Source organism: Microtus pennsylvanicus, chromosome 3 (genome assembly GCF_037038515.1).
Source record: "Microtus pennsylvanicus isolate mMicPen1 chromosome 3, mMicPen1.hap1, whole genome shotgun sequence".
Taxonomy (NCBI): domain Eukaryota; kingdom Metazoa; phylum Chordata; class Mammalia; order Rodentia; family Cricetidae; genus Microtus; species Microtus pennsylvanicus.
Window position 1 is genome coordinate 126,128,984 of NC_134581.1, and position 144,179 is coordinate 126,273,162.

The window sequence follows — 144,179 nt, forward strand, 5'->3', positions numbered from 1 at the left end:
TTCTCTCCCCAAGAGAAGGCAGGCACAGCTGGCTTTGCTCTGTTTCCCTAAGTGAAGGTCCTCGCAGAGTTATCCATTTCTTCTGCTCTGCTCAGCTCAGGCCCAAGATGTTACTACTTCTTCTTCACTATACTAAAGAGCAAAATGTACCCCTGAAGAAATGTAACAAACTCCTCTGGCTTCAGTGAAAAATTACCTTTTCTGCTCAAGTTCCAAGGGAATTTTCCAGCAGATGTAACTGTTTCTTCTGTGTTGTTTGTTTGTTTTGTTATTTCTCCATCCTATTAAGAAAACATCTCAGCAAAGGTTCTGCTCTCTACCAGTGAGAAAAGATGTTCACCCGAAACTCTTTTAAGTTTGGATGCTCACCTTACTAGACCTGGAAGGAGGTGGGAGGTCCTTGGACTTCCCACAGGGCAGAGAACCCTGACTGCTCTTTGGGCTGATGAGGAAGGGGGAGTTGATTGGGGGAGGGGAAGGGAAATGGGAGGCAGAAATCTTAAATAAATAAATAAATAAATAATAAAAAAGTGCCCATAAAAAAAAAAGAAAGAGATTTATTTGGGAATGAGGAGTCCAGGAGATTGGCTGCCTCTGCCAGGGCGGGATAAAACAGCCTACAGCTGAACAGGCAGAGGACTTTTATAGGACTTCTTAGGGGCAGAGTGTTCTCAGGGAGATTTTCTTCCAGGGGTTGATTAGTTTTTCTGCTCAGCGACTAGCTGGTTTAGTTGGTCAGGAGCAGAGTTGGCTCTGGTTTCAGGACCACGCTATGTTTTTTTATCACTGGCTATTTTTAGTCTTTTGGCTTTATTTTCAGGGATAGGGCATATTTCTCTCACTGTCTCTGGTTTCAGGGCCAAAATGTGTTTCTTTGGCTTTGGTTTCAGGGCCAGAGTGTGTTTCTTACATTGACCCTTTTATCCTACACTTACCAAGATTCACTTGAAAACATAAGCATATTACTAACTATTACTAACATGATTTCATGCTGATCTGAGGAAGACCTGATAGAAAAAGCTAATCAAAAAGGACTTGAACATAAAACTTTTATGGCATTATAAAATCACAGTTAATAAAAATTTATTCCTTCACGAAGTGGGCAAGATGACAGATTAGAATCTTCCCAAGCATGGTCTGTGAATTAGAACAGTTTGGGCAAAGAAAGGCAGCTATTTTCAAATAAACAAAAGTGGTGAAGCATAGGAAAACATTAAATAGCTGATACAAAGAAATAGAAAGTAAATGTAAACAAGTAGAAAATAGTTCCCAGGTCCAGCTTAAACTTCCCATGGGAGCTTAGGAGAATAGGCAAGCCAGCATCCCTAACATCAGCCTGGCACTACTAACAACAAGATAACCCCACAAGTAGCACACAACTATTACAACCACATCCAGTAGGAAAATTTGGTCTGACAGTTACTTTCCCCACACAGCAGGTCATGATTTTAAGTTGACTATGTCACTACTGATACACTAGAGTTCTATATCCAAGCTATTGCTTAAGATTGACTTACTTTGGAGACCTGTAATTTTGTCTTATGAATTAGTTTATACTTGATATTGACATTGGAATGGATACTAAGAATTGAGAACACAAGAAAAAGTTGGAAAGAAAGATGTTCAATATAGCCAAAAGAGATTCCTATTCTAACAGATGCACAGACTGCATGTTAAAATGATGAACAAGAGATATGAACAAGCAAGGCAACAGGACTCTGCAAAAATGCACAGCTCATCAGTAATCAAATCCAGTGACACTGAAGTGGCTGAAATGTCAGAGAATAAAACAAAATTTCTAGTGTGAAAATCATCCTTGACCTCAAAGAGAATTAAAACAAAAAGATAGTCTTGTCAATAAAAGGTGGTGAGTAAACTGATATCCACATTTAGAAGAATGAACTTATATAGCTTTCTCTCACTCTGTAAAAATCAGTTCAAAATGGATCTAAGTCATCAATGCAAGACTTAAAAGTTTAAAGCTACTAGATAGGGGACCCTTCAAGATATAGGCCTAAGAAAAGACTTTCTGAAAATCACGACTCCAAACCCTAGAAAATAATATCAAGAATTGACAAATGAGATTGCATACAATTAAAAAGCTTCTCTACAGCTAAGGAAGAATTAGCAACTTGAAATCATCCTAGTGTGAGAAAATCATTGTGGAACTCATGATGCAGGACATTAATGTCTAGAGTCTATATGGAACTTTAAAATCTAAGTGTTAAAAGAACACCTAGTTCCTTCAATAAGAAAGCAAATGAAATCAACAAAAGCTTTCAAATTATGGAGTACACATGACTAATCAGTAAGTGAGAAAGGGTCCAACATACTTGACAATAAAGTAAAGGCTAATGAGACTGTACCATCCTCCTGTTTCACTCCAATCAGAATGACTGTCCACCACAAAAACACAAAAACAACTTGGCATGAATGTGTGCAAAAGGAACCCTGCTTATTCGTAGTGTAAGTATGAATTAGCTAATTGCTTATAGAGAGTCCTCAAAAACTAAAAATAGAAGCAGCATAAAATTTTGCTCTGTTGCTCTGAAGTATGCCTCCAGATAAAACATTAGCACAAAGTTGAGATATTTCAATGTCCTCTTGCACTGTAGCACTACATGGTAGCAGAGTGATGAAATTCACCTAGGATAAAGAAAATGTATTTACACACAATGAGATTTTATTAAGCTGGAAGGAATAATGAAATAATGTAATCTACAGGAAAATGGATGGAATGAGAGGCCATCATATTAAGTAAAAGGGCCTGCTTCACAAAGACAAATTCTGCTCGTTTTCTCATATATAGAACCTACATTTTAAAAAAGAAAGAAGTGGGAATGGGGGGTTGACAAGAATATAGAAGAAGGTGATTTGGGGTAAGGTAAGCCAGAAGGAACTAGAGACAACAGAATATAAGGAATAAAAATAACCAAGAATGTCATGATGTAATCAATTGTTTTTATAAATAATACATGCTAATAGTATTTTAGATAGAAAAGAGAAAATATAAAAGGCCATTTGGAAGTGTTTGTTTCTCCTGGATAATGGTAGGAGGGACTGAAGTTGTACAGGTCAGCTTTATAAAATATATCAAATTTTATGGTTTTTTTCCTTGAACTCACTTAAAATATTTTAATCAATTGTTTAAACTTAATAGTAATATACTATAGAAATGTTCAAGGCAGGAACTATCAAGAGAATATGCTAGATGGTTAGAAGATAAAAAGTGTAACAACATTTACCAATTACTTCCCCTTGTATTTTAGTTGGATGATTTATTTGCATTGCTGCAAAGGTAAAAGTGAAATAAGTTAATATTAACTCTATTTTATTACATTATAAATGAGAGTAACAACAACAACAATAACAACAAAAGGAGTATGAGTTCAAACTCTTTAACAGGGATAGATCCTTTGGCTGATTCCTAACACTATATGGGGTGCATAAAACATCTCTAAGACACGCTTTCATGTATTTGTATTTCCTCAGCAAGAAATAGCTATCCATATAGTATTAGCAACGGGGACATTCTGGAATAATTGGGAGGTCATCTTCCATGATGTCCAGTTGTAACAAAAGCATCTTGATCTTCTTCTACTGCCAGTTGCCTTAATCCTCATCTTGACAATAAAGTTCAATTTCTGAATGCCTTAAGCCTTGGGACATAAAGGGAATCCATCTGAAGAAAACAAAAAAGGAAAACAGAAGAAGAAAAAATTAAATTTATTTCCTTGTTTTTTATAATGAGTAAGATTTGCTTCATTTCTGTTCATTCAAAGGTAACTATAAAAATTGATTTTTTTAAAAATTAGTCAATCCCAGTCCAACTTATTATATCCTCATTTTTAGGTCTCAAACCTAGGACAAATGGCTAAAAAGGGTGCCCACTATCAAAACAGTCTCTGGGCACCAGGTTCTTCCACCATCTCTAAGTTTCTATCTGTTACAGGCCCTCTTGGTTGGCAGACCCTGTCCCCTACCCTGAAATCTTCAGCCTAGGTATTGGCCTAGACTTCCCTACCTCACATCCTCTGATTGCTGATATGCCAGCCTCTTGGTCCAGGCCACCCATCTTAGTTGGTGGCACCTTTCCTTTTTTCCCTCTTTTCATATGACCCAGTTCAGGGTCATGCTCACCCTATACTCTCCCAGATGTATAAGCAGAGACTGTTCCTTTCCCAGACTTGAATAATCACACAGAAACTATATTAATTACAACACTGCTTGGCCTATTAGCTCAGGCTTCTTATTAATTAACACATACATCTTCAATTAATCCATTTCTATGAATCTGTGTATTACCACAAGGATGTGACATCCTGGTAAGTATCCTGCATCTGTCTCCTTTGTCAGCAACATGTTTTTCTGACTCTGCCTACTCTCTATCTATCTCTTCCAGACTGGCTATATTCTGCCCTGCTATAGTCCAAAGCATGTTATTTATTAACCAATGCTAATAAAACATATTCATAGCATACAGAGGGACTCCTACATCATCACCCATTTTCTGTCTAAATAAAAAGAAGGTTTTAAGTTTAACATAGTGAAATTACATACAACAAAATAGGTTCAAGCAATATAATAGTTACAGTATTTAGTCTATTTACCTTTGGCAAAATGAGAAAAGAACTCTATCATCTATCCTATCTTTGAAAGTCTAAAGTTTTATATCTAATTTTCCCTTTATCATAACTAAGGAAACTATAACTATCTGCCTTCAACTCCACCAAAGACCCTAGAAAAATATATTACCTAAGTAAAAAGGAAATTCATTGTAGGCAACTTCCAAAACTTTAGAATTGACAGAGACATTTTGCTGCCTGGACAGTCACCCAAATTTCTTCTGTAATGTTGCCACATTCATCTTTAGTCTACAAGTCTGTAGTATCTGGCAGACTTTTCTATGAAGCAGGAAATTTGAAATGCTGTTTCACCTATCTTGACAGATTGTCAGTCACTTTCTTCTGTATCCTGCAGAATGTCTGGCAGTTTCTTCCTTAAAGCAGGAACATTAAAGAACCATCATGTTTTTTGGCATGTTCACAGTCACTTTTGTGTGGATCCTGCATGTCCACTATACCATCAAGCAGTCCAGACAAAAGCAGTTTCTTGCCCAAAAGGCTAGCCTTGTTGCATTGAAGGCTAATTCCATAACAATTTTCTTCAATGCCCATCAGCCTCTTTGAAGTAACTGGTGCTGCCAGCAGCAAATATGTCTCATTGTTGGGAAACGTCTAAGTTCTTAAAACATTTTAAATGCCATATTCTGTAGGTCTTTAAAGGTTTGAAGATCATCCAACTGAAATATATCCCTATATGCCTAGAAAACCTAACTAATGTGACTACAAGATTGACTATTATAAATGACTATCTATTAATCTGTAATGTTTAATTATACATCACATTTTTAAGTGAGCTGTCTAAGCATAATACCTTAAACAAGAATAGAAATGCATATAACAAAATTGGCCTTAAGTTTGCATCAAAAGACCAAGATCCATACCAATGCAAAGTATTCGCCTCTATGCCATATCTCTCTATTTTCTGTATATGTGTTGCTTTATTGGGTAATAAATAAGATTATTTGGCCTGTGACTGGACAGAATAAAGCTATGCAGGAAAACTAAACCAAATACTGGGAGAAAGTAGGTGGAGTCAGTGAGGAGCTATGTAGCCCCACCACAGGGACAGAGACTGGATGAAACCTTACTAGTAAGCCACATCCATATAGCAATACACATATTAATAGAAATGGGCTAGTTTATTATATAAGAGTTAGCCAGAAATATGATTAAGCTATTGTCCCAACAGTAGTGCAATAAATACAAATTTCTGTGTGATTATTTCAGGAGTCTGGGTGGCCAGGAAACAAACAAGCAGCCTCCTCACAACAACTTAGGGTCTCCCTTTTCCTCTATTCAGCTTCCTCTCACCTCTCCTTAGGGACTGCTGCCATGTCTGCAGTCCCACTAAGCAGTCTCTTGGCTCTTGCCTGCAGCTGCCTCCTAAAATTTTCTCTTCCCTCTCAGGGCTACCTGCTCTACCTCTGCTTATGCCCTCCTGAGAATGTCCATTGCATGTTTTCTTACCTCCCCCTGCGAGCTGCCTGCTAAGTCCCTCTGTTTACTTGAGCCCTCTGGGACTCTAAGACCTTGCCACTCCTCTCCTTCAACTCCTCCCTGGAAATCTTACAGCTTCTCTATGTGCTCATGGCCTCTATGATATTGAAACCTTCCCTATGGTGGAGTTCATTTCACAAACCTTCCTCCTCTTCTTCTTGGACTTAATTCCTTTCTTAGATTCAGATTTAATAAAATCTTACTGCAAACAGCTTGGTTTCAGTACAAATCAATGGCCAAAGATGGCATACTTGAGTTCCAAATTCTTTCAGATTGTAAGAACTTCTGTCACTAAAAAATAATGATCCCAAAATCTCTTCTATCTAAAATTTCTCTGTTCTTCACTTCCTCTACTTCCTATTCTTAAAAATCTCTTTTCTCTATAATTTTTCTGCACACTGCTCTTAAAAAAAATTTTAAGACTATACTATAAAGTCTATCTTAGGATTTATAAGTTCATTTGGTATGGTTTTAAAAAGTTTATAAAATATGTAGCAAACTCAGGCTCTAAACTTCTAAATAAAGGCTTATAATTTATAAGTCTATACATAAGCAATCTTAATTTGTTACAATTTACTATATATTTAATTCAACTCATATTTATAGAATATACTGTAGTTTAAATAATAGCCACATGACTGGCTGTAGTAATAAGCTGCTTGTTAGTTCCTGGCTGCTTAGCTCCAAAATAATCACACAAAAACTATAATAATTAGATCACTGCTTGGCCCATTAGCTCTAGCTTCTTATTTACTAACTCTTATATCTTAATTTAACCCATCTCCATTAATCTGTGCATCACCATGAGGTCATGGCCTACCAGCAAAGTTTTAGCATGTCTGTCTCTGGTGGCAGCTCCATGTCTTCTCTCTCCTTCCACCTCCTTTCTCCCAGCATTCAGTTTAGTTTTACCTGTCTACCTCTATTCCCTGTGCAGGCCCAAGACAGTTTCTTTATTAACCAATGGTATTCACATCATACAAAGGGAAATCCCACATCGCCTCCCTTTTAATGCTTAAATAAAAAGGATACCATTAATAAATAGAAAACTGTCTTTGCCTGATAGGATAGAACAGATATTTTTAAATAAGGCACAAGATAGGTATGTTTAATAAATAGGATTTATAAATTCCTAAAGTATAATCAGTTTACCAATAACTGACTTAAAGATATTTATCTCTCTCTCTCTCTTTTTTGCTAACTTTATTAACCTTTAGCTATAAGATAAACTGAGTCATACATGAAACTATGATATTCTAGAACTACATTATAAAATGATCAGTAAAGTTCCCAGTCATTTCTATAAACTGTGCTAATGAATTCAGGATTTATTTTATTGCTAAATGATCTTGAATTAAATCTCAAACTCAAACATTGAAGGCTCAAACTTAACAAGGAAAAAGCTATAAAATCCTAATCGTATAAAAGCTACTAACTTGTAAAGTATTATATAATTTATTAAATAGTAAGCTTTATTTAGCCTACTATCTGTGTTTTCAAGGTTAAGCCAAAAGCAAGTAATTAGTGAAAATACACTTAATTGATGATTCTCAAACCCTTAGAAATATCCCCACCCCCAAGACAAATGTCAAAGGTCGAGGGCCAACTTCCTGTTCCTTACCCACCTTCCATTCATCTCCTTCCTCCCACCCCTCCCTGCCCTTCTGTGCTGCACCCCACCTCCTGGTCACCCCCTACGCTTGGCACTGCTACCCTCGGCTCCCTTCGTCTCTTACTGTTGGCCGTGTGTTGGCATCTCTGCCTTCCTGTCTCTCTCATTTCTGGAATGTGTTCTGGTCACACTGGGATTCTTCCTGCAATGGATCCGTTCCCCTGCTCTCCCACTCTGAGCTGCCTAGGTGTTCTTTCCGTGTGTTTCTGTTTTCCTTTACACATTTGCTGACTTGACCCTCAATTGGACACCTGTGCGCCCCCTGGCTCCTGCAGCCTTCCCCAGGATTTTTAAGTTGGTCAGCTGACATGGTTTCCTGGGAAGAGCTTTGCTCTTCTGTCTGTTAAATTATATGCGGGAATAATGTGGCCACAGTATCCTTGTTTATGCCTGGGTTTGTGGGTGTGCTTGTTTTAAAGTTAAACTTATAATTAAAACACTCTGAAAACCATCACGGAATCTGCAAATACCTTAGAACACATGTGAACAGGCACCATTTTGGCTAAGGTCAGAGAGAGAGGCAAAATAATTCCAGCCCTGTCCTAAAAACAAGGTTTATATAGGATAAGGTTTAAAACAATGCTAATTTACAGAGGTGCTACTGCTGTGCCTCTCCAGTCACCCACATTCATGTACAGAGACGAACTTTGCTGGATTTTGTAACCCAAGAGTAAACCCCTTACTATTATTGATGTAAAACTCTAAGTTGTTGACAGTGTTAAAACTTGGTTCTGCCTTCTACAGATTAGGATTCTACTCTAGGTCTCTGGACCACACCTAAAAATCAGAGACTACGATACTCCCTCTAATCTTCTTACCTTTACTAACATAGGTAAGCTGTAACTGATTGGGTGAACGCTAGTCCAAATTTAACATATCTGTCTAATTTAGATATGCCTGACAGGTAATGGTACCCTAATCCTCAAGCACCTTTACAGATCTGAGAGTTTGGCATGTAACAATAAAGCTGATGATAGAGAGACACAGCAGCTCCTGCGGTATCCTGTAGCTCCTCTAAGAAGATGGATTGGCTGCAGAAGGACTTCCACCTGGAGGCTTTCTTTAAAGTGACACTCAGCCACACAGCAAAAAAAGCTGCTTTTCACTTTATCAACTGCCTGGACCCTGCTTGGACTGGACGAAAGGACTCTGGGGGAATCGATTGTCCCATCATGCCAAGACAAATAGATCTCTCCCTCAGCAGGAAAATCTGCAAGGTCTCCTGGACTTAGCAGCTAAAGGCAAGTACTGCTTTTGAGTCTTGCGTTCGTCAAAGACTGTGGAGAAACTTGGGATTGCGTGAGTAGCTGGAAAAACTGTCTCACTTCTGGTCATTTATTTAGTACTGTTGCTCAGTAGTTTATTAGTTAAGCTTCCTGCTAAAAGTACAGGCAGGTGTGCCTCTTTCACAGGCTTCATAGTTTAGGATTAACAGGTTTCAGACATAACTTCAGAGGCTCAAAATTTTAAATTTTCCTATCATTGTCTTCTAAAATGTTCATGACTTTGAACCTAAAATCATAACCTTTTTCTATGATACCAAGATATAAATCTGTTCCAGTTCTTTTGCAGACACCTGAAGGTTCCTGTACAGGTTCACCCCTCCTGCCAGACTCATGCCAAGGCCAACCTGCAGTGGGTTCTCCAGATAACGCCAGCACCTACACTGGCTTCTGGGATTTCACCATTGATGCCACATCTTTATGCTCAAGCAGACACCTATTCAGTATACTTGATAGGTCCAGTAGCAAGGACCCTCCACCCTCTGTTTTTCCAAGATGTTGCCATGAAGGGCCTCTCTTCTCTTCTTCCTGGCACATTCATCTTTGTCACTACAACTAAGACAGGTGTTAAAATTCTATTTTTCTCCTAGCAACCTGCCTTCTCAGCTCTCTCAAGGACCAGATGCCTGAGTTCTCCAGGATGGCAGTTAACTGGATGCCTCTCCACCCACACTTCCCGCTGTGCACAAGCCAACCAACTCCCAACTCCCTCCTCCCCCATGTTGCCCCATAGCCACAGGAAGCAGTCAGAAATGAACCAACATCCATACACCCAAAGAATATGGAATGTTCTGCTGGAAACTTTACTCCAGCCCCTGGCATCCATCTACCCAAAGAGTCTGCAATGTTTGGGTCAAAGTTTCATCACAAGATCCCTCTCCCGTGTCTCTCCAAACCCTGCAGCATCTCAGAAAGCCTACCAAATAATGAACCCTACCCCAGAGATGTTAAGACCACTCCCACAGGGTATTTAAACTGCCTCCCTCCCCCAGAAAACAGACATGTGGGTCTTAATTTTCTGCCTCCTTTTTGGAGTACTGGAAAATCATCTGGGAGGATAGTATCCATTAAAATTTGGCGTTTTCTAATTCTTTTTGATTTGGTCTGATTTGGATTGTTGCATCGGCAGAGAGGTTTATTATGGTGCAGAAACATTTCATATACCTTAGATGAAAAATTTTCCCTAAACTCCTCAATTTTACCTTCTCTAATATATATCTGTTCCAGCAGATTTCCAATCAATTAAAGACTGAAAAGTGCTCTAAATTAGCCAGTCACAGGTGTTTCAAACAAGCCTGAGTAGAGACTCCATCCTAGATTACCCAGAGTTATTACCTCTGGTGGTCAAGTTTCACAAAATACTCCAAAGTGCCCTGCATTTCCTTAGCCCCAGATGGTCCCACAGAGCCCACAACTAGTGAAACACCCTGCTCTTCCTGGCATTGTTCAGAATTCCAACTTTTGTGTGTCTCCAATTACAAGGTCAACAGAAATTAGTCTTAGAAAAGACTACATCACCCTTCATTATTTATGTATTATCATAAAAAGGTGGGATGTTAGGTCTCAAACCCAGGATAAATGGCTAGCTGAGGCGCCCATTAACATATTGAAACAGAAAAAAAAACATATTGAAACAGTCTCTAGTCACCATGTTTTTCCACCATCCGTAAGTTTCTACCTGTTACAGGGCCCTCCTGGTGGGCATACTTTGTCATCTACCCTGAAGTCTCCAGCCTGGGTATTGGGCTGGACTTGGCTACCTCCAGCTTCTCTGGCCCTTATATAACTCAATCATTTTGGATATGCCAGTCTCTTGGCCCAGGCCATACCTCTTACTTGGCAGCTCCTCTTTCCTCTCTGCTACCCCGACACCTCACATGACCCAGCTCAGAGACATGTTCACCCTGGACCCTCCCAGATGTCTCTGCTTCTGGCTACGCTCTCCCTTTTATCTATAATAAACCTTCTCCTTCACCATACCTAGAAGCAATCATGTCCTTCCTTATTTCTCCTTTTTGCTCACTCATAGTTGGGGTTATATTGTAGCTATAGCTTGTAGAATAAAGTGTCCCTGAGCTGGGCTTATCAGACTCTATCACCATCTTCCAGTGGTAGACACAGGAGCTTCAGCAAGCTGCACCGAGCCAAACTGAAACCCTGAGAAATCTGACCCACTCACTGCCTGAGGGGAACTTTTCACAGAAAAATTAAACTTCACCATTTAAATCTCTGCTCTGTAGCAATCTGTCTTGCTATCACATGCTTTGATGTAAAATCTTTTCCTTGATGTCTGAATTATATTACCTTAAACACATTGAAGATATAACTACTTTGCAGAATAAGCCTTAGGTAATAGTGAACGCTAGCAGTTCCCCCAAATCAACCAAAGTTCTGTGTCACAAGCTCCCTGTGGGAAAAACACATCAAACCTGAACTGACCTGGAGAAGAAGGTCAATTTTCAGTGGCAGGATCCTAAGGGAAAGTATCATGTTATCAGAAATAAAGAAGAAAGAGAAGTTGGTCTCAGGAGGTTTTTCACAAGCTCTATCTTATGCCAAGCAAGCTTATTAAGAATCACAGCATCTTGTATAAAGTTTTCAGGGGAGAAATGGAACAAATTCAACAGAAAACTATCATACAATGAGAAAAAAATAAGCTTGAAGTCAATCAAACAATGTTTCACAAAGAGAACACAGGGTATTACATGTGTCACAGGCAGGGCACTGATCTTCTTAATCATATAGGGGGAAAGAATTGGTGTCTCAGGATCCAAAGCTGCAGCTCCCCCAAGACCCTAGCCACAGACCATTACTGGCTCAGGCAAACATACTCATGATTTTAGACAAGGAACTAAATTTTCCCAAAACCAGGGCCTCAGAAAAGTCTTAGATCAGCCTGTATCCCAACACTAGGCTCAGAAAATCGACTTTACTATTTGTGCCCTGTTGGAGCTTAGTTTTGCCCACTAAATTGTCTGCCCCACTCATAGAACTATTGTCAAGCTGAAATGAAGAAGCCATTAGAAAAACTTTATGTGCTACTGTGGTACAGAAATTTCATTATTCGGTTTAGGTACTGAGGAGTTCCATCTGGACAGGTGAGTGTGTGCTAACCAGGGGCGGATTGTCCCTGAAGAGAGCACAAACCCCCCTCCCCCAGCTCCTTCTGCAGGGCTATCTTTCTTACACATGACACCCTCCCAAGCCTGCGTTGTCTGCAAGGTCCTTTGCTCAGGAACAGTTTTCTGCTCCTACACTAAGGCTACCCACCCAGAGCGGTGAGTGCCTGCCTACCAGGTAAGCCTCAAGGACCCCCCTCCCTGAAAGGGAGCGTGTGCACCTCTGCTTGCACGGCAGGGTCTCCTGTGTTCTACACGTCCCCGCCCTGCCCCCCAAGTTCCCCCTTTTGTCCGCACGTCATTGGACTACCAGGCGTCCATGTTTCGGTGCTAAGGAGTTCCATCTGGACAGGACAATTCCTGCTTCTACACTGAAGAGATACACCCAGAGAGTCAGTCACAGCAAAGACTGGACCAAGACACCAGGCCTCTCCTGGCTCCATTTGAAGAAAGAGATGGGAAGGCGCCAATGCAAGAATTCCTCCAACAACCTGAAAGGCAACATGAAATCACCAGAATCCAGGGATCCCGAAATAAGAAAAATTGTACACCCTACTCCAGAAGAATTAGAAGAAATCGACTCAAAAGTGAATTATATGAAAATAATAGAGGACCTTAAACAGGAGGTAAAAAACTGCCATAAACAATTAGAGATTACAAACAAAAAGGTAAAGGAAATGAACAAATCGTTTAAAGATACCCAAGAAAACCAAGAGAAACAACAAAAAGCAATTAAACAGGTAAGGGAAGTGGTTCAAGACTTGAAGAATGAAATGTAAGTAATAAAGAAAACACAAACCGAGGGAAGGATGGAGATGGAAAATCTAGGTAAACAAAGAGGAACTACAGAGACAAGTACTACCAACAGATTACAAGAGATAGAAGAAAGAATGTCAGACACTGAAGATACCATAGAGAAAACAAACACACTGATCAAAGAAAACAGCAAAACCAACAAATTCTCATCACAAAACATTCAGGAAATCTGGGACAAAATAAAAGGATCAAACCTAAGAATAATTGGGATAGAAGAAGGAGAAGAAGTACAGCTCAACAGTCCAGAAAATATATTTAATAAAATTATAGAAGAAAACTTTCCCAACCTAAAGAAAGATATTCCTTTGAAGGTTCAAGAAGCATACAGAACACTGAATAGACTGGACCAAAAAAAAAATCTCCTCGCCATATAATAATCAAAACACAAAACGCACAGAATAAAGAAAGAATATTAAGAGTTGCAAAGGAAAAAGGTCAAGTTACTTATAAACATAACCTAGCAGACTTACATCTGACTTCTCTATGGAAACCATGAAAGCCAGAAGGTCCTGGATAGATGTACTGCAAAAACTAAGAGACCATGGATGCAAGCCCAGATTACTATACCGAGCCAAGCTTTCGTTCACTATAAATGGAGAAAAAAAATATTTTCCAGGATAAAAACAAATTTAAAAAATACGTAGCCACAAATCCAGCCTTACAGGAAGTAATAGAAGGAAAATAACAAACCAAGGAGTCCAACAATGACCACAATAACTCAGACATCTAGAAACCCTTCACCAGCACAACTCAAAGAAGGGAAACACACAAACTCTACTACTAAAAAAGTGACCAGAGTTAACAACCACTGGTCATTAATATCACTTAATGTCAATGGGCTCAACTCACCTATAAAAAGGCACAGGCTAAGAGATTGGATACAAAAACAGGATCCAACATTCTGCTGTTTACAAGAAACATACCTCAACCACAAAGACAGGCACCTACTCAGAGTAAAGGGCTGGGAAAAGGCTTATCAAGCAAATGGACCTAAGAAACAAGCAGGTGTGGCCATACTAATTTCTAAAAAAGTTGACTTCAAACTTAAATCAATCAGAAGAGATAGAGAGGGGCATTTTATACTCATAACGGGAACAATTCATCAGGATGAAGTCTCAATCCTGAATATCTATGCCCCTAATATAAAAGCACCCACGTACGTAAAAGAAACATTACTAAAACTCAAGGCAGCCATCAAACCGCACACACTAATAGTAGGAGACTTCAACACTCCTCTCTCACCAATGGACAGGTCAATCAGACAGAAACCTAACAGAGAAATAAGAGAACTAATGGAGGTAATTAATCAAATGGACTTAACAAACATCTATAGAGCATTCCACCCAAATAGGAAAGAATACACCTTCTTCTCTGAAGCTCATAGAAACTTCTCGAAAATTGACCACATACTTGGTAACAAAGCAAACTTACACAGTTACAAAAAAAATATTAGTAACCACCTGTGTCTTATCAGATCACCATGGATTAAAGTTAGAATTCAACAACAATGCTACCCCCAAAAAGCCTACAAACTCATGGAAACTGAACAGTCAACTACTGAACCACACCTGGATCAAGGAAGAAATAAAGAAAGAAATTAAAGTCTTCCTTGAATTCAATGAAAGTAAAGAAACAACATACTCAAATTTATGGGACACTATGAAAGCAGTCCTAAGAGGAAAGTTCATAGCACTAAGTGCCCACTTAAAGAAAACAGAGAAAGCACATATTGGAGACTTAACAGCCCACCTGAAAGCTCTAGAAAAAAAAAGAAGCAGACTCACTTAGGAGGAGTAGAAGACTGGAAATAATCAAGCTGAAATCAACAAAATAGAAACACAGAAAACAATCCAAAGAATCAATGAAACAAAAAGCTGGTTCCTGGAGAAAATCAACAAGATTGATAAACCCCTATCCAAACTAATCTAACGGCAGAGAGAGAATATGCAAATTAATAGGATCAGAAATGAAAAGGGGGACATAACCACAGACACAGAGGAAATTCAGAGAATCATTAGATCTTACTACAAAAGCCTGTATGCCACAAAACTGGAAAATGTAAAGGAAATGGACACATTTTTAGATAAATACCATATACCAAAGTTAAACCAGGACCAGGTGAACAATCTAAATAGACCTGTTAGTCGCGAAGAATTAGAAGCTGTTATCAAAAACCTCCCTACGAAAAAAAATCCCAGGACCAGATGATTTCAATGCGGAATTCTACCAGAACTTCCAAGAAGAACTAATACCTATACTCCTTAATGTATTTCACAATATAGAAACAGAAGAGTCATGTATTTCACAATATAGAAACAGAAGAGTCATTGCCAAATTCCTTTTATGAAGCTACAGTCACTCTGATACCAAAACCACACAAAGACTCAACCAAGAAAGAGAATTACAGTCCAATCTCACTCATGAATATCGACGCAAAAATCCTCAACAAAATACTGGCAAACCGTATCCAAGAACACATTAAAAAAATTATCCATTATGATCAAGTAGGCTTCATCCCAGAGATGCAGGGCTGGTTCAATATACGAAAATCTATCAATGTAATCCATCATATAAATAAACTGAAAGAAAAAGACCATATGATCATCTCATTAGATGCTGAAAAAGCTTTTGACAAAATTCAACATCACTTTATGATAAAAGTCTTGGAGAGATTAGGGATACAAAAGTCATACCTAAATATAATAAAAGCTATTTACAGCAAAATGACAGCTAACATCAAACTAAACGGAGAGAAACTCAAAGCCATCCCACTAAAATCAGGAACACAACAAGGCTGTCCACTCACTCCATACCTCTTCAATATAGTGCTGGAAGTTTTAGCAATAGCAATAAGACAACATAAGGGGGTCAAGGGAATTCAAATCGGAAAGGAAGAAGTTAAACTTTCGTTATTTGCGGATGATATGATAGTGTACATAAGTGACCCCAAAAACTCCACCAAAGAACTCCTACAGCTGATAAACACCTTTAGTAATGTGGATGGTTACAAGATCAACTCCAAAAAATCAGTTGCCCTCCTATACACAAAGGATATGGAAGCAGAGAAGGAAATCAGAGAAGCATCACCTTTCATGATAGCCACAAACAGCATAAAATATTTTGGGGTAACTCTAACCAAGGAAGTGAAAGATCTATTTGACAAGAACTTTAAGGCATTGAAGAAAGAAATTGAAGAGGATACCAGAAAATGGAAGGATCTCTCTTGCTCTTGGATTGGGAGGATCAACATAGTAAAAATGCCAATTCTACCAAAGGCAATTTATAGATTCAATGCAATCCCCATTAAGGTCCCATCAAAATTCTTCACAGATCTTGAGAGGACAATAATCAACTTTATATGGAAAAACAAAAGACCCAGGATAGCCAAAACAATCTTATACAATAAAGGAACTTCTGGAGGCATTACCATCCCTGACTTCAAACTCTATTACAGAGCTATAGTAATGAAAACAGTGTGGTATTGGTATAAAAACAGAGAAGTCGACCAATGGAATCGTATAGAATACCCGGATTCTAACCCACAAACCTATGAATACCTCATTTTTGATAAAGGAGCTAAAAGTATACAATGGAAGAAAGAAAGTATCTTCAACAAATGGTGCTGGCACAACTGGATGTCAACCTGTAGAAGAATGAAAATAGACCCATATCTATCACCATGCACAAAACTCAAGTCCAAATGGATCAAAGACCTCAATATCAATCTGAACACACTGAACCTAATAGAAGAGAAGGTGGGAAGTACCCTACAACATATGGGCACAGGTGATCGCTTCCTAGGTATAACCCCAGCAGCACAGACATTAAGGGCAACATTGAATAAATGGGACCTACTGAAACTGAGAAGCTTCTGTAAAGCAAAGGACACTGTCACTAAGACAAAAAGGCAACCTACTGACTGGGAGAAGATCTTCACCAACCCCGCAACAGACAAAGGTCTGATCTCCAAAATATATAAAGAACTCAAGAAACTAGACCTTAAAATGCTAATTAACCCAATTAAAAAATGGGGCACTGATCTGAACAGAGAATTCTCAACAGAAGAAGTTCAAATGGCCAAAAGACACTTAAGGTCATGCTCAACCTCCTTAGCGATCAGGGAAATGCAAATCAAAACAACTTTGAGATATCATCTTACACCAGTCAGAATGGCTAAAATCAAAAACACCAATGATATCCTTTGCTGGAGAGGTTGTGGAGGAAGGGGTACCCTCATCCATTGCTGGTGGGAATGCAAACTTGTGCAACCAATTTGGAAATCAGTGTGGCTGTTTCTCAGGAAATTCGGGATCAACCTACCCCTGGACCCAGCAATGCCACTCTTGGGAATATACCCAAGAGATGCCAGATCATATGACAAGGGCATTTGTTCAACTATGTTCATAGCAGCATTATTTGTAATAGCCAGAACCTGGAAACAACCTAGATGTCCTTCAATGGAAGAATGGATGAAGAAAGTGTAGAATATATACACATTAGAGTACTACTCAGTGGTAAAAAAATAATGACTTCTCGAATTTTGCATGCAAATGGATGGAAATAGAAAACACTATCCCGAGTGAGGTAACCCAGACCCAAAAAGATGAACATGGGATGTACTCACTCATAATTGGTTTCTAGCCATAAATAAAGGTCATTGAGTCTATAATTTGAGATCCTAAAGAAGCTAAATAAGAAGGTGAACCCAAAGAAAAACATATAGTTATCCTCCTGTCTATGGGAAGTAGACAAAATTGCCGGGGAAAAAATTGGAATCTTGGGGGTGGGGTGGGATGGAGGTAAGGGGAGATGGGGAGAGAAAGCTGAGAAGGTGAGGATGGGAGGCTTTGGAATTAGAAAGAATGGAGAAAAGAATAAATGAAAAAAGAAAATCTGTATGTATATCGCACATCTGGATTGCACATCCGGAACGAACATCCGGAATTAACATCTGGATTGCACATCTGGAAAAAACATCTGGGAAGCAAATATGGAAAGAACATCTGGAATAACACATCTGGAACAAAACAGCCGGAACACGTCTGGAACGAACATCTGGAACACATCAGGGGCGCACATCCGGAATGAAACATCTGGAACACATCTGGGGGCACATCTGGAATGAAACACCTGGGACACATCTGGGTTGAACATCTGGAATGCATCTGGGATGAACATCTGGATCGCACATCTGGAATGAACATCTGCGTCGCACATCTGTGTTGCTCATCTGAAAATTAAAGATCATTGTTAGAGTCAGAAGTTTGAGTATGAGAAAGCATAGCAGAGACTTCTCTAATGTCTGTTCAATCAAGGCCTAAAGAAGGTCTCATCTTCATGCCAGACAACTTGATAAATGCTGGGACCATAAGAGCAGCAAAAATCTAGTGAGTTCATGCCCACCCTCCACCCCACCCCCCCCCGCTGCTACATGAGATTGAATCACTCTGAAAGATCAAGCAGTAGTGGCTCACAACTTTAATCCCAGTAGTGGGGAGGTGGGGATGGGAAGGGATATGACTGGGTGGAGAGATGAATAAAAGACGGAAGGAGACAGGAGCTCAGGATTCAATCTGGGGATTGGTGGAGGCAGCACTGAGTCTGAGGACTTGTAGACACAGGATACCCCATTCGGTCTGAGGATTTCATAGAGGTAAGAACTAATGGCTGGCTGTTCTGCTTCTCTGATCTTTCAGTTTTCGCCCCTAATATCCAACTCTGGGTTTTTATTATTATAACCAAATAGAAATTGCAATACATCTGGTGTTCACCTTTAGGGCACAAATTAATGAAAAAGCCACTTGCCCGTGGTTTTGCAGTCTGGAACTACATATGGCCAGATGGCCAGAGTCTGGACCCCACCAGCTAGATTTTCCTTTCCTATTTTCTACAAGCCCTCTAAATTGATCTGAATTTTTCTGTTACGGTCTCTCTGCAGTAAGCTCCACAGGCATTTGGGCTCTTTAGGTGGGTTGTGGCTTTCCTTGGACCCCCTTCTCAGGCTGCTGCCAACTACTAGCTGCCTTGCAACCGTCTCAGCCTTCTACTGATCTATGCAATAGTAGTCAGCCTCACATCTTAATCACCATCATCAACAGATTTGGTGAGACAATTGGGAATTCTTAAAGGGAGGAGTTAGTTCAAAGAGAGTTTTTTCCCATGTTAAAAACTGGAAACACAATTCCTACGGAGAGAGTTAGGTCTCTGTATATTACGTGGTTAATGGTTTAAAATGGAGAAATTAAATGAAGGGATAATCAGTTTAGCCAGGATTGACATAATATTAAGTACCGTGTTGATAATCATTATTGTCGGTTTGATAATTCTTGGATTAGCTCTTAAAATGTTGTTTGATAAGAGTGCCAAGGCACAGACCTTAGAAAAACTCATTAAAACAGATATCCCAAAGACTGGTTAAGCAGTCACTGGAATCCTGTGAGAATATTAGATTTAAAGAGATTCAAGGAAGTGATAGTCTCATATGGCATGCATTCACCTATTGTGAAGCAGATGTTAAACTTGTGGTCAAGTTGTAATAGAATTATCCATCAAGACTGGAGAGATTTGGTTACAGCAGTGTTGGAGCCTGGTCCTCAATTACAATGAAGTACCTGGTGGAAAGAGGATACTAAGACATAGGGCTAGAGGTGGGGAAACCTCCTGAGACAAATTTCTGGTAGAGTAAGATTATGCTAATGTACAAAGGCAATATCTATATGATGACCACACCCTAGATTTATGTCATGCAGCAGCTTTGAATGCTTGGGACAGAACTGAAGAAATAAAAAAGAAAATTGAGTCATTTACTAAAGTCAAATAAGGTCTAAATTTAGGACCCATGGATTTCTTACAAAGATTGACTTCAGCAGTAAATAGAATGATGCAACATTCACAAGCTACACAAATAATAATTGAATTTCTGGCTTTTGAAAATGCCAGTTCTCAATGAAAAAGGATAATTAGGGCTTTAAAGGCAAGATCATCACCCTTGGATGAATGGATATCAGGTACAACCAATATTGAATCTCATGACCATGATGATGCTTGGATAGGAGAGGTAATTTCCAAAGGTCTGAAGAAAAATTAAACTGTCAAGTGATTCAATTGTGGTAAACAATGTCCTTTAAACACAGAGAGACGCTGGAATTTTACCTGGTAAGCCATAGGCTCATGGTGATACACAGATTAATGGAGATGAGTTAATTTAAGATATGAGTTAAGCAGAAACACAGTTAAGCTATTGGCCAAACAGTATTGCAAATAATATGAGTTTTGTGTTATTATTTCGGGGCTGAGCAGCCAGGAACAAACAAACGGCCTCTTACTATAGGCAGTTACAAAATCTACTATCATCTAAACTATTAAAGATATTTAAGACATGCAATTTAATGCTTAGCCACTTTATAGTGAATTTTTAATGTTCTCAGAACTATGCTCATAGCCATGCTAAGTACAAAAGTAATTCATTTAATGACAAGATTTAGCCTTCTACATGTATTTCCAGGGTAAAGTCTAAAGCAAATAACTGGAGAAAGTAAAGTTTGTTTAAAATCAGGTACACTTAATAGATAATAGTCCTCAGACTCTTCAGTGATTTGCTGGATATGGCATGTAAAAGGTTTATGAAAAGCTTCCCATGAGAGACACAAATGCCAGCTCCTAGAGGTGACCCTATGGTCTCCAAAGAAGCCAACGGGACAGAGACAACACCTGGACTTTTGGTACACTAACCACTGGGAAAAGGGAACTGCCCATGTCTCGCCCGCTGCCAGGGTCCTGCCCAGTGGTTGCTCTACTCCACCTGGCCAACGTAGGTCAGTTCCCAAAGTCTGTTCTCTACAGGAAAATCTTTGAGACCTTCTGGGTCTGTCAGCCAAAGGCCAGTGTTGCTCTGTGTGGCAGCTGATGATTAAATATGCTCTCCCATGTGACAGCTGAAGACCTGTGACCTTTGCCCCCAACTAAGCCATGAAGACCATGGGAGCCTAAGATAATCACCAGGTATTGGTAAGTATCTAGCATTTTAATTGCTATATAGACCATATGGTTTATACTTCCTTCTTTAATTTATTTTTTCCAATCTCTGATGTGTTGACAACTAGGTGTTGACAGCTGTAGCTTTGTCACCTTGACAACAGCAAGCACACTAGCTCCTCCCCCAGAGCTAGAGCTGCTATCTCTTATGTAGCCTCACGCCTCACTTTCCTACGTTTCCTTGCTCCCAGGCTCTGAAAGGGATAAATTCCAAGATGCTTTTGACCCCAAATTATTTTTTTTTTTTTTGGATTCCCAAGCGGTTACTATGACTCAAAGGCAGGAGTCTACTGCTCTTTCTACCATGTGAGTTACAGGACAAATTACAAACCATGGTAATGCTAACATATCTAAAACATTTGTAAACTTAAAAAAAATCACATAAACCTCAGGGAGACATGCTCAAAAATATTCTAGATGAGTGTGCCTGCCAACTAACATCCTTAGTTTCCCCCTACTGCCTATTCCTGAGGGTAGGATCCTCTCTCAGACACAGTATCTCTATCTCTTTCTGGTCTTGGACTCCCCTCTCTCAACTACCAGGACCATGAACTTAGAATTTGAAAAATACACCCAAGATAAAAAAATGTTTCCCTTACTCTCCTTAACTTTCCCTTCTATCTCTAGCCTATATCTTCCCCCAACAAATTTCTAATCAACTGAAAATTGGAAATGCCTGCAATGAGATAGCCCCACGTATATCTTTGAACATAGATCCCCAATGGTTCCAAGGTGGTCTGCCTTGCCTAACTCCAGGGAGGTGCACATAACCTGGGAAGGTAGTGAAACAGAAGTCCCACAGCCTGTCTTTTGACCATCATTCCAACCTTTCTGATGCCTCCCACCAGACAATGATGCCCAATTTCAGCAGAAAGTAGCTATAGAGGAGATTATTCCACGCCTTTATCATCTACAAAAAGCTGGAATATCAGGTCTCAGTACCTGGGACCCCTTCCCAGGACTTCTCACTCCAACCCCTACTTTAAACGTCTCCCTCACAGGGGCTTCCACTTCCCTTTTCTCAGCCTGATGTCTATATAACCCAGCTATTTTGGCTAGACAGATCTCTTGGTCTCTTAGCCCAGACCACCTCTCTTGGTCGATGACTGTTCTCTTGTTCTGCCTCCCCGTGACTTGTCTCCTGGTCCAGTGTTGTCTGCTGGCCCAATTCAGCCCAGACTTTTCTCTCCACCTGCTTTTTCTCTTATACTTACAACAAACATCTTCTTAATAATGAAGTCATGTCCTCTCCTTTTCTTGTATTCTTTCATTCAGTATGCTTTTGAAAACTGGCATTGAAAACGATAGAAGAAATACTTGAGTCTATGCCTCCACCCCCACCTGAAAAATGAGCAAGACTCATCCCTGTGCCTCATTCTGTCATTTTCCCACCATCACCTCTTGTCACTGTCTCACCGAGGAATGGCTCAAAATGACAAAGAAGAGCATGGAACCATGTGGCAGCCAAAAGCTTGCTCAGAATAGCAAGGGATGATTAACACTGGCCTCTTCCAGAGAAAAGCCAGGGAAGTCAAAGGATTGCTCACCATCTCCTGGTAAGTTTTATTATTCTTTTCTTCTATAAAAAAGTGTTTTACATTTCTGTACTTTATCAAAATGTCTACATCAATTTTTAATCTATGTTGTTCATCACCTCCCTTTATTTCCAGAAAGAAGAAAGGAAATGCTTTGTCCATAGGTTAATTATTTTGAAAATGAGCAGATTCATAAAAAAAAAAAACGTTTAATGAGACACCTGAAGTTGTTTCCAAAATAGAGAATTCACATAAATATTATGTGACCTCTAAGGGTTCCCAGCTTGGTATTCCATTGTGTCCACTCTCTCCTCTGTTTCAACCTCATCTTTAGTTATTTTTCAGAAAAATTGACTAAACCCCCACTTCATACAAGAAACCATATTGGAAATTAAAATGAAATGCATGAGGGTGTGTTCTTAAGAAGCTTATCATCTATTACCCAAGAAAAACACTTCCACAATGACAGTGATATTATGAACACATTCTGAACGGAGTGCTAAAAAAATCACTTGAGGATTTTATTGTTTGTTTTTGTTTTTTTTTTTTTGTTTTTTGGAAACATGGTCTCTCTGTAGCTTTGGAGCCTGTCCTGGAACTAGCTCTTGTAGACCAGACTGGCCTCGAACTCACAGAGATCCGCCTGCCTCTGCCTCCCAGGTGCTGGAATTAAAGGTGTGCACCAACACCAGCTGGCCTGCACTTGAGGATTTTAAAGAGAGTAAATATGAGTTCACTCCTGGTGAGAAACCAGGGAAAGTTTCATAGATGGACAGCTGCTTGTCTTGCACATGGAAAGATGGAGATTTCAACCAAGAGGAGGGAATAAAATCAGCTACAGCACATGAAGTCTTGGGAAATGAGCAGTGTCCTGGAGAATGCTTAAGGAAGGCTGCAAACTGCACTTTACTGATAAGAATTTTAAAGCTAGGAAGTCAGGATGTTTGGTTCATTTGAAACTCATTACTACAGCCCCTGTACACAGGAGCAGTCTGGAAGAAAGATCTTCCTAGCAAATGGACGTATACCAAAAGAAGGGTGCAGGGTCACCGGGCCTGCTCCAGGGTCCTTTCTTGTACTGTACACCACAGGACTGAGTCTATGGCTTATTCGTAAGTTCACTAATTTAGAAAATACTTTCTGAGCATCCATGATGTTTTGTTTGTCCTATGAACAAGACTTTGATTATAATTTCCTGAGAGCACAGGCATTTCCTGTGGTTTTCTTGGAAGGACCTCCAGAAGTTGCAAAGCCAATAAGCAAGGAAAATATTTAGTAAATCACAACAGTGATGCATGCCTTTGGGTTTCCCAATGCCTTCGTTTTGCCCGACTTAGCTGCATTTCTGCTGATAATCTATTAGGGAAGCTCAGGATGTATTCAGAATTCCTATATGGGGCTATGAATATAGCCAGGAAGCGAGGAGCAAGGACTTGTTTCAGCATGAGCAACGCTAAATCCAATCTCCAGCACCACACACACACACACACACACACACACACACACACACACACAAAGTCAAATCTGATCTACAAGTTTCCCATACTGTGTCTACAATACTTTATTATTTTGAGGATCAATATAGAAGCTCCATTCCCTTCGATATCGGGCCTTTGCCTGTGACTGAAAAGCTGAACAATAATTAACATAATGTCATCTTTAAATCTGGGAGTTCTGAGGCGGAGAGTCTAGGCAAGCATCTGAAGACACACACAGGCTCGGCCTCAGCAGTTTCCTCCTGCAGAACACTAAAACGAGATTACCTTTCACAGGTGAAGACGGATTCTGACGCTGTGCCAGTCTCTTGGATGACAATCTTCTCACAGTACAAGCCCTGGGATGTGTCGCTGGCCTCGCAGCGCAACAGCACCCTCTGCAGGTTTCCAAGAGACACTGCTTCTATTTGAAAAGCCTCGACCTGGTGGAGAAAAACCCCAGGGAAATAACTAGAGACCAGCAAATGATAGACGCTGGCAATGTGAGTGGCCTGAGGCTGTCAGCCGTGGCCCCAGCGCTTGAAGAGAGAAAACACTACTGAAGTTAACAGCAAAATGGGCAATAAAGGAAGAAATCATAAGCAAATCGCTATGTACTATATATATTTCTGGCTGTTTTCTCTTTTCCACTTTATTTTCTGCCTTGGACTTTCAGATTTGAAAGAAAACACAACAAAATGGCCTCTAGCTGCCCACCCTGAGAAGTGTTTGCTCAGGAAGCAGCTGGCAGCATGTTAAATGTCGACACCTGCAAAGGCGTGGGGGACAATTTGCTTTTCTCACTTTCCTTTCCCCCATCCTCAGCAACACCTCCACACACCTTCTCTGTCAATGGACATCGAGTGTGCCCTGGGGTTCCTTCTGACAGTGTTCCCAGAAACCTTAATTCCTAATTCTTTTTTTTTTTTTTTTTTTTTTTTTGAGATGCAGGACCTGAATGAAAGCCCTGCTGGTTAGAATAACAAAGACTCCTCCCCAAAGGTCATTGTTACTGGCTGCTGGTTTATCTGAGGAAATTTAGTTAAATTTGACAAGCATTCAGAAAAGACAGTTGTCTGTTAGCTACTGTTACTCTACTTCCTGGTTTATAAAAAAAATGAATTAAGAATTGCCTGTGTTGCCTTCCAGGGTGAGGCAGACTTAGCTGTGGTCTGGGGGTCACTAAATTAAGTTTCAACTTAGTCACTGCAATGACATTCCCAAGTCTGGGTTGTTGGCTGGTCCTGGTAGAAACCTTCTCTTGGTTCAGCCTGTCTAACGCTGCAGCTAGTTGAGTAGATATGAATCCTCCTGTGTGTGCCCTAGTAATCCTCTTGCTTTGTCCAGGACACCTTTCAAGGGGATACTCAGTAATAAGTGTCACATATGACAGAGGAGCCCCCTGACTTCTTAACCCTTTTGGCAAGGCTGTGATATGCCATGAATTAAAGAAAAAAAAATTTTAAGGGATAAATTCTGCAATGATTCTAGACTTTTAATGATGCCTTTAAGCTTATCCTTTGACTCAATTTTATTTGGCCTGCAACTGTACCTTCTATTCTAGTTCAGCTTCAGTCCACAGTGCACTGGCCTTACTGTAGGAAAGGCCATCTGTGACGGTGAGCTGAAGTCCAGCCATAAAGATGCTTGTAAATTCTTAGCCTGGCACCTTCGCTAGATCTCTTGATGTTGTCTGCCTCGGAGCACTGCAAGTGAGCTGGGTATGACCCTGTTCTCGCCATCCGTTAGAAAGTGAGAGTCGGCAGAATCCGGACCTTACACAAAGCCAGCCAACAAATTCAGGGGAAAATGTCACTGAGCACTTGGAGTAAGATGAATGGTGTAATATTAAAAAAGCCTCTCTTTTTGCTGTGAATTAGTTCACACGTGAAAGCAAACACTGGGCATGGCATTTGTGGTCTCCTCCAATCAACTCTTCTTCCTGTTCATCGCAATGGACACTCTTCTATTAACATTCATGAGTAAAAGGCTCAGGTGAGTCTTATTTTCTCTGATGTTTCAGAATTCACGAGTCAAACACATGAGGCTGAGAACAGCACTATCAAACAGTCAAGGTGCCCTTTTCTTAGGAATACACCTTAATCCTACACTTCCAAGTAGTGCTTTCTTTCCAAATACATCCAAAAAGTGTCAGAAATGGAGAGGGTCCGTTCTGTTGAGAACTCCCAGTGCTCAATTACACAGTTTTATATAAGACAAAAGGGTCTAACATGGGGCTTGGTTTCATTCCAGTTATCTTAAAGGAACGCCCCTGCGGCAGTGCATGAAATGAGTTACAAGCCTTGTGGCCTGACCAGGAACAAGGCTGTGAGTCCATTAGGAAGATATCCATGCATATTCTCCTTCAAATCTTTTCAACTCAGTTTGTTCCTTTTCTTACACCACTAATTCACTGTATTTTCTTTCTTCTATTGTTCACTACACATTTAGCACATCCCATCAGTCTTTTATGAACAGCCTCAAAAAAACCTTTGAAGATAAGCAAAAACAAGACCCTTAATGAAGTCAAGTCGGGACACTTGAATTAAAGCTGCTCTAAAGTTTGGCTGAAGACTGCCAAGCACCCTTCACTTTCTAACATTCACAGGGCCACAGCAGAGAGAGCTTGGCATGAACTCACCTGTCCTCTCTGAAAGCGCACAGGCATGTTGGATCTGTGGAGCAGTCGAAGGCCCGAGTCTCCCCTTTCCCCGTAGAGACAGAGGGAGACTTCAGACTCTGTTGCCTCTTGTCTCACCTGCCCAGTGTACACATCAATGTGGTATCTCACCACTGCCAAAGCAATGGGGAGAGAAATCCAGAAGAAATAGATTACCTCAGAATTCAAGCAAACAGAGCCTAAATCTACAGGTTCTCGGGCAGTAACTAGAAAAACTTACATGACAAATCTGCTGTCTATATTTTCTTCCTATTGAAAAACCTTTGACCCTTGGATTTTTATTCTAAATGGACATTTTTTTCAAATGGAGAAACAAGAAATTCCTTAAAAGGCTGGTATGCAAACAGTATAGGAAGGCATTTTGTCATTAGCAGTGACTGGGACCTGCTTTCATAAGTGATGCCTAATGTTGAAATGATGTCAGAATATTGTGAAGAAATAGACCAAGACTGTCGTGATGGGTGAGAGGCCAGCTGGCTCTGGGAAAGCCAGACGAGGCACAAGCATGGAGTTCCTTATCTTCACAGCCTTAGCTTTTCTGACTATAGCTGGACCATAAGAAGCATTTGAGAGCTATTTAACCCTTTATCCACCAGTGACTGAGGTGCTGCTTCTTAATGAGAAACTAGAATCTGATGTCCGAGTCCCCTCTGTGTGCCGTGATTACCATTAATGAATAAAGAAACTGCTTTGGACCTGTAGCAAGGCAGAACTTAGGTAGGCAGGAAAAGCTAGGCTGAATGCTGGGAGAAAGAAGGGAGGAGTTAGGGAGAAGCCACGGAGCTGCCACAAGAATCAAACATGCCTAAACTTTGCCAGTAAGCCACTGCCACATGGCGATACACAGATTAATGGAGATGGGTTAAATTAATATTTAAGAGTTAACCATTAAGAAACTAGAGCTAATGGGCCAAGCAGTGATTTAATTAATACTGTTTCTGGGTGACTGGGAACCAATAAGTGGCCCTTCTCCAACAAGAATGTGAAGAACAGAGAAAATATTCTCCAAATTCATAGTGCAGAAAAGAATTCAAGCACCTACAATACAGTTAACACATGCAACATAGGCTACCAAATATTAATAACACACATGGAAAAACAGGCTCTCCTTCTTTCATTACAGGAAGCTCACAGACAATGTCCCCATCTGTCTGATTCCAAGAGAGCCATGCATTTGCCACAAAATTTAGGGTCTTCTTGCTCTTCATATGTTCCATTGTCACCTGGGTTAAAAGAAACAATGGTCAAATGGAGTAATTTATAATTTTTCATAAGTCACTACATAGAAAACACAAAGAGAGGTTGTTCAACGTGGTCACTGTGGTGGCAGTGGAACGGTTGTTAGCAGTGGTTTTCTAGAAGCATCGATGAGATCTTTATTTGAGAGATATTTTGCTAAGTGGCTTATTTTCACCTTCAAAAAAATCTTTTAACCCTCACTAAACAGGTTGGTAAATTTTTGACAATCTTATCCTCATGGAAACAGAAACTTGGACATTTGAAATGGACTCTGTACAATTGAAGGATCTCAATTCTGCCTGTGGCAGTAACCAAAAAAGTAAACTACTGGAGAAATTCAAAAGGAGAATCTTTTCATGTTAATCACTAAAGCAAGGCACACAATGGAATGCTTTAAGATTTCTCATGTCCTACAAGAGCACTTGAGCACATTCAAGCTTGTAGCAAAGCCCAAAAACTGTCTGCTCATTCTAGCATGTCTTCAGGGTCCTTCCCTGAAGCATCTTCTGCTACCCAGTAGCAGAAGATTATCAGAAGCCTTGCTTCTTTGGGCTATTTCCCCATGTCATTGTCTTCATATCTCAGTAACCAGCACAAGTCTTCTAGAAGGAGCTTCACAAAGACAAAAGTCTTTCCCATTACACAAGGGATGAAATGCCCATGAGTTTATGTGGGTGTTCTTAGTTATGGGGCTCGCAATCCATTGTCTTAGCAACATACTGAGTTGCATGGTGATTTTCATGAGATCCCCTTGACCACCCAGTCCTGGTACTGGAAAACTCATTTGATGACAAGAGATGGCCATTTGAGACTCTGTCACTCCCATTATTAAGAGACCTCATTACGGTCATCTTCATATATTTTAGGATTTCCCACAGCACTATGTTTCCTTACCATCCCTCAAATGCCCCTCAATTCTAGCTGTCTTTCTCTATATTCTCTTCCTCGATCCTTTGTCCCTTCTCCTTACCAATCTGATCCTCCAGTTCACATCTCATTCCATGCATAGTCCATCTATAAAATCCATTCTATTTCTTCCTCCCAGGGATGCTCCTGTAAGCTCCTAATCCAAAGGCAATCTATAGATTCAATGCAATTCCCATCAAAATCCCAACAAAATTCTTCACAGACCTTCAGAGAAAAATAATCCACTTTATATGGAAAAACAAAAAACCCAGGATAGCCAAAAAAATTCTATAGAATAAAGGAACTTCCGGAGGCATTACCATCCCTGACTTCTAAGTCTATTACAGAGCTACAGTACAGAAAACAGCTTGGTATTGGCATAAAAACAGAAGAGATATTATAGGAGACTTTCAGCAGACAGAAAATTCTAAAAATTGGAACCTGGACTAAAATGATGATAATACAATGAAAAACATTAAAAATTAGGGATACAGTCAGGCAGTGAGGTCACTGGGATTCATGGGATTTGGGGATCATGAGAAGGAGCTAGCTCAGGGAATGGGTAGGGTTCTGACTTGGAAGGTAGGTAGGTGGCAACACCATCTGCTTACACTAGCAAGCCTGGCGGAAGGAAGCAGGCTGTGGTCTGGGATGAAGAGTTCTGGTAAAGTTTTACTTAATCCTTTCCCTTGGTGTGTAGAACTTGTGGGATAGGACTCAAGTAAAATTGTGCCGATCTTGAAGTTAGAGAAGCCTTAGAAAGCCACAAATTGTGAGAAATTAAACATCTTTTATGCCTATAACTTCAACTCTGAAGTTTATAACTTGATCTGAAACAAAGTGAATTCAAGAGAAGAAAATATAAAAAATCATAGATTAAAAAGTAACCATCAATTATTTGATAATACTCACTAAAATGCATTCCAGTCTTTCTTTCCTCAACAGTCAGAGTTAATTTCTTCCTGATTATATTCAGTCATACGCACCTTCTTTTGAGTCCAAGTTACTCAAAAGTTAAATTAGAATCAATTCAGTCACCTAGATTACTGCTCAATTATAACTGCATGGGCACTGACTGGCACAGTTGGTCAATGTGTCAAAGGAAGTCAGACCTCCAAAAGTACCTTTAATATCTGTTGACTAACAGTGAGCCATGCCATAGTACACAGATAGCTCTATATCACAGGTCCCCCTAATACCTGGATAGTCCTATGACACAGATTCTCTAGTGCACTGATAGCTCTGAGTCACAGGTCCCCTGGATAGTCCTAGGACACAGATGCAACACTTGCTAGACTCACTGACTTTCCCCAAACAGTAACATGTTCTAAGTGAATTCATTGCTAATCACAAAATGCTATTGGCTGTAAGGAGTGCATCGGTAACAGCTGGGGAAGGGACCCCATGGGATATGGTTAATGATAGCAGATGTTCATATTTCCTTAGTCCATTAAAGGCTGTCATGGATCATTATGGAAACAAAACTTCTCTTTTAATTCATAAATAGTATTTTCTCCTGACTTTCATGAGAATCATCTCATTATTCTATCTATATTAAAAGATCTAACACTTTGGCTTTTGTTGTAGCTCTGCTAAAGAGCCTCTGAGTGTGAACAAAACTGCAGGACTGAGGAAATACACGTGCTGGTGCCAGCGGCAGTGTCAAATGAGGAAAAGGAAAGGGCCGGACTTCTAGAAGTAATTTTTCATCATAGTATGAGCTATTCACTTTCCTTTTAAAACAATGATGCAGAAACTAAGTAACGTCTTTACAATAAAATACCCAGCCATTGCTTCGGTTTCCTAAATGAGCAGAAAGGTCTAGGAATGCCCTCAGCAGAGACTGAAGCTCCATTGCAGAGCTTGCCCTCATGAATCATAGCCTCAAAGGCGAAGGGCTTCACAAGACAACACTGCCGTACAAAATTGCTTTGTTTCTTAGAAACCTTAAATTTCTAGATTGCTTTAAGAAGAATGGTCAAGATCAACAACACTGATGACAACTTATGCTGGAGAAGATGTGGGGTAAAGGGAACACTCCTGCATTGCTGGTGGGAGTGCAAACTGGTACAGCTGTGATGTGGGAGTGTCATACATCAATCTGTTGATTTCATTGGTTAAGCAATAAAGAAACTGCTTGGTCCTCATAGGTTAAAACATAGGTGGGAGGAGTAAACAGAACAGAAGGCTGGGAGAAAGAAGCTGAGTCGGGGAGTTGCCATGATTCTCCCACTCCAGGCAGATGCAGGTTAAGATCATTCCTGGTAAGCCAGCTCGTGGGCTACACAGATTATTAGAAATGGGCTAGTCCAGGTGCGAGAGTTAGCTGGGAAAAGGCTAGAACTAATGGGCCAAGCGGTGTTTAAAAGAATACAGTTTCCGTGTAATTATTCCGTGTAAAGCTAGCCGTGCAGGCAGCTGGGTGGCGGGACACAGACCCGCCGCTCCTAAACCAACACAGCTGCTTTGGAAATCAATATGATGATTTCTCAGAAAATTAGGAAACAACCTACCTAAAGACCCAGCAACTCCACTTTTAGGAATATACCCAAAGGATGTTCAATCGTACCACAAGGATATGTGCTCAACTATGTCCTTAGCAGCATTATTTGTCATAGCCAGAACCTGGAAACAACCTAAATGCCCCTCAACCGTCAAATGGATAAAAAAGATGTGATACATTTACATAATGAAGTACTACACAGCAGAAAAAAATAATGACATCTTAAAATTTGTGGGCAAATGGATCTAGAAAGCATCATATTGACTGAATTAACCCAGATCCTGAAAGACAAATATCATATGTACTCACTCATAAGGGGCTTTTAGACATAAAGCAAAGAAAAACCAGCCTACAATTCACAGTACCAGAGAACCCTAAGAGAGACATACCTGGAACTAATCTACCTGGGAAAAAGAAAAAGACAAAATCTGCTGAGTAAATTGGGAGCATGGGGATCATGGGAGAGGGCAGAATTAAAGGGGGAGGAGAGGAGGGGAGTGGAGGAAATATATAGCTCAATAAAAAGAATTAAAAAGTATCCTAGGGCTCTTTCCGTCTCCGTCCACCATAGAAGAGGAGGCGCCGCCATGTCTGTGCATCTGCAATGGATGGTCGTTCGGAACTGCTCCAGTTTCCTGATCAAGAGGAATAAGCAGACGTACAGCACCGAACCCAATAATCTGAAAGCCCGCAATTCCTTCCGCTACAATGGGCTGATTCACTGCAAGACAGGGGGAGTGGAGCCCGCGGCCCACGGCAAAGGGGTCGTGAAACGCAGATCCGGTCAGCGCAAACCAGCTACTTCTTAGGTAAGGACCACCATCAACAAGAATGCACGGGCCACCCTGAGCAGCATCAGGCACATGATCCGAAAGAACAAGTACCGCCCCGATCTGCGCATGGCGGCCATCCGCAGGGCCAGTGCCATCCTACGAAGCCAGAAGCCTGTGGTGGTGAAGAGGAAATGGACCCGTCCCATCAAGAACTCCTGAGCCCTACACCCCAGAAGCAATAAAGAGTCTACTGACCTTTTTCAACCAAAAAAAAAAAAGTATCCTAGGTGCTGAGAAAAAAAAAAACAGAATGCTAAGAGAAAAAGAAAAAGCCTGTAGCTAGGAGTTCCTATATAACTGTGGTCCCAGAGTCTTATCACTCTCAGCTGCGAGGAGCGCATCATCTACTAATTCCCATTGGTGCCGTTGCTTGGCTCCCTGCGACTCATGTTAAAGAGCAGCACTCAGCTCTGGCTCTCTGATTCTCCAGCTCTAAGTGCAGTGGTACTTGATGTGAACCCAGTGCTCTGGTGGTTCTGGAAAAGTCATTTATTTTCAATTTTTCTCTCATTGCTGCTTGAAGCATGGAAGCGACAAACCACCATCCACTATTACATTGATGAGCTTTAAGTAATATAAATTTTCTTGTTGCTTTGTTTCATAAACTAAGCATTTACCTTGTAATACATGTTTTCTTTATTAGACATGTAATTAGCTATATTTATTCCTCTTTTTATTTTATCCATTTCATATTATTTTCTATAAAGAAATTTTTGAGTTCTCATTAAAAGGAAACTACATCCAAGAGACAAATAAATTTCCTAAAATATATTTGAGCATCATGGCAGCATTTCCACGGACTGTGTTACCAGCAGAGCTGAACACCTAGGTCATAACATCTCAGTCACCAAACTTTTCTACTCAAAATTATCAGAGCAGGACAGGAATCGATTCATCAAATATTTCAGCAAACTTAACATTTTCTCATTTACCTTCATTATAAAACCAAAGATACAAGAAGAAAGATCACAGATAAGATTATGAAATACTTTAAATGGAAAAACATTTTGTCAGATTTTACCAACAGTATCTGAATTTTAAGCCTCAAATATGTTAAATAACATATCACACACTGTAAAGAAATCAGTGACAGATGCCGATGTTGAAGTAGAGACATTCTCTAATTCAACTTTAGCATTTTTCTTAAGTATAACTTACTGTTTCCATTGAGAAACTTAAGAACCACTAAGGGTTTATTACTATTTTTAAAAGCAATGGCTGAATGGCAATGCTTAGGGTTCTCTAGAGACCAATGTAGAAGACAGACATTTATTAAGTGACTGTAGTAAACTTATTTGACTTCATAGAGCCCCAGTTTTCTCATCTATAAAGTAGGAACATCAATGGTAGCCAAATCAAAGAGTCACTGTTATGTAAACATACAACAACATTGGTAAGGCAACTGGCATCTTACAAGCATTCAGCAGACTTTACTGACAAGAACAATTGCAAAAATAAATAAATAAGATATCCAAATACATATATGGTGATGACTTGATTTCATTAAAAAGATAAAATATCCACATTTGAATATAATATATTTATACTAATAAGCACATTTATCTTTCAACTATATTCATATTTTATATACAAGTGGATTATATATTTATAGAGTGAAGATCCAAGTACACATGGAAGAGATTTACAGGGAAAAAAAAACAATCTTTTTGCATGCCAATGATAGAAAGACAACATTTAAAGACCATGAACTACTTAGATGGTCATAAAGATCACAGAATAAAAATGCCCTTTGAGTCTTCCACATTGCTATATTCTTCAGGTTTTCACCCATTAATTTCTTTGTTCCCTTAACAAATACACAAAAAAAATGATATTGTTAGAATATACTTCATCATAGTGAAGCACTTTAGAGTATGGTCCACGATGTTTGTTTACATTACTTAGGACAATTTCTAAGTCACTTCCCATTTCCCACTCTGCGTGGACTGCTTGCCCTTTCCATCAGCATGAAGTACAAAGCACAAAGGGAAGTCAGTACCGTCTGTAAGCTCCACTCCGGTTTCCCACTCGTTCCGTCATGTCCTATCCTGATCTTGTATATCTCTCCAATGCTTCTGAGAACAACCTGGATGGAATGCAAAGGGGAGAAAGTGACTAAGATGTTCTCAATTAATCATATCCCAATGTTCTTGATAATTTTCAGACTGAATGCACTTTGCATTTGTTACTGATGGCTGAACAGCTATTACAAGGCCTTGCAGATGTAATCCTCTCCAGAAGCTGGTCGATGGAACTCACAGGTGCAGAATGAGAAAAAATTATCCCATGCCAAAAGAAAGGAGATGAAAGAATGGGACAAAGAGCATGCCATTTTCTCTGATCTCCACACACGTCTCAGTAGACCAACCTTTTTGCTTGCCAATGGCAGAAAGGCAGCATTGAATTTTAAGACAAAAAAACAAGAATTTTTACCAATAAAAGTTAAATGTATAGGTTTTACAAGTTTATAGAAAGCACCTGTGTGTCCAGAACTTCCATCTACTCTTTAAATCCTCTTCAACTCCTCCTTGAAGATGTAGATATCATAGCTCAAGGAAGAGAAATAGTCCCATCCACAAATATATGCACTCAATTAGGTTTTATTTTGGAAAATTGGCATTGAAATTTCTGTGAACCCAATGGAAATTCTTGTGATTTTAAGCTGAAAAAAACTATGGTATACATCTCTGCCTCATGTTTTCTTTATGTATTGAATGGACATAATACATTTAAAACAAAAATCTAGTCTTTGCACAAGATCACAGATATGAAAAGTAAAAACAGTGGCGCAGTCTTCATCTTAGAAATACATATAACATAGAAAAGAATCAATTTGAAGGCAAACGTTTATAGTATAATAAAATAGGCCCAGATGTGGAACAGTAAAGATTTAGAAAATGAACTATAGCACCTGATCAATTGATTAATAAAGAACTACTTAACTAATTGTTATGATAGGTAACCCTCTACTGCTACAGACCACTGGTAGAGCTTCATTAAAATATCCTGCTGCAGGCTACTGTAGGCAGGTATGAGGAGGAGGTTATAATAAACTATTGTAATTGCTGACTGGGAGAACAGAAAGCAGGTCAAACCTCCTTATTTCCAGAATTGTTCTCAGTGGCACAGCTTGTAGATTAGCTCTTTCCATGAGAGGAAGTAGGAATTTGTTTCATCATTGGGGCCCATTTTGTCTCAAAACGATAAACCAACCTTTAATTACACTTTTGTTGTCCTTAAAATCAATTGGCACTTGAGTATAAATTTACGTTTTCTTCACATTCTAAGTGAGGACACTAAAGGCATGTCTGAAAAGTCCCCTCTCTTGAAACATGTAATTTCATGCCTGTACAGGTTACATCAGGAAATAGGAGCTACCCAGAACAGCAATCAACTCCATAGTAGCCAGGTGCAAGGAATTGATATGCACTGCTGTTCAGCACAGCTTGGCTCCAGGGACTGACCTCACTAGAGCAGCCAGGGAATAAAGAAAATATGAAAACAAAGACAAATAGGAAGGTTGGGAGCAGGTGGGATTGGCTGTCTGATGGAGAACCTACAGCATGCAGAAAAATCAGCATGTTTGCCATATGCAGCTGAACATGGAGGTAGGGTTGATAGTCTACAACTGAATCAATGAGGCAGGTATGGCTAATCTCTATAGGCACTGTCTATAGAATAAAGCAATCTTCAGGATGTAAATATCTGGGGAGAAATCTATGGTGGACATTTTCTGCACACACTTTTCCCATCTGGGCGTAAACCTGAGAAATGTTATGTCATCCCTCTGAACCTCACCCAGAAGAAAGGCTTTGCCAACTTCCATGGGTCTGCAGCTTTGGTCTTTGACCCAGTATCAGTAACACCCACCCACCAAGGACTTGGTATAGAGTTTCCTCAGCTCCCCGACATGCATGGTTTCTTCAGTGGGCCAGCATCTCACTGGGAAGGAACGCTCTTCAAGAAGTCTACTTTATAGGATGGAGACACCCAAAGAAGTTGCCATTTCTTTAAGCATACACATTGTATACACATCAGGCTCTCCATGTATAGCATGTGAACTCATGGGCATTGTATACACATCACCCTCTCAGAGAATAAGATGTGAACTCAAGTCTATTTGATCAGATTTGCTACACTGTTTTCAAAGACACTTTGTAAGAATACTTGAAGACTGAAAGGAAAAACTTAAAGACAAATACAGAAGCAGCAAATTATGCAATGCAAAGGAATACAAGAAACAGTATCACAGATTTAAAAATGTGAATGAGATCATCCCAATTTAGGATTATCCAGTTACCAAGAGGCACTGGCCCCAGTGCCTCATGTTCTCCAGTCCAGGCCTTCTTAAACTTTAGTATACATACAACATTAACTGGGAATCTCACTAAAACTTAGATTCTGAACTTAGTAAGTATGGAGAGTGTCCACTTCATGCAGGCTCCATTGGTTACTGGTGCTACCTATGTTACTGTCTTGGAGTTCCACATCTATAGAAGCTGAGAGGTTTCCTAAACCCAACCTCCATCACTGGAAAAATGGATAAACAATCCATGTAAAGGAACAGTGATAGGTTCATTTTATCATAATTTCATATTCCCAACACCAGGGCCTCTGTTCTTTACAATTTATAATTAGCTTGGAATTATGCTTGAAGATTGTGAACTTTTGATTTTATACCTAAACCCCAATATATCTTAATCAATCAAACCAGGAACCATTATACATTTTTGTTGATAATAAATAAGTTTGTTTATTGCAGTAACATAAAATTTGTGCTTTGATGAATGTTTTCCCTGAAAGCAGCGATGGATATTGCTTGAAGAGGCTGTAATTTGTGGGCAGATATCAGCGAAATCGAGTGGATGAAGCAGAACTTTCTATCCCAAAATTTTCATCCTCTGAAGCAGTGATTGTGCCATATAGTTAGGGATTGTGGGGCATCAAGGAGAAGAAATGAGCCCATTCCTTGACCAACACTACCACCACTGTTGCAGTCATGGGTGCATACCATCAATTTCCTGAGCATAGTTCTCAGATGTGGTATCTCTGGGATCCAGAACGCCGTCATGGATCAGTCCTGCAGCAGACAACCCAACTGTGACCATGACTGTGTTTGTGCAAGTTTAGCACTGGGAAAAGATTTAGAGCTTCTTGCTGTACACAATCTGTCTTGTGCCACACACCACAATCTCATCAAAAAAATCATTCCTTAGTGAATAGTGAATTAAGAGAGAATGACAGTTCAGTAATGACTTTTTTTTTTTGAGCCACTTCATGAGCACCCACCCCTTGACTCTTTTGACCTTTTCAGTGCGTTTCAGGTCACCTCTGAGTTCTTTGGCAACTTCTCCGATAGTTGTAAAAGGATCAGACTTGACAGTTGATCTCACTTGGTCACTGTGAATGTGCAATGTTGGGACACTGGTCCTGATGATAAAAGTTCTCCCTCTGCAAAACTTCTTGATTCTCCCCACCCCCATTGCTTCTGAAGCAAATGTGTTTTGAGACTGCAAGTTCCTCTGCTGCTTTATAACCCATTTGGAACTCGAAAAGGAATATATCTTGAATTTGCTTTTTATCCAACATAATTTCCATAGTATAAGATAAATATAAAACAAACAAGTCATTAGCCAAAACCATAAAGCGAGAGAAACACACATTAAAATGACATACGACTTGACTGTGTTTATTGAAGAAGATATTCCAATATTCAACACTGCCCATTTCAACACTGTAAAACCTGACACAACTACTTTTTCACTGACCTAATACATTTATTATATATTAAATAGGATTCTTTCTTATGGCTTATCCATGTTATTTGTGTCACACATCTCCCCAGGATGTACACAGCATGGAAGTCATTGCCTCCATTCTACACATAAAGAGAATATGGGTCTGGAGAAATTAAAGGACATATTGAAGGTCACACAGTTGTCACACAGGAAGTCAGCACCCATCCAGCTTGCCTGGCTAACAGTCTAGTGTTGGACCAGGACTAGTAACAGTGACTGCACCTTAGAAGCACTTAGGGGGCTTTTCACAACATCGGCGTCCAGGCTGCACCTACATGAAATGAACCAGGTTCTCTGGAAGTGAGCGGTCGTCATCAGTTTTTACAGCTCTCTAGGTGTTCCCATGTGCCGTCATGAGCCCCTAAGATTCTACCCTGGTGAAAACTTTTCAGAAAAAAAACAGGGAAAGAATTAAACAGCACATCAATAGATATGGCATATGGTATATTATCAGGAATGCCATACTTCTGCTGGTGATTTGGGGTTCTAATCCTAAAATGTATTCTGAAAATATTTTTCAGAAAATGTATTTCTGAAAATATTTTTCAGAAAATGTATTTCTGAAAATATTTTTCAGAAAATGTATTTCTGAAAATATTTTTCAGAAAATGTATTTCTGAAAATCTTCAGAAAACCATTCAAAACACACACACACACACACACACACACACACATATATATATATATATATAAGAAGTGATCACCATGGGCCACATCAAAGCATCTCCCATCACTGTAGACAATCACGCTCCATCACTAAACTCCAATAACAAGCATTAAGTGTAGAGCTACAAGCTCACAGCTGAAAATGCAAAAAAAATAAAATCTGAGTGTTAGTGAGGCCAGGTGCTGGTCCTCTAAACAGCCTTGGCAGCCTGATGAGTCAGGTTAGCCTCCATAAGTCTCTATTCCCTAGTGTGCATGGGGACACTCTCAAGGGTGAGCCACTGTTGTTGAACTAATGCACTAAGCAATCATACAGCTACCGCCTTGAGGGGTTGGGAATTAGTAACGTGCAACATAACTGTCGAAATTGAAATTTGGCCAGTGCTCCCACCAACTAGACAAGCAGCCAGCTACATTCAAATCACAGCAGCTCGGCAAGAAATAAGTGTCAGAGAGATGAAAATGGGCGTGGGTAGAGCCTCAGAACGTGCTCTGTGAAAATGCCTAGGAAATGATTTCACACACATGCAGTTCAGCTGAGCAATGTCTGAAAGTATACCAAGTGTAGAAAGAGGAGCTTCCACTACCCCAAGAGTCTCCCATTTATTTTGATTCAGGTATAAATTGAACTAGATTTGATGATTTCTAAAACAATGGCTTTAAATGAATAGTCCTTAAAAAGAAATTTTCTTCTGTAACCTTTCTTACCTCCTTGCATAAGAGAGATGAGCAAATACATTTGTTTTGATTATTACAGTAGGAAATAAATTAATTAACTAATGGTGCTCATAACAGACTGTTTATTTTATACAGTCTCTGTGTGTATATGTGTATGTGTGTTCTCTATCACATGCCTTTGTAATGTCCAAACAATAAAATGACTGCTGATTTTGATTACCTGAAACTCATCCTTCTGTCCTGGAAGGAAGAGCTGTTCCGGGCTGTCCTTGGTCAGACTGATTGGTCCAGTGGCTCCTTCATCTCCATACACCCAGAGTGTGACATTGGCCTGAGTCCCTGTATCTCCGGTCAGCACTAGTACCTTCCATTTGTCTTCTGGCAGAAGAGTCTCAGGACTGTAGGGATGCCCGCTTTCTTCTGTATAGAGTGTGAGGAGGACATAAAGAGCGGATTAGGTATAGTAGGCTAACAGAATCCTTTGTCACACTGGCGTCCAAGAATATCAAAAAATGTCAAAAGGAGCATGGGTTATGTAGGGTGAGGGAGGCACTGAAGGGTGGGCACCCCAGGGGGTTGACTTGTGCTGATCTCATCACAACAAGGTTCTGGGCAACTGAGACTCGACCACTGAAGAAAACCACAGGAACACAATAATCAAATATAGAAACTAGAAATCCAAACGTTTGGGAAGTGAAGTGCTTGGTTCACAGTCCACGCACCTTTACAATAATGGAAATGGAAATTATTTTGATTGTATTAAATAATATAATATTCTTTGTAAAGCAACTACAAGGATGAAGCAGAGTAAAGAGACAAACCAAATGAAGAGGCAAAGGCTGCTGCTTACTTTCTGATGCCAATGGTGAGGGGCGTCTGGCCGTGGACTTTGGGGGCATTTCTTCCTGGTATCTTGGCACATGGATCTTTTCTTCCCCTTGGTTGGGTGTTGCAGACATTCCCATTGGGTTTTCTCTGCCAACTGAAATTAAGATTTAAAAAAAAACATGAAAAATGAGATCACTTCAAGATCCCTGCTTCTCCTCAGAATGTTCACCATGTGCTCAGCATCAAGTCTAAGTTTCTTTGTGGTTTGCATTTGCCTGCTCAGATCATTTCACTCTTGTTACACAGTTCCCAGAAAACAACCTTTCATTCTTACCAGCAGGCTATGCCTAAGTGGCTTTCCCATAAAGCCTGTTCACTGTTAGTATTCCAAGCAATAACTTAACATTACAATATGAATCAAATGACTTGTTCAAGATATTTTCCTTACAGATTCTAAATGAAAGCTACTTGAGTAATCTGCTGTTTAGCCTTCCTCAAAAGAAAAGACTGACTAAAGCATCCTTCAAATGGAACTTCGTGCAATCTAGAACATTCAACCAAAGAAATACATACATATCTATAAATGAAGGAAACCACTAGCTGCTTTTCTTTCATCTACAAAAAACAAGCAGTTTGAGAGAATGGTAAAAAGTGGTATCTCCAGCTTCTTTGAAATGAACTTTCTGAACACATTTTCACTTAAATATTTGTAAGACTTCATAGTGGCATGGAGGCCTTTGTTTTCATAAACACACACTAAGAGAGCCTGGAATGTTAATCCCACAGGTTTGTTCCTTCAAGAGAAGAAACCCAGAACCTGCTCTCCTCCCTAAAAGGACAGAGCAGACAAGCTTTCTAGCCTATTAACCTTTTGCTATCTGTGTGGCTGGTATTTTTCGGGTACAGAATCCTTCCCAGACTACTAAAACTGTTTTTCTTGGTCCAACTATAGAACCGTATCTTTTGGACTTTACAAAGAACTCTGATACGGTCACATATGACCTGCTTTTCTCTTACTTTCTCACTGAGGACATTCATGCATGTGTTGTTGCACATGCAAGACTGAAAAATTATCACCAAAAGGTTTTCACCAAATTGTACTGTGCTTAAGTCTACCACTGGAGCTCAGACTTGCAGGTTTGCACTAACATCAGCTACGGGGTCATGTGCAGCTGAGCTGCCTGCCTTCTTGTTTCCCGCAGCTCACAGCTTTGCTGACTGTGAATGCTACAGAGTCCCTCAAAGACTTAAACCTGAAATCCTTTTTCTGAAACTTTAATTGTTACTGTTATGAATTATTAGTGCATTTGGATGCATATGGACACACACATGTCATGGCACAAATATGGAGTGAAAATGGAGTTTTTTGCATTGTTTTGTAGTTGGTTGTTTTTACTCTTTACTCCTTGGGAGGGACCGACCCACCATCCAGCTTCCAGTTAATCACATGGAGGCTTATTCTTACTTAAGAATGCCCGGCCTTAGCTTGGCTTATTTCTTGTCAGACTTTCTTAAATTATCCCATCTACCTTTTGCCTCTGGGCTTTTACCTTTCTCTGTTTCTCTATGTCTTTTCTTTTTGTTCTGTATCTGGCGGCATGTCTGTGTGACAGGTCCCTTATTTTCTTATTCCTTGATCTTCTCCTCCCAGATTTCTTCTCCTATTTATTCTGTCTGCCTGCTAACCCTGCCTATCCTTTCTCCTGTGAGGCCGGCTAGTGGCTGTTCAGCTCTTTATTAGACCCATCAGGTGGTTTATGCAGGCACAGTAACACAGCTTCACAGAGTGAAATAAATGCAGCATAAAAAAATGCAACACATTTTGTGCATCATTAAACAAATGTCTCATGACATGAACAAATGTAAAATATCTTAAAATAATATTCCACAACATTGTTTCTTTCCTCCCACCTTCACATGGGTTCCAGGAATTAAACTCAAGCCATCAAACTTGTACAGAAAGCACCTTTACCTAACACTGAGTGATCTTGATGAACCCATGAAATTCTTACTGTCATAAAAATACAGTCTCTAACCCATGTCTTTAGTTCTATATCTTTTCAGGGTATTAAGCTGGTGTCCATTGATTTTTTTTTAATAAATAGTGTAGCTCACACCATATTACCTGGCCAGACATAGAATAAGGAAAGGCCAAGTTTTCTGCATGAATTAAGCCTGTGTCCTAAAACGTTGCGTGGATTCACTCTGGGTTCAGTGCTCTATATGAGTAGGACACTAAAGTTGATGAAAGGTTTAAGTTCCAACTAATCTAAGGTTTGCCTAACCCGACACAGAGGAAGGTTCCATTATTTGGGTTTGTAAGTTTGGTATTACCTGGACTGATAGGAATGAATGAAGCTCCAAAATAATTCATGCACGCTCACGTATCTGGATTATAAATGGAGAACCTCATACCCAGATCAGCATAATAAATGCTCATTTCATTTCAAATGCTCTCAGTTGCTTTTATATATGAGGTTCATACGATCTGAGTAAAACTTCATGAAAGAAAATGAAGAAGTTTTGCTATACAAGCTTTCTGCTACAGCTAAATGATACTGGGGAAATCGTTGTATCATAAATTCTCTATTTTCAATAATTAAACCAAATCCTAACACATGAAGAAATCGAGTTACAGAGAAGCAATGTGATTTGCTCAAAGTGATTAGAGGAAATGATGGCATACGATTTCTTGCTTTCCGGACATCTATCCGCTGTTTAAACTGTAAAAGACACACCAGGAAATGCTTTCTTCAATACCTACGAGAGCAAATACTTATACAGCACTGAGAGTCGAACACCCTTAGATGTTAGCTCACGTGGTTCTCACATCAGTGCTGAGTTAAGTCATTCTTGTCTTCATTTTATAGAAACTTCCAAGAGGCCAACTGGGGTCTGGATATTGACAGCCTTGCCCTTCCAGCCCACATGCTACAACATCACCTCCCTGCTCACCCAGTTACCAAGCCTTTGCTGATCGAAAGGCAGACCACCCATTTGAATACCCTTGGCCTACAGGAGTATTCAACCTCCTGTTCTCTTCCTGTCATGCTGTCCTCCCCACCCAAGCTCCCTCATTGTGCACATTCTACTCTGAATTTCAGAAAATGGGGAGACAAAGCTTGTGCTGTAAAAATAAGTTCTTGATTTGGGCTGTGTTGAAATACAAATAATTAAAGATGAGCAGTTTCGAAGTTTTGGTCGTACTCTTCGCTTCTTCCTGGTAAAGATTCAATCTATTAACCACATTTACAGAGTACAGATTCTGTAAGATTTATATTATTCTAAATTATAAAAATTACTGGGGTAATTACTGAAAAAGTTTTAATAAATATTCTACCACACCGATACAACTTTGCAAGAGTTTTCTGGGAGAAAACTGTTTGATTTGTGGTACTTGGGAACAAGGCTTTGCACATTTATGGATGGCTCTGCCAGGGAGCTCTCTCCCTCTCCAACATAAGCAAACTTTTAGGCACTTTCTGCATCAGTTTTGAAGAGTCCTTTTGTAGGACCTTCGGAAGACCGCCAACATCTTCCATCTTAAATATACATCCACACATACTTTCATAGGATCTATTTACTCAAACTATGCACACTTGCAATTTCAAATGTTCACAAATTCAAGCAAAAAAAAATCTTACCACAGTATAATGTTACTATTCTTATGTACATAGGACAAAGCAGAATCTGAGATGTTTAATTTGGTACATATGCTACCACATAAAAATAAAACCCAGGAATGATATGTCACTGGGTGAATGTTACAACATTTTCTGATTCAACACAGACACCCAATTCACCTATTCTGAACCAAGCGCTGTGCTGCATCTGCAGATGCCATGGGGCAGGGCCAAGTGCTGGCTGTATTGAATCAGTATTCAAGAAGCCAGCTAATGCCGGAGCAGGAAATAAAAAGTGGCATGGTAAGTTTCAGATGAGTGCCCGCTCCTTTGCTTTCCTGGTCTGACATGGAACTCAGCAATTCCTAGAAAACCGGTGGGCTAAGGATAAATTTTTGATCATACAGGACTCTCATGGTGGCTCCCGTTTGGCAAAGGGCACCCTGCACACATGAACCAAGCTTTGTGTTTTCTTTCTCTGAAATGTTACGTGTCTGTTAAGATTCAAAAACGAGTCTCTGAGAGCAGTGACAGTTGCTTGCTATTGAGTCTCATTCTTCATTTTCCCAGATGGAAATCCCACACATTGGCCAGAGAAGCCAAGAGGTGTCCATGCTGAATGCGAACATGCACTTCCCTGTCACTGGAATTTCCCCCTCAGAAGCCCCAGAAAGCAGTACCAGGAACTGCATGTGAGGAAACACCAATGCTTCTGTACTATGATTCAAGGTGCTATGAGGAGGTTTTTGAGGCAGTGTCTCTGTGTTTTGCCCTTACTAAAATAAGAAGTTGCCCCTAAAAACAGGGAAAAAAATTGCAAAGTTCCCATGGTCTATAACAGAACACATTGGAAAGTTTGTCAAGTGTTTTTTTGTCTACAAGTGTGATCTCTTAGATCTCTCATTTCTTGGCAGATCACCCTTCTTTTCCTCTCCTATTTATTTTTATAAGTTTATTTATAATTTCATTATCTGTTCTTCCTCATCTTTTCTTCTCAGCTTCTTCCTTATTATGTGCCCTTTCCTAGGCTTTTGTCCAGAAGCTTGATGGTTCCTGTTAGCTCTTTCTCACTGTTCCACTCCACCCTGCCACCTTCTGTGTGTTCTCCTGTCATCTGCTGCCCTGCAAAGCTCCAGGGGCAGATTGCAAACCCATTTGGCTGAGTGGGGGTGTCACTCTGTAACAGCCTGTGTGAAACAGAGGGTGGAGCCACTCGTCGCTTTACTACCCTAACAATTTATAAGACCTTAAAAACAGAAACTAAAAGTTTAAATGGAGTCAATGCAGATAAATATAAGTCAGGTAAATGGCTGTGGATATACTGACATGAAATCAAGCTATATTCTTGCTCTAAACCATCTTCTGTAAGATATTATGCATACATGGACACACACAGGCACACACACACACACAAACACACACACACTCACATACACGTACCCTGAAACACACAAACATTTGAGAGAAAAATAAGTACACTCTAAAAAGAGATAGAAGCTAAAATTCATATTGACTTAAAAGAGCTAGTATTTGGTTGAATCAAAAACTATGAAACAACACTAGGCAAGATTTAGAAAGAAGCAGGTAACACCTTTGAGACAATCTTAAAATGCAATATTGCTACTGCTTGGGTCCCTTTGCTCAAGTCAGTATGCGTCAAACTTAAATTATTTAAATAAAGTTCTCAAATCCTTAATTTGTAAAGAACCTGAACTCAGATGTATGAGAAACAATTCCAGAATATCTCCACTTATTTCTTATTCTCAAACTCCTTCCCCCTGCATTTTATTTTAAAACCAAATCCCATTTATTTTTACCTTAATAATCTGTATCCTGCACTGTTTCTTTAAAAATGGAAAATTTAAAAATTACTAGCTATAAACTAAGCATTCCAAGAACTTTACCCTCTCTTAGATTACATGGAAATATTCTTTAAAGCAAAATATTCCATATGCACTGTGCTGCCTAGTTTTATGTCAACTTGATACAAGGCGGAGCCCACTAAGAGAGGAAACATCAATTGAGAAAATGGTTCTAGAAGATCTGGCTATATGAAGGCAAGTCTGTAGAGTATTTTCTTAATTAGTGGCTGATGTGGAAGGTGGAGTCAATTTGTAAGTGGGTTCAGGTGCGGGTACTGAATTCTATAAGAAAGCAGGCTGAGCAAGCCAGTAAGCAGCACTCCTCCATGGCCTCTGCATCAACTTCCACCTCCACATTTCTGCTTTGTAAGCTCCTGCTCAGCTTTTGAGGATGAACTGAGAGAGAGAGAGAGAGAGAGAGAGAGAGAGAGAGAGAGAGAGAGAGATCACATGGAAACATGAGTGAAATAAACCCTTTTCTCCCCAAGATGCTTTTGGTCATGGTGTTACATCACAGCAAGAGTAACTCTAATTAAGACAGAAATTGGTAGCAGAATCATTGTGTATTGCTGTAATAGAACTGATCACATGATTTGGGGGACAATTGTGGAAGAACTTTGAAATGTTGGGCTAGAATAGCCACTGGGAACAGACACCACCTACACCCATTAGACCAAGAGGTGAGTGACTGGCCTCCTACCTGGACAGCCCAGTCTCTAGGCCCATGATCAAGTAGGCTTCATTCCAGGGATGCAGGGAGTGTTCAACATACAAAAACCTATCATTGTTATCTACCATATGAATAAACAGAAAGAGAAAAAAAACCTGACCATCTCATTAGATGCTGAAAAAAAAATTGACAAAATCAACCACCCCTTCATGATGAAGATTTTGGAGAGATCAGGGAAACAAGAAACATTCATAAACATAATAAAGGCAATTTATAGCAAGCTGACAGCCAACATCAAATTAAATGAAGGGAAAATCCAAATGATTCCACTAAAATCAGGAAAAAGACAAGGCTGTCCACTCTCTCCCTACCTGTTCAATATAGTAATCTAAGTTCCAACTAGAGCAATAAGAAAACAAAAAGAGATACAGAGGATACAAATTGGAAAAGAAGAGGCAAACTTCTGCTATATGCAGATGATATGATAGTGCATATATAAGCGACCACAAAAATCTATTAGAGAACTCTTACAACTGATAAATACATTTAGTAATATGGAAGAATACAAGATTAACCCAACAAACTCAGTTACCCTCATATATACAAATGATAAACTGGTCAAGAAAGAAATCAGAGAAACACCACCCTTTAAAATAGCCACAAGTATAAAACATCTTCAGGTTACTCTAACCAAATAAGTGAAAGACCTGTTTGACAGGAATTTTAAGTCTTTGAGAAAGAAACTGAAGAAGGTATCAGTAAATGGAAAGATCTCCCATGTTCCTGGTTAGGTAGAATAAACATAATAAAAATGACAATCTTACCAAAAGCAATCTTCAGATTCAATGCAATTCCCATCAAAATGGCAACACAATTCTTCACAGATCTTGAAAGAACAGTATTCAACTTCATATGGAAAAGCAACAACAACAAAAACCAGAATATCTAAAACAATCCTGTTCAATAAAGAAGCTTCTAAAGGCATCAACATCCCTAACTTTAAATTCTACTATAGAATTATAGGGATAAAAACAACTTGGTGTTGACATAAAAACAGATGTGTGAACCAGTGGAATCTAACTGAAGCCCAGATATTAATCCACACACCAATGAACATCTTATTTTTGACAAAGAAACTAAAAATATACAATTGAAAAAAGAAAGCATCTTCAACAAATGGTGCTCATATAACTGGATGTCAACATATAGAAGATTGCATATAGATCCATATCTATCATTATGCACAAAACTAAAGTCCAAGTGTATCAAAGACCTCAACATATATCCAGGTACAACGACCCTGCCAGAAGAGAAAGTGGCAAGTAGCCTTAAACATATGGACACAGGAAACTACTTCCTAAATATAATATAACACCACAGACACTGAGAACAAAAATTAATAAATGTCACCTCCTGAAACTGAAAGCTTCTGTAAGGCAAAGGACACTGTCAATAAGACAAAATTACATACTACAGAATAGAAAAAGATCTTCACCAACCCCACATCTGACAGAGGACTGAGTTCCAAGACATATAAAAAAACTCAAGAAACTAAACATCAAAATAACAAATAATCCAATTTAAAAATTGGGTACAGATCCTAACAGAGATTTCTCAACAGAAGAATCTCAAATGGCTGAAAGACATTTAAAGGAATTATTCAACATCTTTACATCTGTCAGACCAGCTGACATAAAAAATACTTAGCACAGCTTATTTGGAAAGAATTTGGAGTATGGGGAACACTCCTCCACTGCTGATGGGAGTGCACACTTATACATCCACTTTGGAAACCAGTATGGTGATTTCTCAGAAAATTGGGAATCAATCTAACTCAAGATTCAGTAATACTACTTTTGGGCATATACCCAAAGGATGCTCAATCATACCACAAAGACACTTGCTCAACAATGTTCATAGCAGCTTTATTCATAAAATCCAGAACATGGAAAAAATATAGATGCCCCTCAACCAAAGAACAGATAAAGAAAATGTGGTGCATTTACACAATGGAGTATTACTCAGCTGCAAAATACGATGACATCACGAAATTTTCAGACAAATGGATTAAACTAGAAAAAAATTTCCTGAGTGAGGTAACCCAGACTCAGAAAGACAAAAACTATATGTACTTAATGGGAACTTTTGAAGTCCATCCTCAATGCTCCCTCAGGGTACAAAGAGGGTGCTATGGCAAGTGAGGGGCTTGGGATCTGAGGGCAGAGCATGAATCTCTTTCACTCCATACTTTGTAAAAGTTTCTTTATTGTTTAGTGTCTATTTTAATTCTCCTGTCCTACTTCTAACCGTTCCTAGCTTCTTCTCAGAACCACCAAACTCTCTTTTCCCCAGGAGCCTTGAAGCGATAAAGAAAATACAAAAGTTGTTTCTCGTTGGTCAAAAATACATTCCCAGGCCAAGTAATAGGGATTTGAGTCATTTCCATGGCAACACAAAGGTCCAGAACAAAGGTCCACAGAAGTGAGTTCATGACCAGAGGGCCAGCAGTTCATTGTCCACTGAGATAAGCTTTGAGATGTAGGCCTTTTGTTAACAGACTTAGAAAGCAAAAAATTGGCATGCTTTTCTTAAGTAACCATAGTTGGACATCTGAGGATCTGACCTTGTGCATAGTTGTAAGGTTTTGCACTTATGACATATTTATAAAAAGCCATTCGTCTAGTTTGAACTTGCTCTAAGGTAAAAATTAGCTAATTATGTACAGTTTGTGTTGGACTGAGGAGAAATTGTTATTTTCTTATTTTAGTCTGAGTAAGAAGAAACAAAGCATGCTTTTAAGTGTCTATAATCATCAAGGGACAAATAGATCTAGCTATAAAGCATGTTCCAGCATATATTATATGCATATATTTTATATATATCAAAACTATATAGTCAAATAAACAGTCATCTTCCTGAACACTCACAGGTAAAAGTGCCCATAAGATGGAGATGCAATCATGAGATTATATGTACACATCACATGAGATTACACAATACAATGCAGGTATTAGGGAGACACCAACCTGCTTTAGCAAAAGTAAGTAACAGTTTCCAGAGTTGATGGTCCTGCAGGTCTTGTCCGGACAGGATCAACTTCCATCAGCTAAGCATTGCTCTGATAGGTTACTAGCTGAACCCTAGTTGTCACCTGCTGTAACTCTCATGGGCCCTGGCTGGCATGTACTCACTCCTAAGTAGATACTAGATGTAAAGCAAAGGGTGGGCATACTGCTGTCCACAGCTCTAGAGAAGCTAGGGAGCAAGGGGGACCCTAAGAGGGATGCATGGATTGCCTTGGGGAGGGAAATTAGATGAGATCTCCTGGGTAAACTGGGAGGGATGGGGAGTGATAGAGAAGAGAAGATGGGGAACGAGAATAGGAAATAATGGAATGGTGATTTTGAGGGACAGATGGAGTGAGAGGGCAATGAAAGAGCTATCTTGATAGAGGGAGCTATTATGAGGTTAGGGAGAAACCTGGTGCTAGGGAAATTCCCAGGAATCCTCAAGGATGACCCCAGCTCAGAATCCTAGCAATAGTGGAGAAGGCACCTGAACTGACCTTACCCTGTAATCAGATTGGTGACTACCCCAACTGTCATCATAGAGCCTTCATCCAGTAACCGATGGAACCAGATGCAGAGATCCATAGACAAGCACCAGTCTTGAGCTCCCAGGCTTTGTTGACTCTCCATGGGAGGTCTTACCCTTTGGGAGGAGTGGGCTGGGGGATGTGAGGAGGGGTATGGGAGAAGAAGTGGGAGAACTATGGTAGGAATGTAAAATGAATTTAAAAAATGAATTTTCAAAATGCAAAGAAAATCCACAGGGTGTTCAAAGTTTTCTGTACTGTTCTGTGGGAGGTTGAAAGATAAGAATATTGAAGGGAATGCAGATGGTAGAAACCTGGTTTGTGAAGTTCTGAGGGAAGTGGGAGGGTTTCTTGAAGACTCTATTGGAGCTATTGCATATCTTGAATTAAGAATCTAGTCATTTGGGCTTAAAAAATGGGCTGTGATTAACAAAATATCAGAACCACTACAGTAATACCTTGTTTTTGCTGAGACAATTGATGCTGGTTAGCTGGACTAAGAAATCAACAGTAATTAAGAAAAGACCAGCAGGGACTGGAGAAATAGCTCAAAGGTTAAGAGCCACTTGGCTGGTCTTCCAGAGGTCCTGAGTTCAATTCTGGTGCCCTCTTTCTGGTGAGCAGGCATACATGGAAGCAGAATGTTATATACATAATATTAAAATCAGAAGAAGAAGGAGGAGGAGGAGGAGGAGGAGGAACAGGAGAAGGAGGAGGAGAAGGAGAAGAGGCAGAGGAAGAGGAAGAAGAGGAGGAAGAGGAAAAAGAAGAAGAAGAGACTAGCATTATTGATGTGAAATCTTCTGGAAAAGTGTTTCCTCTGAGTGAACATACCGAGGCTGTGTCCCAGAGTCAGTCAAGGTTGTACTTAATGCTGGCAGCAGACATTAGTGGTGCAAGAGTCTCACAAGTGGTAATGACTTTGATGGCTCAAGAAGGTCATGGAGAGCAGCTGAAGCTTGGAACTGTGTGGCAGGGTGGAAGGTCTTTAGCGAAAGTGAAGCCCAGCTGTAGCAGAGATGCCAGCTTTTTTAATATGTCACCACAATGGGACTGCCAAGAACAGCAGAAGCTATGTAGTGGACACAGCCTAAGCCTAGAAGGTAAAGTGTGTGTGCTGCAAAGAGCCGAGCCCGAAAAGTGATCCAGGTCCTTTGGAGGAACCCAGGAGATAAAGAGCAAAACCCAGGCATTTGACAATGAGTTATTTACACTGTTGGAAGTTTGGTTTTTCTTTGCTCTGATTGTGAATGTGCCCTGGTGCTTCCCTCTCAGAATTAGAGAATATTTCACTTTTTTCTTTGTAGGATTCCACAGTTGAGAGATGTTGAACTTTTGAATAGATTTTCAAGTTTTAACAGAAACTGAATTTTGAAAGAGACTTTGGATATTTTAAAGAGACTTTGAACTTTGAGTTGTTTTAATTTTTAAAGACTGTGGGCCTTTTAAAAGTTGGGGCATTTTATACTATGATATTGATAGTAATGTGTGATCTTGGGGATGACAAGAAGGGAAAGGTTATAACTTAAAAGCGATATGCTTGATTGTCAAGTTGACACGGAATTAATTGTGCTGGCTGTTCTGTGTCAGCTGGACAAAGCTACAGCTATGTGCACACACAATTTATGTTTACGAAGGGCTTCAAGACAGCCAAAATTCTGTACTTTATATTAATTACTTGGAAACTTGTGGGGAACAGTCTTCATTGTCTTTCTCACACCACTTTTAGCATTTTTATAGAGAAACAGTCTAAGGATGGGTATTTTCTTATTAAAACTGCAGAGAAAGTTTGAGACATTCTACACAGACCCTTATAAAATCAAACAACTTGAAGTGAACATACACTGGATGACACGTGGGTAGAAGCAAACACTCTCGTCTTTAGTGTAAATGACTGGTTTGGCCTGTCCATCCGGTTGAAGTCCAACAAACAGTCCTGGACTCTTCAGGGATTCCAGACTTACAGATGCGTTTTCAAGGTTCCTCTTGATTTTAAAATGACAATCCGTATCTCCAGTGCCCTGCAATCAATATGACATTATTTCACAAATATGGATAAACACCAGACAGAACTGGAAACCCCTCATTCTCAAGAATACTTTCCTTCCTGTTCAAGCCATCTACTTAAATCTAAAGCCTTTTAAAACTTTTTTCATAAGGTTAAATTACACAGATTAATAGAAATGGGTTAAATTAATATGTAAGAGTTAGCCAATAAGAAGTTAGAGCTAATGGGTCAAGTAGTGATTTCATTAGTTCAACTTCTGTGTGGTTATTTTGGGGCTAAGCTAGCTGGGTGGCCGGGACAAACAAGCAGCCTTCCTGTTACATTACGCCATGGAAGTCACAGAAGGTTTATGAATATATTGCAAAGGTCTTTAGAGCTAGCTCTTTAACACATTTCTTTTATGTCTCCAAAACAAGTTTTAGCATTTACCCACTTATGCATTATTTTGTAGTTTTTAAATAACAGTCTAAAGAACCTCATTCCTTCTCTTTTTTTCCAGTATGGAGCCTTAGGCTACTCCTTTATTTAATATTTCTTTTTAGTGCACTTGACTTTTTAAAAGAACCTTAAATTTTCAAAAAAAAAAAAAACTCAGAAAGATGGTATATCAGTCACACCTTTCTGCAGCCGTCACCATCTTATTTGTGCTTATTACAATGAATGAGTCAACATTGAAGCATTATTAAAGAGATACTATAGGGGTATTTATTTTATGTCAGCCCAGTGCCCATACCTGCTCCAAAATACCATCTGTATACCCCATCAGCCTTCATGTCTCCATGGGTTCCTCTGTATACCCCATCAGTCTTCATGTCTCCATTTGGCAGTAAGTTTATCAGACTCCCCTTGACTCTGACAACCATGGAATTTTCAGAAATACTGGTCTGAAATACCACCAATACTGGTTTGGTGGGATGCTCACTTTTAAAATGTATCTGTTTTTCTCATGATTATAGAATATATAGAACATGGTAAGACTACAGAGGAGGCACCTAACAAACTTCACCATAAGGGTTTTACACTGTCAAATTTGCATACTGTTCCCACAAGAAGAAAATTGTTATGCTAAGCCTGGGCCTAAGATATAGGGAATCAGGTTTCATCTCCTTGGAGCCAGACCACCTATGCAAGTTTCTTCTATCTTGTTCCAACCTGAAATTTCCCAACCTAAGAAAAATTAAAGGAGAATGGGTTTATTGTGGCTTTGGTGAAGACATGGCCACAGGCAACAAGGGCACGCAAGCAGGAGCAGGGAGATGATTGTGCTCACTGAATCTACACTCGGGAGGAGGAGGACACGAAGTGGGTCCAGATTGTAAAACCTCAAAGCCACCCCAGTAACATATTTTCTTCAGCGAGGCACCATCTTCTAAAGATTTCATAACTTTCCCAAACTGCACTGGCATCTGGGTAGCAAATTCAAATACATGAGCTCATGGGAAACACTTCATATTCAGAGCACGCAATAGCTTACACAATTTACTCAGAATTCTTCTCACAGAAGTTTTGAAACTTCCCATTTATTCATGAATATTTCTTTCAGATTTAGGGTTATAATCACTTGTATTATTATTTATTGCGCAACTTGCTTCACATTTGGCCACTGTGATCTTTTCTACTTTGTTTCTGTGTAGAGACAAAACTATTAATACCGGAAACTAGCATTGGTCTGCAGAACAGAATCCTGTGATACCAGCCTTTGGCTCTATGAACTTTTTTCAAGTTTTGCATCTAGATAACCAAGGAAGAAGTGAAATTAACAACCAGATAATCTAATAAGGTAAATAAGCATGTGGGTAAGTGTCATCTTTATTACTGACCTATAATAGATTAATCATTGAACTGGTCAGGCAAACCAAGATACTATTTTAGAGGGAAAAATTAAGCAGGTCAATTAAACAGAGAACATGTACTTGGACTATTCATGTACTTACATACAGTGTAGATGTTAGTCAAACTGTGTTTCATTTTTATAATCTAATCATTCTTCTAAACCATAAGTCTTCTGTAAATAAACTCAATTTCTGCACAGATACCAAATTTATGGGCTTTATTTTGCTGTTAAACACAGCACAGCTTTCCTACTGAATATTGATGTCATGTTGTACTGAAGGGCTCGGAAAGCTGCCCTTGACTAGCACAATTTAAAGAACCTTTCCCAGAGACTCATCTTCCCTGCCAGCATCAACACGTGCACCCCCTTGTACTGTTGCTCTTTTCACACTGGAGCCTAACTGCCTGCTATCACTCTTTTAAGTAAAACTAAACAAGGGAAAGGTGTACCTTATTTCATTGGCCACAGCTCTGCAAACAGGCCGCCTCTACCGCCCCACGAGGCTCGGCTGTTTGTTCACACTGTTAAAAATCTCTGTTGTGCCAGTGTAAGTGGCTGGAGTAAGGCCTTTTTCTCTCTCCTGTGATAATGAAAAATGGGATTATTCTCTCTAAAATTCATCATCCAGGAAACTTCTCCTGACTACTGTCCAAATCAATCCTCTCTTCAAGCCTTCAAATAAGCAGATGATAATAACTTAAATGGGATTTGGGGTTTTCTGTTTTCTCTAGATTATGGTTGCATACATATTTTTAGTGGCACCTCAAGGAATGCAATTTCTATCCTTCAAATGAAAATCTGAGAATTAAATTTAATGTAACTAAATTTTAAAACATCATAGTTTCCTTCAGTCCCTTTTTTTAAAAAAAACAAACAACTCTACCTCTAACCCAATATTAACTGAACAGAAAGTATGTTCATTCTATCTACAAAAGGTTATTATGTAGCCTCTTCATATTAACAAAAATAACAGACTACATGAAGCCACTGTAGGGTATCAGGTGCAGGTTTTTGCCATGCATCTATGACTATGTTCTTGTGGTTATTTAGTAAAGAAAAAGTCCTAGTGACTTCCTCCAAAGTGACATTTTTTTTAAGTTTATTTATTTATTTATTTATTTTATTTTATTTATTTATTTATTAAGGATTTCTGCCTCCTCCCGGCAACCGCCTCCCATTTCCCTCCCCCTCCCCCGATCAAGTCACCCTCCCTAATCTGCTCGAAGAGCAATCAGGGTTCCCTGACCTGTGGGAAGCCCAAGGACCGCCCACCTCTATCCAGGTCTCCTAAGGTGAGCATCCAAACTGCCTAGGCTCCCACAAAGCCAGTACGTGCAGTAGGATCAAAAACCCTCTGCGATTGTTCTTGAGTTCTCAGTATTCCTCATTGTCCTCTATGTTCAGCCAGTCCGGATTTATCCCATGCTTTTTCAGACCCAGGCCAGCTGGCCTTGGTGAGTTCCCGATAGAACATCCCCATTGTCTCAGTGTGTGGGTGCACCCCTCGGGGTCCTGAGTTCCTTGCTCGTGCTCCGTCTCCTTCTGCTCCTGATTTGGACCTTGAGATTTCTGTCCCGTGCTCCTCTGTCTCCTTTCATCGCCTGATGAAGGTTAATATTCATGAGGATGCCTATGTGTTTGTCTTTGGGTTCACCTTCTTACTTAGCTTCTCTAGGAACATGCATTATAAGCCCAATGTCCTTTATTTATGGCTAGAAACCAAATATGAGTGAGGAATGCAAACTTGTGCAACCACTCTGGAAAGCAGTGTTTCGGTTTCTCAGGAAATTCGGAATCAACCTACCCCTGGATCCAGCAATACCACTCTTGGGAATATACCCAAGAGAGGCCCTATCATACAACAAAAGTATATGCTCAACTATGTTCATGGCAGCATTGTTTGTAATAGCCAGAACCTGGAAACAACCTAGATGCCCTTCAACGGAAGAATGGATGAAGAAAGTATGGAATATATACATATTAGAGTATTACTCAGCAGTAAAAAACAAGGACTTCTTGAATTTTGCATACAAATGGATGGAAATAGAAAACACTATCCTGAGTGAGGTAAGCCAAAGTGACATTTTTAACTTCTCTTTTATTCAGTATTTGTTGAGCACCTACCAGTGGTAAGGCTTCTAAATGTGGGGTATTGTAATAAATAAAGCTACTATGTCTTTTTCATTCTATTAATGTAGATTCTGTACATTCAATACCACTAATCTTCCAATCAGCCTTTTCTTCCAAGATGAATCGCTTGATGTGATATTCCTTCAGCAAATCTGTGTGATTCTGATAATAAAATCATTGTTGTTATCTTCAAGGCCCTCTGCACATATTGAAAAACTAATATGTAGCCTGTGGTCTATAGTATCATTAAATGTGAAGACATTTGATACAAAAGTTAACTGAAGTATTTTAGGTTGCATATGGCTATACACAAATAGGACTTTATTAAATCGATTTCTTTTAAAATGTTTGACTAGGTAAAATATGATCATAAGTACTTTCCTAAAACTAAGCAAAACTCTGATTAGGTGTTATACTTTGTACTCCACTGGTCTAACATTGTGCACAGTTAATCAGAACTCACTTAGACAAATCATGTGTATGCAGGCTCACTCATACTATTTCAACTTCTTAAAGACATGAGTTACCCTGAAGTTTTTTATTATTTTCAAGTATCTTTTGATTGAAGGGAAAAAATAGGTAAATCATCAATGATAGAATAGTTTTAGTTTCTCCAAACTGAACTGTTATCTTCCCCAGCATCCTGACAATGCAAGATATTGCCTGTACCAACTTAGCACATTGGTACCCTAATCTTATTTGCTTTCTACTCCGACAGTCCTTTTGATTTGCATTCACTCTTAGTGAGACGGTGAGCTCAACCCATGCTGTTCTGAGGCTGTCTCTTCTTAAACCGTCCCCCGTGAACTGCGTGTTGTTTGCTATGAACCTAATCTCTACTACATCAAAACCTATTAAAGTGATTTACTCCTACAGAATAAACATTTTCTGATGACAGAAATAGGAACATTTGTAGCAGAATCAACATCACTTGGTTTAAAGGTATGTTTACCTATAAGAAATGTTCTCGGATGTATGCTGGCAAGAACGTTGGAAACAGGCATGATTTTATTCGATTCAATTTAATGCAGTAAGCAATTTGTGAAGCAACAGTCAATACCAGGCACTCGGGCTTTTAAGGCATAGTGATATGAGCATGCATTACTATTTACCTCAAAGCACATTTATAGCCCCTTGGAGACAGTAAGCTTACTTTGCCTCAGTCTCTAAATATACACAAACTACAATAATTATGGTAATGTTCTCATTGTTTTCAAATGCAGTGCCGTTCCAGAAAAAGCCTAATGATGCCTGTCAGATACAAGGAGAGAAATGATGCTCCTCGCTGCTACACATTAAGAGCCACAGGGGAAAGGAGCACAGCGTCTTAGCTACAGGAACCCACTGACAAAACATTCCATGAAGAATGTCAAGCCACATAACCAAACCTAGTTATTAAATATATTACAACATGCAAAAAATGCTCAAGGGAAGTAGTCATATATTTTTTAACTCTAGAAACAAAATAAAGAGCAACTTGTCATAGATTAATTGTGTAAGCAAGCAAGGTATTTTTCTCAGCCAGTTTTTTTTTACTGGCGAGCTGCATATTCTAGTTAATAAAAGGGAATCACTCATTTTATTTTTATCTTAAAAAAAGTAATCATAAAAATCTTAAAATAATCACAAATCTAAACTTTTATATATGAAAAACCACCAGTCAGCTCTACTTTAAAACCTCAGCATGCATATCCACTCATGACCAGTTTTTTTTTTTAATCAGAAAGCTGGAGGCAGAAATAGGTACAAGGAATTAATCATCACCTTATCACCAACCCACCCTACCATGAAAGGCACATCAGACAAGTGCATTCCGTCACTGGCATCAGAGTCTGCTTCTTCGGGATTCCAGCATGTACTGTATACTGAAGACCAGCTGAGACATCCAGTCACAAGGACTGAAGAACTAGTAGATTCTTGGACTTCCCATTCATAACCAGTCATTGTTAAAGGATTAGCTAGACCACAGCCCACAAGACATTGTAATTAATACCCCTTCTATATATACAGAGATTCTTTCAATAAGTTCTATTACTCATTAAAATAAACCATTTCAAATAAGAATAAAGATAAGAAATTTCATTTCCGCGTAAAGGGAGGGGTGGTGTATGCCTGTGATACCAGCACTCAACAGGCAGAGACCTGCAGATTTCCTTGTTTGAGGTCAGCCTGGTGTATATAGTAAGTTCCAGACTAACTAGGGCTACATAATGAGGCTCTATCTCAAATTTTAAGAAAAATCATATATGTCCCTCATCCAAGCAAAATCATTCCTTTATAGTACTTTCAATTGCCTTGCTAAGGGTCAAGATTGCTAATGTCTAACTTTCACTCAGAATTTAAAATTGTTTGCTAAAAATGTATGGGGTTCCCAGGAGTGGGGATCCAGGCACTAAGAAGCGAAGGGAGACAGTAATCTGGGACATTTTAGAGACTGACTTTGTGGAGTAGGCTTGCAGACCTGCGATAGGGGCAAGATCAGAGACCTCATTAGAAATGTAGGCAAGCATTCAGGTGTGGTGACTGCACGTGCCTTGAAGCCTGGAACTCAGGAGGCTGAGGCAAGAGGACAGGATCATGAGTTCAAGGCTAGCCTGAATAGGAAGGGTAAGGTAAGGGGAGGGGAGGGGAGGTATAGGGTAAGGTGGGAAGAGGTGGAGACCTCATCTTCTAACCAGAGTCTTTGGCATCACGATCTACTTTGAACACAAACACAATCCCTAGTGTTCTGTATGTGCACAATATTTCATAATCACTGTGGATTCAGTCTTTGTCTGAATCCACCAGGCCCATAGTTACCCTCCCCGCTCATTGAAACACCAGACAGAGACAACATGCCACATATACTATCCAATTTCCACTGTATTTGTAGATAAAGCATAAAATCAGTGCACTCAGAAAGTGCTGTCTTTATGGCTATTACACAAAACATCCTAAACATTTGCTGGGGGAAATAAGAGAGATGCTTACTGTTCCGTTACAGTGTCCATCCTTAATCCTCAGATACATCCGGGCACTTTTCACACTTTCAAACATGCAAATCCCAGAACTAACTCTGTGCACTCTCCAGTAGGATTGTTCTGACTGGTCGCCTGCTCCAGTGCAGGTCCCACTGGGCTGTAGACACAGGGCCTGACACAAGCTTGTAGCCAGTATAACCACAGCGCTGTTGAGGAATACTCCCTTCCGGGAAACAAACAGAAAAGCAGTGAGTGTTTATTCCTCTAGAAAACTATCAGGGAAATATTATTTCAGGGACAAACACACAGCTGAAATTACTGCTGAAGGGAGCGAGGTAGTAAAGACATTAACGTTACCCAAAGTGGCTTAGCTTGGACCTCAGTTTCTAACCAGCCATCTCTAAGCCTTGGAGCATCAGGCCTGAGAGGAGTGTCTGACTGTGTATGCAAGCTGTGTGCCAGCCAGAAAGTGGCCGTGTGGACTGGGGTGGGGACTTGTGTGGCACACCTCAGTTAACCTACGGAGAACATGGAGACTAAGCCCAGCCACATGGACTCCTTAGGCTGTGAAATGTGGACGCCACTGCTCAGGTGAAGATTCCTGGTCAGGAAAGTTCCTGAAGCACCTCTGCAAACCAGCACTGAGAAACCACCCCTGCCTGACTCCATTGTGAAAGGACAAGGGTAACTCTATGCTTGCAGCTTTTCAGAGGCTCTGCTCCACATGTCTCCCCTTGTGCAGATGTGATCTGTATCCTTTTTCTGTGATAGCTGGAACTCTGAGCATGATAGCCAGCTCCTGGAGTCCTTCCAGTGAATTCCCAAGCCCGGATAGTGAGCCTAGGGACGCAAGCTGCAGTGGGGACGGATGTGAACAGATGGTGTATACTGTTCTCTCTAACAGCACACCTGGCTTGGCTTCTACAGAAGCAAAAACAGATACATTTCCAGAAGAAAAATGTTGATGAATATTTTGTTTCAGCCTTAAAATTTTGTATCTTAATTCTTAAACTCAATTTCTAGTTTTCAAAGCTAGTAAAATGATAAAAAGATTCAGGGAAGGTATTGTCAAACTATATCATATGTTATCATAAGCCCAAAGAGTTAAATAGAAAAAGATCGCATGTTTACTGCTGTAAAACACATATATACACAGGGAATAAAATAATTTGTTTCAATGCTATTGAACTTAGGATGAGTTAAAATTACTCTCTGTTGAGTAAAATAATGTGAGAAAGTATTTATATAGATAATGATAAACTATTTGAATGACAAGCTTGGGTTGGAATCATGATCCACCTTTGACTAATTATGCTGTATTTGCCAAGAATCACAATATCCCTGAAAGTCTTTGCCTTTACCTTTAAAATATTGATGATTTTATTAAAATTAGTCTTGTATGTGTTAAAGCTTTCTGCAAAGGAACACAAATAAGCAATCCTATAAATTACAGTTACTATATTATAATGGTATTGTATTATATTAGAATAGCTTATGTATATATAGCTTTTATATATACACATATAGAGCATATATGCTGTAAAGAAAGAGACATAAGGATTAGGTCATCTATCTAACAATCAAGGAGTACAGATTCTAAGGGTTAGGAAAGTTCAATACAAGAATTGCTAAGGTTCCATGAGGAATTCAGATCTGCAGTTTAACCTGCAACCCCCCTTAGGCACAGGATGTTACTCCCTTCACAGTCTCACTGCCGCTGAAAATGCAGCCCCAGCACTGCACCCAAAGTCAGTAAACAGAGTAACAATGTCCTCAGGGCCTCCCTTGTGGAAAGAGATCTGATTACTGCAGTAAACGCCAGCTCCACACCTTTCAATAAGGCAGAAAAAAGTCGGGGCTGGACCTATAAGCCCTGATGGTTTTCATCGAGTTTACCTTAACGAAAACCACGAATTCTTTTGACAGCTCTGCATAGCCTGAAGACGACTTGTCAGCTACTTTGCCATGACGATCAACAAACAGGGTGTGACCAGGACACAGGGCAGACTCGAGAAGCACACAGCGTTTGGGCTGAGAAAGCACTCGCAGCTCAGTGAGAGCTCCTCCACTGGCCTGAAAGAGAATGAGAGAAGCCAACCCTGAAGGAACAGGGAAGATGATGGAGTTTAAAATCTCTTGACAGCAGTGTATATGCTATATAGTCCCTGAACTAGGCATCCCTTCAGGCCTTTGTCACTCTCACTTACCCAGCCTTATTGGCAGTGACTTGTTCCAAGGATATTCTTGTAAGCAAGAGCCCATGAAAGACTATTGCTCACAAATCAGGACAAATTCTCGAGATGTAATGTGCATTTCATCCTCACTTATTCTCCATTTAGTTATTCGAGTCCTTGTAACATAAGACTGCTTGAAACTGAACAGTGAAATTAACAATTTGTCTCATTCCTATGTTTTGCTTTTAAACTACATAACAACACTAGCAGAAGACATTCCTGTTCCTGGTCATGTTCGAGGACATTCATGCCCACTCTGTGCTCAAGGGAGGAAGCAGGGCTCTCTGGTAACTCCTGAATGTTGTGCCCAAGACTCTGGGTCTACCAACCTTGAGAAAGTTCAACTAGCCAAGGGTGGTAAGTTCCCACAGGATTGTTGGCCTTTGAGAAACCATTCACGGTTATCTAAGAACAGCACAGTGAGCAGAGTGGATCAAACCATAAAGTCAGAGGCTCCATGCCAGTGAGATCTTATGTGAAACAGATAAACTCTGACAGTAGCTGACAGAATTCCCTACCGGTAGATTGCATCCTAGCAAATAAGGGCTTAGACTTCATTCAATCTAGAAAAATGTAATGGAAATATTTTGTCAACTCTTTTTTTTAAAAAAAAAATAGTGGAATTGTTTTCTAGGGCTTTCTTTTTCTTTTATTCACTTTGTTTTGGTGTGTGTGTGCGTGTATGTGTGTGTGTGCGTGTGTGTGTACACACACGCGCGCACGCACACATGTGCAAGCGTGCATGTGTTGGGATGGAGAACAGAGTTTTATAGGCACTGCACACTGAATCAAACACTCAGGCCTCTCATCTCTACATTTACCTGTCTAGAGTCCATACAGATCAGACCCATATTTACTAAGCACTCACTAAGGAATTTTTCATGTACTCTGAAGCACATAGTGCAGGGTGTCTTTCTAAATCCAAAGCCAGAAAGAAAGAAAGAAAGAAAGAAAGAAAGAAAGAAAGAAAGAAAGAAAGAAAGAAAGAAAGAAAGGAAGGAAGGAAGGAAGGAAGGAAGGAAGGAAGGAAGGAAGGAAGGAAGGAAGGAAGGAAGGAAGGACTTCATAGATAACAACAGATTGGTCAATCCCTTAGCCTAAATTGTAGGCCTACACATGACATTAGAAGTTTCCTTCCGTTAAATGTGGGTTTGAGTCACTATGTAACATGTGCAGAAGATGTAAAATGAGTCAGATGCCTGTTTCTATGTTCTACATTGCAACCCTGGAACCTTAGTCCTATATCTCATGTCTGCATCTGTTAAACCGCATAACATTAGTTCTCTCGCCAGGTAGAAAACAGATTAAGCAGCATTATGCGATTAGGATTCAACACACTGCTCACCAACCATCCTATGTGGTGGCATTTTAAAAGAAATACTTTGCATGCCCTTAAAGGTAGTACATATGTTGAAAGACACTTTTCAAACCTAGACTAAACAGCACAAAACAGAACTGGGTAAAATTGTTTATTTTGTTTCTTCCTAACAGTATGATTCTTAAATCATTAAAAAACAAACAAACAAACAAAAAAGCCTCAGGTAAGCTCCCAAAGAGCACTGAAAACTTGAATGTTATCTGCCTATTTCAATTGCCATTTACACCTCAAATTTTCAAATCTTCGTGGAACAAAATAGTAATTTAAGTTTCTTGAACCTAATATAGAAAGTAAAAGTGACAAGACAAAGAAAAGGGGTGATTTGATAATTTTATGAAATAAACCTACATAAGATAAGTCACGTACAATGCTTAATAACGAAAATATACTGCCGACTGCCATGATGTAGCACACCTGAAAACCCCACATTCAGGAGAGCAGGGCAGGGGCCTGGGTTACCTAAGTGCGCTCTGTATCTCAAACGCTGCTACTCACCCTTCCAGTAGCAACTCCATTGTCAAGGGCAAGGGAGAGATACCTCATCTCACGGCTTTGGAAAATGCATATATTCCCTTTGTTGAAAACCACATCGAAGAGACCTAGAAAATATGCTTAATTATTTAACAAGTAGTACATTCTTTAAAAGCTCCTTTCCCTTCCATTATACACTGAAATCTTACAATGGTACACTTTAAAGAGTTAAGTTAAATGTTTGTAACTAATAAAAAGGGAAAATATTTACCACTATATATATATGAAAAGCCTAAGGTATAGTATATACTTTGGCTTTCTGGGATATATTTGAATAAAATAAGTCCTAAAATAATGGTTTCTTGACCCATGGTTCATTTCATTTTTTAATAAATGTGCAAAATGTATTTTTCTGTGTGTGTGTGTGTTATACCTTACATAGGAACACACATAGGTAATATAAACTATATAGATTAAGACATAATATGATGTTTGAAGGATTATTTCATTGTAACAAAATTTGATTTTCTAAGTAGAACCTGTTTTTCCTATCTATCCGACTGACATAGCCCACTTTGCATTAATTAAAACCTGAAGATCGTCACAGCATATCAAATGGGGGAGGGCTATAGCAACTATTCAGTGATGTAAGTTCCTAACACCCAATTTTTAACAAGAAACTACCCAACTTACATGTACAGATTCACATAGCATTGAGCAATGCAATTTATACATTAAATATTTATATTTTTATTATGATTAACTACATGGTAAATAGTTTTCGCTAACAGCCAGGACTGATAAAGAAAATAACTACAGACTGCAAAAAAAATTTTTAAATTCTTATGTATTTACAATTTAAATTCATTTAAAGTCACAGTTTTCAAAGTGAATTGTTCAGCAGATCATTCAGAATAGAAAATGGCTTAATTTAACCTGTAACTGATATTTTGTCTTCCCAATAAAGTGCATCTTAATGGTTTATAATTGAACACATTTATGAACTTAAATAATACTGATGAATAATTACAGATAACCCTAGAGACTGGGGTGTATCAGTGATGCGTTACAAACACCTTCTTCTTCAGAACTCCCTGCTTTATATATCTGGATCTCCTGATGTAAGACTATACAGTCATATCTCACCTAATGAAGAAGGCAATCTGCTAATGTGCCATTAAGTGATGTCATCATTGTACAGAGACTGTATATTTATAGAGGTATAGATAGCATATGTACCAGTCAGGGGTATGACAGGGTCCATAACTGAATGTGTGTATATAATATAAATTTTATTCATGAACTGTGAGGTTTATTTGTGCCTGTTGAATGTGGACTGAGACCACGGCAGGCACCTCATGTCGGTCCAAGCATATTTATCTCATGTCTACTAAGACTCTGTGTCCTACAGAAGCCTGAGTACAGCAGAGGAGAACAGCAGAGTGCAGAAGGGGATGAAAAACATCGTGCCCTGGGCTGGAGAGATGGCTCAGTGGTTAAGATCATCGCCTGCTCTTCCAAAGGTCCTGAGTTCAATTCCCAGCAACCACATGGTGGCTCACAACCATCTGTAATGAGGTCTGGTGTCCTCTTCTGGCCTGCAGTCATACATACAGACAGAATATTGTATACATAATAAATAAATAAATTTAAAAAAATCCTGCCCTGCAGGACAGCTGGAAGGAAAACACAACAGGGCCACTACCTTTCACCCTGCGGTAAAAGGTGCCTGCAATGGGAACAAGACATCAGGATCTCATCTGAGACGAGCATGCTCCGCCAGACAGGAACTTCAGCATGACTGCCTCAGGGATACCCCAGCCATTTCTGCTGGATATTTTAAGGTGATTTAATGATGCTTTCCTATCTGTCTTCACTTTTTTTCTCTTACTGGAAACCTCACTGAGAGGAAAACACTGTTCCTCTCAGGACTCTTCATTGGAAAACTCCAACAGGGCTTCTTCCTGCCATTTCTGCTGCATGTGGTGCGGACCTGACTTGCTCTTCGTCCGTCTGCTGCTTGCTATTTGTCCTCTTCTTGCTTTCCTGATTAGGCTACTCCATTCATTCAACTAGATGCTGTACGTGCTCGGTTCTATGACTATTTTCTGTCTATTCTGTCATGTTTTGCTTGTTCTTCTACTTTTACTTGTTATGTGTTTAAAGACTTACTCATTTAAAACCCAAATCCTGTCATGGTACATTCTGAAAAATTTGGCAAAAGTAAAAGATTTCTGGGTTCATAAATCAAATGTCTAATGAGTCAGAAGTGTTTCTGGCAGTGCCCACCCATGTTGCTTCACATAACTTCGCTGCAGTTGCATTTTTGAACACCCAAGAAGCTCACTTTTCATATCATATGAGAGAATCACGTTACCATATCTGTCTGTCTGCTCTCCCAGAGCATCGACGGTGCCATCTGGATGCAGACGGACAAACCCTCCAGTAAGCTTGTTGTAGAACTGAAGAGTATTTCCTTTCGTGAACTTCCAGCTCTCAGCAGCCCACTAAATATAACCAAAGCAGAGATTATCTGAGAAGGCAGGAAGAGAATAAACTACTAATCAGTAGTCCTTACCAAAGATGGCATACTGTTTTTGTTTAATATGTCAAATGGCTATTTGAAATTATTTGTACTAAACCATTTGAAATAAAACCTTACTGTTTCTTTTTTCTTAACTTCTAGCTTCTTCCCTGTAAACAAAAAGAAGGTGATTAATTTGAAGAGTATTGGGCTTTGTTTAGCATCATAAACCTGACTTTCTGTATGTGTTTATGTGTATTCGTGACACTCACTCACAGAGAAGACAGTGTTATCCCTAGCATACATTTCTCTGACAATTCTGCCGTCATCTTCTCCTTCGTCCAGCCATCTGTGGAAAGAAGAATGTGTCAGCTGCTAGCAAGCTTTTTGCTTAGCCATTGGCAGAAAAATACACGGGCACCGAGTTAATGCAGGGCACCGGCACAATGAAGTGCAGATGAGGAGGGAAATCCTTAAATGACAGGAAGGGTGTGAGGGAGGAGGAGGAATCACCCATCTGCTGAAGAGCAAATGTGTTCTTCAGTCCACAGGTGAGTCAGTCCGTTCTGCTGCTACTGCCAATGCATAGATTTTATATCTGGTGAGCTAATAACTTGATCCTGTTCTCTGGCTACCAACTACAGTTCAGTTATTTAGACAATGACGACTATTGGTTCCATAGAAAAGGAGGAAGGAGAGTGCAGAAAAATCAGTAAATCTGTCACTGCTGCTAGAGAAATGAGTCAGCAGTCAAGGCCCACTAGGAATGGGCCAGTGATTTCATAAAGGTTACTGCTAATATTTATTGTACAAATTGATTACTTTGTCTCTGATAAGTCTCATCAGAGACCACATTTTCATATCAATTCTTACTTTCCTACCAACATATAAAGGAAAATCATGCTTTAAGCTTTCACAAACTTTTCCAAAGTATTCAGTTTCAGTCACAAGGAATGATTGTACGTAAGACTGAAAATATTTTTTCCATAGAAGAAGTGGCTCTGAAGATTAAAGTCCTCAGACTTGATCGAGGAAAGTTTGCTTTTAACTGAATGGCAGTTAATGGAGACCTATAGTTGGTCTAGGTATTGAGAGCCAAGTGACTGTTGAGAGGTCCTCCTTAAACAGAATAGCCATATTACCTCTTCCGAGGCCCAAAGAGGCTTCACGGGAGAGTGGATAGAAAGAAGAACTGGATGGCAGGAAGGGCTATGAAGTACCTTTGATAGATACGACACAGCTGTGACACCAGGGAACTCACAGCAGCTGCAGGCGCCTATACAAGAACAAGTCTGCAAGCACGCAGTTATAACTGGGATTCATGCAGCCATGCCCAGGGTAGGTAATGGCAATTGACGTCTGCCAGGAGATAACCATTGTCTATAGCTCCACACACTCATCACACACTCATACACATGTGCCTGGTTAAATCTAATGGGAAATAAACAAACAAAAACTAACAAAAAAAGTGAAAATAGAATGGGAGCTCATAGGAGGAGAGTGGAGGAGGTTGGTGGGATGCAAGAAAAATAATAAAAAGATGGGGAGATGACTAGGACGTAGAACTATCAAAGAACAAATTAATAAAAAGGTTAATTTTCATAAATGTTATATACAAAACCTCAGGAACCAGGAATAATCTATAAGCTATCTAGTTCTCACCAATACACGAACTTAGAACTGTCTGATAGGAACTGACGTGCCAATGTAAACACACCTGTGACAGAAAAAGGCATATTCTTGGTTGGTGGTAGGATCCCTGACCACAACATCCTCGAGAAACCAGCCATTTCCTAAGAGCAGAGTTGAGAAGATAAAATGTATTAATGAATATGTAGAGTATATGGGTTATGGCATGCTTTGGGTAATAGGTCTCAATTCTAAATATATTCTGTGCAGCTTAAATCTCTACTACTTCCAAAAAACTATTTTTAACAGAAGGATATTGACAAATATTTAACATGATTCAACAAAAGTACAACATTATTTTGAGAGTTTTTATGACATATGTTTCAATATGACTTTCCAAATAAATATAGAATAATTATCCCCCTGATTTCAGAAATTACATTCGTGATGCTAAACCAAACAATTTTAAGAATATATATTTCATGAATTAGTACTTTTTATATGTCCATAAAATTACCAAGATTTCCCAAATATTGTAGAAGTCTATATAAACAATATATACATTTTTAGATAAGCTAAAAATAAAGCTACTCATAATGTATCTAAGGACTCAGACAAGTAAAGGTTGGTATATATAAAGACCATCATCTCTTTTTAAATGTTTAAATTCTTATTAATTTGCAAACTAAGGTTGGATAAAACACAATTTTATTTATTGGAAATGATAAAGTATTTTAACTACTAATAGTTGTTTTGTCTGCAAAGATACATCCTAAAATAGCCCCTTTAGCATCCTAAAATAGATGAAACTCAAGCTGATGGACTAAGGCTGAACAGCTTCAGAGCAAAACTTAACAAAGGTGTATATATTCCATACTTTCTTCATCCATTCTTCCATTGAAGGACATCTAGGTTGTTTCCAGGTTCTGGCTATTACAAATAATACTGCTATGAACATAGTTGAACAAATGCTTTTGTCATATGATAGGGCATCTCTTGGGTATATTCCCAAGAGTGGTATTGCTGGGTCCAGGGGTAGGTTGATCCCGAATTTCCTGAGAAACCGAAACACTGATTTCCACAGTGGTTGCACAAGATTGCATTCCCACCAGCATGGGATAAAACCGGACTCTCTGAACATGGCGAACAATGAGGACTGATGAGAAGCCAAGGACAATGGCACGGGGTTTTGACCCTACTTCATGTTCTGGCTTTGTGGGAGCCTAGCCAGTTTGGATGTTCACCTTCCCAGACATGGACAGAGGGGGGCGGACCTTGGACTTTCTACAGGGCAGGGAACCCTGACTGTTCTTTGGACTGGAGAGGGAGGGGGAGAGGAGTTTGGGGGAGGGAGAGAAGGGTGCGAGGAGGGGGAGGGAAATGGGAGGCTGGGAGGAGGCGGATACTTTTTTTTTCCTTTTCTCAATAAAAAAAAAACTTAACAAAGGCAGCGTGGCCGTCCTGGTCTGGTCTCTGCCCTGCTCCATGCCTCCTCATGCTTCACTGCCAGGCAGTGACACCCTCCCCACAGTTCCCTGGACTGCTGGTTTTCAAGCTCCAGTGAGCAATTGAGTCACTGTCACCAATCATGATAATGGGCATTGCTGGTCCATTCTCAGTTGCTGGGTCAAGAGGGTACGGAAGCCACAGGCCACCATGACCAAATGTCCCAGTCTGTGCAAGAAGGAGGAGGCTTACAGGGCATGATATTTCCTGTATTAGATTCATAACAAATTCCAGCAAGTTCCCAGACCACTTCAAAAATTAGTCACAAGATAAGTTTTATAATCCACGAGCTATTCCTAACTGTCACTGCCCCCAAACAATGTTATTTTAATTTTACTCTGAAGTGCTACAAAAAATACTCTTTTTTTTAAAAAAGAAAACTAGAAAGTTACTAGAATTCTAAAGCAGGTTTAAGAAGGAACAAAGGAACCTAAGTAGTAGCATTTTAAAGAAAAACTTTAAGTTTTTTGTTTTTAAGTTATTTTAAAATTATTTTTATTAAATATTTTTCATACAGCATATCTTGATTATGTTTTCCTTTCCCCAGCTCCCCTAGATCCATCCCACCCAACTTAATGATCTTTCTCTATCTCTCTAAAAAACAGAAACAAAAACTAAATAAACCAAAAAACAGGAAGACAAAAAAATGTCAAAGCAAAACAAAAATCCACAAGATAACATGGAGTTCATTTTACATTGGCCAACTATTCCTAGGCGTGAGGCTGCCTGCCCTGGAGTGTGGTTGACATCTAGTGACAGCCCATTGGAAAAAAACTCATTTTCATTTCCAAGCAGACATCAATTGCAAATAGCTTCTTGTTACGGGTTGAACTTTGTCTCCACTTCCCCTTTCAGTGCTGGGACTTTTGCCTGCTTTGAACCTGTACAGATCTTGAACATACTGTCATGGTCTCTGAGTTCATCTATGCATCAGCAGTGTTGTGTCTGGAAGACAAAGTGTTCTTGGAGTGCTACCCCATCTCTAGCTCCTTCATCTCTTCTTTCACACAGATACCTGCCCTAGAGAGAAAGGGTTTCATGATGACATCCCAGTTAGCACTAAGTGCTCTAAAGTCTCTCACTCTCTGGACATTGTCTATTGGTCTCTGTGTTAAATCTAATTTACTGAAAGAAAATTATCTGATGAAGTCTGAAAGATGCCTTAAAGGGAATGAGGAATTGATTGTGCAATACCAACTTTGCAAGTTAACAAGATAGCACAAAGCTGGGTCTCTGCTTCATGAAAAAGTCTGCTAGACATTCTGCAGGACACAGAAGAAAATCTGCTAGATACTATGGGCCTGTAGGCTGAAGATGGATGCCCCAAAGGTACAGAACAACTTTGGGTGACTGTCCAGGCAGCGAGATGTCTCTGTCAATTCTAGAGTTTTAGAAGTTGCTTACAATGTACTTCCTGTTAACTTATGTAATATTATGTGCCTGACTAACTGTCCAAACTTTCAAATATGATAAAGTTCTACTGTGTGGGATTTTTTTTATTTCTTTTTGACTCTTCATATATTTACTTGAATGCCATTTGTTAGATAGAGTCTCACTAGTATCAACGCCTCATTGAGAATCACTAATGTTAACAGGAATGTCCATAGAAATTTTCTTTCCTATACCTTTTAATGATTGTCACCTTGAATTTTACTCTACTGTATAAGATTATGAATAAACTCCAGTTTTATTTACATATTCATATTACATCATACTCATGTCATAATTGGATCTGTCATTTTCAATATTTTTTATACTTTATTGTTTTTAATTGAGCTATATATTTTCCCCACTCCCCTTCCTTCCTACCCTCTTCCTTTCCAACTCCTCGTATGCCCTGTGCTCCCAATATACTCAGGAGAGCTTCTCTTTTTCTTTTGCCTAGGCAGATCCATCTATGTCTCTCTTAGGGTCCTCTTTGTTGTCTAGGTTCTCTGGGGTTGTGGACTGTAGGGTGTTATTCTTTGCTTTATAGCTAAAAGCCACTTATGAGTGAGTACATATATTGAATGAGCTGGAGAGATGGCTCAGCAGTTAAGAGCACTGCCTGCTCTTCCAAAGGCCCTGAGTTCAATTCCCAGCAACCACATGGTGGCTCACAACAATCTGTATTGAGATCTTGTGCCCTCTTGAGGAAGAGACCTGGTTAGTCATCCTCATCAACTTGACCATGAAACCCAATATGGGTAAGTTCTAAAGAACCACTGTATAAAGGCTACCCATGCATGCTTCAGCATTGCCAGGGCATAAATTTCATTTTCTTTCTTTCTTTCTTTCTTTCTTTCTCTCTCTCTCTCTCTCTCTCTCTCTCTCTCTCTCTCTCTCTCTCTCTCTCTTCTCTCTTTTGTTTTTGCTTTTTTGTTTTTGCTTTTCAAGACAGGGTTTCTCTATATATCTATGGCTGTCCTGGAACTCACTCTGTAGATCAGGCAGGCCACAAACTCACAGAGATCCACCTGCCTCTGCCTCCCTAAGTGCTAGGATTAAAATCAAGGAAGCAGGAAACACAGTCAAGTCCTTGCAGTCAAGACAGGTGTCTCAACCCACCTCCGTTGAACAATGAGAAACCTTTCAAGAAATATCATTGCCAGGAGATACTCTGGTTGCCTCCATCATGGGCATGATCCACAACATTCACAAATTACCTCTTTCTAAAAGATTCTGGAATCCCAGGCCGATCGTATGGCATCCACTAAATTAGTTTATACCATTTTGAAGAGAAATACATCAATTTAGTAGGAGATGTGGGAAAAATATTTTTATTCCAATAATATGTAATAGAATCTTCCTTTCCTTCCTTCTTTAGACCCTTCCTTCTCTAAAGATTATCTTTCTATAAGATATTCCGACTGTTTTTAGATGCATGCGGAGTTTCATATAGATGGAATTGAAGCAGACATCCATAAGAGCTCTGTGAATGAGCCTTACCTGGGCCGAGTCCGTCATGGCCTATCACAATCTTGCATAAATTTCCAAGATTTACAGCTTCTAGGAAGAAGGTATCAATCTGCAATCAGTAAGAGAAAAACTCTGATTAGATGTAGATTTTAATTTTGATTCTCACCACGAACATCTAATCTATGTAACTTCTGAGATCAATAACATGTATTCTGAAAAGCCTTATCTGTTGCTCCCACAGATATGTGGCTGGATAGGTCCTATGGTTCATGGCTGTCCCTCAGCTTTGCTTAGTGTCCCACTGTATACCCCCAGGTTACAAAAGCAAAGAAAACATGAAAATTTTAAGACTGATCTCTACTCAGTGCAGGTGACGCTCACCTCCACCTTTTTTTTCTTATTTGAAATTTTTAGTCAGGCCACCTAAGAGGAGTATCATCTGCATGTTTAGACTTCCTTCCATTACAACAACAGAACACTCAAACCAAAATCAGCCTGTGGAAGAAAGGATTTGCTTGACTTCTACATCCCCATCACCCTCTACCATTGAGGGAAATCCAGGCAGGACCCCATGTAGGAGCAGAGGCTTCAATCATGAAGGCAAGCTGCTCACTGCCTTGCTGTTTTTGTGAATAACCCAGCACCACCTGCACAGAGGTAACCACCCTCACACCAACCGTTAATCAAGAAAATATTCCACAGACGTGCACGCAGTCAAATCTGTTAGGGGCAGTTCTTCAGTTGGGGTTCCCTCTTGCAGAGCATCTTTAGTTTGTCTCATCATGGCAAAAAGTAACCAGCATACCACCAGTGACTGTGTGATTCAAATGTGTAGACTGGCCACTGCAGCAAATCCCACATGCTTTTACCACAATCATACTTTTAAAACCAGACAAAGTGATCTTTGTTTACTTACTTGTCCTCTTAAAAACTTTACAGCACTCTTTGATCTAGAGAGTTTCCTGGATCCTGTGTCTCCTTTCTCCCCATAGATAGAAAGGTAGACATTGGCCATTGTTCCTGCATTCCAGAGCTCGCCTGTTGTAATATACACCTCGTATTTGGTCACTGACAATAAAAGAAAATAAATTTAAGTTTTAAGTGCCACGAGTTACTGACATAATTGAAAATCAAGGTTATAAATATGATCGAGAACCCAAACTTTAGGTAAGATGTAACAGAATATGGCACCTGGGTACCACCAGGCCATGCAGCCAAGGATGCTCAACAGAACCATGGGCATTCTGATGTGACCTGCTGAAGAGGCACGTGGGAAGAAGACGAAGTGTTAAAGTAGCACCATGCAACAGGTTGGCATTGTTCTTTCTTCAAAGTTCCCCAGCCTGGATGCCGTGCAGAAGAAACTTGGCAAGAGGCGTGAGAGCTTAGACTCAAATTACTCTGGTTTTGGTTGCACAAGCAAGGGCTACAGCTATTAATATAAAGACAAAGGAAAGACATTCTACCCTCCTCCCCATTGCCCAGCCTCTGGAATCCCAGTGCTTCCTCCCAGAAGCCTACATTTTGAAATAGAGGAAACTTCCGTTCTGTTTAGTGGAGCTACGTTGCAACAGACTGAGTCATCAACCTCCAATGCCCATTTTTCTTTTACTTCTCTAGACACAGGGAGACCGGAAGTACATAGGACAATACACTTAAACCCAAGCTTTTCAGCCACAGGAACAGAAAGATCTGGGAACTAGAAAGGCTTTAAGAACTGAATAGATATTTGAACCACAGTTCACAAGAGACAGATTGGAATTTGTGACCTGGAACTAACCAATGTAGCCAACTGCACTCTAAAGCAAAACTATTAACATTCTTTATAAATTTTATTGAGCAGAAACTCATATCTGCAGTGTCCAAGATACAGTATGAAATTCCTCAAGACAATTAGCAATCATAAAACTCGCAGCTGTCATGGGTAAAGAGGCTAAAGAGACATGGCCAGTGAAGTAGCAGCACCATTGGCTCACAGCTGATGGCTTCCAGATGACACTGGTATTATTATATAGCAAGGACTTTAGAATATCTATCATACAAACGCCCTCACTAATAATTATGAAGGTTCTTAAAACAAAACGAACAAATGAGAAAGTCTCAGCAGCAGAGGAATAGAATATTTAAAGAAGAGCCACGTAAAACCTTCAGAACTGTCAAAACCTTCCAAAGTGAAATTTTGATTTCACTTACTAGTCTCATAACCAGACCAGAAAAGGAAGACACCAATGAAAAACGTGTTGAGAAGTGACCAGACGCTCTGAACCTGAGGGAGAGGAAAGGAGCTAATGTTCGTGCCTGGTGCTCCAGAGGCAAGAAAGATGGATGCCAGAGTCCCAAGTGCTCTTTCCCTCCAGTTTCCCACCTGAGTTCCATCCTTGGTACTTGAGCATCAGTGACCTTTTCACATGTGCCAAACATATAAAGGTGGGTCTTGGAAGGAGGAACCGCTAAGATCTATATCTATTTTGGAGTACAGCTACTTTTGCAATCACCCTCTGTGGACTAATAACGCTTCTCGTCAAAGTTATACCTGACAGATATGAGCAGTCTAGTTCTAGATTGCCGCATTAAAGTCACATAGTTCTTTGTTTCCCTAGTATATATAAAGGTTAAATTCACAAGTGACCAGGAGCAGTGTCACAACCCTGTAGTCCCAGATAGTCAGGAGACTGAACCCTGAACCTCAAGGCCAATCTGGGCAATGTATTATACTTTTAGAGTAAATTCCATTTTTAAATGCTATCTTCATAGCAAAATTGTGTTCTGTTTAATGGAATTTAGTCTAAAATTGTGTGTGTGATAATTTTTAAAAGCATCATTGGGAAAAATAAAAAACAAAAAATCATCAGACCTATCCATCTCTCAATCATTCTATTTTTGCCAGTGGGGAGTCTTGCTTTACATTAATGGTGGCCAAGCCATGGCAGGGTAATTGTGGCCATGTCTTAAAACAGAATAATAACACTGACTAATTCTCCTTCTGACAAAGACTTTGTAACACATAATACTACCTGACAGAATTTTCCCACACTGGACTTTCTTTCAAAAGTGTAGTCTTCTCAAATCATGATGTTGCTATATCAAATATATTAATGTAGTCTTGTAAATTGTAGACTATTGTTCCTAAATTCTTCGCTAAGAATACTTCCTGTTACTAAACCATTTTTATACATAAAAGGTAATTGTTCATTTTTTAAGGTTTTGTCCTAAGATTGCATCAAGAAATTCGATCACATCACATCTAATGTCTTAGTTAGCGTTTCTGTTGCTGTGATGAAACACCATGACCAAACGGCAAGTTGGAGGGTAAATGCTCTATTTGGATTATACTTCCACACTACTGTTCATCATCAAAGAAAGTCAGGACAGAAACTCAAACAGGGCAGGAACCTGGAGGCAGGAGCTGATACAGAGGCCATGGAGGGGAGCTGCTTACTGGTTTTCCTCCATGGCTTGCTCAGCCTGCTCTCTTGTAGAACCAAGGACCATCAGCTGTGGGGGGCACCAGCCACAATGGACGGGGCCTTCCCAATTTAATCCCTAATTAAGAAAATTCCCTACAACCAGATCTAAAGGAAGCATTTTCTCACTTAAAGTGCCCTTTTTTTGAGATAACTCTAGCTTGTGTCAAGTTGGCACAAAGCTACCCAGCACATCTACTTGAATTGTGTAGCTAATCCTGCTAATCCTACCATGACTGCTTTGAAGTCTCCAACTTCTGAAAGTCAATCTTTAGTGTTGCAATCAACTTCTCCAAACTACTGTTAACATTGAATTTTAATCTCTTCCTATCAATAGTGAATAATCATAATGGCATTTTGAGTGGTAGCTTCTTTATAGGAGTTTTGCTGAGATCTTCCAGAAGAATCAATATCTACAACAATCACATGGAGCGTATTTCTTAAACTTTATGACTTAAAGTAGAAACAATTCTTTGGTCCATGGGCTACAGACAGTATGTTGTGATAGTGGCATGAAAACATTAGTCTTATTGCACATCTCCATCAGAGCTATTGGCTGACCAATAGCATTGTCAAGAGCAGTAATATTCTGAAAGGATTTTCTTCTGAGCAGTGTGTAATTTTGCTATGTTAAAGTTAAAGCCTTTTTTTTTTGTTTAAACCGAAAAAGGGGAAATGATGGAGGAAGGTCATTGGTTAAATAAAAAGAAACTGCTTGGCCCTCATTGGTTAGAAGATAGGTGGGAGGAGTAAACAGAACAGAACGCTGGGAGGAAGAGGAAGTGAGCTCAGACTCGACAGCTCTCCTCTCGGGAGCAGACACCTCAGAGAGACACCATGCTCCCAGCTCCCAGGCAGACGCAAGCAATGAAGCTCCGACCCAGGATGGACATAGGCTAGAATCTTCCTGGTAAGCGCACCTAGGGCACTACACAGATGATTAGAAATGGGCTAAATTAGTATGTGAGAATTAGCCTAGAAGAGGCTAGATAGAAATGGGCCAAGCAGTGATTAAATGAATACAGTTTGTATGTTGTTATTTCGGGCATAAGCTAGCCAGGCAGCCGGGGTGCTGGGGACGCAGCCCCCCGCCCTCCTGAAGAGTTGTTGTGAACATATTACTACAAAATGCATCTCCTAACAAGAGAATCAGTCTGTTTTTTGAAGTTTTGAAGACAAATAATGATTTTTCTCTGGATAAGGAAGACTCTGACCGCATTTTCTTCTATCACAAAGTGATTTGCCTGCATCTTCCAGGAGAGCTTTATTACAGTCTAACAGTCTTCATCACTTCCAGCTGGACCTGCCAGAGAACTAGCAAAGGCTTCTGCATCAGAGCCAACTGCTTCACTATACCTTCATGACCGGGAGATACTTTCTTTTATTAAACCTAACAAAACAACCTCTGTAGCTTCCAACTTTTCTTCAGAAATCTTCACTCTTCCTTCAGCATTCACAAAATTCAAGATAGTCAAGCTCTTTGTCATGGCTAAGCTATGACTTAAGAAAGCATTGTGGGTGATTTGATTCTCTGTGGGGACCACTAAACTTTATAACAACATTAGTGATAGTTTGTTCCTATCATTTGTGTGTTTACTGTAGCAACAGTTTTAATTTCTTTCAAGAGATTTTCATTCATTGTCTGACTAACTGGTTGCAAAAAGCCTGTTTTCAAGTTCTCTGGGCCCTTGACATTCCTCCCTCACTATACTTGATCACTTCTAACTTTTTTATTTAAAATTAGGCATGCACTTAGCCTTAGATTCAAACATTTAGAGGCCACTCTAGCATTATTAATTGACCCAGCTTTAATAATGTTATACCTCAGGCAATAGAGAAGCCAAAGATAGGGAGATAGGAAAATGATTTGTGAGCTGAGCAGTGCACACACATACACACACACACACACACACATTTGCCCCCATTAAGTTTGTTGATTATGAACATAGTCTGTGATGCCTTAAAACAATTATAATAATAACATCGAAGATCACTGATTACAGATCATAATGAATAAACATAAAAACATTTGGAATATCATGAAAACTCCCAAGCAAAATAAGACAGGGAAACACACCAAATGAACATGGCAACTATAAGACAGGTGCAACAGCGTTGTCAAAACCTTCAATTAAAACAAAAAAGCCGCACATCAGGAAAATAAGACATGCTTGTATTCTATGCTTCAAATTTCCTTAAGAAAATAAAAAGCAACGAAGCAACTCATATTGATAACCCCTAGAGAAGAAGAGAGAAAAGAGAGGTCAGAAAAATGGTGGTCTGCCACCTTCTAATTAAGAGTGTTTGTTTTGCACACAAGAATGGAGAGAACAAATATAAAAGTGAACTGGAGATGTCCTTACCAATTGACATATTATTCACTTAGGAGTCAAATTTAGAAACAAAAACACAATATAGTTGGTTCATTTTTCAAATGTCCGTTCGTCATCAGAGAGAGCTCAAAAGCAAGCCTAGATCTGCATTCTCCTGGAAAGACCATCATGATGACACCAGACCAGCCAGCTTTATGACAACCACAGTAACTAAGCAGATTCTTCTGCGTTCAGCTCAGCTCTAACACCAGAGGACACACACTGAAGCTGGTGAGAATGTGCTGCATTTTTCCGTGGCTGAGCTCCTCTCCAAGCCTAGCACATATACTGTGACTAAGTTAGGTGTACTCCTGGGTATGAAAGTGTTATTATTCAACATCCACACAATGAAACACATTAGCATAATTAACAACAAGCATCACATAATTATCCCATTAATGTAGGAAATGTTTGTTTTAAATATCTTTTTTGCTTAAGAAAAAAAAACTTTCCACATAAGAAAACCCTTCAGCCAAACTGTGGAAGTAGGCCATGTCTGAGTCTGTGACCCTTCTAGGGTCTGTGCTGATGTCAGTGACTTGTGAATTTATAGCAAGTCTCAAAGAGAATGAAATACTTAAAACTCAGTTCACCCAAGACAACAAAACACTTGCCACTGGAAACGATGAAACATACTTACTTCCTCCAATCTGCATTTTTTTGTTCCATTGTTCCTTCTTTCCTTAGTCCCCCTTGCCTTCTATCCCTTTTCCTTGAAATCTCATACCCTAAGTCCCTTCCCAGTTTCCTGGCTAAACGAGATACTCCAATTTATGTACACATGTATCTAAAGATTCACAGCTAAAATCACTGCAATGTAAGAACCAACAGATAGATAGTCCATGCTTATAAATGAAGGAATTAATATTATTTAAATGCCTATATGATCCAGGGAAACCTAAAGACATAGTGTAATCACTATAAAAATTCAGCATAAAATTTATTGAAATAAAAAGCATAATAAAATACATTATTATCTAGATTTAATTATCTCTAGATAATTAAACTACCTTGAAGAACAAAATGTTCATTTTCTTGATTTTAAAACATGCTACAGAGAAAAAGTAACACAGCATTTTACAAAATGACAGAAATGAATAATAGAGAGCACAGCAGCAGCACTTAAATTCAACACCAAGTCATTTCAGCAAGTATGAGAAAACTGCACAAGAGGGGACGGCAACTTCTTCAGTGAAAGGTGTTGGTGAGCTGGCTATCTACATGAGAAATAATGAGCTAGTCCCTTATATTATACTCAGAAAATAACTCAAAATGCACTGAGGACCTACACACAAGATCCAAGATAATAAAGTGCAAAAAAAAATACAGAGAAAAGGATGGTAGAACAAATTTCACATTGATTTTTCAGGCAAGAGAACAAAATAATAGGCAACAAAGGCAAAAGCAGAGACATGTACAGGATATTAAACTTAAAATATTCCACACTGCGAAAGGAAAAATCAAGAGCATGAATAAGTAAGCCATAAAATTGTGAGAAACAATTGCAAATTGTATATTTATTATGCGGATTGTATACAGAAAATAGAAGGAACTGTGAAACTTGACAAAATAACAATAAGACAAAAAATTCATAGTTTGCAAAAATAATAGACAATTCCTCCAAATAAAATAAATAAATGATCATGAAGCATATGAAAACTCAGCATAAATATAGAACCAATTCAAAGAAAAGACACAGTATAAAACACTACTCAACCATTCAGATAGCCAATGTGAACATAACAGAAACAAATGTTACAAAAAATGAGGGAAGAAAACTAAAGACAAACAACAGTTTCAGCACTTGTGTACTGTTGTTAAAATATTCTGGAATTAAACGCTATAAGGCTCCTTCAAAAGATTAAATAATATTCCCACATAATCCTGCAGTCACAGAAAGAGTACAGGTGTTCATCAAATATAGCAGGGCTGACTACTTTTCTTATTTCATACTACTTTATTTTTGTTATATACAAAAATTCTATTTATCTAACAGTGGACATTGATTTTTCTGAGTGTATTGTCCATAAGGTGGCATTGAAATGGTTAGCTCAGATTTAAATATCTCTTTTTAAAGTTCTGTTTTGTATTACATGGTCTTATTGTAATACATCTTATTTTATGAATATTGTTATGTTCCCCATACATTAAAAGAAATAATCCTCTGTGCATGCTGGTGAGCATCTTTAATCCTAGCACTCAGGAGGCAGAAATAGATGGATCTCCTTGAGTTCAAAGCCAGCCTGGTCTACAAAGTGAGTTCCAGTACACCCAAGGCTGTTATACAGAGAAATCCTGTCTCAAAAAATAAAAGAAGAAGGGAAGAATGAAGGGAGGGAGGGAGGGAGGGAGGGAGGGAGGGAGGGAGGGAGGGAGGGAGGGAGGGAGGAAGGGAAGGAGGAAGGAAGGAAAGAAGGAAGGAAGGAAGGAAGGAAGGAAGGAAGGAAGGAAGGAAGGAAGGAAGGAAGGAAGGTGATGTGGGAGTCCCCTCTGTGTGCTGTGATTACCATTAATGAATAAAGAAACTGCTTTTGGACCTATAGCAAGGCAGAACTTAGGTAGGCAGGAAAGCTAGGCCAGTGAGTGTTCTCAGAGTGTGGAATTAGCCATGCTGGTTTTAGACCTTACTTTGGTTCAGTATTTCTTCACCATGCCTCCTTTCCTCTCCTTTAGAATTCATGACCTCTACCTTTCTATTTTGGAAGTATGTGATCCTACTTTTCATTTTGATTTTACAGGGGATTGCTATTAAGAGATTGCTAGGAGTATGCAAAGAGATTTTGCACTTTGGCCTTTTAAATATTCCCTGTTTTCTTCTTAAACTGTATTTTTCCTTGCTTAGCTTGCTTCTTTTCATTATAGACCTGCATAAGACTGGTCACTAATAATCATGTGACACAGCACAAGGCTGTTTTGAGATCTCTTCTGCCAACACCATTGATACAAAATTCTTCAAATTAGCCTACTGTGGGATAATGCTTTTCTACAACTGTAAAGATTTGTCACTCATATCGGTTTAATAAAATGCTGATTGGTCAGTAGCCAGGAAGGAATTATAGGCAGGAGCACCAGACTAAGAATTCTGGGAAGAAGAAAGACAGAGACACAGTCAGCAACCACATGGAGAAGAAGCAAGATGAATTTTCACTGAGAAAAGGTACCAAGCCTTTTCTCATACACAAGAATTATTGATTAATTTAAGTTACAAGATGAAGTTAATAATAAGCCTGCACTAATAGATCAAACATGCATCTCCTTTAAGAGAAGCTTTCTGACTCAACTTTAGCTGAAAGAACCTTGAAGTTCTTTTAAGAGGCCCTGCCACCAAACATGGTGTTTATGAGCATCCGGCACCGTGCTTCTGGGCAGTGTCAGGGACATTGAAACTCCACAGAGTTGTGGCAAAAAAAAAAATGTCTGCCACCAGTACATCCTACATGAAGCTAGACTCTGAGAAAGCTAAGGACCTGAATAATCATACAGAAACTATATTAATTACAACACTCTTAGATAATAGCTCAGGCATATTCCTAGCTAGCTTTTACATCTTAAATTAACCCATTTCTATTAATCTATGTATCACCATGAGACTGTGGCTTATTGGTAATATTCTGGCAGGTTTCTTCTTTGGTGGCTATATGGCATCTCCTCTACTCTGCCTTATCTATCTATCTATCTATCTATCTATCTATCTCTGTCTGTTTGGATTTCCCACCTGGCTTCACTCTGCTAAGCCCTTGATTGAAACGGCTTTACTCATCAACCAAGAAAAGGATCACATATACTTAAGGACATTCCACATCAAAAAAACAAAATGAAAGAAAGAGAGATGGAGACACACACACACACACACACACACACACACACACAGAGTGGAGGATGGAGGAAGGAAGGCAGATAAATACAAATAAATACAAAGGGCCTCAAATAGTCAGAATAACCACAAAAAGAGAGAGGTTGGATATATAATAGTAACTGATTATGAATTGTGTTGCTCTGTCTCAAAAATAAAAAACACACTCCAAAATCAGAATAACAAAAGCAGCATGGTACTGGTACAAAAATCAATGTTTAGAGCAATAGAATGGAACAGAACAGAAGAGTGGAAACAAAGAATAAATCCATGGAGCTACAGCCATCAGCTGCTGCTGAGAAAACTATATATACACATGCAGAAAGGTTAAACTAGATCTTCATCTTTCTATTCCAAATTAATTAAGGTAAAACTGTAAACTTTGAAACTACTCGAAGAGAATACAGATAAAAATATGTTAATATGTAGGCATAAGTTTGAGCTCAGATCCTCCATGTCCTATGTCTGAAGTATATCGTAAGACACAGCAACAGGGTCTTACCTTGAAGTTCTAATAATTGTGGCAACAATGCCAGCTTGTACTGTTTGGGGTTTTCTTGGCCCCTCTTGGCCAAGGATTCAAAAGAATGTCTCCAGATCTGGCACCAGAGTTTCAGTTAGATAGTCTATGGCTCTTGTGAGGTAAGATTATTTTGAGTTTATAAAGTAATGTTCCCCTATAGTTTTTACAAACACCTTTAAATTTATATCTCCATCCTCATTTTTGCTCTATATTATGCTCCAACTCTCCTCTCCATTTAGGTCTCCTCCTCCTGTTTTCCCTCCTTTCCCTCTATAGCACCCATGTCCTACTAAGCTTCTAGTCAAATGTCCTCCATCCCTTTCCCATAAGTCCCTTTTACTATCTGGCTTCTGTAGTTACCTCAGATTACATGCTCAATCTAAATATTCATAACTAGGATCCACAAATGATACATGAAGCTTTTGTTTTTCTGAGTCTCAATTGCCTCACTCAGTATATTTTTTTATATTCAAGCTAATTCAATCCATATACCTGCAAATTTCATGACTTAATTTTTCTATCTATCTAACTAAATAGAATTCCATTGTGCATATGCACCTTTTTATCATCCATTCATCAGTTAAAGGATGTCTAGGCTGTGTCCCTTTCCTGGCTATTGCGAATAGAACTGCAAAGAATATTCTAAGCAAGAGTTCTGCAGTAGGATATGAGTCTTTTGATAAATGTGAAGGAGTGTTATATCTGGGTCAGATGGTAGGTCTATTTTTACCTTTTGAGTTTTCGCTATATGTATTCCCATAGCAGCTATACCAGGGTATAATAATCCTTCCCCTGTATTGATGTGGGATTCCTCTCTGGATGCTGTGAATGTGCTTTGTTACCATTGGTTAATAAAGAAGCTTCTTTGGGTCTCTGGCAGGGCAGAATAGAGCAAGGTGGAAATTCCAAGCAGAGATAGAGGAGAAAAGAGGGCGAAGTCAAGGAGATGCCATGTAGCCTCCAAAGGAGACAGATGCTTGGGAAACTTACCAGTAAACCATGAGCCTCATGGTAAAATATAAAATAATAGAAAAGGATTAATTCAAGGTGTAAGAGCTAGCTAGTAATATGCTAGAGTCATTAGCCAAACGGTATTGTAATTAATATAGTTTCTGTGTTTTGGGGACTGCAGGCCACCAGACCCTGAATTTCCTGTAAAAAACTTGTTTTCCTCTGCTCTGAACAGCCTGCAGCTGCCCAGAGCACGAGACGCTGATGGCAAGGGAGTGGTTTCTGGTGGCTTGCAGCTGAAAAATCCTGAGTGCTGGGGATTTTTCACTACATAAGCTGCCCCTGAGCACAATAAAGCGGGCATTCTTGTTTCAAGGATGCCCTGTGTCTCTGTATGTCTTTATGTGTTTAAATCTTCCGGCCCTAGCCTGACTCATGAACTCGAAACATCTCGTAGTGTAGACACTGCACTATAGGCATAGTACTGTAGTACACGTAGTATCCCGGATGCTACACTGTGTGATTATTTGGGGTCTGGGCGGCAGGGAAACAAGCAAGCAGCCTCTGCCTACATTGTATCCTCATCAGCCTTTGTTGTTCATTGTTTTATGGGTGTTAGCAATTCTGACTGTGGTAAGATTATGGAGTATTTTAATTTGTATGTCCTTGTTTACTAAAAACATTAAACACAATAAAGATGTTTGTTAGCCATTTTTATTTGTTCTGATGAATACTCTTTATTCAGATTCATAACTTTTTTCTTAGGTTGCTTGTTTCCTTGATTCTTAAGTTTTCTTTTATAATCTGAATATTAATTCTCTCTCAAATGTATGAATGAAAATGATTATTATTTTGTAGGCTCCATTTTTACTCAGCTTATAATTTCCTTTGCTTTGTAGATTAATGGATTTTCTTAATCAATGTTACATAAAATAGGAAGAGCCTTATAAAAGAGACCAACAGGAAAACTTTGTTCTTCTCCTGTTTGCCTTAGCACTTCCCTGGCAAGTTCAACCACCCTGTTGATGAGTTCAACTACGCTATACTCTTATTGCTGCCTCTGCTGCTACATTGTTTCATTAATAATAAAATATAATTTCTGTAGGCCTCCAGCATAGACTGAACACCAGTGCCTGGTTAGAACTCCTCAGGCCTGCAGTGCCAGAGAGGGACAGCAGAAGCATTCAGCCTGGTAGATTGAGAGAGTTACCTGTTCTTGGTCTCTCCAGTGTGAAGGCAGCCACTACTGAACACCAAGACTATACTAGGTATATTACTGGGTATAGGCTGTGCGAGACAGGAGAACAAACCCACTATTCTATTCACTTAGTTCTATTGCTGTGAGTCACAACCCCCTTAGAAAGCCTCCATCTCCAAAATATTTACATTACATTTCATAACAGTAGCAAAATAACAGTTATGAAGTAGTAACAAAATAATTTTATAGTCAGGGGGTCACCTTAATATGAGAAACTGTATTAAAGGGTCACAATATTAAGAAAGCTGAGAACCACTGCTCTAGAAGATGTTGAGTATTATCTTCTATCAATCTTATTTTCATTAAGTGGCATTTCAGTCGACCTTCCAATAGGACTAACTGCAATATGAACATATTACTGAACACTGATATATAAAACAATTTAAGAACATTTGCATGCATTTTTCATAAGAGCAACAATAATTGATTTAAACATTAACCATATTAATCACTCATTCAATCACTTATTCAACACGGATTTATTGAGTTCCTTGTTGTTCCACATTTGAGCAGGTTGCTTTTCCCTGAACTTCACTCCTCCTTACCTGGAAGGACAGGTTGTCCTTTACTTAAAATTGGGAATTCTCGGCAGATCTCGCCATCCTCCTGCTCTTGTGCCAACCATCGTTGAACAGGAATATAAAACTTTTCTCCAGAATTTGTATTTTGCAATTCAATCTGTAAGAGAAAAAAAAAGTATCAAATAATAAGGTGGATTTTGTCCAAGTCTGATACTTAGGTCATAGTTCAAACTTAAAAACTACAAAGTTTTGAATAAAATGGTAATAGCCTACTATCTGGAATCTTATTTAGCCAAAACAACAAACTGTGCAAGGTTTTTTTATATATATACTTAGAATAAGTTTCTGAATAAAGAATGTGTCTTGGAGCAGTTTTGTCTTGGGAAGTGGAGCAACTCAGAGGTGGGTATAAGTTTACCATGCACCAAGTCCTAGTTCAATCCCACCACCTCCCCTCCTGCAACAGGGGAAGTTCTTTCTCCACGGGCTCTCAGGCAGGAGAGCTCTTTCGATGAGAATGTATTTGTGCTAGAGGGAAATGAAAGAATAGTTCACTCTGATTGTTGTATTTTTCCATTACGATATTACATAACCTTTTCAAATCATTTAACAAGTGTCACAGCACACTAGCTTCATAATTAATATAATATTAGCTATTAGCTAGTAACTAAATTAGATGGAAAATGGATTTATGATAAACTTTTATAAACTTATTCAACAAAATAAAAATGTTATGTAACTAAGTATCAACTTTGTATCCTTCTTTGAAAGTCTAAAAGGCAAAAAGAACATTGTTTTATACAGGGAGTAATTTTGGGTTTTTTTTTTGGTTTTTTTGTATTTCATATTATACATTTTATTGTTTTGTTTCTAATAGTTTTATAAACAGACCTGTGTGATTGGCTTCTGTTCCAATACTCTATCAGATTTTACCTAGAAACATTCACAGTAGTGAATCTTATAGACTTTAAATTTTTCTCAGATTTTTTGTAATACTCACATAAGTAATCATTATTAACATTTTTGAAATCTTATGTCAATTCATTGCAAATATTATTTGTTCTAATTTTTACCCCCACAATGAGTCCTATGAGAAATATTCATCTAGAAACACACTGATATTCAGATATATGTTCTGCTGAGACGAATGTAAATTATAAAGCAGGAATTAGCATGGAGTTGAGTTATTAACCAAATCATGGAATACCACTATGGTTTTTGAATAAGAATGCGCTCATACGCTCATACATTTGACTTACTTGATTCTCACAGGGAGTAATTTTGAACTAGCCACTACTTTTCACAAAGCAAACTTAATTTTCCATCCTGCTTCGAGAATCTTTACGACTTTAAGGTAAAGGTTATGGCATTACTAACATTACTCATCCCTAATAACACCGTAAAAATTATTCACCTTCCATGAATTTTTCAATGTATTCTCTCATATTATAAAACTGCAAGAAAGAAAATTTACCAAGTGTATTAGGTACTTTTCTATTGCTGTGATAAAACACCATGACCAAGATCACCTAAAAAGAAAGTGTTTAATTGGCTTATGGTTTTAGAGGGTAAGAGTCCATGATGGCAGAGCAAAGGAATGGTGGAAGGAACAGCTGGGAGCCGATACCTTGAGCCACAAGCAGGAGCCAGAGAGAGGTACCCTGGAAATGGCAGCATTATTGGAAACCTCAAAGCATATCCCCAGTGACACACCTCTTCTAACAAGGCCAGAACTCCCAATCCTTCTCAACAGTTTCACCACAATGAGAATCAAGTATTCAAACACGGGAATCTATGAGGACTATTTCTGTACAAACCAGCACATACCACTATCTGGCATCCATAGGCTCCTGGGTATATCATAAGGTAAGATGTATTCAGTTCAACTTCAAACATCTGTACAGTCTTTTTTACAGAATTATTTAAATTATTCATGCGTAAATAAATACATACATCAATTCAAATAAAATAGACAAATTACAAATATTTTCTAATACATGATTAGTCATTGTACTGGTTGGTGTTTTGTGGGTCAACTTGACACAAGCTAGAGTCATCGGGGAGAAAGGAGCCTCTGTTGAGAAAATGCCTCTATGAGATCCAGCTGGGAGGCATTTTCTCAATTAGTGATCGGTGCTGGAGGTCCCAGCCGTGGTGGGTAGTGCCATCCCCGGGGTGATGATGGTGCTACGCTCTATAAGAAGGCAAGCTGAGCAAGACAGGAGAAGCAAATCAGCAGCACTCCTCCTGGACTCTGCCTCAGCTCCTGCCTCCAGGATTGTGCCATCTTTGAGCTGCTATCCTGGCTTCTTTCAGTGATGCATACTAATGCTAAACTCTGAGCCTAATAAACCTTTTCCTCCCCAACTTGCCTTTTGGTCATGGTGTTTCATCACAGCAATAGAAACCCTAATTAAGACAATCACCAAAGACTTAAAGGCACCTGCAGCAGACACTAAAAGCTTTACTAATGATAAGTTCTAGCCTTGTCTCTCATCATTTCACTCCTAGTTGCTAACACACAGTTCACCAACTTTAGCATTCAAAATCCTTTTCCATTGTTTTGACATGTTTCCAAGCAATTTAACTCTCTTTGTTGAAATGCTGTATAAACTGGACTTATAAACCACCTTTCAGAACATTAGTTCATGCATGAGGTACATCCCTTTGTCAACAAAATAAATGTTTTGTCAATGTTGTTAAATGAAAATTTGTTCCAATTGTATTTTGTCTATAAGACATTCATTTCAAATAGAATTGTGTCTATAACTTTTAAATAGGTTTCATCAGAGTTCTTCATAATGTGTATCATTTGCACCTTATTCTTGTTTATTCCCTTTGTCCCACTGACTCCAGCCTTACCCCTCCACATTCCTCCAGCTGGTTTCTTTCTGCCTATGGCCCAATAGTTCCAACTGTGCTTACCCTCCTCTTTTACTGATATTTTTTGCATAATATATTCTGATCGTACTTCCTTCTCCCCCGACTTCTCCCAGGTCCTCACTATATCACTAAGTCCCTACATCTACAGTCTTTTTCTCCCTCTCTGTAAAAAGCAAATAGGCAAAAAAAATATTTCTAAACACTAAATAAAAAAAGAAAGAAAGAAACACAAACCAATACCCCCTACTCCTCTTTTCCATTCCCCTCCCCGATTCAGTCTTCCAGTTCTAACCTTTCCATAACTTTATATTCTATTTCATCTTTCTTGGGAGATCATTCTTTCCCTCAATATCTTATTCTATAACTAAACTATGCAGTTATTCAGATTGTAGTACACATATTAAAAGTTTAAAAACTAACATCCACATAGAACAGAAAACATAATATTTGCCTTTTTGGATCCAGGTCAACTCACTCAGGGTGATTTTTCTTCTATCCCAAACAATGAATCTCTGAATGTCTTACTTTTTTAACAGCTGAATAATCTTCTGTTGTGTAAATGGACCTTTTTCATGTGTAAATGCACCAGCTGATGGACATCTAGGCTGTTTCTAATTTCTAGCTATTACTAATACAACAGTAATGAACACAGATGAGCAAGTGTCTCTGTAATGCAATGCAGTGTTATTTGGGTATAGGTTATACATAGCATTTGTGGAAGAAGCTATTTTCTAGTTTGTATTTTTGGTTTCTTTGTCGAAAAAAGTTGTCCATAGGTGTTTAGTTTTTTTTTTCTGCATCTTCAATTTCATTCCATTAATCAACATGTCTGACTTTATGCCAATACCATTCTGGGTTTATTACTATATCTCTGTAATGCAACTTGAAATCAGGATGGGTGATACTTTCAGCAGTGGTTTTATTATTCACTATTTTGGATTTTGTGTTCCCATATCCATCCAAAAGGATACAAATTGTCCATTTGATTTCTGTGTAAAATGCTTTGGAATTTTGATGGAGATTTATTGAATTTGCTTTTATAGAATGGTCACTTCTTTCTCTATTTTAATTCTACTGATCCACAAGTATGGGAATTTTTATATCATCTGGTGTCTCCTATTTCTTCTTCAATATCTTACATTTTTATTACGTAAGTCATGAATTTGCTTGGTTAGAGATATTCTGAGCTATTTTTGAGGTTATTGTGAAAAGTATTGCTTCCTTGATTGCTATCTCGGCTTGTTTAATCATTTTTACACAGGAAGGCTATTGCATTTGTGTATTAATGTAATGTCCTGCTACTGTACTGAAAGTCTTTATCAACTGTAGAAGTTCCCTGGTAGAGTCTCCAGGGTCTTTTATGTATAAACACTATCATCTAAAAATGAAGATACTTTGACTACATTCCTGTTTGTATTCCTTGGTGTCCTTCAGTTGTCTTCTGGCTCTATTAAGATTTCAAAGAATACATTGAATGGGTATGAAATCAGTGGGCATCCTTGTCTTGTCCTGAGTTTCTCTCTTTTAGACGTTGACTGTGGGTTGCTGTATATTACCATTATTATGGTGAGGTATGTCCCCTGTATCTCTAGTCTCTTAAGGACTTTCATCATGTTGTTAAAAAGAACTGTTGGTTTTTAATAGCCTTTTTGACATCTAATGAGATTATCAATTGGATTTTGTCTTTCATATGGTTTATGTGGTGCATTACATTTATGGATTTTTCATATATTGCATCATCCATGACTCTCTGGAATAAAATCAACTTTTTGATGTGTTCTTGAATTCAATTTGCAATTATTTTGTTGAAAATTTTTGCATTTTGCTCATAAAGTGAATTAGTCTGTAATTTTCTTTTTTGGGGGGATTATATACCAATGTAGTTTCAACCTCATAAAAAGAATCAGAAAATGCTCCTTCAGTTTCAACTTTGCAGAATATGAGGAGTATTTCTGGTAATCTGTTGGAAGTCTGGATCCATCTGGCCCTGGGCTTGCTTGCTTGTTTGCTTGGCTTTTTTTTTCCTGGTTGGGAGACTTTTAATTACAACTTCTATTTAATCATTTGTACAATCATATTTATAAAGGAGCAACATTTTTTTTCAAAAAGAGTGACAGCCACCCTGATTCACCCTCAGATCATGTTAGTCTCCTCCTTTCCGTCACTAAGTCACACCTCCTCTTTGAGACCTGAACCTCATCAGAACTGGACTCAAACAACAAATTTTATACCTACATTTTCAATATTAAAGAGCTTGGATTACTCTTCCATGAGAGTTCCTGCCCAGAATGCTCTGTTCTCCTAGGGTGGTTCCTTGCTTTATATGCAGCTTTCCTTGGCAAATATGTCTCTGGCTCTTCTAATATTTTGGGTTCTCTGGTGAAATCTAGACTGCACTTCAATAGTTTCATACAACAGCTCTTCAGAGCTTCTTGCCCTTTTAGAGTCTTCATGCAGACTAGTCTACTGCACATTCCCTGGCCTCAGCAACTCTCCTTAACTGCAGAGAAAGATTCCACAAACCCTTTGCTCATGTATTTTAATGACTCAAACTCTAGAACCAGATTTGGTAGCCTCCTTGCAATGGATCCTGGTTTTCTTTAAATGCATTTAAAGCCCCGATACATAAATACCTGAGGCTCGCAAAGGCACTTCAACTGGCCATAGCAACTGCCCAGGCTTTCTGACCTTCCAAATCTGAGAAACCCTGATCTCTGTTTCAGATGCTGTCTGGTTGTTCGCTGGACTCCTGGGCCTGCCTAATCCCTCATAAATCACCCAGACTATTTCCAAGGTGCAATCAAGTACAGCATTGTGTGTTGACTGTGCCTTTATTCCTTGTGGCATGGGGACATCAAGCCCAGACATCACTTCAGCTGGCCTCCTGTATCTAGCCACAGACTCCTGAGGGGCCTGAGCACCCTTGGCCTGACCACGACCATCTCTCCCTGGGAGCCTTAAGTAGACATAAACATATCAGGGTGATCTAACTCTTTCCTCCTGGACACTGGGGCCACCTACTTAATCCTGATGGAATTCTAAAGAAACACATTTTCTTGTTCCCCTTTTGTCGTGGTAGGGTTACACCTTTACCAGCCTCATCAAACCCCACCAAATATATTGCCCATGCTCAATACCCACTCTCTCTCCATAACCTCAGAGGACTGTCATCTTTTCAGAGAGAATCTTCTGCACCCTTTGGGCTGCCCACCGCTTGGGCATACTCCCCTCAACCGCCTTCAAGGCCCGCCACATGTGCAATGCTACTTACTAGGACGCTTGGACTTCTCCAGCTGTTTCCTCTTCTATCTGTTCTAACTTGCCTCTCCCCTTCTACTGGGTAAGTGTCACCACAGGGCTCCTAGCTTTGTTTACTTTTACTACAAAAGTCACATAGGTGGACCAAGACATCTTTCCCTTCACAGCTGCAGGTATAGCCTGGCTTCAGACAGCCTGGATACTGTTCCCTTCTTATCTGTCGTTACAGTGTAGCTTCCAACAGCCAGGATACCTTTCCCTTCAGAGCTGGAAGTATAGCCTGGCTTCAGGCATCTAGGATACCTTTCACTTCAGAGCTGCAGGACTTGCAGGTATAGCCTGGCTTCTGACAGCCAAGATACCTTTGGCTCCAGATCTGTAACACTTACATATTGGTGCCAAAACTTGGAAGTCGCTACTTCTTTAGCTATTTACCATTGGTTTTTTTCCTCTTACTTCATTCAAGATCTCCAAAAGGTGGCTCAGACCACCCTTACCCTCAGTGGCCAAATAGACTGACTGGGACACCATTAAGTCCTACAAAAGCAGTGAGGATTAGATTCACTAACAACAAATAGCGATGGTCTTTTTCTCTTCGTCAGGGAGGAATGTTGCTTCTCTGTCAACTAGTTAGGTACAGTAATAGACAAGATCTGACATCTCCAGATGGATCTCCAAAAATGTAATAAATAGTCCAATTTCTTTGGCTGGATGCTCATTTACAATCCCTGTGGAATTAGATGTTGCCCTTCTTCATCCTCTTTCTCCTGATTCTATTAATCCTACCAGTTGCACCCTGCCTTATAGACTTTTTAATTTAGATTTTTTTTTCAACAACAGATTCAAAAGATCTCTAACCAGACTTTTAAACAGCTGTTATTACAGGATTACCAGCCTCTATTTACAGAGCCAGAGGAGAGTGACTCCTGATTATATCCTGATTGTAAAGATCAAGTGAAGATCGTGAAGACTGTAAAGATTGACACTCTGATTCAACAGGAAGCAGTTTAATGACATCACCCCATTTCCCATGACCTGATTGTCTATAAATAATAAACAAAAAAGATAGAATGTAAACCACTCAAGACACATGAGTAGCAGGATCCCTCTACCAAGGACCTCAAATTGCCAGGTTCTACCCAAAGAATACTCTAACTGCCCTAACCTGCCTAAGCCTGCCCCCATCCTACAGAATAAGAAGTCCACTTCTGGAAATGAAACCCTACCACTCTCTATCCTGAAAAACTCCACCCTGAAAAGTTCCACCTTTTTCCCAAGAAATTTTATGTAAGCCTTGTACCTTTCTCAGGTTTTGCTGTTTCTCTACTGAGCGGAGACAGTCACTCTCCTTCCAATGAATCTCTTGTTGTGCTGTGTGACTTTACGGTATTCCTTGGCTCCTAGCTGTCAGGATACCTTTCTATCAAAGCTATAATACTTACATTAGTGATTCCATCAATTCCTATAGCACTTACAAAATGTCTCCTTGAAGCATGATTTCGGAAGAAAATTTGTAGAAAAATTTGTGTAAAATGGGAATGAGAAGATATCCTTACCCCCTTACAGTGCCAAGATGGGGAGCATCCAGAATTAGTGTGGCCAATGCGAATCTTAAATGGTTTTCCTATATCCCCAATTGTGATCTACAAAAGAGTCAAGAAAACATGTTTTAGTTATACTTCTTAACACAACTCAGACAAGAACATTGCATACTGATAAAGGGGTCAATTCATAAAGACATCAGAATGACAAATATGTATCCCAACCTCAGAGTACTGAAACATACCAAATGTGGTGCTATAGATTGAACCCAGGGCCCTACATATGTTGAAAACATTGCTGTGTCACTAAGTTGTACACCCATTCCCAAGAAAGAAGAATTTTAAATGATTGTGTAATGAAACAGACAGTCCACTATAATAAACTGTAGAAACATGGCTAAATGACAGAAAAAATAAACAGAATCAGAAGGAAGAAGATCTCACCAACATGGCCTAATATCTATCCAACATTCATTCAACAACAACAAATATATAATCTCCTCAAGTATGCACAGAACATTTCTTAGTATAAATGATGTGTTAAAAATACTAATGGTTGAAATTTTAAAGATTATGATTAGGTATGGTGGTACACACCTTTAACTCCAGCACACAGAAAGGAAAGGGTTGCAAGTTTGAGGTCTGCTTGGTCTTATGAAGTAAATTGAAAGTCCACACTATAAAGTAATACACTGACAAAGATGTGGAGGAAGGATATTTTAAAACAAACAAATATAGATATAGATATTATATATAATATATAGTATCTAAATACAGTGAAATAAAACTAGAGATAAATATGAGAAGGAAAACTGGGAAAGTTATATGTAAATTAAAGAGCATATTCTCAGTGAGTTGGTCAAACAAGGAATTCCACAGTAACTATAAAATACATGAGGATAAACTAAACCAAAACACAACATATAGAAAGTTGTATAAGTAAGCTATGAGTCATATTCATAACTGTAATCACATATATAAAAAGGAAAAAACACCATAAATGTATAGTCCAACTTTCAACATTAAAAGAAAGTTCAGAGTAAATGAAACCCTAAACTGGCTGAGTGAAAAAAATGATAAAAATTAAAGTGATAAATACATATTAGAAAATAAAATAACTCATCAAGCAAAGGCAGTTTTTCAGAGAAATTATTAACAGAAATTACAGTTCTTTGACTACTCTGTTAAGAAAAGAAAAAGATTTAAATTGGTAAAACCAGAAATTTAATATAAGATGTTGTGTAAAAACTTCACAAAAATAAAAAGGGTTAAAAAGTCTAGCATATAGTCATGGAAATATTATGTATAATGTTAATAAATAAAAACTAAATTTACTAGAAATTTTATAGAAACACACAAACTACCAAAACTTATACAAATGTGTCTTTTATTTGTGCGTGTGATTCTCATGCCTTTTCTTAGCACCTACTATAGTAGGGTGTATGTGTTCTGGTGGACGGACATTGTCTTACTATTAATGTTTGTGTTTTGTGTTAGTATCATCTAGGCATCTGGTTTGGGATGATTGAGGTGATTCTAGTTCATGATATCTGGTCTTCTTAGATGGGGACGTGTTCCTTTCCTTGGTTTCTGTTGCCCTCTCCGGATCTTAAGAAATTGTGGTGGGTGTGGGTTTCTTGGAAGAGACTGCTTCTGCAGGTTCCTGGGTAGCAGAGAAGTGGGCTAGGAGTCTAAGCTGAGAGGCCCTTCAGGAAAGAGCTAAGTGCATCCTGTCCACACCAAGAGGGAGGGGCTTCAGGGAGCTGGAAGCACAGTTGGAAGAGTGGTTCCTACAAGCAGGTTGGAATAAGGCAAAAAAAAACTAATCTGAAGAGATAGGGATAGAAGGGCCATGGGGACCCTGGATCCGAACCACGAGTTAGAGTTTTCCACAGATGGAGTTGAGGTGGGAAGAGGGGTACCCACAAGTAGGTTGTTACCAGGTTGATGGTGAGAATAGCAAGAGTGTATGGAAGATAATAAACACAATGTGAATCACCCACCTGAGTCCCTTCCAAGTATGGTCAATGAAGGTCCCAGGTAAAAAGTGCTTCTAGGTATCTGGGGCTGACGCAAAGGAACAGAAAGTACTAGAAAGAGGTGCTGAGAGGGTCCATAAGAAAAAGGAAATCTGGGTCCACTCCAAAGTTAGATAGAGTCTACAGGGAATGGAGGTAGGATGGGAGAATGTGGTCCTGCAAGAAGTCTGCTTCAGGACCCAGATGAGACTGGAGAGACTTTAATGGAAAACAGGAAGAAGAGTGGAAATTGCCTATCTAGTGCCAGCCTGGTTTGGCCGAGACCACATAAAAACAGTGACTATTAAGGACAAAGTATTTCTCTCTAGCTTATGTTTCTTCCCATGTGGTGGACTTGTGGTAAACCTTCAAGAACAAAGATAACCATGAATTTCTTTTAACTGACCATCTACAAGACATATGGTGTTTAATAAGAAGGGCCTATTATAGGACAAGCTGCACTCGTTGCAAAGTTCCCACACTTGTATCACTTCATTCATAGTTTTTACTCCATTTTATGACTTACAGTAAAGATGTCTTTGTGTCCAGCCTGGAACCGAGCCCCATCTCTTCCATAAAGATATATAGGCACTGAGCTTCTGTATTCTCCATATAATACAATGTAAACCTGCGAGCTGGTCCCTGCATCTGGAAAGTCACTCGTCATGACTGAAACCTTCCAGTTTCCACCTACAGAAGCACAGATAACACACAGTGTGTTGGCAGGCCATTATAAAGACAGGGTCAAGACAAAAGGTTCTCCTTTTCAACTCTGCCTGTAAAAGTATCATAACATTGGGTTTTAAAACTGGTTTTATAAAATCTCAGTATAAATGTCAAACCTACATTGTGCTGTAAAATATTTCCCAAAATAAATTTTAAAACAAGGGTAGAGATTATTGGCCTATTGTAGTTGGTCATGCTTCATCTCTGAGAGTCACACTAGAACTTCCAGAAAACTCCCAGTATTTTGATTAAATATCTACAATATTCTTATGTCTAACATATAATATGTATGAACAGAAATAGTCATTTTAAATGTTTGTTTTTATATGTGTTCTTTCTAAAATAGTCAAAGAATTTGAAACATCTTACACCCTTTATTTTAACTGTCCTAGATAAACAGATAATACTAAGGTTAACAATGATGAGAAAAACTGTGTGTCTCCAGGAATACAAAGTAGTGCTCTACAATAAATGACTCATTGTGAATATAATAAAGTTCCCTGTATTCTGCAGCTACAGTTTTATTTGAATGTGGCAGGTGTTTCGTGGGGGTAAGCATTCAAAATGCAACCTGCATGTGAATTAGTGAGGAATTAGAGCATATCCTCAATTCTACAAAAGTAAACAACAAATTCAGAAACTCAAATGACACTGTAATTTTCGTTCTAAATTTAAAGCAAAGTATATTTTATATTTTGTCATTATGATAAATAATCAAATTCTAGATTTAAATTTTACTTATGCCACAATAATTTGATAAATAAATGCTGTATTTGTGAGAATCTACTTTAAACCTCAAATTTTTATTTTACTTGTCAAATACATGATAAAAAACCAGACAAGTATCATCTTGGTAGATGTTCAGTTTGTAAGTAAAAATAATTTCTCTAGTTAGCAGAAAATACCAACCCATTTTGTTGTTGTTGTTTTACTTTTTGATTCACTTATTTATTTTGCTTCCCAGGTGCAGCCTCCCCCTTATCCTCTTATCCCAGTCCCTCTCCCCTACTCCACCTTCCACCTCCCAACCCTCTCTTTTTTAGTTTCCATCCAGAAAAAGAGAGGTCTCCTATGATTATCAATAAAAACATGGCATATCAAGTTGCAGTAAGACTAAGCACTTCCACCTTTGTTAAAGTTGGGCAAAATGTCTGAGTATGAGAAGTAGGGTCCCAAAAGCCAGTAAAAGAGTCAGAGAGAGCCCCTATTCCCATTGTTAGGACTCCCATAAGAGGACCAAGCTGCACAACTGTAATATATATATGCAGAGGACCTAGGTCAGTCTCAGGCAGGCTCCCTGGTTGTCGGTAGTCTCAGTGAGCACCTGTGAGCCAGCAATGGAGAAATTCCCCTGCTCATCATCATTTCCAGCACCACATGTGTTGTTGATCTTAGCCATTCTGAAAAGTGTAAGTTGGAATCTTAGAGTCGTTTTGATTTGCATTTCCCTCGTGGCTAAAGCTGTTGAACATTCCCTTAAGTGTTTCTCAGCCATTTGAGATCCCTCTGTTGAGAATTCTCTGTTTAGATCTGCACCCCATTATTTAATTGGGTTGTTTGGTTTGTTGGTATCTAGTTTCTTGAGTTCTTTATGTATTCTGGAAATCAGCCCTCTGTCGGAGGTTGGGTTGATGAAGACATTTTCCCATTTTACAGGCTGTCATTTTGTCCTATTGATGGTGCCTTTTGCCTTACAGAAACATTTCAGTTTAATGATGTCAAATTTATTTATTTATTAATTGTTTGTGCTACTGGTGTTCTGTTCAGGAAGTTGTCTCCTATGCTAATGAGTTTGAGATTATTTATTACTTTGTTTTCTATCAGGTTCAATGTAACTGGATTTATGTTGAGGTCTTTGATCCACTTGGTCTTGAGTTTTGTGCAGGATGATAAATATAGATCAATTTGCATTCTTCTACATGCTGACATCCAGTTAAACCAACAATGTTTGTTGAAGATACTTTCATTTTTTCCATTTGTGGTGTTAGAATAAACTCAGCATGAAATCAACGCAACCAAAAGTAAAAAATAAAAAAGTAATAATTATGTTTTCGGGTTAGATTATAATTGGGAGCTCACACTACAGAACTAGGTATGACTCATAAGCACTGAATGCAGAGATGAAATCACATGAGAGTGTTTCCACCTGGTCTCCCTCTGTAAGCGTTAGTCTCTCTCCAGCCACACTGAAGAACTTTTAGCATTTGAGGCCCATATTGTCAGAACCATAGGTAAGGCATGATCCCTAGTTCTAAAACATCTCAAGTTTTACAAGTCTCATGAATTCCTCATGAATTTACAGGACAGCTCCTCAGAAGACTTCACGATATTGATCCAGTTCATCAACAATTGCCAGAAATATAAAGAATTAAGTGTGAATCTTGAAAATAGATCATTGGACTAACAGCTAAAGGGAACAATCTGAATGTTTCCTGTAAAGCTCACCCCCACCTATTAAGCCAACAGCTCATTAAGTTTTCTTGAGCTTCTGCTAAGACCTCAATGCCTTGCCCTTCATTTGCTTTCCCTGGGGTCGACTGACCAATGACGGTGGCGTTTCACTGTATAATCCTCTACACGGGAACTGCAACTCGATTTACTAATAGCGTATTTCCTTTTGTTCTGGAAAGTGCTGTGCCCTCTACATTGAAGACCTGGGGAAACATCTACATGGTTAGTCCCACCCCTCCCCACTTCTTCCAAGCAGAAGCAGACAGCCCAGGTTGTCCCTGGCAGTCAGGTATTCTCCACAAGTGATTCTTCAGAGAGCTCCAGCTTCTGATAAGGCATTGCACAACTGCCACCTGGTGGGCAAATGCATAAATCCACCACTCCATTTTAAGACAATAGTCCCTGGCCTCAGACAAGCATCCATCAGTAGTAGCTAGTCATCCACAGGGCTTATCAAGATGTGTCCCATCTTGTGTTTAAAAACACCTAAGCTCTACTGGATACAAAAAACTAGACTCCCACTTTTTGGTCATTCAAAGTGTTTCATATAAGAGCAAGAGTGAGATCTGTATGATCATAAATTTCCTTTACAATTTTCCTTAATATTATAAATTTCATAGTGTTGCAAGGTGTTCTTTTTTTTTTTTTTTTTTTTTTGGTTTTTCGAGACAGGGTTTCTCTGTGGTTTTGGAGCCTGTCCTGGAACTAGCTCTTGTAGACCAGGCTGGTCTCGAACTCACAGAGATCCGCCTACCTCTGCCTCCCGAGTGCTGGGATTAAAGGCGTGCGCCACCACTGCCCGGTGCAAGATGTTCTTTAATCAGGTCTCACACTATAGTTCAGGCTGCCCTGAAACTTACTAAGAATTTTTATTTATTTCTTTGTTCATTAGTTAGTGTAGGTCTTGTATAAACAAAACATTCTTTAAATATTTACGAGCAAAATTTTAGATATTTCCTGAAATTGTTGAAATACTCTGTTTTACAAAATACAAGATAATTAGTGCTATCATTTACTAGTTTAAATATCCTTCTAAAGATAAGGATCTGAATCTATAAACAAGCAAAAAAAATGCCAACAACAGCATTTCTCATCCATACAGGATACATTAGGAACATTTCCCAGGAATGTGCTGGTCTGGAATATAAACATGACCATTAATTAATGTGGCCTCAGACCTCAGAAATCAACACATGCACATTTTTGTTGCAAGTCAGAAGTACATTATATGTCAACCTCTACCAATTGTCTTCAGTTTCATTTTCCTGTGTAATAAAGAAGAGATGGAGAGGCAGGAAAGACGGAGGAGAAAAGTGGCTTTTTTCCATTTTTTATTATTGTTTATTTTTCTCATTTTTTAGCTTTCCATTCAGGGAGACACTACAAGAGTTAGGGGTAGATATGGAGGGACTGAGAGACAAGCAGAACTGGGGTGCACGATGTGAAATTCCCAGAGAATTAATTAAGAGCAAAACAAAATACCACCTCAAAGAGGATCAAAGCTGTATCCTACAAGACAAAGGTATAAAAAAGGACTTTCTAAATAAGACTCCAGAGCAAAAAATTGACAGCTTGGACCTCGTAAAACTAAAACACTTCTGATAGGTCTGAGCTAGGTCCTCTGTCTATGTTATAGTTGTGTGGCTTGGTGTTCTTGTAGGGGTGTAGTTATTTCTGACTCTTTTATCTGCTCTTAAGACCCTTTTCCTCAGAGTGGGCTGCATCATCCAGCCTTGATATGAGAGTTTGTGCCTAGTCTTGTAACTTGTTTTACCATGTTCAGTTGATATCCCTGAGAGCCATGCTCTTTCCTGAAGGTAAATGGAGGAAGAATGAATCTTGGGGGCGGGGGAGAGGAGGGAGAGGAGAATATGGAAACTGTTTGGGATATAATATATGAGAGAAGAATAAATAATTTTTTTAAAAAACTGAAATATTTCTGTAGTGATATTTCTTTTTTTTTTTTTTTTTGATTTTCGAGACGGTTTCTCCGTAGCTTTTGGTTCCTGTCCTGGAACTAGCTGGAACTAGACCAGGCTGGCCTCGAACTCACAGAGATCCGCCTGCCTCTGCCTCCCAAGTGCTGGGATTAAAGGCATGCGCCACCACCGCCCAGCTCTCATTTATATTTTAATAAATAAAGCTTGCCTAAAGATTAGAGAGTAAGAGAGCCCCACTGGTCGACCTTACAGACCAGGCAGTGGTGGTGCACACCTTTAATCCCAGTAGCCATGCTAGTTTGCTATGGAAACCAGGTGGTGCATGCCTTTTATCCCAGTGGTACAGGCCTTTAATCCCAGCCCTAGAAAGAAATATAAAATGGAGCAGGCAGGGAGGTAGGACAGCTCTCAGTTACAGTCTCATTCTGAGATTCCTGGAGGCAGGATGGCCATTTCAGACTGAAGCAGAGGTAAGAGCCAGTGGCTGGCTTTTCTGACCTTCAGGTAGAATGCCAACTTGTGTCTCTGGGATTTTATGAACTGAGCTACACATTTCTGTAAACTAAGGAAACAATCAAGTGAGTGAAGGAGAAACATACAGGACAGAGATTATCCTTGCCAGCTACACATCTGACAGAGGATTAATAATTAAAATAACTCAAAAGCACAAGGAGTCAAGGAAAAGATGACCCAAAGGGGGAAAAAATGGGCCAGAAATTTAAACAGAGAGTTCTCAATAGAAGAAATAAAAATTGGCTAAGAAATACCTTTAAAAGTGTTCATAATCCTTAGCAATTGGGTAAATGAAAATTAAAACAATTTTGAGATTCCCTCTGACCCTCGTCAGAATGGAGAAGATCAACATAACAGCTGACAAGAAATGATAGTGAGGTTGTCTGCAAAGGAGAACCCTCATTAGCTGTCGAGGAGAATGCACATTTGTCCAGCCACTCTGGAAGAACCCTCAAAATATTAGCAATAAATCTATCGTGTGACCCAGCTATACCACTCCATGGCTTATGTCCAGAAGACTAGACACCCTACTCCCCTGATCCTTGTTCAGTTCATTATTGTCCTATTCACAATAGCTAGGAAATGAAAACAACCGAAATGCCCTTCAACAAATGACTGGATAATGAAAATGTAGTACCTATACATAGTGGAGTACAATTCAGCTATAAGGAAAAGTGAAATCGGGAAATTTGCAGGTCAGTGGATAAACCTCGAAAAGAGGATATTGAGCGAGTTATACCAGACTCACAAACACCACATGTTCTCTCGTATGCAGCTCCTAACTCCAGATCTTCAGATGTGACTATATAACACGGAGTAATCACACAAACCAGGAAAGTATAAAGGGATCACAGGCACAGGGAGAGGCTTGAGAGGGAATAGCAGAATATAGGTGATATTTATGGAGTAACAGAAAAACAAGGAGACTTCAGCTGGGGATGGGATGGTGTAGTGAGCCGGACAGGATCGCCATTACAAGATGGCGCTGACATCCTGTCTTGTTGGAAATAAACAACTCCATATTTGGCTATGCCTTTGAGAGCTGTGTGTACCCCGCTTCCCGCATGCGGAAGAGGATCCTTGAGCCTATCCCGATGCGGTCTGGTGTCAGCTGTTGGTGGCAGCCAATCACAGGGCGACCCGTGTGCCAATTCCCTATTTAAGCAGCTGCCTAAGTGCGCCCCGTCCCTTCGCTTCATGCTGTCTCTCCCCTTAGCTCCCTGCCCCCTTTGCTTCATGCTCTCTCTCCCCTTCGCTTCCTGCCCTTCCCTTCCTCTCCCTCGTTTCCTGCCCCCTCCTTTCCTGCTCCCCATCAATCAAGGGCACTCCAGTAAAGTAGAATCCTGAGGTGGTGGTCGTTCTTCCTCCCTGGTCGAGAGGTTCGCCACAGGACGGAGGTCAGTATAAGAGGAGAAGAAACAAATAGCACCGAAGTTATTTGATAAAGCTTCAAGAATTATTCTATATTTATAGGAAATAATATACATATGTGTTGGAATATAACTGTGAAGAAAAATTATATCATGAAATTTTCAGGTAAATGAATGGACCTAGGAAAGATTATTTTGAGCAATGTATCCAATATCTGTAAAGACAAATGCCACTTGTTCTCTCAATTTCCTAGCTCCAGATAGACAAGATTGATGGACAGACAGGTAGGTAGATGGCATATTGTAAGAGCCAGAATACTAGGAAGTTTTCCGTGAGACTGCCTCTCTTAAAAATAGCTGCACAAACAAAACCTAACAATGATAATACCAATGGACAATGCTAACACAGAAAAGGGAAACCTCATGGGGTCTGACGCCTACATAAAGAACTATAGGCACATGAATGCTGAAAGAGGAAAAACTAGCCTCACCCAGTGACGAGTGTCCTAATTGGTTATCCAATACAAAGTAGCCCAGCCCTGAAAACAAATACACACAAGCAAGAAAAATAATATCAGCAGTCTGTACTTACACATTTGTTCCTATACGTGGAACAATAATAATCAAAGAGGCTATCAATTTGAGAGTTGGAGTAGGGACAGTGGAGGAGCTGGATGGAGGGTGTATGGGAGGTGTTGGAGTGAGGAAAGGAAAGGGAGAAGTGATGTAATTCTATCTTAACTATAATATATAAAACTTTGTTAAAATAAATTTTAAAAATTTAATTTAAAGATTAAAATTTGACAGCGTTTGGAAGGCAGAGGCAGTTGGATCTCTGTGAGTCCAAGACCAGCCTGGTCTACAAAAGCAAGCTTCAGGACAAGCTCCAAAGCTATAGAGAAACCCTGTCTCAGAAAAAAAGATTATAATTTGTAGAAAACATACTGGAGGGACAATGGTGACAACTGTCCTATAGAACACTTAGTAGCTTCAGTGGATGTCTGAGGAGACGAGACAAGACTCTCTGCAACTCTAGAACAAGAAATTTGCAGATTGTGATAGAGAACTTGCAATCACATTTTTATTCAATCGGCACTTAAAATAATAAATTAAGTACTTTAAAGTTACATTTATTCACTAATTATCCAATATGCTATATACATAGTTAATATTTTTAAAGACATATTTCTTGTCCTGGCCGTATTTCTGATATTCTGGTCAAAAATGTCATAGGTACAGAAAATAAGTTTAAAATGAAACCACATAAAACCATAATTACTAAGAAACAAGGGACAAGGCAATGAAGAAAGCCAAATCAGTTTTATCCAAGAGTATATTTTCCAGATATTTGAAAGTAATAAATTCTTAGAGAGGATCTAGCCTAAATTCCATCCCATACATTGCACCTTTTTATGGAAAACAGCATTGGAAAAACCAGACTGGGTTCATACTGTAGCTATAAATCATCTTGCTTATTATTGCTTTCAATATCTATTACATTTAATTGGTTTTCCTCTTCCCAGATGAAAAGAATTTCACCTTCTAAAATATAATGTATTTCTAATATATTTCCATTTCTGATATTTACGGATTTCTCAACTTGGCAAATATCTAACACGTAAGCTAGACCAAAGAGTTCAAAGGGGAACTGAAAACTGGGATTTTCTGTTACTGATTGGTTAGGATTTGTTCTTGAGTTCTGGACTCCGTTAATTAAGTTGCTATTCTCATCAACATTTTTTAAGTTATTTGTCCAATTGCTAGGGCTTCGTGTAATGGAATTTATATCCTCTGCAACTAGCAATAATGTATGCATGAGATCTGAAAACTTTTTCTCTAAATATAATTGGAATTTCTTCAAATCAATTTTTTCCTCTAAGTTCAAAGAGTTAACATGTGTGTGTTTTATTCTTTCATCCATCAAGTCAACCATGTTTTTGGAATAAAATTGATCAAATAGACCACCAATGGCATTATCCGTAAATGTTTTGCTCACACTCGCATTATTTCTCTTGCTTCTGAGTTTGTTTTTGTTTGGCTGCAGCAGAAACGGGTATATTTTCATCCATAAGTGGTAACCCAAAGAATTTTCGATATCAGAATCTTTGCGGTAAGCAAAGCCTCGGTCTTCCTCATTTACAGGTTGAAAGGTAACTGTTAATATTGGACAATGTTGGCCACAAAGAGCATAGAGTTTATCCAAAGAGTCGCCTTCCTGAAGTGCACTGTGAGTGATTTTACTCCCCGGTAATGGCTGGGTTTCAATAGCATCACTGCAGACAGGGTGGACTTTATTGCCAGCAGGAGCAAAGGTTTGTGTAACAGATGTACACACTCTTTCAGATGGATCCTTAACCTTCTCCTCCTTGTGATGATTTGGCATTCTCTCTTTGGGATGGGTTTTATTCTGCACATCTAGAAAATCTTCACAAAAGGGCTCAGAGTCACTACCATGAGGTAAGTTAAAATAATTACATTTTACTTCAACGGGTTGAGTCATTTCCTCCAGTTCTGAAGAGGACAATTTAGCCAATGTTGGTCTGGGAGCCAAATCTCCTAAATGTGAATACGGCACCTCCAAGCTGCTCTTATCAACGAGAGTATCCACTGATGTGGTGTCTGCATTGCCATACATGCCAGTATTGTCAAGTGACACTCTCCACAAGTGATTTTCCTGCAGGAGCCATTTGCCATTGTCAATCAGCTCTCCTTTCTCTCTTTTCCTAAGGACCTTGTCATGCTCAGCTGGTTTTGTAACATGTTCTAGGGTGTTACCCCCAAAACCTCTCATGCCATTGACGTCACCTTCACCTTGTCTTTCCTCCTGGAATTCCTGAAACAGGAGGGAACTTCTAGATTCCTGTTCAGAAGAGATCAATGACTGGCACTCAGAATCATTAAAATTTGTTTTCTTAGCACACCGAACTTCCACGGGATTATAAGGACAAACTTGAGATCTGTGTATAGACCCATGAAAAAGTTGTGGTTTGATAATTTCTGCTTTGCCATAAAGCTTTTCTATTGCCCTTTTAACAATTCCTCTGTTGTGCTCTTTCTCATGGGCTGCATCATCATTGTCACTGTGATCATCACTGGATGTTTTATGAGGATGCCCTCTCTCACTGTCTGGTCTACAGTCTGACCAGTCTGAAGTCATGGGACTTCTGAGATGGGTTTTACCATTAAGTGAGGACTCTGCGTAATTTACATTTTCAATACTTTCTACCATCATTTTAACTCTCATCTTATTTTCTCCTCCACTGATCTCCTTTTCCATATTTTTATTAGAATCATAGCAAAAACCTAAAGATGGTGATGTCACCTGCCCCCTACCAATTTTCTCCAAAATCACAGTATTTCTTCTTTCGTCTTCTATAGTATTCCTATTTGATATCTGCATCAACTTCAAACTCATTCTGGCCTCTAACTCTTTTTTCACGGACTCCTCAGTAGCTTGTTCTTCAGCACTTACTTTTATATTAAAAATATCTGTGTCTTGGCTTTCTGATTCTTCAAAAGATTCTAATTCTGAAATGCTATTACTTTCTTTTGATGTCATGCTATTGGTTATGGACCCTGGTTCTTCAGAAGTTCGTGATTCTTCCTTATCAAAAGATAGACATTTCTTTTTATTCACAATTTTCTTAAGTGAGCAATTTTCTAATTCTTCTAGAGAGCTACAGTCCTTATCAAATTCCGGACCAGTTTTCCCTAGGAAAAGACCACAGGAGCTTATGTCGCTGACATTTTGATGTGATGTTGATACATTAGAGTCATTTTTATGCACAGAGCCTACCAAAATATTTAAATCTTTTGGAACTTCATCAACTGTCTTGAGTTTTTCAGTTAATTTCAAATTATCACCATATTTTTTTTCTTCTGAATTCACAAAGTCAATCGGATTGCAGGCTTTGATGGGAATGTAAGTCTCAGCACTCAGGCAAGCTGCCTCACAGGTGCTCTGAGCACAAACCTTATGGGAACACACACCACTGGTAAGTAAACAGCCCGCTCCAAGGGAAGAAGCATCATTTGTGGAGAGCTGACTCATAGTATAGCTATTACTAGTGAAAAGGGCATTGCTTGGGTTACCTGCCTCTTTTGAAGGATAAGTCATATTCACAGTACACACCTCACATTGAGAGGTATGTTCCCTGTCAATCATTTCTGAAACACAGAACTCGGGGTCACAGTCCTCCCTGGCAGAGCAACCCTCATGCAAGAGCATCTTCTGTGTTCTCTCGTTTTCATTACACTTGACAACACTCTGGATGCTGGCTGCAGTACAATTCGCTGGTACCGTATCTTGTTCTCTCTCACTGGGTTCTCTATAATTTTTGGTTGATTCCACTAAGTTGGCAACAGCAGCCTTCAAGTCGTCCGCTTCCTCTGTGATGGCAACGTGCTTCAGAATTTCCAACAGTGCAGATGTTTCTGCAGATCTGCTGGTAATCTTATGAGCATCATTTTGACGGAAGCTATTCATACTTCCCTTTAGGTTTAGTACCAAAAGCCAAGCGAGAAGGAGGTTAGTGGATGAATTGTATAGTGCAGAAGGAAATGCAACATCTGCTAATGAACCTAGAATTTGAGCAATACCATTTTGGTTTTTCTTGTTGCTAGCAACAAAAGCTTCCAGGTGTTGAAGCAACAGGGCTGGTAAGTAGTTCTTCAGAACATTCTCTCCCGTGGTGTCTACCTGAGTGGCAGCCTCAATCCTCTGCCCTTTGGTAGCTAGGTTCATTTCTTGGTAAATAAGGCTCACTTCTGGTGTGGACTTTTCAGTAGATAAATGACTTTCAATACTATGATGATTAGCAGTGGCTACTAACCAAGGGCCACGGTCATGCAGAGAAACATCTTGACTCTCACAGGCGTGTTTATCAAGCTCTTTGCCGTGATCTTTAACAAGAGATTCACCAGCCTCTTGATTTTTATCGCCTGTCCAGTTGTCATTTTTAGTTTGGTGCTTATTACTTTCCATAACAAAACTATTTCTTTTTGAAGAAGCTGTGTGGAGATTATTTCCTGGAGAACCGTTACTGTTATAATTTACCATGATACTTCCATTTTTGCATAGTGGAGCTGAATTTCTGGGCTCAAAATCTTGATACGTATTTATGTTCTGCAGCCATCTCTGTACATAGTTCTTAACTGAATGATGGGGAATATCCTCAGGAAAATCAGGTTTTTTGAAGGAAGCTAATGGACCTGCCCTTCTCATAACATGCTGCTCACTTACTATAGCACCTGCCTTCAATTTATCTACCTTTTGTTTTTTGTGGCTTTTTAAAGTTACGTGTAAATCATTAACTTTAGGGGCTAAACTCTTGCTTGTCACTCCTCTTAAATTCTCTGTTACTATCTCCACTTGTGACTGTGGACTATGAAAAGGTTTCTGGTTTTCCTCAAGGATATTAAATACATGAACTAAACTCTGATTCTCCAAATTACTTTTAAAAAGGTTAGATTCACTGTGGAGAAACACTTTATCTCCTTGACCAATTTCTTGTTTCCTGAGTCCTCCTAAACTTACCATTTTTAGTGGTCTGGGTTTCCTTTTAACTAAAAGTCTTTGAGTCTTAGGATTTTGAAAGCCATTTAACTTATTCTTATGGAAATTCTTGGAAATTTTGGTACTAATATTATTACTTTGGGGGCAGAAATGATTTGATTCAGTTATCACATCACTTGGATCCAGGCCTTCCTTACAAAATCTCCCTCCTTTAAGAGGACCATCTGAATCTCTCAGTAGTATTTCCTGGGCAATTGCTCCTTCTTTGTTTATCTTCCCAAGTTTTTTAGAGGTTCCTTTGATTTCAATCACTTTTTTCTTATACCTGGGATTTATCATATGTGGCTGAGATTTCTTCTTCTTTTTGCTGGGAAAAGAGGATAAAACCTGCTTTCTATTTTCTTGAAGTTCTGTTAAACCACAGTGAGCAAATTCCTTAACTAGTGTGTCTACTCTTGTGGTGACAGCTGAGGATCCTACAGAAGGAACCTCAGAAGTACTTTGGTCATTTCCAGAGTTGTTACCGGAGGGAAGAGTTCTATCTGCTGCAAATGAACTGCCCCTGTCATGCGTGTTACCACAAGTTCTGAAACGCTTAATACCAGTTTTGTCTGACACTGCACTCTCAACTATGCCTTCCTCCACAACTGAACTCTCCGAAACAGTTGGTGGTAAACCGCTGCTATGGCGCATCTTGAAGACCTTCTGACTTGTAATTTCTATAGCACCAGCGTTTACGGCGTTTGACGTGAGCAGTCCACTTTCCTTCGATCTTTCTAATGTCGACTCATCTTTGCTCTGGATATGAACAAGTTTATTAGATACTGATGACATTTTGCTGCAAGAATGTGCAAACACATGATACTCAGATTTTTCCCCACCCTCTCTTTCTTCACTGTAGGAAAACTGCTTCTCCTGAACCTCGGTTTCAGATACTAGAGTAACAGTACCTATCACAGACTTCTTTTGTCTCCTTCTCCTTGGCCCAGGGGTTGGGGGCCTATAAAAACGTTTCACTTGCTTCTGGCCTCCCTGAATAACATCTGTGTCCACAGAAACATTCTCCCAGCCAGCGGAGCTGCATGATTCAGCCTGCTGCTCTGTCTTCTGAGAGTTGTCTTCCTCTGTCAGACTGCCCTGCTGAGTGGTATCTGTGATGTCTTCGGACAATGCGCGTGCTGCATGCTTTAGGCTGGATGGTCTCTTATCCATTCTTCCCGGATAACTGCTTTGCTCGCTCCTTCGGTCGTTAATTGGAAGCCCAGTGGCTGTCCACTTTACGGTCTCTTCTTTGATCTTGAATCGAACTTTCATCACTACGGTCATAGTGCCATCCTGATTAAAAACAACGGACTTCTCAACACCGTCTTCAGAAGGAAACGCTGGCAGATCCTGAGAATCATGCTTCTCCAAGGTCAAGCTGTTTTCAGGGACTACAGAACAGTCTGAAGAACAGTCACATGTTTTCTCAGAAGCCAGGGACTCGATCTGGGAACTTAGGACTGAAGGCCTGCGTGCACTCACTTTCAAGATTTTAAGAGTAAAAGATGCCATGTTAAAACCCAGCATGGAAAGAGGAAGTTGTAAATATCCCAAGGAAGACGCAGCAAAGAGAAAAGAAAAGGAAAAATTAGTACAAAATAGCATTTTTTTCTGTAGTTTCCAATAAAATGTTATAGACGCATTTCTAAAATCTATATACTCAATGGTTATTTGAGAAATCTTACTACAGTTTCTGGGGTTTTGTTCAAACCACTATTAAACGTAAATTAATCATACTTTAATGGAGACATATTTAGAATTTTAATTTATAAAGGAATGACAATAAGAATATAAAGTACAAATTACTAGTGAATATATTGGGTAAAAATGTTTTCTGTGTGGTTTATTTGCTTACCAGTACTGAAACTGGAATCTGACAAAGTTCTGTAGATCCCAGTAAGAGAGACTGGCAAGCAGCAGTGTGTACTGGGGTCCATTTAAGCATGTGCAGAAGACACTCAGTAGCATTATGGAAGCTAACCATCTTTATACTTGATCAGTTAAATAATGTTTAAATTTTATATGTGTCGTCCATGCAGTTGATTTATTCATATATACACAAAAACACCAACATTTGACACAGCCCAAGTGTGGCTTTTAATATGAAGTCTGTCATTAACCTTAGTAGTTGTGCTTCTTAGAGTGAGAGATTTCTTCCTAGAAGTCCTTGTAGATTTGCACATGTCCCCTAAAGTAATTGTCTTTGGAGTTTTCAGAGCTAATCCTAAAATACTGCTTATAGCTTTGGGTAAATAGAAATTTCTCATTCTTAACTTGATGAAGCAAAACTCAACAAAGCTCTCATAGCCTCAAAGTCTATCAAAAATAATAAAGAGATGATAAGAGACACAAAAAGTGCAAGTCCACTTCAGAAAATTGATCAAGGTAAAACAGTACAACTATATGCATAATATATGCTCGGCAATTAATACCTAAAAAATAGGTGCATTAACAAATATGAATGTACTCCTGAAATAATCAGATAAAGGTGATAAATTATTTCAGCCATACTAGCAATAAGAACAGCGATTACTACTTCTTAAAATAAAGATTACTCCAAGTCTAAAGAGAATGAAAATTCAAATTCATGTGTAAATGGCAATCGACACTGAGCTTCTCTCGGAGTTAATGAGCACAGTGAGTAACTGAGTTAAGTTTTCTCACACTCTTGAGCCTCAAGATGCCCTCTTTCTCCCCTATCCCAGTGACAGTGCCCCACTGCTAATCAAATCCTAAAATTTTCAAAATTTAGATTATTGTTACTAATGTGAACTGGCTGAACTAACTACTTTATTTTGATCAAAAAATGTTTCTTAGCATAGATAATTTTACAGGAACAGCTTCAGAAGGGAGAGTATACAGTTAGGTTTTTTTTTTAATTTATATAGACCACTGATTTACTGAACTCAGCTATGAATGCTCCTTCAGACAAAAGTCTACAACTACCAGAGAAGTCACTTATACAATTCTATAAACTCTTTCCAAAGCAAAAATTTCTGACATTTTGTTTTTTTAAAAAAAAAAAAAAAAGCCAGGCAGTGATGGTGCATGCCTTTACACCTATAATCCCAGTACTCAGAGGTGGAGAGGGGTGGATCTCTGTAAATTCAAGGCCAACTTGGTCTATAGAGCAAGTTCCAGAACAGGCTCCAAAGCTACAGAGAGACCCAGTCTTAAAAAAAAAAAGTATATTTCATCCATGTAAAAATGTGTATCATTGATTATTTGGAAAAGTCTTTCGAAAAGTAACCAGATATCTGTGACTATTTCCTGCTATACATTAGCAAATTTTTGTGGTGACATTTTGTTTGTTCAAATCAAGCTGGCCTGAAGATCAGAGGCCAGAGCTAGCCACTAGCTAGCCATAGAGATCTGGAGGTTTGTACAGACAGGCAGGAAGTGATATGGCTGGGGGAGAGAGGAAGTGATAAGGAGGAAGGAGACACAAGCTCAGTCTCTTTTTAGCTAGAAAGCTGAGAGGTAAGGTGGCCGTGGTTTTGCTCCTTCATCTCTCTGATCTCTCAGCATTTTCCCCAATACCTGACTCCGGACTTTTATTAATAAGACCTATTAGAACCTGTGCTACAAATCTCATTTTGGAATACTTTTAATCCTCTCATAATTTGTCTTTTGTGATGAGCCTGGTCCTTTAAATATAATTTTTCCTGGTAAGGCAAAGAAAAGTTTCAGAGCTAATAAGTGAGTATTTATGAGTGACTTACTCTTTCTTTTCTCTAACGTGGGTTTACCCTTCCGGTGCACACGATGAGAGACCCCTGGTAACTTAGCAGGAAGCAAGGACTTTTGGATGTCATAATTTCCGGGCTTAAATGGCTCCCTTCCAGCTGCTACCACAGCTCCCGAGCTCAGTAGCACTGCTTGGAGACTAGGTACCTAAGAGAAACCAGAGTCACTGTCACACATGAGCAAGTACTGATCTTTCCATGAGGTATGTTTATAACTTTGAATAGCTCACTTGGGCATTTTCTTAGATACCAATCACGCACACAAAATTAATCTAGGCATGATGGGGGATGGGTGTAAGCAGATCCATAGACACTATTAAGCCTGCATACTAGCTAGAAAGTGAGAGACTAGTTTTCTAGAATAACTAAATATCTTTAAAAGCAATGTTGTATTCCCCACCGAAGTCTGCAGTTTCAGCAGCCAAGTGCCTGCCAATCCGCAGCCAACTGCGCAAGGACATGAGGGATAGCAAGGTTGAAAGCTGATCTCTTGAGTCCGTATGGTTAGCCACAGACCCCGCAGACCCTGCAGACCTGCCACGGGGGTACTAGGAAGATGCTTTTTCTAGATGGGAAAACACTACCCTTGAACACTCGCTTCTAAGGAATACTATGAAAATGGTATTCTTTAACCAAACATTGTAAGTTTTGAATTTAACAAACAAAACATGAACAAAACATGTTCACAGACAACAAATGAGGGGGAAGCAGATGCCTTCCGACCCAATAACCCGTCAGGTTCTGACAAGAAGACCAAGACTACTACACACATACATGCACATGTATACACGCACACGTGCACATACACACACATATACACACGGGAGATGACTTAGGAGTCACCAAAAACACTCACTTTTCTTCCGTCCGTGGCATACAATTTGGCCACTGGCCACTGCAAGACCTGTGTCAGGTACTGCAGAAAGGCCTCGAAGCTCTGCGTAATCCTCCGGCTGAGAAGGATCACACGCCTGGTCTTCGGGTCGCCGTTCCGGAAAACCACAAGCCTCCTTGGAGCACGGAGCATGCCGGGAGCAGTGGTGGACACCAGGGCAGTAGCAGAGCCGAGGTGCACATGTGTGCTTATAGAGCGGCTGCTGAGCCAGGGCCGAGGGCGCCGGCGAGCCTTGTCCAGGTCAACTGGCAGCACCTTCCTATTGTGGGAGCACAGGTAGGACTCACCGTCCTCCAGCTCCTCCAGCCTGGTGATGCTGTGCCTTCCACGGGGTGTGCTGATGTTCCTCACCCCAAAGGGTAGGGGCACCTTCCTGGATAAGTTGTCCAGGAGAGCTTCGAAGGTCTTAAAGGAACGAGGATTGACCACCACCTTCACACCGCCAAACTGGGGGTCCCCGCTCTTGTAGAAGCTGATGCGTTTAGCCACCACAGGGTGAGTGACGTTTGAATGGCGAGGGATAGGAACTTGACCTTCAGAAGAAGTCAGTTGAATCATGGAGAAGCTAGTAGGCGGTGCCTCACTCATTTTGGCAGAGACCTAAAGAGGGAGGGAAAATGGCTTATTTTCACAACGGTCTGGAGCTGTGTCACTGAGACTGTATGGTAATGCTAATGCTTGCATGTTTGCCCACTCCACCTTGTGATTTTAGAATATAAAAGAATACTGGGCACTAGAGAGATAGCTTGGTGGTTAAGATCTCTGACTGCTCTTCCAGAAGACCCAGGTTCAATTCCCAGCACCCACATGGCAGCTCACAACTGTCTATGACTTCAACATCTGACACTCTGACACAGACATACATACAAGCAAAACACCAATGCACAATAAATAAATAAATTATATAAACTGGCCTGGAGATCAAAGCCTTTCAGGAACTGTCCTGGCTTTGGTCCAGCAAGGACATCTCCCCCCTTCCATTCTTGTTTGTATCAGAGTGCTTATTCCAGAAAGATCCCAACAACACCCCCAGCCCCCATTGGTTCAGAAAGAATGCTGCCCTAGGGCCTCTCCTCACACTGAAGTCTCTGGAACTGTGAAGCGTGCCCTCAAGGTTCTAGGGTCCTCTTGCAGCGGCCAAGGGGAATGTGAGACCCAGAATCAGTCAGTCTCTTTGAGTGTACGAGGATGAGACTAGGCTGGACATTTAGACCAGCAAAGGACCCACAGAGAGCTAGGCAGGAGTAAGGACGTCCAGGGAGTTAGGCAGAGTAGCCAGCCAGACTGGATCACCCGGCAGGAGTTTGCATCTGAAGCCTTGATGTGATACCAGTGTAGCACTGGTCTCCAAAGGAAAAGCAGATTGGTCACCAGCAATAGACTAGGAAATTAAAATGGGAATGTCTAACTTAGGAATAAATGGTGAATGGGTCTAGGAGTCCTTGCAGTGGCCCACAGCTCTGACTATGGGATCTCACTGGGTTCCAGCCTGCAGTTCCGCTGAGGTTGTTTCACCTAAATGGGCACTCATATTCCATAGCAAGAGGTGACTGAGCACAGGGATGCATGTGGCCCTAATGTAAGCCCTCTTAAGTCGCTGGGAGGCAGCCAGGCAGATGTGCACCTATGTGAGGGAGAGACCTGTCCTCCACCACAACTCCCATACACCACAGTGGGGTAGGCACACAGAAACTCCCCTGCCCCTGGTTGTGGAACATTTCTCATCATGGAGTCTGCCCCATCCCAGTGTTAGACCCACAGACTGTCAAGCCTGAAGGACCAAGGAAGCACCCCTTTTAGCTACCCCAGAGGATGAAATCTTGCACATGGTGCAACCTCCCAGCTGACTACAATTACCAGTGCCACACAGAGACAGTCCCAAGACCTTCTGATCTGGCCTCTTCGGTGGCATCAACCCTGATACAATTGTCATCGACCTCAACCAGCCTGCTAGGACTGCCACACTCCAGCTGGCTGCGTTCCAGGGAAGAGCCTGTTCTAATATATCAACTAAGGGCATGTCGAGGCCCAACCACCACTCATCCAAGAAGACTGTAGTTAAGTTATCCAGCTGCATGATTACCTGAAAAGAAGAGGGGGCTCTTCCATGACTGTGGAGAAGTTATAAAAAGTAATATTTCCGCATGCAAATGGATGGAAATAGAAAACACTATCCTGAGTGAGGTATCCCAGACCCAAAAAGATGAACATGGGATGTACTCACTCATAATTGGTTTCTAGTCATAAATAAGGGTCACGGAGACTACAATTGGTGAACCTAAAGAAGCTAAATAAGAAGGTGAACCCAAGGAAAAACATATAGTTATCCTCTTGGCTATGGGAAGTAGACAAAATTGCCGGGGAGAAAATTGAGATCTTGGGGGTGGGGTGGGATGGGGGTAAGGGGAGATGGGGAGAGAAAAGTTAGAAGGGAAGGAGGGGGAACTTAGGGAAACAGGAGGACTGGGAAAAAGGAAGGTTGGACAGGGGAGCACGGAACCACAACTCTTAGTTAAAGGAACCACCTTAGGGTTGGCAAGAGACTTGACCCTAGAGTGGATCCCAGGAGCCCATGGTGATGTCCCCAGTTAGTCCCTTGGGCAGCTGAGGATAGGCAACCTGAAATGACCCTATCCTATAGCAATACTGACGAATATCTTGCATATCACCATAGAACCTTCGTCTGGTGATGGATGGAGGTAGAGACAGAGACCCACAATGGAGCACTGGACTGAGTTCCCAAGGTCCCAATGAGGAGCGGAAGGAGGGTGAAGATGAGCAAGGAAGTCAGGACCGCGAGGGGTGCACCCACCCACTGAGACAATGGGGCTGATCTATTGGGAGCTCACCAAGGCCAGCTGGACTGTGACTGAAAAAGCATGGGATAAAACCGGACTCTCTGAACATGGCAAACAATGAGGGTTGATGAGAAGCCAAGGACAATGGCACCGGGTTTTGACCCTACTTCATGTTCTGGCTTTGTGGGAGCCTAGCCAGATTGGTTGTTCACCTTCCTGGACATGGACTGGACGAGGGGGGCGGACCTTGGACTTTCCACAGGACAGGGAACCCTGACTGATCTATGGACTGGAGAGGGAGGGGGGAGGAGTTTGGGGGAGGGGGAGAATGGTGGGAGGAGGGGGAGGGAAATGGGAGGCTGGGAGGAGGTGGATACATTTTTTTTTCCTTTTCTCAATAAAAAAAAAGTAATATTTCCTCACAGCCAGACTTACAAGATCAGCCACTCCCCCAGTTGAGATATTCAACCTTTTATGATGGGAGCTGAAGCCTACAACATGGGGGATAGCCCCTTGCATCAAGAGATGGAGAAAGGGAACTGCTTACCTCAGGGGACAAAAAAATTTATAAACACCAGATCCTCCAGCTCCTGGAAGCTGCCTGGGCCCTCGGCTCACACAGAATCAAGATCAAGTGAATCAGGGAAACCAACTGGCAGACCAGGCTGCTCTCTGTGAAGACACAGCACTGAAGTCACCTCCATGACTACCCAGAAGACACGTTACCACTCCCAGTGTTCCCAGAGCTCCCTATGTAAGGCATAAGAAAGGAAAGGAGCAGCAGATGCAGGGACCACTGAAAATATTGTAGGATTATAAAAAAAAATCACAAAAGAGACACAAATCAGAGCCCCTCCAACAAGAAAAGTAAGAGTTTAACAATTCAGCAATTTAGTTCTTTATGGGTTAACAATAGGATGAGAAAGGGGACAAGGAAGGGCTTAAATTCAGATTGACTTTTGGGTGGAAGGAAATGTGAGTAGTTAGAGGAATATATGTATCATGGAGATCTACAATGGATATATTAAAATAGAACCAGATGTTCTCTCTGAAAATTAGGAAATACAATAAATCATCTGCCATGAACGTTGAGCACTACTCGCTGAATAAATAATCAAATTACTATGAACTGATGAAAATGGTGCCATCTGGCTACTGTGTGCACTACCAGTTCTAAAACAAAAACACCAGGGAATGGAAGAAGAGTCCCTTTTAGAAAACCGCAGAGGAGTTCCTTGAAATCAGAATCTGACTGACAAAATTAACAGCTTTAGAAAGGCTTTATCTGGCTGGGTCTTCCTTTAGCATGGCATATCATGACTGTTTCTGTTGTTTTAATTCCCTCTAACTATTAGTGCCTTTGAAAGCATAAGAAAGCCCTCAAACCTCAAAGACAAATCGAATGAAATAGATTTGAATGGTAGTGTGGAGATATCAAAAGGAATATTGCACTGTAAATCTGGCCCAAATCACCTGCATAAATATTTACAAGCAATTATCTAAGACTCTTCTTACATCTCCCAAGTGATTTTCAAATCTTTATGTGCAATTTAAGAGAAAAAAATCATTCTGTGATCAACCTAGATATGAATTGTCTCTACATCTCACTTCCCTGGAGATTTGCAGTGATTGTAGTCTTGAAGATAATAAAGGTAGCCAGAGCTGGCATGCGCATCAGGAGCTGGGCAATCCAGCTTTTAATAGTCAGCAAAACTGAAGTCGCTTCTCATCCTCTTCTAATCACTGACCTGACCTTGAGAAGCCTCCTTAATCTCTCTTCCCTTGCCAGCTCTAAGAAAGAAAGAGGCTGGCTCACCAACGTGTGACTACAAGTGGACAGGAAGAATGACTCCTGTTGTTCTAGACACTAGGCTGACAGGTAACCGAGTCCCTCAGACAGTGAGTAGATGTTAGGGCTTCCCAACAAGAACAAATGGCAAATGTATCTGAGGAGCTAGTTACACTGTTCACCTGGGTCTGATCACTATGTATTATATTGGGTTGAGAGGCCACACTGTATTTCATAAATATGTATAATTAATATATTTTTAAACTTCCTTCACTATTTAAATAAAGGACTTCAGAGCTCTTTACCTCCACATATTTTTAGCTTGGTTCATTTACATATTTATTTGAGAATTCATAAATAGGTATTTGAGATATATTTTTACCTCCTTCATAAGAGCATCATGAAGGTTTTAATGTTGCTAGTCCGCATCTCACTGTTGGAAATGCTGTTAACCTGGTGGACATTTGGGGACCAGATTTGTACATTGTGAATGGTTTTGATAAGTTTTATATTTCTTTGATTTGGGCTAATATACCATACAGAAAATTGGTACTGGGACCAAAGGGGAGAAGATGTAAGACAAACCCCACAGGAGAAAGAACTAGCAGCCTCCCCCAGCCTTTTCCTTACAGCAAGCCCTGATTTGAGCCTAATCCATAAAAGGCAAGCTGAAGGTTGCCAGCATGCTGCATTGGAAGAAGTCACTAGGGGACATTTTAGGGAGCTGTGTGATTTTGCACTCATGGAAGTGAGGCTTAAGAGCCCGTGGTGACGTAGACTCTGTGAGTACAGCACACAACATAATGGAGATCCAGCACTTGTATTAAATGAAAGGTCTGTCTGTGTTCGGTGTGTAAAGCAATCACTGGGGAAGGAGTTACCCACATTCCTTTCCAAGGAAGTGGGTCAGACTTGGCCCTTTTCTAATCACACTCCTGAGAATCCGTCAACATTAATGCTGTAAATCAGGAAGTGAATTGATGATGAGTATGAGAACCAAAGGAATCCTCAAGAAGGGATGTCCAGCCGGATTGAAGGCAGGAAATAGAAGGTAACACTTTCCAGAGGAAATCCGTGGAAATCTTAGATGCCAGCTGCAGAGTGCTGGAGGAAGGGGAAACCAGTGGGGCATGCATGTGGCCACCTCACACAAGCAAGACCAGTGATGTGAGGGATAAGTCTCGGTGGCCAAATGTGCCCTTTGATTATTGTGCTTCTTTCTTCATTTATAAAACTAACCAAAGTTTGGACAGTAAAGTTTTCTTATAAGCGCTTTCAAACATATGCCCTCTGAGATTGGGATAGTAAACTTTGGAGTCTCCTGAGGAAACAAGCCAAGTAGCCAGACATGTTTAATTCTCTCAGTTTGCACTGAAAACCAGTGGGGGCAGAGGTAATAAGGAAGCTGGAATCTTGAGAACTGCTTCTCTCCTCCACTGACTCTCTTGAGATGGCAAGGGAGCTGACTAACAAAATGTATTTGCCTCCAGTGCAATTTACCCTAACACTGGTTGCTGCTAATGTGATAGCTTGCTGTCAATATCTTCCCTTCTCTCTTCAGAACGTTTTCATTGCCGGAAGTTAGGTAATGGAGCAGTTATGAATACTTTGTCAGACTAAGGACGAACATATAACACCGTGTGGTTCACCAGGTTTAGCTGTGTTACGCTTGTCTGCCTTCTGACGGGTCTCAGTCAACAATACATTTAACTCTGTGGTTAACCCGGTTAGGTTAACTCGGTTCCAGCAACTCAGACCTGAACAGTTGTCTCTACCCACATGATGCATCTGGTCCCCCAACTATCTGACAAAATAAAAGATGCATATGCCATTCCACTAATTATATTCTCAATTTAATTTTCTCCCACACAGTAGGAACTCGGGCAGTTGAGGAAGGATGATGTAGAAAACTGGACAAATCAGAATGTTTATTCTCAGGACAATTCACAGGTGACATTGTAGGGAAACTAATTTGTTTCATCACTAATTACCACAGCCTTGTTGGGCAGAAGGGAAGAGAGACCCAGAGGAAATATATAGTATTTATTCACTATGGCAGCCATAACACTTAAACTATCAACAAGTTCTTTTCTTTAATGTATTGGAAAGTTTTCTATAATAAATGCATAATGCTATTATAAGCACAAATAAATAAACTTTCCTCATATTTCACTAAACTGGAAACACAATTTCCTGATGCTAAAGCTCTCTCTTCCTTCAATACCAGCATACTACAAAGACTGAGGTCAGATCTGAGTAACAGACAGAAATTATTAGTAACATTTATTATTCTAGTAGTTAAAAATAAAACAGAGGTTTATAATCTTAGATATGAAAGGGAAAAGCAGAATAAAATGAGTAAAGGATAATTTTTGGTGAGATATTTTAAGCAGTCTTGTACTTACCAGAACCTGCACCCGTCCTTATGAAGAAAAGAGGAAGAAGTTTGAGGGGTTCACATTAAACATCTCTGGATACATAGGCAACCTGCTCGTCTCATGTAAATGTCTTTGGATTTGTAATTAGCACGTCCACCCAGGGATTAGGGACAGCCAATTAACTTAATCCACAGTGATGTTAATCACCTGAAGGAGTTCACCTCAAGGATGTACAGCCGGGAAACAAAGCGGCTCCTAGCACACTGAGCATCTGAAGTCTCTTGAACTGCTAAGCGTCCTCCTTAGACTGTCTCTCCTACAGGCGCCATGTCCTGCATTAAGTTCTTCAACTCACAAATACCTCTCTTCTAACTACCTCATTTGTGATGTAGAAAACCTACTGACACAAAATGGTCTGACGTTGAATCTTTTGGGAGGGAGCTTGTTCTGTTTGTTTAGCTCTTTAAACTTTTTAATTTTGATGTTATAATTACATCATTTTGTCCTTCCCTCTCCTCCCTCCAAACCCTCCCGTGTACCCCTTTTTGGTCTCTTTCAAATTCGTGTCCTCTTTTTCTGTTACATATGTGGTGCACACTTGTGTGTGTGTCTGTGTGTGCGCACAAGCACATGTGTATTCCTAATATATAAATACAACCTGCTCAGGCTGTATAATGTTACCTGTAGCCATGTTTTCGGGGATGATCATCTGGTATTGTATAACCTGTTAGTGTGTTATTCCCAGGGGAAAACTGTTTCTCTGGCTTTCGGCATTCCTTAGTTGTAGTTTTTGTGTATGGATGAGGCCTCGTGAGCTCTCCCCCTTCCGAGTTAGCATATCTACTGGTGTTGTCCCTGTTCACTTCATGTTTAGGCAGCCATGTTGGTGAAACATCAAGGGTATTGCATCTCTGACATTTCTAGGAGACACAACCTCACAGCAAACCCGTTTCCCTTGATGTTACAGCTCTGTGATTGGACTTAAAAACCCAATTAATAAAAAGGAAATCATGCTTAATACTGGAAACTTTGCCAACTCTCCAGAATCGGTGAAATCAGATATCTTGAAGAAGAACATAAAATCACCACCCTACTAAGACAACATAATGCCTAACTATACTCAAATATTTATCCCTGTACACACAGATAATTGTAGTTTTCACCCCTATTCAAGGAATTTTCCATCAGAGGGAGACCACTACAGAAAATTACAACCAGTCCAAATGCGGAGTTGTGGAGCCCTGCCCAGTCCCAACTGACGAATTATTCTTCAATAATTCTGTGAGGACATTTTCTCAAAAAAGTGTGTTGGAGGAGGCTGCTTGCTCATCCTGGCCACCCAGAACCGAAATAGTGACACAGAAACTGTATTAATTAAATAACTGCTTGCCATATTAGCTCTAGCTTCTTATTGGCTAACTCCTACATATTAACTTAACCCATTTCTATTAATCTGTGTATTGCCACATGGTTGTGGTTTACTGGCTAAAGTTTTGGCATCTGCCTCAGGCAGGGCTACATGACTTCTTTCTGACTCTGCCTCCTTTCTCCCAGCATTCCGTTTAGTTTTCCCCACCTAGCTCTGTTCCCCTATAGCTCTGCTATAGGCCCAAATCAGTTCCTTTATTAACCAATGATATTCACAGCATACAGAGTCCCACATCAAAAGTGAAAAGAAAAAGGCAGACATTTTTTTCTTTTGACTTAGTTATTCCCGCTTATGGCCAAAGCAGATAGGATTATGACAGACATGCTGCAAGTGTAAACAATGTGGCCACACAGCAAGGCAGCCCATAGCAAAATCACTGTCTCTGAAGTCTTCCACTGCTACTGAGTCGCAGTGGAATTTGAACATAGTCTCGCATGAAGTCCCATATGGTACAACCAAGCCCTTCTAAAGACTAATGTGACTAAGAAGCCTCACATAATCGGGTTTCCCACAGGGCTTCCCACTGCTACTCTGAACAAGACAAAGAAAGTGGGGGTTCTCTGGGTGGAGAGAACCAAGGTTAAGCATGTGTTCCAGCTGGTTGTTTCCAAACATCGTGGAATTGTGTCTACATGCAGACTGTCACAAGCCATCTATTTAAAAGAACGATAAGATATTAGAGAGAAAGAGAAGTGTAGACAAGAGGAGCAACTGTGTTTAACTTGATACAAATTTCATGGCATTCCCCTCTGTATGCTGTGACTATGTTTTATTACCATTGGTTAATAAAGAAGCTGATTTGGCCTATGGCAGGGCAGAGTGAGGGTGTGGCTTACAGTTTCACATGTTTTGTCTATTATTATCATGGAGGGGAGCATGGTGGCCCACATGCAACCATGGTGTTGGAGAATTCTACATCTTGATGTGAAGGCAACAGGAAATAAACTGAGAGACTAAGCGTGACTTGAGCAAATATGAGACCTCAAAGTCCACCTCCATATTGACACACTTCCTCCAACAAGGCCACACCCATTCCAACATGGCTACACCCATTCCAACAAGGCCACGCCCATTCCAACATGGCTACACCCATTCCAACAAGGCCACGCCCATTCCAACAAGGCCACTCCCATGCCAACAAGGCCACACTCCTAGTGTTGCCACTCCATTTGGGGGCCATTCTCTTTCAAACCACCCATGTAGTTATTTCTCATTTCCACTCATATCCCAAAAGCAATCCTAAATCTATTCTGTCCTGATTCGCCTAATCTGGACATTTCATTCAAATGGTATCATACAAAATTGAATCTTTTATATAATAAGAACATGATTTCAACATAGGTTACTGCATTGTTCCCGTTTAAGGGTGTTCTGATATAATGATGTACCACCCTTTATTTATCAATAATTTTGTGAGGCAAAAAGGTCTAACTATTTTTAATGCATTCCCATAAACTACAACAACCACAGATCCTTCTCTAGAAGTAATTGCTAATAAGAAATACGGGGGTGGAAGCTTGAGAGATGAGATTGTCCCATAGTTAAGAGGACTGATGCTCTTCCAGAGGACCTGGGTTCAGTTCCCAATACCCACATGGTGGCCCACAACTGCCAATAATTCCACTTTCCGGGCATCTGACACCACTTTTGGCCTCCATGAGCAATAGACCTGCACATAGTGTGCAGACATACATATAGGCAAAACACCCATGCATATAAAATAAATAAACAGAAAGAGGTGGGGATGTTAGCTGTGGTGGCTCATGCCTCTTGTTCCAGCATTAGGAGGCTGAGGCAGAACTAGTATAAATCTGGGGTCAGCCTAGAATTCAGGGTAAGATTCTGTCGTAACCAAACAGAAGAAGAGGAAGAAGAGGAGGAAAATGGAGAGAAGGGAGGGGCACTAGCCTTCCATGCATAGACTGTATGTTGGGAGGTGGTGGGTGACTGAATAGCAAGCAAGCCCAAGTTCTCAGTTCCACAGAAATTTTAAGATTCCAGGTCTACAACACAGAGCACAACTAAACCAATGACAAACAAAATTGACTTACTGGCTTATCTGGCAGTGCTAGGCAGTATTACCAAACATAATATAGCAATAAAGAGGAAGAGGAGGAACTACAAGAATGACTTTGCAGGCACTGGTTTTAATGCTTTAAATGAAGAATTGCATTCAATGCTTACAACTGTGTGAAATACAAACTATTATTACCTGTGTCTCTCAGGTCAGAAAACTGGGGTTACAAAAAAAGGAATGGAGAGAGAGAGAGAGAGAGAGAGAGAGAGAGAGAGAGAGAGAGAGAGAGAGAAGAAAGTGAGTCCTCTTAACATGTGGCAGCAATGCTTTCTAACACTGAAGTGTGTGTGTGTGTGGGTGTGTGTGTGTGTGTGTGTGTGTGTGTGTGTTGAAACCATGCTGTGGAAAGTAGAAACCCACAGGCAGAAAAGGTTTATTGTACTTTGTGGGACATAAAACACTCTGAAGGTTATTGAGCAGGGACAATCCATCTTTATGTCAAAAAATCTGGAGGAGAAAGGGGACTATGGTGACAGGAACCAGTAAGATGGCTCCAAAAATCATTAAGAGTTCACAAGGGCTTGACAGAAGAGCAATGAAAATAAGAAGGAAAATATACCCCCAAATTGTTTGGGGGTAGATCCAAAATAACATAATGATGGATCTGTTATAAAGAATAATAGGAGATTTGCTGAATCTTTTAAATGAATAATACAGTATAAAGCTGTATGCTATGGTGTATGTTATAAAGTAGCATAAGACAGTGTAAGCAAAGAATGCAACCCAGGCATAGCCAGAAATATTTCCATGAACAGACGATGACAGGGCTCTTACTGAATGCTCTCCATGTCCTTGTTTAAAAGAGTAACTCAGACTGTACAAGCCTGGCAAAACTGTGGTTCAATAAACAACATAAAAGGAAGGAAATAGTAAATCAGAACCTGGAACAATCCACCCCATTTAAACATAGTTTAAAATCTCAGAAAAACATCCAGGTACTGGTTTGCCAAAATGAAGTTATTATTACATGGTACTGGAGATTTAAAGAGAAGGGGGAGTAAACATTGGGTGGCATTCGGGACATAGTGTCTGTCCTGGGACTGTTAGGAAGTAGCTATAGGAAATAGGAATTACCACTCATGCAGCAAGATAGCTACAATGTAGCTTTTCACATGCAATGGGTAGGGACCAACCTGGAAAAGATTGAGTTAAACTGAAATAACAAATATTTATGCCAATACTATGCCAAACCCACACTTGAATTTCCCATTTTCATGAATGGTTGAGCAAAAGAAGCCGATCTAAATTCTACCATAAGTTAAAATTAAAGTTGAACCCCAGGAGTTGAAAGCCTGAGGCAGGAGGATTAAAATGTTCAAAGCCAGCATAGACTACATAGAAAGATCCTGCATCCTTAAAAGGAAAAAATTAATGATGTTTCTAATTAATGCACACAACAGACAGGAATGAAACACGGTTTGATGTCTATAAAAAATGAACAATATACAGCCATGCATTGATTAGCAGTGAGATACATTCTAATTGGTGACATTAGGCAGTTCCCTCATTATGCAATGTCATAGGGTGTGTCTACACAAACTGATAGAGTTGTGACCACACTGCCTAGTGTGACCCTGGATCTCCATCACGTCCACACGGCTCCCAGTGTGACCCTGGATCTCCATCACGTCCACACTGACCAGTGTGACCCTGGATCTCCATCACGTCCACACTGACCAGTGTGACCCTGGATCTCCATCACGTCCACACGGCGACCAGTGTGACCCTGGATCTCCATCACGTCCACACGGCGACCAGTGTGCAGCCAGTAGCTGGAGTGCTTTATACATTCTAAGAATTTCTTGAGAACACAAAAGTAAAACATATGTTTTTGCTGCTTGACAGATATTTATTTTTAATTTAAGCCAAATTATTAAGCTATTGCCAGTTGATCAGAATCCAATAAGTATTTAATAAGAGAAAGAAAGAAAAGATGAGAATAATGACTTTCTCCAAAGTGTTTCCCTGTCTTGCCTAGAGTGTCTTTCAGAGTGTGTGGAACACTAGAAGAGTCTATTTTATTTTTCCCTGGCGAGAAAGAAAACGCAGCCATCGTCAATGCGCATAACTAAACTAAGACGTGCCCGACTACAGAGCAGCTCCTGGCTAACTCCTCAACACAGGAGAGCAGAGCTTTTGCCCAGAGGATCCAGGGCAGGAGAGGCTAGGCTTACACGCCTCTGGAATTAAGACATAATCCTGGAGATTTCACATAAATTTTTGGAAGCATCCTTAAAAAGATGAGTCATGCCTAATTTTCCCTTGCACACTGCCACAGGGAAACACTAAGTTGCTAGAAGGTTCTAATTTCCTCTGAAGAAACATTACAAAGTCTCACTCTACCCAGACAAACTAAGCTCCTAGATGATGGCAGTTAGAGAATCCTTCTGCCTGGAGGGAAGGCGATCCTGAAATAAAAAAAAAAAACGTGTGCAGGAAAAGGATTCTTGTAAGGTTCTTTGTGAAAGTTGGAAAAACATCATGAAATTGTTTCAGCAGAAACACGTCTCAGCCTATTGGCCTAGGGCAAGTAAAGCCACTTTAACGTTGCTACTTTTAAGTGGTGTTCGGATGTTCTTTCCACAGCAAGCCTCACTGTTGCTGGCTGCTGTCAGGAGAGTTCCCCTTCCTGTTACAGGATTTTTTTTTCTTTTCCCATTTCATCTTTATAATTTTATAATTCTAGGTTACTTAAATTTAACTTCAACGATAAACATCTGAGAGACGGCTTAGCAGGTAAGCCTGGTTACCACTCCTGCAGAGCACCAGGGTTCAATTCCCAACACATGTCTGGCAGCTCACAGCCTCCTGTAATTGGGGTTCCTGGAGCTCCAGGGGACCCAACATCCTCTTCTAGCCCCCTTGGGCATTCACACTCCTGTGTACATACCCAAACAAATACAGAAACACGTAATTTAAAATAAAATTCAAAATAATAATAAACAGCTGGATTTCAGATCTGTTGAGACGGTGTTTCTGGTCATAACTAACCAACTTGTTTTGGTTCTGGAAGGTACGGCTGAAGCTGTTTGCAAAGCTGGGGACCCAGCCCAGAGCCACACTCATGCGAGGCAAGCGCTCTACCGTCAAACTCCAGCATCAGCCAAGAATGCTTTTTTAAATATCAAACATGTGGACTGGAGAGATAGTTCAGCCAATGAAGGCTAGGCTCACAACCAAAAATATAAATATCAAACATGTTCTTTTATTTGGTTGTTTTGGTTTTTATGAGATGGGATCTAAATGCGAGTGTGGCAGGGGATTCACTATGCAACTCAGCTGGGGCTCCAAACGGGATCCTCCTGCCTGAGCTTCGGAAGTATAAAACCACAGGCACACGTCACCACCCCTGCATCAAACAAGATCTTTTCATCTTGTTTTTAGATGGGAACGTCTGAATTCTGGTTTAAGTCCTATATGCCAGGGTTCTCCTTCAATTGTTTATCTCCAATGAGCAGCTTCTGCAAGTGCAGTGCCCTCTGGTGGCCTTTTGATTCCTTAGAATCCTTTTTCTCAAGTCTTGCCCTCTAAGACTCCTAATGAAAGAAGGAAATAATATAATTAATTATTCACTGAAGTTTAATCAACACTAGAATTTTAATTCTTAATCTTTCCTTTAACACAGCACGGTAATTTTATCTATGCTTATACTTGTTCATTACACAAATGATTTAAAGTAATTTTTGTTAAATAAATAATTGTCATAATTAATCCTATAACTTTTCATAAATGTGGCATTGTACCTAGCGATACATATTTAACAGAAAGAGGGATAATACTTATACAAGTAGGAAAATAGAGGATGGTAAGACACACCAGTCCCTGCCTGAATGAGCACAAATTGGCTACCAATAATGAACTCTTGCATAGTGGGGATTTGGTCTCCCAGCCACAGACAGAGAGCTAAGTCTCCCAGCCATAATGGAGGTCCCGGGGCAGGGAAACCCTCAGCTTTCCCTTCTGGCCTATGAATCGGTCAGTATGAGAGCTTGTGTTTGTCACTGATGTATGCCCATTTCTACTTGGAGCTGCCCACACAGGCTCATGTTGAATCGTGACTGCACTGCCTTTTCACAGGACCGGCTCCTCCTCTTGCCTTCTGTGTCGAAGGTCGCCCTAGCCTGGGCTCCTCTATTCCCTTCACAGTGCATCTCACCGCTCCTGTCCCTGGGAGCTTGTTTCTCTACATACAGAGTGCACAGCAGCACAGAGCAGATGGTGCGGAGATTAGCTGGGCTTGGGAGTGATTATCAATTACATTGCTGGTGTGGGGGAGGTATCAGTCAGTTAATACAAGGAATAGGAGGCGAGATGATAGACGGACTACTGCAATGGAGAGCTGAGGCATAGGAAAGGAGAAGAGGAAGATGGAATACAGGACAGCAAACCAGCCGCAGAAAAGGTTGGACTAAACTTGGAGACAGAGTGAGAAAATGAGCCTTTAATAATTTAATGTGACCTGGAATAAAGCCAGTTCTCGAATGAACACAGGAGAGAAAATACATATTGAAGACTCTCCAGAGATTAATAAAAGATTAAAGATCAGTATACCAACAAACACTTTTTGAGGTCAAAGACAATACCGACACAACTTGTTGAATGTGGAGAGTCAAATGATGCCTACATAGAGCCTTCACCCCTATATTGTAGCATCTTTGGTACAGGAAGGTGCTTTTTACACTACTGAAAGAGAAATGTAAACACCAACCCCACCACAAACCCTTTAACAGTAGTGTCTTGCCTGAAAGATATGCAAGGCCATGGTGGCACAAAGATTGGGGAAATAACCAACCAATATCTGATTTTACCTACGGTCTACTTCACGAGAAAGAACCCATACTGGATGCTTTAGTGACTAAGAACCTGAGACTCAACAGCCCAGGAACCCAGGGTAAAACCAAATACTACTGTTAATGAGAGCCTCATGTGATTTTTGTCTTTCTGTTTGTTATATGGTGGGTTATATTTATTGATTTACATATGTTGAACCATCCCTGGATGTTTGGGATGAAGCCTACTTGATCATAGTTAATGATCTTTTTTATATGTTCTTAGGTTCAGTTTGCAAGTTTTTATTGAGAATTTTTGCATATATCCTCATAAGAACAAATGGTCTGAAATTCTCTTTCTTTTTTGGATCTTTATGCAGCTTGTGTATCAGAGTAACTGCTGCCTTGAAAGATGAATTGGACACATTTCTTTTTACAATAAAGTTATAGCACAGACATATCTGATGAGAATGGCAGAAGCCATGCAGCCAGCACAGCTATTTGGTAAAGGTCCAGCAAAGCTGAGCCTCATGATGGCCACAATGCCATCTTTGATTTTCATCTCCACCTGTTGCATACTTGGGAGACTTTTAATATTTGTGCAATTTGGGAATGTTGGATTGATGGAAAATTTTTATGAATCATTTAAGCCTTCTCCTAGGAACACCATTACTAAGTTTCCCCAAGACAGTTCCCTGACCATACTCTTCCCCCCACTTTAGGGAAAAATCCTTCTCTGCTTGAAGGTATTCCTTACACCTTGGAGGTCATGACACACATGAAGAAGCCTGGGCTCTTTTTATGAGGCAATGAGACATTTTTTTGAACATCTGTCCCTGTACTTACTCCAGAACAAGATAATCAAAACAAAATAAACTTTAAAAAGTCAACAAGATTCAGTGGGCTAGAGGAGTTGGCCATAGTTCAGATTACAATTATATGGCATACACAACAAAAAGTTAGATTAACTGAAGTTACCTCTGTCCTACACAGATACTTACACTGATGGGCAAAGAATGTTGTAGAAAGATGATAAAAGTATTCTACAAAGATATAAAATATAAACATTGTACTATGTCATAATTTGAATAATAACTTCAACAACTTTGGTCTGAGGATATTTCTTGCTCAGTCTGAGCATTAAGAGTTAATAATACATTGCTTGGGACATGGTAGTATACCCAGGAGGGCTTGAAGATTGTTTTGGTCTAATGTCCTTATAGTAACAAAATCTACTCTACTAGCCTGAGAACAGCTTAGCATATATCTCTAGATTCTTAAAATTTGGGTTATGGGGTTGATGAGTAAAAATGGTTATGAAAGATAACTGTTTATCAACTATGTCAAAACTTGAGGGTAAATGATTGAAAATGATAACTCTGTTCTGCCACAGTTTATCAGTATCAGTGCTATGTTAAAATGTAGTATGAATTCTAATTGTTCTTAATAAAAACTTGGGGTCAGATATTAGGGTGTGAAAGTTGAGAGATCAGAGAAGCAGATCAGCCAAGCACTAGACAGACCTTTACTCCTACTGATGCTCAGACCAAAAGGGCTATCCTGTTCTCAGAGTGCATCTCCAGACTGCACTGAGCTCTTGTCTCCTCCTGACTGTATTCCTCTTTCCGCCCAGCCATATCACTCCTGTCTCCTCCTGCCTAATGCCAAGATTTAAAAAGGATGAGATCCCAAGTGTCAGGATCACCTTTGTGTGAGATCCATTTCTCTTTTACACAGATTCAGTAAAGTATGGCCCAGGGCGGCCCTGAACTAACAGAAATCCCTCTGCCTCTGTCTCCTGAGTCCTGAATTAAAGGTGTGTGTCACCACTCCCTGGCCTCTAGTGGCTTATCTCTGCACTCTGATCATCAGTCTAGCTTCATTTGTTAAAACACAAGCAAAATATCACTACAGTAAAATGTCAGGTTAGTTCAGCACCTTTCCCATGGAGAAAGCTACAGCCTACTGTCCAGTTCCTCCTTTGCTCTGTGCCCATTCTTAACACAAAAGCTCCCTCATTCTAAACTTTAAAATATACTGAATTTCTAGGTCTTTCTTTCTGCTCCCACCTAGACTCTGAGTCCTACTCCAAACTTCAAAGCCGTTGTTGATCTTCCCCTCAATTCCAAACTCGCCCTTTCTTTTGCACCCAATTCCCGTCCCCTATATTTACCACCGCTGCCATCCTTCCTGACACTCCATCTTGATGGCATGGTCCACCAGAGCCTTGTTCTTGGGCTTGTACTCATTGCCATGTATTGTTCAAGCTAAGAACAGATGACCCGAGAGTCTTGACCTGAGGCAGCATTTTATTTGACATCTGTTGTGATGTCTAATTTTTAACCTTCCAGATCTTCAGTCTAAATTTTCAGATTCGAAACCTGTTAAAAATTTCCATCTATATACCAGATAGAGGACTAGAAGAAACTTTTCACTTAAGAAAGGTTTGATGTCCTCAAATTCAGATAGGTATTCTCGTACAACCTGTGCACTGGTACATGAGACTGCAAGCAAGGCCTTCTTTCACTGTTTGCACATGGCGAATTATCCCAATGACTTTGGAATGGCTAAAACACATTTCCCCCACCTTCAATAGTTCACGGAAAGATAAAACAACATCTCCAGTTATTAAGGGCTGTTTCATTCCAAACATTATACCAGCTGCTTTTGCCTCTGACCTTTCAACTCTGCCCTATACTTACTTACGTCATTTATAGAGGAGGAAGCTGAGGTTAGCCACAGTCTTATCACCAAATGTATGTCAGAGCCAGTATTTTAATTGAGCCCACCTGGAAAATCCTTTCCTTGTCTTCTGCCATCTACAACTACTACCACACCTGCTAAATGATGTTGGTACCCAGCCTAGAGCTCAACAAATCCAAGCAGAAGAATCTCTTCTGACCCGAGAGGAATGCTAGAGCAAAAATGAGTCACATCCCAACAAATGGATTTCCTTGAGTGTCCTGAAAACAAGCTTACAGGAAAGTGAGGATTGTATGTAGATACACAACAGGTGAATCTGAAGACAAGGCTCATGCATGAGTAAATACAAAAGTCTCAGAAGCTGAAGAAATGCCAAGATAAACAGGGGAATATGGAGGTCCCTGCTTTCCTAGCCATGACCAGGACAAAGGCATAGCAATGCGCTGTTAACACAGTTACCCATTTAGATTGGAATGTCATCAAAGACTCTGAGCCCAACCAACACTTTGGCTTAGTCAATAAGGTCATCAGGTCTGTGGTGGCACATGTCGGCAGCCTCAGCACAAGGGAGACTCAGGCAGGAAGACAACGAGGGAAACCTTGATGCATAGCAAAATACTGACTAAAAAGAAAATAAAATCAATATTATATTCTTATGGCCTCAAGCTTCCTGCCTCCTTGACTTCCTTGGAACATGTAACTATAGCCTGAAACTTTGAGCCAAACAAGCCCTTTAGCCCTGAAATTTTGTTAGGGTATTAAAGCATAGCGACAAAAGAAAATAAATACAAGGACCATATGATTAGAAATTTTAAAATTCTTCCCTTCAGAGTACCAGTGGCAAAAAAAAAAAGAAACAGAAAAGAGAAACGCAAGATATAAATCTGCTTTTTCAAAATTTCTACTGCTTTTTGTCAACTGATATTATTTAAATAGTAGATGATTCCTCCGACTCCTTCCACACCAATTTTCATTCTTTAATCAGAAAATAATTGCCACACCTTCCATTTCTTCCTTTCTGAAAAAGTCCTTTAAGCTTTCTGTCACTAGGATTTACCCACCTATGGTCAGCAACACAAACAATAAAAATATATCACAAGCAAGCCCTGAACATGGGCATACCTGGTTTGTTCCTTGCTGTCTGGCTAAGTTTTGCTTCATCTATTCCATCCATAGGTGATAGCATAGCAAACTGCAGCATAACAGTGTATAAAAACCTACAAGCTAACCTAAGAGTACATTCTTCAAACAGATAACCGAGTCTCATCCAGTCACAGGTCACTTGCGGCTGATAGAGCACCTCTGTATAAGGTAAGCACCACATCACACCGTGGACATAGTGAAAACACTGTGATTCAGCCCTTTGCTTTCAAATGCTACTTCCTACACTCTGCAGGTGTGCTAGTGACGCATTCTCCGTTGCACCTACAGTAGGCGGCAACTACAAAGGAACCAGAATAGATTCTCCTCAACCGACTTAATCAAACAGGGTCTTCAGAAATGTCTGTACATTTAACTGTGGAATATGGACGGCACCACCCACACTGAGAATTTCCTCACCACCACATCTGAACCCACTAGTACCGTGCACTGTCTTATCTAGAACAAAGAACCCGTGAAGCTCCATGCAGTAGAAAGAATTCAACTCTTGTCCTAATAAAAGTTGGTTTTTAAAGTTTCCGTTCCAGATGGCTGACATTTCTTTGTGACTTGGGCTGCACTGAGACTGCAGATTTAAAAGGGAAACAATAGCTTAGGGTCTCTTCACTATGGCGCGTATGTCAGCATTTTTTTTAACATGTCTGGCAATGATTTTTCTGGCAACTAGTACATCTTTGATGAATGTCTTTTAAGCATGAGAAAGGGCCATGTAAATCATGTTTCCACTAAGGCAAAAGAAGTGAAAGTGTGAAATTCTGTGGCTCCTGCCGATGCTGCTTAGGTCAGCAGCTACTGCTGGACAAGCATGAATCAGAATGTCATTGACAAAGTCATTCTTTCTCTTTCTCCCTGAGATATGGCAATGGCTCATAAATTGGCTAAGAATGTTCCAATACAGCAACCAAAATATGCTGAGAAAGCGGCACATTGCTCTGTCCGCTGGCACTCTTTAGTAAGCAAGAACTCTCTCCCTCTCTTTGGAATTGAACATCTTCCATGCTTCCTTTAAGTCACTGAATTCTCCAAAACCTCACTGATCTCAATCACAACAGCATAGTTGCTTTCTGAAAGCGTAAGCCAGTCCCAGTTGTTGCCATGATGATAATGGACTAAACCTCTGAAAGCGTAAGCCAGCGGTGTTCATGTTGTCTCTTCACAGCAATAAAAACCCTAAGACAGAAATTGATCCCAGGGACTGTGCTATTGTTGTGCTAGACCTGACAGTGCTTTTGTTTAGAGAAATGTGAACTTTGGGACTTTAGATTAGACAAGCAATTGAATGATTTAAGTGGGCTTAATGGGCCATACCAGCAAGAACATGGAAGACAGTGGAAGAAAAGGTGATTTAAACTACAGGGGCTGGCACAAGGGGTTTCAGAGAAGAAGAATATTTGTATGCTGCCTAGGGACTGTTCTTGCGATAGTTTGGTAAAGAATGTGGCTGCTTTTTGCTCCTATCCAAAAACTCTACCTGAGGATAAACTGAAGAATTTTGAATTAATCCCGTTGGCAGAAGAAATCTAAAAGCAGACTACTATTGACACTGTTATGTGGTTATTGGTGTGACTCCTATGAAGATCTATAATGAAGAACAAGCAGAGCAATGAAAAATATAAAAATGTACAGTTTGAGAAGAAAAGGGTACCAGGATGTGGAATGGAGCTAAATCCTGTATTTAAGGAGATAAACAGATTAATGTACAGCCTGACATTAAATGGAATAAAAGGGAATGGTGACTTCAGAGCAAGACCCTACCTGGTTAATCTTCCAACTTGTGAAAAAGAATTAAAGAACAGTTTAGGTCTAGACCTGGTGGCACATGCTTTTATTCCCAGCACTCAGGAGGCAGAGGCAAGTGGATCTCTGAGTTCAAAGCTAATACGGTCTACAGATCAAGTTCCAGAACAGCCAATCTTAAGTGGTAAAGGAAACCAGTGAAAACAGAAAGCTAGTGAAGATGTAATTGAACAAGGGGACCATGTTCCAACCCCAGTAAGCAGCTGAACTTGGTAGTTTGGGTCACGTGGTTCTGCCTTTAGAGCCAAGGATACAAGAAAGAGGTTGTGGAATCTCCCTCAAAGACTAAGGAAAGCTGCTGAGTCCAGGCAAGTATCAGGGTTGTCCCTGCATGGAGGCCTAGTGATGCCATCGTATGAAGCTGTGAAGGTAAAGCCTGGATTTCCTTGGGGACCACAAGATGTTAGAGGTGCCAGGACATGGGGTACCTGCGGAGGAAAACTGATAACAGGGATAACAGCGGGGTGGAACCAATCCAAGAAAAAGAAATGTGAAGGCAGCAGGGGACTGTGACACTAGACGTAGTTTGAGCATCTAAAACCTTAAAGCCTGCCTGCATAGTGACACCCCTCATCCAACAAGGCCACACCTCCTAATAGCAGCACTCCCTATGGTCCAAGCACTCAAACACATGAGTCCATGAGAACCATTCCTAGTCAAGCTGCCACATTCCACTTCCTGGCCCCCACAAGCTTTTAAGTTAGTCCAACTTCAAAAGTTCCCATAGTCTATCAAATTTTAAACTTTTTTCAAAGTCCAAAGTCTCCTCTGAGACTCATCTAATCAATATGTAGAACTTTTAGCTACCTCTTCAGCACCATATTGGCCTCCTTGTTGCTGTGCTTCTCACCATGACAATAATGAAATAAGCCTCAGAAACTGTAAACCAGCCGCAACCAAATGTGTTTCTTTCTAAGAGTGGCCATGGTCACGGTGTCTCTTCACAGCAGTAAAACCCTAAGACACTGGCTTCACACAAGTTCCCATATTCGACTTCAGCAGAAGTTTCACTGTGATTTGTGGAAACCTCCTCCAAGAGAGCCCTAGTTGGGGAAACTTGTGAGTGTGATAGCTGTACTAGGGCCCCAACCGCAGATCAGATGACGGAACACACTTTTTTTTTCATTCCTAGCTGAGTCAGCCCAGACTGTACAACTAGGCAGAAATAGCAAGCCTCTGTTTTAAGATGGTTAACTGACTTTATCTCTGGCTTGGCTTCTGAGACAGCAGATAGCTGAAATATTGACATAAAGTGAAAGGACTGAAAATGGTCCAAGGTGCTGTTTCCCTCGTCAGTGCACACCTTGTGGGGCTTAGGTCAAAAGTCTCCACTAGCCCCACCAGCCTTAGTCCTGCCTAGATGCAATAAGTATCACCACAAAGACTGTGTGCATCTGGTCCTCACATCTGTTACCTATTGTGATTTCTGACTATTTTACATTACTTAAAATCTGCTTTTTGCCTTACAGACCTTATGAAGTGTGGCATGTTTTTTTTTTTTTGCAAAAACAAAATTTTGAAAACCTTCCTTATATAACTTTGAACTAAGGCAAGGCTGCTTCTCAAAAGTCACCCCAGAGATGAGTTACTCTGCCAATCTCTTTCTCTCAAGGCTGGGGGGATGGTGGTTGTTTGATTAGGGTCTGGGGGCATTGCTTCAATATTCAAAACAGAACACCAACAGTTTTGTTTCCCTTTCTCGTCACAGCGATGATGCCCACCTCCTTAAAGGTTAAATCCACAGAGTAGACCCAGTGCAGCTGGTAGACAGGGACATCTCAGCTCTGTTTGCTTTGGAAAGGCCAAGTGGAAAATGAAGCCCAGGTCTCCCTGGAGCGTCTCTGCCTCATTCTTCTTGAACTAAAAGAAGGTGATGACTGATGGAACTAAATGAAGTCAAGACATCTGGTCCACTTCATGTCAGTCTCTTAATCAAAGGCAACAGTTTTATGACAAAAAAAAAATTAAAAAAAAAACAGCATCACAATTACAATGAGCATTGTAACCAAGCAATACAGTAGAGGGCAAACATGTCCAAAAGTCTCTATTTAAACTAAGATTCTATTATTAATAGGGGGTTTTAATGCCAGGATTACAAAGTTAGTATTACACCTAGAAGTCCCCATTGTCCAAGAAACAAATGAGTAATACTTTTTTGATTCTTCAGCGTGGTATCAGGAACAGAAACAACTTTCCAGGGCTGGGTGTACAAGTCAGAGGTAGAATGTTTGCCTAGTATGTCCAAGTCCAGGTTTCCATAAGTAAAGCTGCCAGAAAAGAAGCAATTCTTCACAAAAATTAGCTACTGGGCCAGAGAGATGGCTCAGTTGGTAAAGCCACCTGCCACCAAACCTGGTGAGCTTGATCCCCAGGTGCAAGGCAAGAACCAGGTCCCACAAGCTGTCCTGTCATCTGCACACACAGGTTACTTTTTAAAATTAGAATAAATAGTTATTCTGAAGATGAAACGGCATATCGAAGTAACATACATTCTAAACACTGCCACCCCACTGGGCATGACCTCCTGGTCCATGACTGTCCCTGTTGATAGAAGTGGCTTCCTTGTGTGTTGGTCCATCTCTTGCAAGTGGTAGGTACTGAGTACACAAAAGTTTACAGAGCTGTATATGTGATGGTATTTGGGGTAACTTGAATCCATGCTCCCCAGCTATAGTTATTTTCATTCCTATTTCATAGTATTCTCACTGAGTACAGGAATTCCATATGCAATGGCATGGTATTTGCATATTTTTAGGGTCTATAATTAACTGAAATTTAGGTTCATACATCAAGCATTATCTTATGGATTGTTCTATCAATATTTGTTAGTGATTTTTCTGTTTAATATGTAATTTGGGGCTTTATTTACTTAACATATATGTAAAATTATTTGACTATCAGTGCAGGGGGAGTATGTTTGGTGTGTAATATATGCCTGTAAGAAATGTTTTAACTAAAGAAGAAAGATCAGAGGTTAAAAGAATTGTGTGAGTGAACAAACTCAAGATAAATGGAACCGATGTGAAAGTTGGCACTTACTGATTTATCACTTGACAAGCCACAACTGACGCTTTCATCTGTTGATCACCTGCAATGTCCTTGTGAGCTTGGCCAGTTACCACTGCCTGCTGAATGCCCCAGCGTGGCCCCGTGTCACACTGAAGGAATCGCTACCTCTACCTGCTGAATGCTCCAGCGTGGTCCCGTATCACACTGAAGGAATCGTTACCACTGCCTGCTGAATGCCCCAGCGTGGCCCCGTGTCACACTGAAGGAATCGCTACCTCTGCCTGCTGAGTGCTCCAGCGTGGTCCCGTATCACACTGAAGGAATCGTTACCACTGCCTGCTGAGTGCCCCAGCGTGGCCCCGTGTCACACTGAAGGAATCGTTACCACTGCCTGCTGAATGCCCCAGCGTGGCCCCGTGTCACACTGAAGGAATCGTTACCACTGCCTGCTGAGTGCCCCAGCGTGGCCCCGTACCACACTGAAGGAATCGTTACCTCTGCCTGCTGAGTGCCCCAGCGTGGCCCCGTACCACACTGAAGGAATCACCAACAGTGCAAGTGCCTAGTCTCTATGGGTGTCACTTTGCTTCATATTATGTTGCTGTCACGTGAACCTAAGCTACTAAATAAACAGAAACTAAACACTGATTGCTACGGTGCCCCAGCAAGTAACTTAAATAATTGTTTTGTTGTCTGAGTTTATAGTGTGATACTATGAGTCAATTTCTGTTTCACTGAAAAGGGGAGAGTAGGAAATACTATATTTTTGTCACAGTGTTGAGCCACTAGCTGAAAACTTACCAAATAAAGTAAGGAATTTAGGGTTTGTTAAGAAGTTCAGTTTATAGGAGCTTTTTATTTTGTTGGGTTTCAGGCTGGGGCCATAGTGACAGATGGTTCCTGTGTGGTGCCCTGTCCGCGGGGTCCTAAAGCTCACCCAAGGGCACAGCCCACCACCATGCACTTTTGCTGAGTGGCGGCCTCCGGCAGCAGCAGTCTCTGTAAGCATCCAAAGGTTGTCTTCCTGCAAAGTGGCTCCTGTCTCCAAGGACTAGAGGAGGTAGAACAAGCCAGTTTTCTACAGTCCCCATATGGAGGCCAGTTCCAGGCCCACCTGAGGTCACTGAATGTCACCCACAGGGATGACAAAAGCCATGTGGGTCTCCCTGCTTGGAAAACCTGACCACGTCAGTTAAGCAAATGGGATCTGTAAGTTTCTATGCTGAGTGTTCACAGCGTACTCAGGGTTGAATGTGGCTTCATATGGCCACGCAATTATCACTGTCAATTTGCAAAACCGTGTGGATAGTTAGCAAACGAAAATGCCAATTAGGTCTTGATAAATTGTCCCTGTGCCAACTTTTACATAAACTACATATGGTAAATGGCCTAAAGGTTTTCTGAACAATGAGAAATTCTGCCTCCTATTGAGAAGTCATGGGCACCAGGGACAGTCTTCTCATGTTGAGACAGGTGATGAACAGCAAAGACATCACTGAGCCAGGTACCAGAGGGGCTCCAGCCTGAGTCAAAGCCTTTGTGCCGAACTCCACATCAGGAAGGAAGGGCAGACTCGTTAGATTTCCAACACTGCTTCCATCCCCAGTCTTCTTGAGGCATGTGTAACAGTTGGCACTGTAGTCAGAGCACCAGGACCTCGAGTGAAAATAGCTCTCTCCTGACCTCATAAGAATCTAAAGTTTTCACTCGGATCATCTCATCTGACTCCACTGTTCCCGAGAGTGCAGACGCTCACCCTACCTCAGCAGGACAGGGTTACACAGAGGGACACGCCTACACAGCCCTCTGGGTCCATATCTACACCAGTGATAATACCCTCATTCCTTCTTCTTGATCCACAAGCCGCTGAAATACTTTGGTGGCTTAATTATTATTAATTAGACATGAAAATTGTAACACTTGTGCTGAGCTCTGGGTCTTACAGAAGAAAGAGAGGAGGGATTGTACCAGCCAGAGGGGTCATGATGGGGGAACCCACAGAGACAGCTGACCTGAGCTCATGGACACCAGACCAACAGTCAGGGAGCCTGCGTAGGATTAACCTGGGCCCTCTGCATGTGTATGACAGCCTTGTAGCTTGATCTCTTAGTAAGGCTTCTAACAGTGAGAGCAGGACCTCTCCCTGGTGTTTAGCTGGCTTTTGGAAACCTGTTTCCTATGCTGGATTACCTGGCCCCACCTCGACTAAGGAGAGGAGCTAGGTCCTCCCAAACTTGATATGCCATGCTTTATGCAAGGCCTGTCCCTTTCTAAATGGAAATGGAGGAGTGGCTGGTGAGGGGAGGAAGGTGAGAGATGAGGGGAGAGGAGGGAGGGAAACTGATGGGTATGTAAAATAATTTTTTTAAAAAAATGTTATTTAAATAAAAAGAGAAAAGAAAATTGTCATGCCAACGTGAGAAATTAATACCGTTGAAGTTATAAACCACAGAGCCCTATAAAACTTTCTCTCTAAACTGGGAGCAGAGCTCTTAAATTCATTCCAGCTTTCTTTCCCTCTGTATTCATTTCACGCCTTGGTCCTGGCTTCTCTGAGGCCTTAGAAACTCATCTCATTTCATATTGTCTGCACACATCCTTCCTGTCCACCCCACCATGGGCCTCTGTGATATTTATCTCTGTGATTCTAAATGCCAACAGTCACTGACAACCTGAAGCTGAGCACATAGGTTTGTCCCTCTCCAGCAGTGCCGCGAGGTCCTAAGGATGTCCCAAATCCCATTCATAAACCCCATGCTTTTCCACATGAGGGTATTATTTTATAACTCATCTGCAGAAAAAAAATACCTCACAGGAGAAATAAGTACTACTGTTTCCCGTCATAAACGAGACCAGCACTCGGCAGCTTAGCCTTCGCCGCTTCCGTGACCTTTGGCACACCAGCTACATCCTTCAGCACACTTGTACATTGAATTGAATTGACAGGTAGCCTCCCATTCTAGAGCCTACTTATAACGTGTAACTCCTTAGCTGCCATTCCTTTCCAAAATTAAAAAAGGGCAAAGAGAAATAAAGCACATTTTACCTGTAATTTCTCAAGCATAAGCAGAAGAATCTGAGCCAAAGGCTGAGCTGGTCCTGAACCTGCTCTGCCTATGAAGATCAGAGACAATGGTGGCATTTGCATTGTCAACAGTGTTGCCTACAGCGACAGCAAACACCTCACATGACACCCTAGCCAGAATGAGGCTGGCCAGGGTACACGACTGTTGTCAGGAGGCAGTGAACACAGTCCTCTCTATTTAGTAAGAAATAAACTACAGCAGACAAATTAGACAGCAGGTGAAATAGTCCACTTTGCTATTTTTCTAATCAATCCATCCTTGTGGTGTGTCATATAGTACTGGCACGGAATCAAAGAAGCATTCTGTTTCATTTTGAAGCCGATAATTTCAATACTTGGGAGCTGTGTTGTAATCTAGTTGGACACCAAGAAACGGGGTCATGGGCCCATAACAAAGCAAATTAGTTCAACTATTTTGCTTTCTTTCTGGAGAAAGACAACTTCTTTCCTCTTCCAAGAATTAGCAGGTCAAATATCTGTAGAAAGACAACTGTCAATACGCATGCTCTCTCACCTCCCAGCTATGCTTCCAACACTATAGAAGCAGATATTTGAGCTACACAAAGCAGACATCCTGCAGTGCCCATAGCCCAGGTGGTGGGAACAAACCTCTGAGCCAGATATATATTCCCTTCCCTCAAAGTCTCCATTATACTGATTTTGGTCATCTGGACCCCTGAATCTAAGTCTCAGGGTGTTTGTTCTTATTTATTTCAGGAGCTTTACTGTTATAACTGATATACAAGGATTTTTAAATATTTAATATATACAATTTGATAAATTTCAAGATATACTTATACCTATAGCCATTGTTGCACTCAAGATAATAAATATGTCCAACAACCCCCTCCTTGTATCCTTATATTTAATTGGGAGAATTATTGTGAGAATAACACACACACACACACACACATATATATATATATATATATAAACTTTTTATGAGACAGGATCTCATGTATCCTAGGCTAGACTTAAACTTTTTATATAGCCAAGGCTAGCCTTTAACTCCTGATACTGCTCTCTTTATCTCCCAAGTACTAGTATTACAAGCATGCACCACATTCCAGGCTCCTTAAACAAAGTTTTAATCATGCAATTAGTGATTAGAGACACTATGTTTATACAGCAAATAGCCAGAAATTATTCACCCAACAAAGATGAAACAGTATTCCCTTTGGACATTATTCCTCCATCCTCCAGCCTATCCCCAGCATCCTCCTTTCTGCTGTCTACACCTTTGATCTTGACTGCTTCAGATCTGGTGCCTAAATGGATTGTGTGGTTACCTGCCCTTTGCTACCTGGCTTACCCCTTCATAGTATGTCATAGTATGCTCTGCATGCACTGATGCTGTTCCAAGAGCTAAAGTTTCCTTTCTAATGACTGAAGAATTTTCTACTTTATAGAGAGAAGGTTTATAAATACGTGCATGGGGCTGGAGAGATGGTGCTCTTCCTGAGGAATTGGGTTCTATTCCCAGCACCCACAGGTAGCTCACAATAGTCTGAAACTCCAGTTTTAGGGGATCTGATACCCCAGCACTGTCATGAATGCAGGCAAAAAAGTGCACATATAAATACATGCATCTATATGTATACATTATAATATTACATATGGGGGTTCTTCCATTCTGCTATCAGTAGGCACATCATTGTTTTTGCTTCTTGACTATGATGGCAACATAGCACATAGACATGATCATATCCTAAACTTCAACTCTTAGCTACACCCAGATGTGAGGTTGCTAGCGTATGGTATCTCTATTCACAATTTCTGAGGAATCTCTACAGTATTTTCTGTAGCTATTGGGCCATTTCACACTCCCTCCTCCAGTCAAATACAAAGATTTCAATTTCCTCACATCATTACAAGTGTGTGGTGGCTTTTAATGGCAGTCATCCTGTGTGTGAGGGGACGTCTCGTTGTTAGCATATTTTTTTTAATGATCCGTGGTGCCAATCATATGAAGAAAAAGTTTGTTCAAGCCCTTTGCCTATTTTCACCCAGTTTGGTGGGGGAAGGGGTCTGCTATTATTTTGTGGTCTCCTGTTCATTTTAGTACTTAGGACAATGTTGCATTCTGTTTGCTTTTATTTTCAATTCAGGAATATCTTTTGGCAAAACAGAACATATAAGAGGCTAAGTCCCTTCACACATTACCTTGGAATGTAGTTACAGAGCACGATTGTACCTGGAAGAACCTTTGCATTCGAAGCACCATTTCTTGACCAGTTAAGCAGAAGTGGGTGGGGGTAGGCGGGTACAGGAGGGAAGGCGTGGCTAGCTAGCCTGTGGCTGCTATGCTGCTTTTGGAATTCTTTCTGCTCCCGCTGAGCTCAGGTTAACCCTCTGCAAGGTGAAGAAGAACTGGATCAGAGGAGCTATTACTCAATACTCAATAATTATTATTAAATAATTATTATTAGTAAGTAAGTAATAATTATTACCCGATAATGCTATTGCTGAGGCTGGGGTGTAGATCAGCAGCAGAGTACTTGCCATGTGTGTAAAGCCTTGTTCAAGCACACGTGTGAAAATAGTAATAATATCATTGTACACCTGCTATGTGGAAATCGGCAGAACAAGAAAACGGACTTCATTAACATGAAGGAACCATTCAAAACATATCTCTAAACTACAGTCTACAAGTCTAACGAAGTCTGAGATAATGAAGGAACATACCCTGCATCCAGGACCACAGCCCTTTCAATACTCACAAGAGCCATTTCAACTCTTTGTCGTGACCAAATGCCCAAGTTCTAGAGCCAGCATCAGGTAACAGGTGGTGGAAATTAAGATTCTACTTTCACCGTTCCAACCCCCTTCAAGCTCCAACTGTGAGGCACGAACACACTTTCATCAGAAATAGCCATCTTTTCTTTCCGCTGTGTGTGATTTCACTCTTCCCACTTGGTTATGGCTGCCCTCTTTCACTCCCAATCTCCCAACTGAACTTTTGGATGGTCCTGGACTCCTCTCCCCGCTTTTCTTCCTCCACAATCCTGCTGCAACTGTGTCCATCAGATGCCACCTTTCCCGGGGAACGCACGCGCTGTTCCTGGGTCTGGGGGGCCCCTGGGAAGGCCTGCTCTGATCTTTCACTGCCCCCTTCCCTGACTCACATCTCACCACGGCCAGGAAGGGAGGGGAAGCACCAGGCCAGTGTTTCCTATCAGTTCAGAGGGGCAAGAACCAGGGGCTTTCCCACAGGGCTGAGCCTGGCCCTCCACTGAGAAGTGTCTGCATTCCAAGGCTGGAGCCTGTCACCACCCTTCCAGCCCCTTTGAAGCTGGGCAAAAGGCCTGCCAACAAGCGCCAAGCTTGGGAGCACCTCGCTTGCCCTGGGAGGGGCTCTTTCCTGCCTGCGCTTTGCGGCTTCTCATGAGAGGGAATGGCAGGCACAGTAACTTTGCAAGGTTTTACTCTAAACACCAAAAAGTAAGAACTCTAGTGAAGTGAGCCTTCTAGCAAACAGACCAAGATCTGTTTGGTCCTGAAAGGTAATTCCACGAACTTAGCAACCTACTGCCTTGGTTTACTTATTTACATATATTTGCATATAGACCTTTTCTTCAAGTGTAATTAAATATTCTGAATTGCTGGCCTTTACCACTTTGGCTTCTCTGTACATGCTCCATCGTCTACTCTCTGTGAAGCATGGCAATGAAAGGGGTCACAAGATTCCTGGCGGAACCTGAAGACAATTTCCTAGTCCCATTCTCAGCTTTCACACAGTGGCCTCGGTAAGAGCTGACTTCTTCATCCCCTGAGCTGCCTCCCAGTCTTCTGGTCCAGACTAAAGGGATTGGGCTGGGAGGCTTTTGTTGGTGTTCGCATTTATTTTTAGAGACTCAGAGAACATTAGAACTGAAGAACCCAAGGAAATTGCCAGCATAGGTTGAGTATCCTTAATCCAGATGCTGAAATCCAAATTGCCCCCAAATCTAAAGTTTCCTAGGGGCATAAATAATGGCCCAGGTAGAAAACGACACACCTGACCTCAGTCTCACCTCAAGAGATGGTTCATAGTTCGAACACAGCTGTACTTAAATGTATTTTATAAAGTTATCTCAGACTATGGATATAAGGTACATATGAAACAAATTAATTTCACACTATATTTGGATCCAAAACCCTAAGCTTTTCAGTGTGTGTGTGTGTGTGTGTGTGTGTGTGTGTGTGTGTGTACAAAGAAGAAGAAGAAGAGGAGGAGGAGAAGAAACACAGAAGCATTGAACACTTCTGGTCCAAACCATTTTGGATAAGGGATGCCCCCACACACACACACACATACCCCTTTTCAAGTGGTTTACCATAAGCCACTGTGAGCCATGACATCATGTCAACAAGCCATTGTTATGGGAAGAGAATTTACATATTTGTGTCCTCCGTGTGAAAATGCTAAGACATGGGGCATTGGGGAGGTGATTCAATCATAGGTTTGAAGGATCAGTGTTTTGTGAAAGAGACCCAGAAATCTCTCTTATCCTTTGCAATGTGAGGACACACTGAGAGACAGGCAAAAAATGAGCCCTTACCAGACACCTAAGTCTAGCTCCATGGTGCAGGACTTTGGAAATACTTGCCATGTAAACCTCCCAGGGCCTTTCTGTTAGACTAGCTGGAATCAACCCACAGCCACAATCAGCTCCCTCTGAGAAGCAGAAAAGAAATTTTAACAGCATTGTAGCTGCTGAATAGTGGTGGTGCTCACCTTTAATCCCACAGGCAAGTGGATCTCTGTGAGTTCAAGGCCAACCTGGTCTACACTGTGAGCTCCAGGACTGCCTGAGCTACATAGTGAGACCCTATCTCAAATACTAAAAACAAACAAATAAAAAATAAATAAAAGTTCTGTAGCATGCTGCAGGTGGGTACAAGCAAGATTTCAACAAAGTTTTTTTTACAGATATACACACATGTGTATGAATGAGAAGTTCATGACAGACTGTAGATTGATTCCCTGTTTCTTTCATCAAAACAGTTTGACTTGGTCAATTTCCAAGCAGTTTCCATTAACTAGAGGAGACACATGCCAAGACCAGCAAACACCTGAGATGGTGAATAGTTCCAAATTCACATGCACCATGTTGTTTCTTATTCATTATTTTTATTCTTATTATTATTGTATTTTTCTTATTCATTGATGAAATTTATTAGTTAGGTACAGAAGGATTTAAAATAACATTAAAATAGCACAGTTATAATATTTGATAATAAAATTGCCCTCATCATTACCCCTCTTACATTTTGGGACATTGTTAAGAAATGGAAGTTACCTGAGCTCAGGTACCATGATTCTGAGATGGTCTGCTAACTGAGAGACTACCTAAGGACTGAATGCACAGTCGTGCATAGGAACAGATGATGTTCCTGGGGCGGGAGACAGAATGCAGGAAAGCTAGACTTAAATTTGCAATTCAGAGTTGTATGCAACTTAAAACTTCTGAGGTGTTCCTTCCTATAATCTTCTGTTTAATATTTTTGGACTGCCATTGACCACAAGGTGCCTGAAAACATAGAAAGCAAAACTGCAGTAAATATATAAACAGTGTGCTTGGTGACAACGTTGTTAGCAACTGCCCAGACTGCCTCACGATGGCTAGCAACCACAGTTTGTCAGTTGGCATTCTGCAGATACACTCTTGGTCCTGCTCTGTGAGAGGACAGGAATAAACATCACCATCATGTTTTTGTTGCACTGTCTGGGATACATACCAGCCCTGTTCCACCGTTCAATGCTTTATGCACCTCCCCAGCAAAGACAAACCTGTGCCTTTGCAACTGCTCACTTTCATCAGCCCATCCCTAGACTTTTTACAGAAACTCCAG

General features: G+C 40.1%; 1 protein-coding gene and 1 pseudogene across 2 annotated transcripts; one reads left to right on the forward strand and one right to left on the reverse strand.

Annotated features, from left to right (window-relative positions):
- Positions 1-3,606: 3,606 nt before the first annotated feature.
- On the reverse strand, positions 3,607-111,937 carry Rp1 (RP1 axonemal microtubule associated). Of its 2 annotated transcripts, XM_075968044.1 has the most exons (22): positions 111,311-111,937; positions 110,431-110,602; positions 94,678-94,841; positions 92,149-92,235; positions 84,476-84,608; positions 72,426-72,577; positions 71,540-71,618; positions 67,194-67,269; positions 65,749-65,825; positions 65,615-65,646; positions 65,330-65,459; positions 62,989-63,080; positions 60,766-60,942; positions 58,880-59,092; positions 51,781-51,958; positions 40,210-40,341; positions 39,580-39,779; positions 34,217-34,303; positions 27,827-27,959; positions 26,698-26,849; positions 24,345-24,499; positions 3,607-3,682 (listed from the first exon to the last, which is right to left on the reverse strand). In XM_075968044.1, the coding sequence occupies exons 1-22, from the start codon at positions 111,935-111,937 to the stop codon at positions 3,613-3,615; spliced, it is 3,318 nt and encodes a 1,105-aa protein (XP_075824159.1). In that variant the 3' UTR covers positions 3,607-3,612. The 2 variants fall into 2 exon arrangements, with proteins under 2 accessions (XP_075824159.1, XP_075824158.1); XM_075968043.1 differs by lacking the exons at positions 3,607-3,682; positions 24,345-24,499; positions 26,698-26,849; ... (15 more) ...; positions 92,149-92,235; positions 94,678-94,841 and adding an exon at positions 102,608-108,189.
- LOC142847328 (large ribosomal subunit protein eL28 pseudogene) lies at positions 31,956-32,376 on the forward strand (annotated as a pseudogene).
- Positions 111,938-144,179: the final 32,242 nt, after the last annotated feature.

Excerpts from the sequence above, each read along its gene's own strand:
- Rp1 (XM_075968043.1), bottom strand. The coding sequence starts at position 111,937 with ATGAGTGAGGCACCGCCTACTAGCTTCTCCATGATTCAACTGACTTCT. Across the intron at positions 110,603-111,310 it reads ATGCCACGGACGGAAGAAAA|GTACCTAGTCTCCAAGCAGT; the intron begins GTGAGTGTTTTT and ends GGTTTCTCTTAG. Across the intron at positions 108,190-110,430 it reads CACGTTAGAGAAAAGAAAGA|TGAGTGCACGCAGGCCTTCA; the intron begins GTAAGTCACTCA and ends AAATCTTGAAAG.